This window comes from Gordionus sp. m RMFG-2023, chromosome 3 (genome assembly GCF_954871325.1).
Source record: "Gordionus sp. m RMFG-2023 chromosome 3, tfGorSpeb1-WG-v2, whole genome shotgun sequence".
In the NCBI taxonomy this organism is placed as follows: Eukaryota; Metazoa; Nematomorpha; class Gordioida; order Chordodea; family Parachordodidae; genus Gordionus; species Gordionus sp. m RMFG-2023.
Genome location: NC_088777.1, coordinates 54,041,175 through 54,185,353, shown reverse-complemented (window position 1 = coordinate 54,185,353; position 144,179 = coordinate 54,041,175). Strand labels below are relative to the sequence as shown.

Sequence of the window (144,179 nt, the reverse complement as noted above, 5' to 3'; positions counted from 1 at the left end):
AAAAATCTTAGGCAAACTACCGTTATTTATTTATTGCATATTACGATTATATCCTTTCTTTAATCCATTTTGCATGCTCTAATTAAACTGAGTTTTTTATTTAAGAGATTCATAAAGAAGCAGCTTAATTGAATTCGCCATTATTTATATGTATTTCTTCATTATGATATAACACATTAGATACCCTCGTCCAAATAAAATTTTAAAAATTTATTTGTGAGACGAGAACATGCAATTTTACTGGAGTTTGGCACACCCGCCAACAGTAGGCTGCCCTCTTATGTTATTTTTGTAATAAACTTGAACTTGTAAGTTTGAAGTTAATAATTTGACAATCTTTCATAATTCAGCCACTATCTTATCAAAATTTGAAGTTCATTTGTACTCTGTTTTATTAAAGATTTTTTCTGCATATACTTCTTATATCAACAGTAGTTATGGCAATCTACAAGTATCTAATATATCTCCTATACAATCCAATCATCTGGAGGAAATCATCAAAGGGATTCCTAATACCTTTTCTGCTTAAGGAGCTAAGTTTAATATAATTATTTTATATATTTTTTATGACCATTATGAATATATGATTTCACAAAATTGATATGACAAAAAAATTATGTGAATTATTATGATATTTTTAGAAAATTTGAATAATATACTCAGTGGTATGGAAATGTTGATTGAAGTCATAAACAAGTGGATACTGCATTTGACAGAAGTCCACTAAATATATCAGGTATATGTTTAGAATTTAAATGATTCAACTTGTACAAAGTGTTACATGTCCTATAGTAATGACGCACGACAGAAGCATAGTGTATTTCGATTTTAAGAAAAACATATTTGATATTTTTAATAAATGTTAAAATTGATTATTTAATATAAAATTTATTGGGGAAATTAATTTTTTATAAAAAAATAATTTGATAAATCAAAATAATATATTTTCTTTGTACGTTAACCTATAAATTTTAATTAAAATTGTTTGATGTTAGCAAAATATTTTTTTATTTATACAATATGTTAAACCTTAATAATATAAAATAACATAAAATGCGTAAAAATATGATTTATATTGTTATACAATGGCTTACTTTCTAGAATTACTGAAGACCTTCACAAATAACTTTAAGCACTTCATTTAATCTTCTAACCTTCAAAGAAATACTTTAACTCAAAAATAAAAAGTCAAAAATCTCAAATAATTATATAAAAATTATATAGAAAAGCATATGGCTATGTTGGCGGGTTTAAAAAAATGCCAGATAAATCCATGTTACACTTCTTTTTATTGAGGATGAATTTATTATCTTCCCATCTTCGAAATAGCTTTAAAGTTTTTTTGAACATATGTGTAGTGAAATCTGAAATTCAGTGTATATTACAAATTAAAATTAATCTATAATAAATACAACTTTTTACACTAGTAAAATAGGACTCAATTTATATGACATAAAGTATTTTTTTTTAATGGTTAAATTTTATATACTTGTAATAGTATTATTAATTAATCGAGTTCTTCCTACACATCTAAATGTCTTAGTCAATTAAAACGACTAATTTAGGCTAATAAATCAACCCTTTTAGTCTGTCAATTCAAGTGACCAGATAAAAAGTTAAACTTTCCCGTCACAACCCCACAATAAGTTTATCAGATGCATTATTTCCCAAAACTATTTTATATCATTTCTCCGCAATATTTTTTAAGCAACGAATTATTATTTGTAATTTTGAAAATATATTTCTTAGATTAGAGAATTATAGGAGTTTAATAGTTCATCAAATGAAGCATGTTTACTACTATAGTTTGGCGAAGGCATGAGTAATTATATAAAATATTTATAATAAAATAATAATCAAAGTTTTATTTTCAACATATATTATAATTTTATAAAAATGGTTTTAAAATAGATATTTTAATTTAAAAAATAGTTTATCAAAGTACTATTACTAAATTATATATTATTCAAAACATTTTATTAAACATTTGCAGAGTATTAATTTTTCTTAAAAAATATCAAATAACATTATAAGAGTAGTTTTAAATATTTTTCTATTATTATGAATAATTTCTTCGGTACATTAGATTTTTTTGACCTTTGACTCCTCTGTGTATACCTTAGATTTTTTTATTTTTATAAAATACTTTTATCTTTATTTTTAAGTTTAAAAAAATTTCTATCTTATTTGTAATAATCATCGGACAGAATTAATCCAAATTATATTTTAAAAAAAAATTGTGCTTAGAAAATGGGGGAGGGGGAATTTTTAAATATTATATTGATGTCTTTCATAGATATATTTTAAAAAAATCGACATTCGTAAGTTTAATATTGTATGTAGGGATAATTATGATTCAATTGTATTTGATTTCAAAAAATTTGGTAAAAAATGGCATATTTTATCAGAATTTAATCAATGGAATAGTTAAGTTATTAATTATTTGGGAATTATTTATTTTTGCTGAACACCTTAAATTTTTTTAATCCTATCACTCGCTTTCAAAGTGATGGTGTAGGACTGTTTTTTTTGGAAATTTTTTAGACATTTTTCTAAATTTATTTTATATTTCTTTCAAACCTATATAAAAGTTATATTATACATTGTATAAATAAAAAAAATTTATACGTTACTTATCTAGTATATAATTTGGATTTAAAATGCCTAAAAGAAATTATGATAAAATCTCAGTTACACATATATAATCTTAAATTGGCACAATTATTCTCTTCTTCTATAAACGAAAAAGGAAAATCAATTAAAGGTTGATTTAAGGATTAGGAGAATGAGAGGTTGTTGGTAAATGTTCACAACAAGGGAAAATCACAAACAGGAAAAAGGAAATTAAACATTTTAGCTTATGAAATGGGTAAGAGTAGAATAGAAATTATGAAGATAAGAATGTAACCTCGTTGAGGAAGCTGATAAAATTGATAATGAATTTTATTATCTAAATCTTGATATACTGATGCAGGTAGATCTTAGCCTTCACATATTTAAGCTTAAGGGTTCTACATCCTGTTCTGATTTGGAGATGCTAAAATATTGTGAGTGTGATCGTGGCATATTCTTAGAGAATATTTGCATATCTCGTAATTATCTGAGCCTTGTAAAGTTTAAAATATTGAAGTTGGCTAGAAGAGGATAACAAAACAGAGGAAGTCTCATGCAAGGAAATCTCTGTTTTCCTAAGGAAGCCTGTAGAATTCATTTGCGAATTTGTATTAATTTAAAACATCATATTTATCTCATAACATAGTATTCACCTTTGATTAATAAAATAAAAAAAATTATGAAATCAAAACATCTTTTGATTATGGAAAAAATTTCCTATTTCAATAGTATATGGAAGGTTGATGGGGGTGGGATTTGATTGTACTTTCATATCCTTTCAAATAGGTGCAGGTTCTGTCTTTAAAATTATTATTAACATACATTATACATAATTTTATCCTTTCAGCTTTATATTCAATCATGATGGTTCAATTATTACTTCAATAGTTTTTTGTTATTTTGAATTTATAAATATTGAATAACAACTAAAAAATTAAACATTTTTATTTTATCTAATTGATTAAATTAAAGTTAATGTACTATAAAAATTTAAACAATTTTAAATAATTTATTATATCTAATATATTTATTGATGAGTTACAAGAATATATTTAAAAAATATATATAAATAATATCATAAGAATAGTTTTAAATTCATTATTAAATCTATATAGGTAATGCGTCTATTGTGGATATTTGCTAAGTTACATATAACATCTTCTATAGGTAAGATGATTTTAGTCATAATAAAATTATAAATTTATATATATATCACATTTTAGTAGATTTTTGTCAAATGGAATTCCCAACTGTTTACGACTTAAATATGCATTTCAACTCTTCACAGTATTTATTTTAGTTATATATATATAAACAAACATATTTTTTTTAAATTTATTTACATTAATTCAAATATTCTAAGATATAGAACTAACGCTTCATTAAATTTGGTCGAAGGTTTAGTCATTTGGGAGATGCCACAAATTTTATTTATTCATGATCCCATTTTATATTCCACTTTTTACCTTCAACAGCAATACTTAAACGATCTAAAATTAATTACTAAAGCTCTTAACGCCACGGTAAATAAATATGTTTTAAAAAAATAAAAACTCATGTACCCTATATCATTTTTTTTAATTGAGTTTTGTGTTTTGTAATGAACAAGTTTTATATAAGCACAAATCCCATGTTCTTACAAGCTATCATCGCCGATGACGATATTAGTTCGAGCTTATCTTATGGAACGCTATCAATATCGAATAATTCTCATATTCATCATATTCGCGATTATAGACATATTAGTGATGATAATATAACAAATGTTAGTATCTAAATAAATAACCTTAATTTCTATCATCTTACTAATTTAATAGCTAAGATTAGTGCAGCCTTACGGGAAATCACTTCAAATTCATGAATTCCGTGAATCATATGTAATTGTGAAAGGTTTCTCGAAAATACCTTTCAAAAAATTGAGAGCCATATTTTACAAGTTAGCGAACAACAATTCAAGTGACATTCCCATTTCGATTCCCAAAGTTAATGTCATTATGCAAAATTGTCAGAATAATAGCACAAGTAAAATACTTTAAATTTCATTTTTAATACTGATATGGAAATTTATCGAATCTAGTCTTTAACTTGCCTAACTTTAAAACCACTTTTGGGAAAATTAGAAAAAAATTTTATGAATAAAAATTAAATATATATTTGTTAGCCCTTTACATTGATCAATCTGTTATTTTCGATTATGTGTTGGTCAAAGGAATTTACAATCTGGCTATCTCCAACAAAAATTCGACAAATTTTATAAAGTTATTTTAAAAAAATATATAAGATTCATAAAAACGAATCCTAAAATTTGTAATCATAACAGAAATCTACCCTTATACCCTTGCAATACAGAGGACACTCACCCCTACCACTTCATAGATTTAATATATACATCCGTTATTCAATACTATAAAGGCGCAATTAGTTTTAGTTTGACCATGTTCGAGATACCACTTAAAGATATCAAGCTGGCGTTAAATTATTGGGGAAATTTTAATATTTCAGAAAATACGGAAGTCATAAATTTATATATTTTTAAAAATTATTATTTACGTTTAAGCTAGTTTAGATGTGCGAGTTTTAGAATATATTGGCCATTATGTTTTAATAAATCATAGCCGTGTAAGAATATAACCTTCATTTTGCAACATTTACAGTTTTAAATTTTAAGAGAAGATCCAGAATCTTGTTACAATTTCCAACCTCTGCTATTGAGACAAATTAACAATTTCTTTATAAATATTAGGTTATATACATTTAATATGTTATTGTTAAATATTGCTTCTTGAAAAAAAAAATTTCCACCGCGGACAGTAGCTTCAAAAAAAAAATTTTTTAATTTAAATATATAAATATAAAGTTATTTCAACTGATAATAAAACACTTTCGACAATAATTAATTTAATTCATATTTATATTAAGGGTGGCGTCCAAAGTCAAAATTTTGTTTCTAAACAAAAATTATTTTAAAATTTACGAAATCGATTTTGGCCGCATAAGGTATAAATGCGAGAATCATATATATTTTTAAATTACGGACTCACTCTTTAAGGTATATAATTCTAAAATTATTATTATAATTTGTCTATATACATTAAAAATCGATCCTTTTTTGGTGTAAGGTCGAGCGCAATATGAAGGAATAACCGTTAAATAAGATATATTTTTTAAGGACAGACTGAACACGATACAGAATGATAACATTATTTTTAAATATCAATAACATCTTTAAATTATGGCAAAATATTAGATGGTAATATGGGTGAACTCCGACATGTCTGCTATTTGCTCTATTAGGCTTTTAAATATCAAAAACGGTTTAGAATTTCAAATTAACCTAGGGATGGATCACTATGTAATAAATAAATACATTTATACAATATACTTCTTTTATTATTAAATTAAATGTTTTCGATTATTGAATTCACAAAATTATATTAATTTAATTTTTATAGACGATTATTCAACAAAATAATTCATCGTTGACTCTAAAAATATATTACAATGGCACTGTAGAAGATGTATTGAAAAATGATTTCGTAATTTACGACATTACATGTATAGAACTCAATATGTTAAAAGACGAAAAAACAATTATAAACGTGAGTAATTCTTCTACTTGGAATATTACGAAGCGTTTGTACTTATAATATTTATAAATAAATGATTATTGGAATGTTTAAAAATTTGAAATTTGGGGTTTTAATTCATAATAATACATAATAAAATAAAATAAATTTTTTTTAATTTAAAAAACACCGACTTCGCCCAAAATATATTCTCAATATATTATGTATTGACAACGTTTATATAAGTAAACGGATAGAGAGGGGGGGGGGGGTTAGAATCCATTTGTTTCAAATTTTTTGAAAGGGGTGAGTGGCAATCAAATGGGGGTATCAAGAGGTAGGATAAATTTATTTAACTCTTTAATTAACAGGTAATCATGATAACAAATTTCTAAATAATCAAATCTATGTATTGAATTCAATTAGAGTTATTATTAGCCAAAAAAAACTTATTTTATATGGTTATAAATTTGTAATTGTGGTGGCAAATCTTATTTTTCAAAATTGTAGGTTTTTAATAAGGGGGACCTTTTCTCCAGTAAATATTCTTTTGCCAACAATGTTAGTAGATGCCTATCCGACAATTTGATAAATAGTTTTTGAATAAATTTTAATAAATTTTAATTCGTTTTATATAATTTAAAATATATTCGAGAGTTATTTAAAACATTGTCTGAGATTTATTTGTGTAGATAATTTACACATATTAGAATCCCAAAAAAATCATATTTTTTAAATTAAAAAAATAATATATGTTATAAGAAATTTGATTTAAAAAACTTACAAAAAATATAAAACAACAAAACTCATGACCATGTTTGTTTATAATTCTTAATATAATTTTTTTTTAAATATAGATCAAACCATAGACGCATTTAAATATTTATAAATAGGAAGTGGGAGATATATTATTCAGCTTTAAATGGAAAGCAATAGCAAATAATCTAAGTTTTAGAAGATTGGTTATGCCAATAAGTCGTGATGTCGTAAAACATCGATTAATGCCAAATTGCTCTATCATGAAATAGTTTTGAACAAAGAAACCGGTTTGATTACGGTTTAGAGTACTAGTAACTATAAAAACATTTGAACAATTAAATATTTTATGTTTAGAAGATATTAATACTTACGTTTTTAGCAGAATCGTTAGTATTATCACTATAACTGTTAATAATATAAATGTCGATATCCGCTGAATCGGATGACATTTCATATGTTGATTTTGAATTGATTTTTTATAAGCGAGTATAGACCATAATAACATGGGATCCGTATCTATATAATACTATGCATTATGAAATGCAATTCTGTTAATATTGCAAGTAGATAGCTTAAGTAGTAGCGTTACAGTTATATAAAAGCAATGGCTAAAATGTGCTAATTACTTACCTTTTTAAATTTTTTAAATTAATATTGTAAAATGATAAATATGTTTTTTATGATATGAATTTTTAAAAAAACTGATCATATTTGTGCGAATCTTTTAACCTCTTTTAAATATATTTCATCATTTTAAACTTGAGATCATAAAATTAGAGAGAAATACAATAATAGCGAGCTAATCTGTTAATCGGTTAAGATAAAACTCAAACATCAAGCAATATGGGAATATAGTGTTTTAATTTTTTCTCATAATATTTTATACGCATAATCATGATATAAAAATGGTAACGCCAATATCAGATCTGACTATATTTAAATACAATTATTTCCTTTATTATTGAATATATCTAATAATTTAATTTTAAAAATTATTTATATTATAAGAAAATGAATCTCACGTCATTAATAGAGTGTATATCAAAAAATTTTACATAAGCATTTGCAGTTTAGTCTTTGTTTCATAATAGGGGGTAAGAGGCTTAAATCTAGCTGTTAGCGAAAAATAATATCTTTGTTTCCAAAGTCAAATTTTGATCTAAAACCGATTCCACACCTGATTTGAGCGTCGGGTAGATAAAAAAATTAAGATTAGGTATTATTCTCTCCCTCAATTTTATAACATTAAGAAGATAGGAAAACTATAACTTATAGAATAAGTAGATTATATATTATATTACAAAGCAATACAAAAATGTAAAAAAATAAACTATTAAATAATATTGAATAATAATTACTTTGAAATATATACAATTTAAATACGTCAAATAAAAAATATATATTACAACGAATCTTAATTAAATTGTTTTCATAACAGCAAAATCGCAAAATCACTCTTCGCGCAAATAACTGCATAAATAGATAAAGATTAAATCAAGGGCTAGAATATTTCTTTTGGGAAATTATCAACAATTTTTTTATTTTATTTATCATGTCTCTTGTTACTTAACAAATTTATTAAAAAAGAAGTTGTCCAGATGTTAGGGGCGAGTTTAGCCCTTGCAATTAATACGTTATTTTCCAAAGCTAGATTATATCATTTTTCGGCAATTATATTTTACTATATACAATACACAATCTGATATTATCCTTTAAGCTATTATACACAAATTTTTGTTTGTAATTTCGAAAACATATTTCTTAGATTTGAGAATTAGAGAGAGGTGTTTAAAGAGCATGTTTACTACTATAGTTTTGCGAGGTAATGAGTAATTTTACTAAATATTTATAATAATAATAAATAATAATCAAAGTTTTATTTTAAACATGTATTATATTTTTTATAAAAATGGTTTTAAAACAAATATTTTAATTGTAAAAATGTTTAAGTGAAAATACTAATACATAATTATATATTTTTCTAAACATTTGTAATAGTTTGCAGATTGTTTTTTTAAAAAAAAATTATCAAATAACCAAGAATATTTTAAAATATTTTTGTATTATTATGGATATTTGAACTTTGGCTTTTCTGTACCTTCAATTTTTTGATTTTTAAAAAAACACTTTAATATTTTTTTGTTTACTTTTATCTATATATTTAGTTTTAAAAAATTCACCGTAATAATTTTGTATTTAATTTCTCATTTATTACAATTATTATAAATAATTATATTTTAATTCATTTTTTTATCAATTATATATTACAAGAAGCTGATCTAAAAGCGTTCACCTGTATTGTCATCTTTTTTTATGTTAAAATTTTATCTTGTGGCATATTTATTTCAAGCTCTTTAGATTGTTTTAAACCCCATAATAAGGTAATGTTTAAAATTTAACCATATTTTTTAAAACGAATCTCATTTGAAATGGTGGAATTTGTTATTAGGATTCTCCCTTTGAAGGAATATATACATATTTATGCTAAATAAATTTTATTCCATTACCTTGCGAAATTATCTAATATAGGAAATAAAATGAATATATATTACCATCTAAAAGTTGTATGAGATATATATATTATTAAGGGCTAGATTTAAAGAAAAAAATATATTGAAAATATACCTTGCTATAAAAGTCAAAAAAAAAATATTACAGGGAAAATAATTATCATATGATTATTATAAACAAATTCTTAGAGGATTCATACAACTAATATTTATTTATTTTTGCAAATTTTTAAATGTAAAGCATTTTGTCTATAATCTTTTAATATCATAAATTTTGCATTGATTTGATATTGATAATATTCCATAAATTGAGTTCGAATCAATATCATCATGGGCGTAGATAGCTGCTAATAATTTCGGGATTCGCAAAGTAATTGAAAAATGATTATAGGTTATCGCAATCAGCGGCGATTTTCTTAAATTTAAAATATAAAAAGTATTGGATACTTTTGAATATTTAAAATTAGTAAAAATTTCAATAATTTATATTGGGAATTTCTTAGCAGCCCATCTCCCATTCTATAAATTTTAAATTCGTTTTATTTTATAAATTTTATCATAATTAATATAATATAAATTAAATTAAAAATGGTAAATACAACGTACTAAAAAAATATAAATATGCTATTATAAACAAATTTAGTTTAGTTAAAGTGAATGTACTATATAAATTGTTCTGTTTATAAAAAATTAATTTCTATAAGCAATTTATTGAACTGTTAGCTAAAATTAATATTAAAAAAAATTCAATAATCTATAATAGTATTTTAAAATATTTGGTGATTTTTTTAAAAAACACCATGCTCATAATATGGATAATTTCTATGGTACAGATAACATTTTGTACAGGTTAAATGATTTAAGTTCCAATAATATTTAATTATACATTATCATATTTTAGTAGACTTCTGTCAAATGGCATATCCAATGGTTTACGACTTTAATCTACACTTCAATTCTTCTAAGTATAGTTTAATTTACATATATATATATCTTTCTAACCATAATTAATTTTTCTTTTATCATTATAATTTGTAAAAATATATTTTAATAATGATAAAGTATTTTGGTAGCTAGTGAATTTATTTTATGATTAGTTATTAGAATTCTGATTAGACCATGTTTTAAATTACATAATTTATTATTTGCTTTATAAAGTTAGATTCACCGAAGTAACTAAAAAAGAGGCATCATTAGAAAAATTAATAAATATAAAATGACGAGTTTTTCAGAAAAATATATCAAAATAGCGATATTAGGTTTAATCATGGTATTAACAGTTTTGAAATGATAAAATACTAATACTCATTATAGAAAGTTAAAGCTCTCTTTTAAAACATTGGCAACCTTTATAATTATAGGTCTTATATTTAAAAATTATATATAATAATTACCTAAGATTTTATAAAATCAAGGCAATAAATTGCGTTTACATATATTATATATCTTAATAATTATAATTACACAGAAACAGAATTCATTTACAACAGTGGCGTAGCTAGGAATTTTCCTTAGAGGGGGTCCATACATATAAAAGCCTGGGGGCTTCGCCCCCCAGACCCTTCTTTAACGCGCCTTTGGCCCTTTTGCCCAGTCTTCGGCCGGGTATATCTTACAAATCATAACCATATCTTCGATAATAAATATATTTTTTTAAATGCATCAATAATTTGTTTTATAATTTAGTAGATTATTCTCAATCTTTATAATAATGCTATCCAGAATTTAATAGTAAAATAAAATCCTACCACAAACATCAAAACCAGAAAAATTAAAATATTATTGGTATTTATTTGATATAAAGTCACCACTTATAAGTCTTTTGAACGTATAATCTAAAAATAAATTTTTGCTCTGGGAGGGGTCCAAACCCGAAAACCACCCTCGTAGCTACGCCACTGATTTACAATATTATAAATTGAAATCATCTATTAATAATGAAACGAAATTATTAATATAAAGTTTTTCTTTTATAAAATTTAAATTTAATAGTCAAAGGTGTCATTTTTATATCATTTTACTTGTAATAAATATATTTATCTATAGAAAACTTTAGGTTTATGGAATATCAGGGCATGACTAACTTTTATCGAAAGTGATTTTGAATAAATAAATATTTAAAGATTTCTGAATGTATATTATAGGTAAGGGTTTGATATATTTCATAATATTTTGTATGACAATTATTTTCGGACCAAATAGCCTTGGTATTTACATACTCCTTGTAAAAATCTAAAAAATTTAAAGTTTAAATAATTTGAAAAGTAATCTACATTTTCGAAAAAAATATACAAAGCGGCTTACTTAGTTGAAGTTTAATAGATAATTTGTAAATGAAATACATATATTATGAATGTATATGATATATATTATAAAAAAATAAAGATATCGAACTGACGTATCGTTGAATATGGTTCACGGTTTAGTTATTTGGGAGATACCACAAAGGCTATCTAATAATTTTTCACATTTCTATTACAGTTATTTCCTTGATAAAGATTACTTAAACGATTTGAAATTAATTTTCAAGGCTTTTAACGCTACGGTAATAAAAAATTATATTTATATGTAATATTTTGATTAATAAATATTAAAATATGACTTTTTTGCATGAAAGTATACTGTTATTTAAAATCTTAATTTAGCCGATTTAATAAAAAAAAACGGTTAAAGCAAATATTACCTAAGAAATGAGATTTAGCCAAAAAATAACCTATCTATTTGTCATCATTTAGAGAAATCTTGAGATAGCTAAAATATTGATTTAACCGTTATTTATAAATCTGTAAAATCGAGGCTTTTACTAGTTGAAAGCATAATTTAACATTTTCATATTTGAAATAATTAATTTAAAATGTATAAATAATAGTTTACAGAATAAAATTCTATATATCTCTAATTAAAAATCTAATTTAAGAATTTAGAGGAATGAATTCCATTTACCTATCATTAAATTTCTAATTTAATCATGTTTAGTACTATATTGATACGAATCCTGAATCATTGAAAGATATCCTCGCTGTAGAAGATATCAATTCGAATTTAACATATGGGATGCTATATTTATCCAATGAAACTCAGGTTTATAATTTTAATGATTATAAGTACATTACTAACGAATCAGCCACAATGGTATTCATCGCATGTATCTTTTAACCACTTTATTTTCATAGTTGCGATTTGTACAACCATACCGGGGATTACTTAAAGTTCATGAATACCACAAATCATATATAATTCTAAAAGGTTCGTTGAGAGGTCCATTCTCGAAATTATCATCCATATTATTCAAGTTATTGTTTAATAGTTCAATTCTTCATTCAAGTCCCAAAGTTAATGTCATCCTGCAAAATTGTCAAGATAACAACAGTAAAATTATTTTAATTCTTTTTTATTCATTTATTATATATTGCAATTCTACATAGGCCTTGGTTTAGCTAACTTTCAATCTAACTTTGGAAAAAGTTAATTTAAAAAATAATATTTTTTAGTCATTCATATATTAATTAAATTTTCAAAGCAATTTAAATAGATGAACAAAGTTTTTCTCATTACGTGTCATTTGAGGGAATTTACAATTTGGTTATATCCGAAGGAAATTAGACAATCTTTATAAAGTTGATTAAAAATATAAAATTGATAAAAATTAAAACGAAAAATATATAATAGAAATCTGCCTTTGTATCCCTTTAGTAATTTAGCATTTCCCCATTTGCACTTCATTGATTTAATATACACATCCGTGAATCAATATTACAATAATGGACATAATTACAATTTGAACATATTCCAGACACCGCTTGAAGATATGAAAATAGCATTAAAATATTGGAAAAATTTTTATATTTCAAAAAATAAGACGGATAGTAACCACATTTTAATAACTATTTTTTGGTCTATAAAGCTAGTTTAAATAAGTTTATTTGTTAATAGCAATTCAGGATATTGTTGGAGAGTCATTGATCAGTCCTTATTAGTTATAATACGGGTAATCACCTAAAAATCTATGAAATATACATCTTTAAGTTTTAGCATTTTTACAAATGAATAGATAATATTTTCTATACATCTTTTGAGCTTAATAAACTAATCCCTCATATTCCCTATATTAATGTTTTTGCAAATAACGCTATTTAAAAATTCGAAAAAAAAATGAAGTTTTAAATTTTTAAAAGGTGATAACCTAGCTTGCAATAAGAGCTTTTTTTAAATGAAGTTATTTTAAATATCCAATTGTATTTTAAAGTATATAATCTCATTTTCTAAAAATATTTAATAGGTTTAAGTATATTACTATATTATGTATATATCACAAAATTTCTTTTAATAAAAAAAAAATAAGATGATAATACAGGTAAACTCTAATATATCTGCTCTTTGCACCATAGTGTTAATCTGCATTAATGATGGTTCAGAATATCGGATTCACCTAGGAATGAATCAATATGTAATGAGAAAATGTATTATTAGTTATTTTTTACAGCAATGGACATTATTATTAGAAATCCCCATTTTTCTATCGATGACTTCTCAATTTTCTACTAATCTTACTTTTTTATTACTATTATATAAACCATTATTTAAGGCAATCGTTGAACAAACCAATATATCTCTGACCCTGGATATTCATTACAATGACGTTGTCGAGAATATTATACAAAATGATTAAATAATTTATAGCATAATGTGTTACAGGAATTTGTTGGAGAACGAAGGTCAGATCATAAATATAACTACTCCTTCTTCTTGGAACGTTACTAAACATTTCTACTTATCATACTTATAATATTAATTGATTAGAGGAATGCATAAATATTTAAAATTTTATTCATTATAATAATTTTAATGGTTATTAAAGGGTGACATTTTTTTAAAATAGATTATTACTATGTTATATTCATTTTAATAAAATATTTGCAGAGAAGGGTCGGTATGACTAAATACCAGAGTTGTACAAAAGATCTTCTTTGAAGATTTTTGAGCGAGATCTAGCTCAAAAATTTGAGCAAGATCTTTGAAGATCGTAAAATTTGAAGATCTTTTATTTATAAAAAAATTTGAGCAACGATCTTAAAAGATCTACATCTTTGAATATCGTAAAATTTGAAGATCTTTTATTTTTTAAAAATTTTGTGTAACGATCTTCTAAGATCTTCATGATATTTTTTTTTTACCCCTTTATTAAAACCCCAGATGTTTTTCAATTTTATTAATATAATATTTCTTTATACCTCTCCTCCTGCCTTGTTGAAAGAAAAAAATATTATTTATTTTTTAAGAATGTTAAATTAAAATATAAATTCAATAAAGATGCACCGACAATTTTCATAATCGTATTTTATAAAAAAAGTTTTACCACAGAAGGGTAAAAAAATTTATATTATTAATAAAATGTTAAATTCAGAAAAGCGATAATTTTTCTAATCGTTATTTTTACATAAATGGGTAAATTAATATTGTAAAAAAAATTTAAGTTAAAATTTCAATGAAGATGTATTGTAATTTGTAACACAAAAAATTGACAATTGTCATAATTTTTTTACTTAACTTTTTTGATTTTTTTTTACGCAAACAGATTAAAATTTTTAATATTAAGATGTATAGTTTAAATTTAAATAAAGATGTACCATAGAAAAGTGACAATTATCATAATCGTTTTACTTAACTTTTTTGATTTTTTTTACGCAAACAGTTTAAAATTTTTATTATTAAGATGTAAAATTTAAATTTAAATAAAGATGTACCATTGAAAAGTGACAATTGTCATAATCGTTTTACTTTATTTTTTTGATTTTTTTTTACGCAAACTTAAAATTTTTATTATTAAGATGTAAAATTTAAATTTAAATTAAGATGTACCATAAAAAGTGACAATTGTCATAATCGTTTTATTTAACTTTTTTGATTTTTTTTTACGCAAACAGATTAAAATTTTTATTATTAAGATGTAAAATTTAAATTTAAATAAAGATGTACCATAGAAAAGTGACAATTGTCATAATCGTTATTACTTAACTTTTTTGATTTTTTTTTAAGCATACAGGTTAAAATTTTTATTATTAAAATGTAAAATTTAAATTTAAATAGAGATGTACCATAGAAAAGTGACAATGGTTTTATTCGTTTTTATTTAACTTTTTTACTTTTTTTTGACGTAAATAGGTTAAAATTAGATGTAAAATTAAAATTTAATAAAGATGTACCATAAATGACAATTATCATAATCGTTATAATTTAACTTTTTTGATTTTATTTTGACGATAATAGGTTAAAATTTTTATTAAGAAGATGCAAAATAGAATTCCAATAAGGATGTAGGGGAGACCGGGGATAATGTGTTCCCGGGGTAGGTATTTCCTTCTCAAATAATTTAAAAATGAATAAACTTGGGGATTTGAAATTTAAACCAAATATGTATTTTAATAAGGTGCTTAAGTAGGTCTAAAAATGTTTCGGACAAAATTGCTCATGAAAAATTTTAAATGCAAATTTAAATTTTAACATACCCAAAGTAACTTTTTAAATTTTTACATTTTCACTAATAACCTTTTTTATAAAAATATTTCAGACTTAATATTAATTCTAAATGATAAAAAAATCTCCATTCTATCATTTATAAAAATATTGACAATATTTGTGGTAATTTAATATCAAATTAAATTTTAATTAATTGTGAAGACAGGGGGCAGGTTTTGGCGGGGTACCTTTTAGCCATTTTTAAGCAGGGATTATTTTGAATAAAAAATAAAAATCAAAAAAGTTGAGTAAAACGATTATGACAATTGTCACTTTTCTATGGTACATCTTTATTTAAATTTAAATTTTACATCTTAATAATAAAAATTTTAACCTGTATGCTTAAAAAAAAATCAAAAAAGTTAAGTAATATAATAACGATTATGACAATTGTCACTTTTCTATGGTACATCTTTATTTAAATTTAAACTATACATCTTAATATTAATAATTTTAATCTGTTTGCGTAAAAAAAAATCAAAAAAGTTAAGTAAAAAGATTATGACAATTGTCAATTTTTTATGTTACAAATTACAAAACATCTTCATTGAAATTTTAACTTAAATTTTTTTTACAATATTAATTTACCCATTTATGTAAAAATAACGATTAGAAAAATTATCGCTTTTCTGAATTTAACATTTTATTAATAATATAAATTAAATTCTTACCCTTCTGTGGTAAAACTTTTTTTATAAAATACGATTTTGTCGGTGCATCTTTATTGAATTTATATTTTAATTTAACATGCTTAAAAAATAAATAATATTTTTTTCTTTCAACAAGGCAGGAGGAGAGGTATAAAAGAAACATTATATTAATAAAATTGAAAAACATCTGGGCTTTTAATAAAGGGGTAAAAAAAAATTGAAGATCTTTGAAGATCGTTACACAAAATTTTTAAAAAATAAAAGATCTTCAAATTTTACGATCTTCAAAGATGTAGATCTTTTAAGATCGTTGCTCAAATTTTTTTATAAATAAAAGATCTTCAAAGATCGATCTTTAGATCTTTGAAGATCTTGTAATCTTTTTTTAAAAATAATTTTCAGAAACATTTTTTTTTATACATAAATTAATTTTTTATTTAATAAAAAATTGAATTTCAAATAATTTATAATTCTATTTTTATTTAATATTAGTGGGAAAATATATTTTCTAGCTTATTACAATTCAAATTTTTATTTGCAATTTTAAAATTTAACAAATATATAACCATAAGAGGGCGTTAAATGCATAAATTTGATAATATCAACTAATTTAGGGAACCAAAATAATTATTAGTTAGCGTTTTTTTATATTTGTGTGTACATGTGATAAACCTAAAAATTAAAAAAAAATGTTAGGTTTCTTTGATATTTAATTTATGAGTTGGTTTAGAATAGAAAACTTTAAGGTACATATAGCTGGCGTTTTTGATCAAAATTTCTTTTCATTTTTGGTTTATACGTGTACATTTAGGTGTTTAGGATTATCCTAAAAAATATTATGATTTGACCGAATGCCGAGCTCAAAACCAACCACTTACTAAATATTCGATTGCCAAAATTTGCTAGTAATATCAATTGAAAATGTTCATTTTTGTTTTATATTTCTTTAATTACGTGTAAAACATTATCCCAAAAAATTATTTTAAAAATATCGTGATTTGACCGATAACGATCACTTAAATATTTTATCATGAAAATCATTCAAAAAATAAAAGATAATTTTATTAAATTAATGCCAAACTATAATACATTTGATATAATAATTATATCAAAAAAAAAAGCGAAAAAATATATATAATTAAATGAGGATCATATATTTTCTAGTATTTTTTATCTATATTTGATATCATTATTTTCTCATATATTTCAAAAAATATTTAACAAAAATAGATATTATGAAATAATAAATTTAAAATATTATTGTATTTGTATTACAGATCTGCAAAAGTAGGCCCGACCCAAAAAATCGTTTTCGAGTTGGGTCGGGCCAAATATTTTTTAAGAAAATTTCGGCCGGGTTGGGTCGGGCCTTAGAAATTTTTTTAAATATATCTAAATTTATCAATTTTATGTTGAATTTTTTATGTAAAATATAAATATTTGATTTTATTTATAGAAACTCGAGGCCATAAAATAAATCGTTTATTTTGAGTAATTATAAAAAATTAATTTCTATTATTTAAATAAATTTGGGCCGGGAGAGGCCAAACTTTTAAAAAAAAAATGCGATATGAAATAAAAAATTAATAAACAAGTTGATTATATGATGGAATATTTAATGATTAGGATGAAGCTATGTGTCTGATTCAAAAATTTAATTAAAAGATTTATTTGATATATATGAAAAAGAGTATACAACATTTAGGGCCTTATTTTCACATTTAATTTTTTTTTATTGATACTGTTCTATTTTTTTTTATTCCAATTTTTATGAAGGTATTTTTAACATTTTTAAGCTTTATAAGTAATAGTTCCCCGAGAATTTATTGAAAAATTTAATTTTCCCTAAGTGGCATAAAAGCATAAATCTTTCTATTTTCCAGAAATAGGTTTGATCTTTTGATCAAGATATTTTTTTTTCATATTCATCATCTTTTACATAGCGTTATTAATTCCAGGGATATTTGATTTATAAAAAATTAAATTAAGGTGTTTAATATTTGGTTCTCATGCTGCTATTACGGAAAAATATCATCCCGCTCTGATTTTAAATTCAAGTTCATGGATTATGAATTTTATTCCTATATTAATAACTACACCATCAGAAAAATTTAAACATTTTTGACAAATTTTGTTTTTAAAAAAACCAATTATTTTAATCTACGGAAAAAAAATGATTTGGTCTTAAATCTGCAAATTTATTAAGCACACTTTTATATCAATATGATTTTCTTTAAAATTGGAATATAATTCCTTATGATAATATAAAATTAGTATTTACTTCAATTGGTTATCTCTTTTAACCTTTGTATTAAAACGGTTTTTACCAGGCATCATTTTTTTTTTTTTTTTTTTTCCCTTTAGCTTTCACCTTTTCTGGTGGTAAGCTCCTTCAACATCTCTCTCCACTTTATGTTATTCGTACAATCTCTTTTATCTATTTTATACTTCTTTATATTGGCTCTAACTTTATGGCCCCATTGAAGTTTTGGCCTTCCTCTTTTACGTTTGCCTATCACTTCCAATCTTTCAACTTTATTTCCTATGTAGTTCATAGGCCTTCTCATTGTGTGCCCATACCACCTAAGTCTGTTTACCATTAACTTAGTCTTAATGGGCACTACCTTTAAACTATTTAGTATTCTTGTACTGCGCACCTTATCCTTTCTTGTTACCCCAGCAATCATCCTCAGCATTCTCATCTCCATAGTTTGTAGACTTCTCTCGTCTGATTCTTTGGTTGGCCATGTTTCCGAACTATATAGAATAGTTGGTTGTACTATGGAACTGTAAATTTTTCCCTTTAATTTGTGTGGGATTCTTTTGTCAAATAGCACTCCAGATAAAGATCTCCACTTTAACCACCCTTGATTAATCTTATTCTTTATCTCTTTTTCTATTGTGCCGTTTGTTTGTAGAGTGGAGCCCAAATATTTGCAGCTTTCAATTGCGGATATCTGCCAATCATTTATATCAATACTCTCCGTTTCATCTCCTCCTATCACCATATACTCCGTCTTTTCTCTATTTACTTTTAATCCGTGCGTTTCTAGGATATTTATCCAATTCACTAACCTTTCTTTCATTTCATCCTTGGATTCGGCAAGTATCACAATATCATCTGCAAATATCATATTCCACGGGATTGTTTGAGGTATAGACTGTGCTAATACATCTATTACTGTAATGAAGAGAAGTGGGCTGAGAGCCGACCCTTGATGAACTCCTTCGGCTATTGTGAAGCCTGCTGAAGTACCTGTTGTGCTACGGATCATTGTTATATGGCCCATATACATATCTTGTATTATTCTTATATATTTTTCGGGAACATTTTTGTGGCGTAGCGCCCACCAGATAAGTTTTCTTGGGATTCTATCAAAGGCCTTTTCTAGATCGAGAAAGACCATGTGTAGCTTTTTGTTCTTTTCCCTGTATTTTTCACTCATTTGCCTAATTGCATGGATAGCATCGGTTGTTGATCTTCCAGGCATAAAGCCAAACTGTGTCTCTCCTATTTCGATTATATCTCTTAATCTTTTTTCTATTATTTTTTCGTATAGTTTTAGACAGTGTGACATTAGTTTTATGCCCCTGTAATTTTGACAATTGTGTGGATCCCCTTTATTTTTGAAGATAGGAACTAGATAGCTCTGCCTCCATTTTTGGGGGACCTCTTCATTTCCAAGTATTTTATTGTACAGATTTGTGAGGAGATGTATTCCATCATCTCCTAGTGCTTTAAGGCTTTCTATTGGAATATCGTCTGGACCCCTAGCTTTGTTGTTTTTCATATGCTTGAGGCATGTGATTATTTCTTGTTCTGTTATAGGTTGTACAAGGTTCTGACAAGGGGAGTGTTCGTCGAGATGCAATATGTGGGAATTAAAGTTGAGAAGCTCCTGAAAATATTCTTTCCATCTATTCATTATTTCTTTTTCCTTTATTATCAATTTCCCATCTTTATTTTTGATTATTTTCGGAGCTCCGTTTATATCCCTAGAGTTCTTTTCTCGCTGTTTGGCTAATCTGTATATTTTATTTTGCCCTTCTTTGGTATGTAGATCTTCGTACATGTCATCGTATGCCATAGATTTGGCCCTAGCCACCGCCTTTGTAGCTAATCTCTTGGATTTTTTGTATCTTGACTTGTCATCTGCATTTTTGGATTTGTACCATATTTTATAAAGGGCTTTTTTCTCCTGTATAGTGGTTTGTACCTCTTGATTCCACCACCATAGTTCTTTGTGTGATTTGTTGCCTCCTCTTGTCAAGCCTAGCGTCGATTTTGCAGTGTCTATTAATCTGGATGAAAGGTCTGTCCATATTTTTTCACTGACTTGTGAGCAATTTATTGTTTCAATGTTTGCATTGATTGCAAAGGCATCTGTCATTGTTTTTAATTTGCCCCATTTGATGCATGGTTCCAGTTTTATCTTATTTTGAGTGGATTTATTTGAGATTTGTAAATCCATGATTAGTAGCTTGTGTTGCGCGGCGATATCTTCTCCTGGGATGACTTTGCAGTCTATTACATCTTTTAATCTTCTGCGAGAGATTAGCATGTAATCTATCTGTGTTTTCCTAGTACCACTTTCATATGTTATTAAATGACTATCTTTTTTCCTATAGTAGGTGTTGGTTAAGGCAAGGTCGAAGGCTTGCGCAAATTTCAGTACGTGCTCTCCTTCATCATTTCTTTCTCCGTATCCAAAACCACCATGATGCCTTTTGTAGCTATCTCTTGCTTTCCCCACATGCGCATTTAAGTCACCACCAATTATGACTAGGTCATCCTTAGGGATTTCCATTACGGCTTCATCAAGGATAGCTCTAAAGTCATCTTTCTCTTCTTCCTTGCAACCCGTTTGAGGAGCATATACTGATAGGATGTATAGTATTGATTGACCAATGCAGAGTTTTATCTTCATTAGTCTATCAGAGATCCTGTTGACTTCTACAACTGAGGAGGTTAGATCTTGACTGAGGATGATGCCGACACCGTTCCTATTGCTAACAAGTCCATTATAGTACAATTTATACCCATCTCCAATCATCAAAGTCTTCTGTCCTTTCCATTTCGTCTCTTGTATGCACGCTATATCAACTTTTCTCCTGTTCAACATTGATGCCAATTCTCTCGTCTTACCTTTAAGCGTCCCAATATTCAAACTTGCCAGTCTTGTCTTCTTTGCTTTGACCTTTACTTTATTTTTCACAGGATGGAGGTCTACACCCTGCGCGTCGCATGGAGGGAACGCCCTAGCTTTCATATTCATATTTTCATTTGTGTCCTTCATTTTGTTTATTGGACAGGTATCCTTAGCACCCGGCTGTCCAGGCCTGTCGGTGACCGGGGTGTCATCTCTAAGCTCCGAAATTCTTCATACCATATGTCTTTACACATCAGTCATCGAAGAAAAACTTGAAAGTTTTTATGGTTCTTACCAGGATTGAACCCGCGTCCTTGTTCATGCTCGTGTTTCCAAGCCTACATCTTACCCATTAGGCCACCCCGGCGATTTTTACCAGGCATCATATGACTCTTTTAATCCATAAATTATGAAATTTTGGAATAATATCTATAAAATAGTCGAAAAATACTTCCAGCTTTATAATATTTGTACTGGATAAAACGACTACCTTTCCATTGACCATTTCTTTTGCTATCCTTGCCATGGATTAAGTCGTAGAAAATTCTTCTTGTTGCTTAGGTACAATAGATCTATCATCAGACATGTTAGATCTTGATAGCACTGATCCATACCCAGTTACCCGTTTCCGAATTGACAATTCCAATGATAATAATAAAAATAATTCCACGCATATGAAAACCTTAAAATTTGTCTCAACATGTTGGCATAGTATATTAATTTGCTAGAAAGCATATCTGGATTAAATTAGAATTTAATTAATTTTGATTATCAAACTATGAATCTGATCTGATAGAAGAACTATTAGTATTTCCTTCTAAATTCAAAGTAAATGTCAAATTTCTTTCACATAAAGGGTATGTTAACCTTGGCGTTACTATTTAGAATTTATATTGAAACACATTTAATATTAAATGATAGTGACAGTTCTGAAATCTTTCATTAAAGAAAATATGCTGAAAAAACTTACGTTATGATTTCCGGTTTGTGACGTGCAAGTAATAATAAATAAGTATATTTATTTATTTAATTTATTTTTTATTAAAAAAATAATCTAGATATTGGCTTCTCTTTAAGATCCAAGATTTCAAAAATTGACAATTGTGCGAAGTATATAATAGAGCAAGATTGTACAGCTTCGGAATTATAAAAAAAAACATCTTAAACTTATAGGGAATGAGTATAAAGGGGAATTATTGAATTCACATTATTTGACAAATTGGCAAATAAATATTCAACATAAATTATGATTCCACATTAAGTAACTTAGAACTAGAATGCCACTTGGACATTGACACTATATGAATGTTCTAAATTTTTGAAGAGAAAGAAGAGTGAACGCCAAAAAATTTTTTGTATTCCGGCGACTCACACAGAGCTTATTTCTGCCCATGGGTTAACGTTGTCGAGGAGATTATCATCATGTCCCAATTTAAATAAAATAATTTTTATCCATGATTATTATAAAATTACGAAATCGATTTTGGATTTATAATGAGTTTTCTCTTAAATAAAGGTTAAAAAATATGCCGTATAGTGTAGTGTAGTGTATATTTTATTTATTATTTTTAAAAAAAATTATTAAGCAATTGTTAAAAAATATATGTTATAAAAATTTATAACTGTCCCGATTTACTCAGCTTTTGTTGTCGGCGGCTAAAAATCGATGCGCCGCCGGCCACGTCGGCGCACAAGACTATTCTTAAATTTATATAAAAATATTATCTATACTTTAGAATATTTAAAATAAGTAATATTTCAATAATTGATTTACCTTATAAGCCTTTTGTTTTTTTTTTAAATTTTATCTCATTAATTATTAATATAATTATAATTAAATTAAAAATGGATTAATACAGCTTACTAAAATTATATAAATAATGTTTCCATTTGAGTGGTTATTATTGTTATTATCATCACTGGAATCGCCATATTGTGATATTGAATAATGGTTAGAATAAAAAGGTATAAAATATGAAAATTATAAAATACCCGCACACAGGTCTATTTGATTTAAGGAGAATTTGATAATTTTTAAAGCTAAAACCGTATATGATACTAAATATAATGAAATGGAGATGAAAGTTCTGGGATTTAACGCAGGGATTCTGATTATCTTTAAATTAATATAATATAGATAACGGGAATTATATTTTAAAAAAATATACAAATGAGCAAATCAATCAGCTCCATAAGAGAAATTCTTTATTGAGAAACCTAGATTTAAAACCTCCTATTCCCCAAAATATTTTATTAAAACTTTTTACTCTCATTAGCAGACCATCCAATCTCCCTGAAAGTTTATAGAGACCAACCAACCCCTGTTAAAGCGAATATTTATAACCCCTTTTGAATAAATTTGGCTAAAATTAATTTATATCTAGTTAATAGTATATAACAACTTATATTAGTTTAAATATTTTTGACGCAGATGGCAATACTTGTAATAGAATTTTAAATTAATAATTAAATATATAACATTTCCATTTTATTATATTATTATGTTTAAATGCGTTTTTTTCATATTTCAGAGGGCTATTTTACAGCAATGGCTCCAAAAGTATGCAAATTACGTCTGACAATTCATGCTAGTAAGTTGTAGATTGTCCTTTGCCAAAATTTTTGTGATTATTCATTTAGGGCTCTCATACTATTTATTTCCAATATTGTTTTAATGATCCAATCAGCTTTTATCAAATAAATATATCAAGTTTGTTTAAAATAATTTTAGCCATGATTTTATTAATATTATAGAGTTTATTAACCTTTCTTATTTGTTTCCTTTTCTTAATTATAATTATTTTATTTTAGTTTTACTATTTACTATATAGTATATTATAAAGACTAATTATCTGGATTGTTTTTAGTTATCAATCATCTAACAAAACTGATTCCAGACACTTGATTATGTCCCGCGGCAAAAAAGATCACTAAAGCAGTCATATTAATGTTCACAACTCTTGCAGTTATTACATACATGACACTGAATAGAATCATCCCCACCTCCTTATTTATTTTTTGAATAAACTCCTTATGGTCAGTAGCATACTGAATTAGACGACTTCCAGGGTGTACCTTGATTGAGCTTATGTCTAACAACTCTGGTTCAAAAATTTTATTTAATATAATATTTTAAAATATATTAAAACTTTAAAATGTGATTCCTGAAACATATTAAATTTAGGGTGGGAAACCAATTCTGGGTCCCCATTAGTGATCTGCATCGGGCCTAATGTTTTTAGAGGATGAATTTAAAACAGAAGATCAGATGTTCTTTTGTTGATGTATTTTTGGATATTGTTTGTATATACTTAAATATATGTTTATGAAATGACTAGTTAATAACCCGTCTAGAATGATAGGAATAATAAAATCTTAGGAAAATTTTTTTTTAAATACATTTTTTTATATAAAATAAATGACAAATTTTAGTGATTATTTATTCATTTTATTAAATTTAGTGTAAAATATATGAAATTGTAATTTAATGTAGGGTAGATATTGATAAATTGGTATTGTATGTCATTGCCAGAGTTCAAATATTAATTTTGAGATAAAAATTTTATACTGGCATATTTTGGGGTGGTAATATGAGATAAATGTTTAATATTTTTATTATAATTCATATTCAAACCAAATAAAATTTATTTATTTATTATCATGGAAAATATAAATACTCACATACTAACAAAAATTTACTTATTTATTAAGTTTTTTTTAACTTAATTATTTTATCAAATAAATTTTGATATTTTTAGTATAAATCATATTCAAATTTGTATATACTTAAATATATGTTTATGATATGATTATGATTGATATTATAATTTATGGGAAATAAATGTTAAACGTTCAATATTTACAAAATTTGGTTTTCCACGATAAATTTCATCATTTATATTCTCTGCCTTCTGTGTTTTGAATATTAGATTCTAATTCTACATCATTGCAATTTTTAGTTAGACACTTAATTATACATGACAGAATGCAGTGTGAAATTCGAGGTTGAAGATGGTAGGTAAACATCTAATTCATCATATAGCTAATAATCGTATAGGTTCCTTTCCAAACAACGAATCTATAGCAAAGAAGGCATACAAACAACTATACAAACTCTTTGGGAAAGCGAGTGGTTCCTTGACTTTTTAGCTCTAAGTGAGTGTGGCATCTGTCAGTTTGTAATTGAGTCATGAACGTTGACCCTTAATTTGAAATCGATTTCATGTGTTTTTTCTTTGTTTAAATTATTAAAAGTTGTTTTATGGAATTCGTAAATTTTTTTATCTATAACACCCCAAATAATTTAACTAAATTTTAGTCTCTAATTTATTTTTATTTCTTACTTTATATTTTGGTGGCATTCCAAATTTGTACATAAATTTGTTTTAATAAAAATTGATAGAACATTTCTGCTTTGACCTGTGACTCAGGTTCCCGTTCTAAATCTCTAAAACAAATCGCTAAAAATTGGGAATTTCGCTTATATCTTCTAGAAAATTTTTTATAGTAAATTTGATATGTTCTATTTAAGTTGAGTTTTTTACAAAAAAATTTACTAAAAATAAAGAAAATATTGTCATTGCTCTCAGTTGGGATCATTGAGAATATTGGAAGATATTTTCTTCATTTTTTAGCAATTTTTTTTTAAAAATAACTCAATTTAAATATTAATATTAGTTTCAAATTTACTTAAAAAATTTTCTACGAGATATAAAGAAGATTCCTAATTTTTAGCAATTTTTTATTTTAACGCTTTACTTTATCTAAAAATGGTAATAAATGGATTTATAAATCATCTTGTTTGGAAAGAGGATATGGTAGTTGACATCTCTTTCCTATCCCGCGACTATGACCCTAGTATAAAAGCATTTGTTTAGTCCTTTTTCGGAGAATGAGAAATACATAGGGCAGGAAATTATTAATTAAATTAATTTTTTTTCAAATATAAAACGCCGCCAAAGTCGAAGGCAATTCATTAGACCGGGGCTTAATTCGGTGCTTCGATGAATATATGGAGACCTCGGCCTATAGGTCTAAACTATGCCTCAAATAATTTCGGGCTCTTTCCATTATAAAAAATATATCAATTTTAAAAAGTCCTTAATAAAGAAATTTTTTATATATCTTCTAATATACACGCGTGTTTGGCTTAAAATTAAATTTTAAGACGTAGGCTTATTCATCAAATATTAATCCTCTTAGTTAGTGATGTTAAATAACCTAACTTTGGCTAACTCCAATATGGCGTGCTCAAGATTATCCTATAAAAAATTGATTTAAACGTCTAAGTTTAGCTTCAACTTAATGATAGAGACTATTTTTTTTTAGAATAAAACTTGGCTAAGCCTTTTTAGAGCTGGCCAAAGTTAGATGCTTTAACAAAGCTACTCTTAGTCTCTAAAGACAGTCATTTGTAATGAAATGATACAATAGAATAAAACCAAGGGGTATAGGAAAAAAAAATCAACTTTATTTTTTCGAATTTTTCGCTAATAAATATTATATAATATCATACTAAATCTAAAAAATAAATAATTTCTTTTTTTTATTTTATTTTACAAAAAAATAATAAATATAATAATCATCTACGTTGTTTCAGGTCCATGGTTAAATGGCTAATTTTCCATGTGATGTCGATATATAATTGCAATTCTTTTGTCAATTTTTTATTTTCTTCTTCCTTTTCCGCCAAAGCTACCTCTTGCCTCTAACGGATTCCAAGGCAATTTTCTGCGAAATAATTAGTTTTTTTTTTTTAAATAAAGTTTAATATTTTCGTGAGAAAGAAGCATTTTTGCGTGTCCCGCGTTTCGGAACATTGGGAACACGTCTTTCTAAAAGAAAATGCCGTATTTTATACTAATACTACTATGTGACAATGTTGTAAATGAACGCGTTTCGCGAACAGAGTTCGTTTATTTAAAAAAAAATAATGTTATTTTTGACGAACTTTAAACGTGAACGCGTTCCCCTTTTTGCCAAACGCGTTCGTGATTTACATTCTTTCAATTTTTAAAAAAAAAAAAATTTTCTTACTTTTAATAAGAGACCTGCAGGTCCGGCTCTAAGACTGGGTACACGGGCCGGGCCGTTTAATTTTAAAAACCAAATATTTAAAGCGTCATTATCAGGCCTAAAAATTTAAAATATTCAGGGTTAACACATTAATATACACCTTAAATGAAAAATTTACAAGTATCCATATTTTAAATGAGTTATTAATGGCATATCCCCTTAATATCATTTATAATAAAATATTATTGCTTCATACACTACAGAAATTTATGTATTTCACTTTCTAAAAAATTGATATAAATGAAAAAAAAACAAAATATTGCCTATAAAATGGAAGTATGTGAAAACCAGAAAACTTTGACAAAATGGGAATAAAAAAAATTTTTTTTTTAAATATTTTATTTTAGAACCAACCCTTAAAACCTCCACTTTTAGTAAGGGTCAGGATCCAGGGTCAGATCTTATCTTTTAAACATTTTGTTTAATTTTTTAGCGCGATGATTATAATATTGCTATAAACGGGTCGATTTTTAAAAAAGGGCTAAGTGAAAGCAGAAAAATATGGCCTAATCCTCTAGAGATTAGGCCATTAGATGTCCAAACCTTTGTGCTATCTAGGAGCAAAATTTTCAGGCTTGCGTAATATTTTTCGGTAGTGGTGTTGTTAAATCACTAAAATTTAGTATACTATAAAACAAGCCAAGTTTTAATACTAAAAAAAGATCTTAATATTCATGTTGAGATTCCACTTAGAGTTCCAAGCTAATTTTTTTTTAGGTTAAAAGAATAACTAGCATATTGCAATTGGCCAAAATTAGGCTATTAAATATCACTATTTTTCTGGATAAAATATTGAAAAAAATTGGCCTCAAATTCTTTCTTTTTCTTCGTTTAACAAAAGATTAGCAATAATAACTGCGAAATATTATGAATAAATTTTTATTTAAAATTGAAGAGAATTTTATATTAACACAATCTTAGGTATAATTTAAGAGCAGTTATTAAAATATCAAAGAAGATACTTTTGTGGTCATATATGTATACTGATACATGAAAAGTATCATTTTATTAACTCTACGGGTTATTTAATTTCACATTTAAAAATAATTTATATGGTCTTTTAGCAAATTTTTGCGGTTGGCATATACGGCATCAATATCTCTACATGTTCCACTATCTAAAGCTATTTAGAGATGTCTTTCTCGTTACCCTCAATCAATCGATTCGATTCTACAATTTTTGAACATTATTATATATGTTTTATTAATAAATCTATTTTTCTATAATATGGGCCCCATATTTCCTCGTTCTCAAAAATATACTTAAATTATTATAGTTTTAAACAATGAGAAGAATTAGACCTTTCAGCCTGACTTCTTTCTCTTTCAAATCTTTATTGAATTCGGAATTGTGTTCTTCTAGTTGGCAGATATGTTGTCTCATTCTGATTTATAATATAAACATTTTTTTATTAGAGTTTAGCAATGTACTCATAAAAAATAATATATACTTTACTCAAAAACAAAGACGAATCCGCTTATTTATAAATCTTAATTTTTTATGGTTTGACTAATAAATAAAATAAAAAAATTTTTTGATTGCTTAGTAAACTTGACGCCTCGTCACTGAAGGATCTAGATATAAAAATGTGGTATCTGTATCTAGATAGATTTTTGATTAAAATATCTGTATCTATATATTATTTTAGACGTTGTACCTGTATCTAGATCCATTTAAAAAGTATCTTTTAACAAATCTGCAAATAATAATCAATGACGAAGACCGAGGGTTAAAGAGAATACAACGATATTTTAACAATCCCCCTGATAATTATTATTTAGATGTTATTTTTCAGCTATCAATATTTATTGTTAAAAGTAAAAAAAAAATACAAAACCCGAATTATTATTATAACTAGTATTGTTAAAGGGCTCGTTTTGAGCCGATTTAGACGGCTGACTCGATACTTTATTAGGGAAAAATAATTATGCAAGCCTTAGGATTTTGTTCATTGGTGGCACAAAGATTTGAACATCTATTAACCAAATCTAGAGGCTTAGACAATATTTTTTCTGGCTAAAATATTGAGTTAGCCATTTTTTTTACTAATCAAAACTATATATCTTAAATGTGTTTTATATAAATATATGTTGTATTCCATATCAAATCAACTGAAGATTCAACCCGACCCTCTTCGATTTTTTTTAAAATTTGCATGATGTTAGTATATACACTTAATATAATATTTTAATTCTCAACTCAGCTTACTTCATGAGATATGGCCATCTTTAGAAACGCGAAAAGTTCAAAATACACCATATTTAATTTTAAATATCTCAAAAAGTAATTAAGCTAAAGGTACAATTTAAACTTTATTAAATAACTCTAGAATAGCCCTTTAATATGATATAAAATTTATTATATTAAAAATAATTTTATCACCAAAAACCGGAAATAGATAATTTTTTATTTTTTCTTATAACCTTTTTAAGTAATAATATAATATGATTTTAAAATATATTAAAACATAAAAAATAATATAATTTCAAAATATTTTTTCGTATAATAATAATACGCCATCTTGCGGATTTAATATTATTGAAATTTAAAAGATTTTGCTCGTAGATTGCGGAAAGGGCTGGGATTCTGCAATTGAAATAGTTGGGGCTAGGATCGTTGGGGGTTCAACCATTGGGGAAGGGGAAGAATCGACGGGGTTCGATGGTCCGGGATTGTCGGAGAGTGGGACTGGAGAACCAGATTTAGTGGGCATTTTAGTCAATGTTCCCAGCTCCCGTCGAGGGTCACACAGAATGAAGAAACCAACATTTTAATTAACGCACGTTGGTTTATTTAACAAAAATAGTGAATTTTATTTAGTTAAAATTCCAAATAAGTACAATCAAATTTTTTTTGACAAAATCAAATACACGAAAGAACATTTCCGATTACATATTTTAATCTAACCTATATCATAAAATTTGTTGTCATTTTATTTTTTATCAAAATTTTATCCATATTGGGCGGTACTGTTAAATTGCTTATTTTGAGCCCATTTAAATATTTTATTAGGAAAAATATTAAGATTTCGTTCATAGGTGGACACAAAGGTTTGGACACATCTATTAACTAAAATATTGAGTTAGCCGTTTTTAAAAATCGGCTTAAATCGAGCAACAACTACATATTGTCCATCCTTCAAACAGGCTAGGACCCGTTTCAAGTGAATAATATATAATAAACAAGTTTTTTTTTCAATTTATAATTCACGAATATCGTGTAAAACAAATTAAAGGATGATGACGGACCAAGGGGACAAAATGAAGAACAATGTGGGGAGGCTGGGAAAGAAGAACTATTTAACAAAGATATTGTTTAGTAGTAAAAAAAAAAGTTCCGTTAAACACAACAGCAATTAAAGGATTTGAACTATTTACAGCTTATTAATAAATATTCCTTTTATTGGATATATCTAATAAATTTAATTTTTTATAAGTTATTTATATCATAAGAAAATAAATTTTAATTATTCATGCTATCTATCTCTTTTTATCTCTGATATCCCCCATCGGAGTTCCTTATATATTCCATTTGGATCTTCCACTAGAGAATTGCCATCATTATATCGTGATCTCACGCCGAAGTTTTATCGACAGATATCTCACCGGAGTATTCTCATCGGTTCCATCTATCATCCTGGACCACGAGGTCAGCTGGCCATCTTTCATTTTTGGTTTGTTGTACGTATCCTAGCACCCTCTCCAAGCCTGTCGGTGAGCGGAATAGCATTTCCTAGCTTTCATCCTAGGATATGTCCTTACACATCTGTCATCAAAGAAAAACCGGAAACTTTTTATGTTCCTTATCAGGATTGAACCTGGGACCTTCTGCTCCAAGCATACATCATAAACCCACTAGGCCACCCCGGCCACATATTGTATATTTGATACCATAACAAATATTATACAAGCACAAATTAAAATTTTTTACATTATATTTGTAAAATCATTAAATCAATTTATTTCTTCTAAGCTATAAGTCAATTCCCATCTTCCATCTAATTTTTTATATTTTTTGTATATTTTTATATGTATCATTTTTCAAATAAAATCATTGTACATTTCAATTTTCCTGTTCAAATATTCGTTTAAATTTTTTGTCTGCCCTCCCCCCCCCCCACTTTCCCAAATGGATGAACCTAGATTCTGGCCTGATATATAAATATACTCACATTATATCCGATTATTATTTGTAAGCTTTAGAATATTTAATGTGGATCCATTTGTGATTGAATAATTATATTAAGTGTACAAGATATGAAAATTAGAAAGAAAAAAAATCTATAAAAATTAATATAATTTTATTGAAATGGATGTATTGCGTAAGAGAACATTTATTGCACGGTGGAGCTAATGTTGTTAAACGGCTCGTTTTGAGCCGATTTTTAAAAACGGCTAACTCAATATTTTAGCCTAAAAAATATTGCCTAAGCCTCGAGATTTTGATAATATATGTATAGGTCTTTGTTCCTTCTATGAGCAAAATCTTGAGGCTTCCGTAATATTTTTCTGGGTGTAGTATTGAGTTAGTCGTTTTTAAAAATCGGCTCAAAACGAGCCGTTTTAACAACACTAGGTGGAGCGAATGTGTGCCTTCTAATTATTTCAATGTAATTGATTACTATTAAGCTTTGGATCTTGGGGATAATTATTTGTGAGTCGAAGGCTAATTTAGATCTGAAGTTTGTAGGGGGGGGGGAGGGGGTATGTAGATATGTTCCCAGGTTCTGACTAGAAATGCCAGCGGCTAAATTTATATCTTTTATTACCCCTACACTTGAAATATTCCGATAAAATGAGGTAAAAAAAAGAATAGGTAAATGACTGAACTCCATCGTGTTTATGAAATATTTATATAAATATGATTCTAATTATATAAATATAAATTAATCATTTACTATAATACTATATTTTAATTTTTTTTTAAAATTTAAATAGTCAATCGTAATTTTTGAATATCTTCATATTACACAAAATGATATTGGGCATCGTAATATTAACAATATACTTTAACGGCGGATTACACTGTTTTAAATATTACACATAGCCCTCCACCATGCTTATTATGGTGATTCAGTTTTATTAAAATGAACCATTTTAGTGAGTAAATTCTGATATATAACTTTTCTAAATTATTATATTAGAGGTCTGACCGGTTTTTAGCCAAAAAGCCCGCCAACTCGTTGTTTGAATTATTTTTTATTTTGTTTAACTTGCCCGCGCGCCAAATGTTTAAAATTATTTTAATGGCTGGTAATGGCTCTGTATTTATTTATTTTAATATATTTTTAATTAAACATTATATAATACGCAATATTATAAATAAAACTAAGTTTAATATCTCTTCTCTTCTCTTCTCTTCTCTTCTCTTATCTTATCTTATCTTATCTTATCTTCTCGTCTCTTCTAGTATGTTCTGCTAATTTATCCTAAAAATAAATTAAAAAATTTACCCGCCAGTTACTTTACAATTCAATTTAACCCCCCCCCCCCGTTACCCGCCATGTTGAAAATATTTTAAAAAACTCGACCACGCCTGCCAGAAATACTGGTGGGGGGGGGGCTAAACATCCGCCCAATTCAGACCTCTATTTTATATAAAAAAGTATTTTAAAATAATAAACGCCAACTTGCGGATATAATATTAATAAAATTTATAATTGTAATTATCTTATCTCCCTCGTTGGTTCATAGACCCGCCCAAAATGACCGTTTTGGCTATCAATGTATCTATAATTTTTGGCTATGTGAATTTTATGGCAAAAAAAATAAGTCGTTAAAAATGTGATGATAATTTTAACAGCCAAGACCATTTTTAATTTTGAAATTATTTTTTATATAAAATTGTAAGAAATATTTCAATAAAAGTCTTTTTGATTTAAAATAAATTAAATTAATACTTACTTGAGTGATTTGTGGTCTAAATTTAAAAGATTTTTTTTAAAGTACATTTAGAAGTAAAAAATTATTTAATTTTAGAAATTAATTTATAATTTTTCAAATTTTATCATTATTTTTTTTTTTTTCCTTTCAAAAACATGTTTCCTTTATTTTCAATTTTCAAATAATAAATAATATAAAGTATTAAAAAAAACGAAAATATAATATTTTATGTTTTAATATATTTAAAAATGTTTGAAAAATATATAATAATACTATAAAAAAAAGAACGGAGATGGTGTGACGCAGGGAAACAAAAATGAAAAAGGGACGTAAGTGTTCTCTAGGATAGCTCTTTGGCTAGAAGACTACCATTGAAACTGATATAATTAGCTTTGAGTGGTTAATCGTTGAAGAAGAAAAAAACCCTCTCGAGGTTCTTCTGAGAGTTTGATGATTTGTGATCCTAAGTTTTTGAAAAATGCTAAGGCGAGTTTGCCGAAGGTGCCAAGAGTGGTTGATATGATTGGGATGAAGCAATGATCGTTCATTATTTCTGTGATTTAGAAGTTTTAAGTTGTTCCTTCTGGTCAAGGATGTTGATGGCGTGGTTGGATGGGGCCAAGGGGTCAATACAGGAATAGTCCCATACCAAAAGTTGGCGTTTCCTCTATGGGATTTGAGAGATCCCGTCAGGACGTTTACCGTCAGATCTAAAAAGACTCTATGGTTCTAGAGTGGAAGGAATTTGGGCGTATTTCAGTGCAAGTTTTAAATTATTTTTCTGGCATCCCCTTCCTTTTAGGCCTGGCGTAATTACCTCCCAAAAATTAAAAATACGTATTTTTAATTTTATTGTATTACATTGCTTGTGTCTGATGAATCGTCCATTGCAGGAGCGACAATGTAAACTATGTCTACCCTTCGAGTCAACTGGCGAGTTGCACCCTGAGCAGATGTGAGGGTGAGTGATGGAACAATTTAGACGAATGCCGATGGCGTGGGTAAATTCATTGTTGGATAGTTGAAGCTGAAGATTGGTAGATGGGATGGCCTCAAGAAACTCATGTCCCGCATTGAGCAGGGAAGAGAATAGGGTGCGGTCGGTAGATTGCATGCTAGATAAGAGAGTTTCAACGCAGCGAGCAACCACTGGTGCATCCCAGTATTTCTGTCTATGGGTTGTGGGGGGATGAGAATCAGCATTGATCCTTGTTTTCCAAATATCCATAGCCACGATTAAGGAAAGGTCTTCTTTAGATTATGAGCGGTGGTTATTGTCTTTGTCAAGAGACTACTCGATATGAAAGTGGTTATTGCTAAGTCAAGTGGAGATCTGATGCCAAGACCACCAAATTTGGTTGGAAGAGTTGCTTGGGCCCAAGCGGTTTCGTTGAATCTGATATTTACTATTTTTTCGATTAAGTCCTTTATTCCTTTTTCGTAAGTTTGGAGAGGAATAGGATATTTAAAAATTGGTGTTGACCGAAGTGCGTAAAGAATCCTTGGTATAAAAAAGAAATTTTTAGCAAAAAAAAGGACTTGTTTGATGGAAGAAGTGTAAAGATGTCCTCCAGTTTAAGGAGTATGTCAAGTGTGGAATGAAGAAAGGTGCTTATTGCCTCGTGTCTATGATATTTCAAAGGAGCTTAGACGTCTCATGATTTAGACTGTCTAATGATATTTAATTTTTTTTCAAAATGCAAAATTGGAATAGCGAATATATTTTTTTTACTTAATCAATGGACATAATTTATTTAAAACTATGCCAAATTAGCGCTAATATGTTATACTAAGGCTTGTAAAAAATAAATTTATATCTAAATCTTTTATTGAGATATTCAAATATATTTTTATATAATAAATATGTGCTTAATTTCTTTCTAAAATATTTTTCGTCCTTACAAATATTTAAACTTTATTTTAGTCATTTTCTCAGTTACTAATTCCCTTTAGACTATATTAATATTTTTATAAAAAGTATAATTCAATTAAATTCAACTATTGCAAATATTCGAAATTCTCAGTTTTAAAAATATGTTATTTATTCTTCATTGATGTTAATATTTAATTTTATTTTTTAGATTTTTTTATCACGAGTATGAAAGCATTTTTTATTGAGAGCGGAACAATATGGCTCAATCGTATAATAGCAAGTTTGTTCATTATTTTAAACATGATAACTCTTAAAGTAGTGCTAGGTTAATATCTAAAAATGTACAATAAGCTGTCTTTTTAATAGGAAATGATTGATATTGCAAAATTTTAGTAATAAACCTTTTTTTAAATGTCAGTTCATAAATGGCTATTATTAGAGGCTCAGACAATGAAAAACTTAAGAACTTATTTCCTCTAAAAAATTTTCTGTTTTTTCTTTAATATAATTCTAAAACATTTTTAAAAAATCCCCAATATATCTGAATAACCAATATTAATTTTTAAAAAATGTAAATAGGAGACCGCAATTTATTGGCAGAAAACCTAAATAAAAGTAATATATTTTATAACTAACCTATTATTACTATTATCAATCATTTTAAAATAAAAATTTTTGGACTTTTTTATATTATAATAAATATTAAATGAAATTATATAGCAAAATAACAATTACCTTTCAGAAATCTTGTATAATAAGTAGTGCTGTAAACATTTTTAAAAAAAAAGAACGCGTTCACGTTCGTTCAAAATTTTATGATAAATTTTTTAAAATTTAATTTAAATAAATGTCTTATATTTTTTAAAACAATATATTAGCCATGATAAAAAATAATAATTTTATTTCGATAATACTATATAATAGAAACGAATATAAATATTTTTTATTTATAAATAAAATTTCTTATTAATTTTTAATAACAATTGTTTTTCAAAATTTTCATCGAAAGGCAGGAACGCTTGGCAGTTAATACAGCGTTAGCTATACTAAAAACGCGCTCTACAGGGGCAGACGAGGGAATTGGAAGTATTACACTTAATAAACAAATCTTGTAAAGCAGGGAATTTATTAAAAACATTTAATGTTTTGTCCTTTGCTTCAAAAATTGTGATAAGATATCATCCTCCAATCCGCCCTCTACTTCCTCGTCAAAAAAAAGGATATCACGGAATCGACAGTTCTTTCATTATCAATTCTAGGGTTTTCAATCCTTTTTTTCAATAAAACTATAAGTTTATTTTTTAAAGGTTCATTTTCTGGGAGTTTAATCCAAGGCCATTGAAGCTTGAATATTGGATGTATAATAGCTCAAAGAAGATATTGAACTCCATATATATGTCAAATCTTTAAAAAAAATAAAATATATGTAATTAATTTGATAGTGATAGGTTTATTACCTTTTATTAATCCCATTTAATACAGCGTCTATCAATGGTTGACCATATTTTAGGCCACTGATTTTTTTTAATTTTAAAATAACTATTGTTATTGTTGGGGTCAAATAGCCCAAATGCATCTTTTCTTCACTTTCTAAAATATTGAGAGCAGTTGCAATAGGTTCCATAATCTATTTTAAAATTTAAACAATTTATTATAATATTTATTCTAAAAAATTTTATTAGGACTTACAGTACAGTATTCTTCCAAAAAAATTTCATTGTTTGAAAGCCTTGCTAATCCTCCCATGTCACACACTTTGTCAAATAAATAAGATTTTTCTCTTACTAATGAGTCTATTAATTTCAAAGATTTATAATATGAATTAAATCTTGTAACAATAGGCCTCATAAGCAACCTAGATAAATTATTCTTTAAATCATCAGCAAACGATGTAGATTGATTTTGTTTATTCCATAAATTTTTGCATTTATCATATGAACTTAATATGTTTTTAAAAGATATATTTTCTAGTGCTTTTTCAGCATCCACACTTGCCACTAAATTAAGATTGTGGAAAGCACAAGAGTGATGTTTTGGTAGATAAATAAAGTTTTCCTGTCTATTTTGATATTCAAATACCTAATTTATTGATAATGATACAATTTCATCTTCCACATCTTCAGATAATTTATCTAATAATCTATTATTTTTTTAAAAATATAAAATGTAGACTATTTATTTAAACCTAAAGGCCTTTAAAAAATTTCTTGCATTATCAGTGACACATAATGTTACCTTATTATGTATTTTAAATTTCTTAAGAAGGTTTAAAATTGTTTCTGCTAAATAATCAAATGTATGTTTGCTAGTTAGCTTTTGGCAAGCTAAACATGCTGATTTTCTTTCTAAAGTGACTATATCCAACCAGTGGACAGTCATGCCTAAAAATGAACTAATAATATTAACGAATTGATATATTCAAAGTATTATGTACAAAATACCGATGATATGATGACCATGAATCTACTGTGATACAAAGAAAAGTTTGGTTGGCTAAACATTATTATCTATCCTGATGTTATAGTCTTTCGATATTTTTGATTGAGTTGGGCGTGACATAACATTTTTATTGGGTTGTAAAGAGGTTATCATTTTTAAAAATGCAGGTTTTTCAACTATGTTAAATGGCTGTAGTTCTTCTATCACAAAATTGATTATTGCATCATCTATTTGTGATTGATTCACATTTGAAGCATTTTTTTTTAAATTTAGATTCTGTTGTTTAAATTTTTCCCATTTTACTTTTTTATTATTTTTATCAGTAAATTTTGAAAGAAATTTATTAATTTCTTTTAACATATCATCATGATGGTTCTGTAAAAAATAAAATACTTTTTGATATACCCTGAATTCATAGTGAAGAGCGATTGCGATTTCGCCGTAATATCGCAGCTTATAGTGCAGTGCAAAGAGTTATTAATTCAAAATGGTATCCATCCTCAAATTATTATTTTTTACAGAATGATCTTGAAGAGGAGAAGATTAAACCATCTTAATAGCAATAAAACAAAGAGGGCGAATTTTATGTTCTCTTTCCTAAACTATTAAAAAATGAGCCTAAATTTTTCAACAATATGAGTATGACTAAAGTAATTTTATTCAATTTTATCTATAATTCATTTTAATTTAGGAAACCTTTTATTATATACTCAAACATGTAAAACCTTTATTACATTACAAATGTACCAATTTTATAAAACATCCTATAAGTGTTGAAGAAAAGCTTATGGTTTGTTTAAAAGCAATTTTTTATTTAAATATATTTTTTATTTAGGTATTTAGCAACATAAGGTTCATATAGTATTAAATCAACACTGCTATTCTGATTTATTCCATGATTATGCTTATATTTATATAAAAGTCCTATAATTTTTATAAATTAAATCATATCTTAAAGTAAATGATCAGAACTTTGGCAACGAAAACACTTCCTGCCAGTATAAGATGGTTTCTTTATTATTAAGTCTTTCACAGACTTTGTAATTACAATTATCTTGAGAAAAAATGTTTCACAATCTATTAAGGGTAATTCTTTAATCATTTTTAAATCAATTTTTATAAAAATGTCTTTCTTTTTTTAAATGGCAAAAATATAATAAAAATTCTTTTTTTCTTTTAATGGAAAAAAAAACAAAGATTCTTTTAAATATTCTTTTAAAATCATAAAAATACTTTATCCCCCCCCCCCTTTTTAATAACAAAAATAAATTTCATTTCTGTTTTTCCTAATCCCCTATTTCATATTTTTCTAAAAACAAAAAAAAACCTTTGTATGTTTTGAATTAACCATTTTATTTCTATTCATAAACATTTTATTTTCTTCATTTATTAATAGCACAATTCATTAATAACCAACACTTCTGTTTTATTTTGCATTTCATTAATTAAACAATTTAACTACACCGTTCGTTTTGTTTTTATCTTACATTTTATTTTTATCTTACAAACAACACGCTTCAATAAACTCGATCAATTTTTATCCATTTTCTTTTTTTAAAAAAAAAACTTAAATCATTGGAAAAATTTGTTAAGTCAAACCTCAATTTAAATCATCATAAAAAATTAAGTAACACCTCAAATTAAAATCATCAGGAAAAATTGAGTAAGTAGAATAATTAAGAATCAACCAGATCACAATATCATAATAAATGGATCTACGTATTTCCAATTGATCGTTATGACGGATTCCCCTAATTCCGTCTATAAACTCCACACGATTTAATTTGTTTCCTAAATTTTCTAAAATACAACCCTTTTCCCATTTTTTTTATATATTATTTCATGGACTATTTCATAAAGTAAAATCGTTATTTATTGCATTTAAAAAAGAATAATCCCTAAATCTTATTCATTTTTTTTAAAACCATTTCCCAATTCATTTTTTATTCTCTACTACTTTTTTTTTGTCATCAATTATAATATGCCTTTTAAATCCGGGTATAAATTATATGATTGACACATGTAATTAATGTAAATCTAAATTATATGAGACTCACAAATTATTTGATTGGCAATACATATTAAATATCTCTAAAAAATAAAATTTTCTATCGTTAGCCAGGCGGCAAAAAAATATAATTTAATTGTTTTTTTAAAAAAAAAGATTCCGAATCCCCTTTTAATATTTTTTTAAAAAAATTTATTTTTGTTATAAATATCTGTACAATAACCGTAACCGAATATAATTAAAATTTGAAGGAGTAAAAAGAACCGTTATAAAAAACCGTTAAACAGGTTCAGTTTTTATATTTCAGAAATGGAAATAATTTGAATATCCAGAATTATATAAACGTGCTCTTATAGTACTGGCGGTTCCCGCGACACAAGTTTCTGTAGAAACGGCGGGGCTAAGAATTGTGTTATCGTCACAACGAACAAAAAAGGAATCCATTTATACTCGAAAATATATTACTTATAAGTTCAAATAATATATTTTAAAATGAGTTATTTTGAATAGAGGTGTGCGCGGGCCTAATTTCTTATTCACGACCCGCTCGCTCACGCTTACCACTAAAAAATTTTCGACCTGTCCCGTCCGCTCACGACAAGCAATATTTTGATTCACGCCCGAAAATTCACGGTGTTTTTAAATTTTTCAAAACTATCGCTATAATTTCACACTTTTTTGAATTCGTTCTATTTATTTCTCCAATTTCATAATCCATATTAATAACAATAACAAAAATAAATACAATCTATAAATCGAAATTTATTTAGAAAAAGAAGAATGTCCATCTTTTTTTATTTCAATTGTGTACGCCTTTCCTCTAATAAGAGATTGGCTACAGAAAATAACCTTTCACTAGAAGCCGAACTTGCAGCTGAAAATTTTACTCGATAATTTTCTCAAAAAAGGAAATGAATATTCCTGCTTCAAAAACTTCAAAATATTGTCTTGTTATTTATCTTATATGAATCTTTCGAGTTCATCCTCACAGCTCTCATCGGTGATGTTGATGCTTCATCAGAATCATCTGGAAATTTTCTAAATTTTTTATTTAGAATATACGGTCTTTTATGAGTGTAGGATGAATTAGGAAAGTGATAGTTAGTATTGACCATTTAGAATATACGGTTTTTTATGAGTTTAGGATAAGAAAGTTATAAATGATAGTTGGCATTGACTTATGCATATCATCTAATTCATTTTTAAGATTGTTTTATATATATCATTTTCTTCTTTTATTAAAAACTTAAGTCTTTTGAAATTCGGATCTAGAATTAAGCCTACCTTATGTAGTGGCTGCATAATAATCTTTTAAAAGAAATCTTGTTCTGTATTTTAAGATTTTGATTATTATTGTATCACGTTCAGAAGGTTAACAAAATTTTATTAATTTTTGTTTCCATAGACAAACTTCATTTATTGTGGGACGAGAATCTGCTCTCAGATTATCCGAGCATTCTTTAAATATTGATAAAAATTTATCTAACTCGCGCATGATGTTGATATCAATTGTGGCTAATCTATTTAATTCTTTGCTAAACAATTACACCTGAATTTCAGAATATGATTTTAAGAAACTCTGTATCATGATATACAGAGTTCCATCTAGTTATTCACGCTATTACATCTTGTTTAAGGGTGTGGCTTAGTTTGCTATTAGCTGTAGATTGTTTGAAATATTGTACTATTTTTTTACATCATTTATATTTATGGCTATTTCAGTTAAACAATTGTCAAAAATATAATGCATAATATTATTGTATATGGCATATACATGCAAGCATTTCGTCATGTTTGAATGCACTTATAAGATTTGCTCCGTTATCACTCACAACACATTTATTTAAGTATTTTCTACTTCTGTATATTCTCCTAAAATTGAATTGATTTCACTTTTATTTTGAAGTTTTTTTCATCCATTGCCCTTGTGGCCAAAACAAATGTTTTTAATTTAAAATCTTTAATGATAATATGTCCTACAAAAACTTAGATTTTTATAGTCATCCACCAAATATCAGTGATTATGGACAAGTAATTATTGATCAAGCTTTAAATTTTAAATTTTATTTCATGGTATATTTTTGGACCTGTAGTATTCATGAGAGTTTTTCGATTCACAGCTTTTATATTTTGTTATCCATATGTAACACCAACATTTATCTCTTGGCCTAGCTTGTAAAATCCTTCACTTTCTGTTGCATTTGAAGATTGAAGATCTTTATAAATAAAATATAACTGACTTTTCTGTAAAAAGTTTAAGCAAAATTTAGCATAACGTCTCGCGACAAAAAACACATAAACACAAAAAGAAAGTAGAACTAACTAAATGATACCGGATGTTGTTTATAAAATGCGGAAGATTTTTAGTTTTCATGAATTATTCTTTTTTAAAAAAGAATTGAATTAAATAAGAAAATAATATATAATATAATTATAAAATTGCAAGTTTATATTTATAAAAAAACAATTTAAAAAATTAAAATTTCCGTGATTCACGGGAAATTTATGTTCACGCCCGGGGAAAATTTTTGGAAGGCCCGTCACTCCCAGTCACGCCTTGGAATTCAAAATTTATTCACACTCACGCCGTGACGCATAATTTCACGGCCCGCGCATACCTCTAATTTTGAATCTCATAAATTTTTTTTATATATAATTCATAGATGCTTTTAATAAAAATAAATTAGACGATGGTCTTGCTTCAATAAAAAAAAAAATTCCTAACCGTAATGAACCTTTAATAAGCTGAACCGAACATTTATAAATTCACACTTTTACATACTGAAGCGTAAAAAACGTCAGGTCCCTGCTTAAATGTTCAACGAAATGCCATATTGCATCGAATAATTGTTGCAATAATTCCCATTTTTTATAAATATAATTTTTAATATTGTTTAAAACAAAAAAGGTTTAACCTCATCCCTTTTCATTCATTATATGCCTTAATTTTATACTATTTACTTTTTTAAAAAAATTCTCTTTTTAAATCCCTTATTTTGGCCTTTTAATTATATGGTGCCAGCCGCAAAAAAGAGAAGAAAAAGTAATTATATTATTTTATTTTTTTTTCACGGGGATTCGGAATATTTTTTAAATATTTATTAAAAAAATATTTAAAAAAAAGTTCCTTTATAAAACGTGGAGATTCAAGATCTTGAATCCTACATGATTCCATATCCCAAACATATATATTCATTTTTTTATTTTTATATTTTGTTCACATGTTTTTAAAGATAAATGAATTTTAACTTTAAAAAAAAATTATTAAGATAATTTGTTCAAAAAATTGCTTATATATGTCATATGGGGTTTCGGAATCCGTGGGTAGTGTTGTTAAACGGCTCGTTTTGAGCCGATTTTTAAAAACGGCTAACTCAATATTTTAGCCAGAAAAATATTGCCTAAGCCTCAAGATTTCGAAAATAAACGAGCCGTTTAACAACACTATCCGTGGGGATTAGGAATCTCTCAATTTTGAATCATTTACTAAGGGCGATTTTTGGATTTTAAAAATCTGATTTTACAGGAATTGTATTCCAGCATGTGTAGAGTATTTATCTTATAAATTTCAGCCAATTTTAGCGATAGACATTTTAGTATTTTTTAATTTATATGAAAAATTCATATAAATTAGAAGTAGTTCTAAAGTTCATGGCAAAATTGTTTGAAATTTACAGTTTGGGTACTCTACCCATGCTAGAATACATTTCCGGTTAAATCGAACTTTAAAATTTTTTAAATCGCTCTCGGTAAAGGATTTAAAATCAAGAGATTCCGAATCCCCACGAATTCCGAATCCCAATGCGACGTATATATTGAAAAAAAATTTCAACAAATATATATTTCGTTACGATTTTATATGGATACAATTTTGTTATTTTCCTAAGTTATTTAAAAAAAGTTTTTTTTCTACAAATATTTTTTTTAGATGAAACTTTGCATTTTAAATATTTTTTGGTGTTGATAGTATAATTAAAGGAAGAAACAAACAAAATTTTTAATTCCATTTTTACTTAAGATTAAATGCAAAACAAAATAAAAATATTTGCTAGCTTATTACAATTCAAATTTCAACAAATATATATATATCCATTAGAGGGCGTTAAATGCTTAAATATGAAAATATAATGATTATTTTTTAGCGCTTTTTTTAAAAATATTTGGGAGCAAATACATGTAAACCTAAAATTTTTTTTGAAAAATGATAGATTTCTTCGATATGGGTGAGTTTAGAATGGTAAAATAATATAAAAATTGTAAGGCACATATTATTGGCATTACTGACAAAATCTCTTCATTTTTGCATTATCCTAATAATTATTCTGAATATATTATTATTTGACCGAATGCCGAGTTCAAAATCGACTTCGATTGGTAAAAATTTTCTGGTAATATAAGTTGAAAAAAAGTTCATTTTTGTTTAATATGTAAAATATGTTTTTCGTTCGTTCAACCCGAACAGATGTGTGGGTGGGTGATTGAGCAATTTAGACCCCAATGGCGTGGGTAAGTTCGTTGTTGGAAAGTTGAAGTTGAAGATTGACTGAAGGAATGGCCTCGAGAACTCTTGCACGTACCATTGAGCAGGGAAGAGAATAGAGTGCGGTCAGTTAATTGCTTTAAAATTTGCATTTATAACTTTTCATTAGAATCTAAACATTTTGAACCTATTCTTATTTTTTTTTTCTTTTTTTTTTTTTAGTTTAAGTTTACAATTTACAAACATGTATATAAAATATTAAAAAAGAGTGTAAATTTTAAAAATATCGATGTCTCTAAAAAGAGCTTATAGTAAAAATGTACCTAAAAAACATGTATAATTATGTTTAAAAATTTCTAATTGTATTTTTTGTTTTAGGAAGATTGACTCGCGTTTTTCGTTTGTTATGTTAAAAATTTTACGTGCTAAAAAAATGAATATGTTGATTGGGAGAAATTACCATTAGTTGAGATGACTAATTTATCATTTAAATTTAAAATATCAATATATTTTAGTTATATTTTTCTTGAGATAAACTATCCTTTTAATTTTTTTAACTTTTGTTTTCAGTACCCATTACATATTTACGATAAACATTTTGTCATTTTAGTTAATTTGAAATATACTATTTAGTTTTTTGTGAAGGGAGAGTAAAATATTATATCCATGAACATCCAGATTTATTAAATATTTTTTTAAAATATGATAATATGATATAATTTTTGAAAACTATTAAAATTTATTAAATGGTAAGTTTATTTCACTGGAACCTAATCAAGAATCTTTTTACAAATTAAGAGTAAAATAAGATGATATCAAATAAGTAATTTTATAAAAAAAAAACAAAATATCATAATTATTAACTTGAAGATCATTCATAATTCATTAATAAAATTAATTTTATTTCTTGGCCTTAAATTATAAGGGGTATATATCATCTCCGTCTTTTTGAAATTGTTGTAATTGTTGTTGTTATTGTTGCTGCTGCTGTTGTTGTTGTTGGTCCTACCATTATACTTGTTTTCATTTCATGTCGTATAGCATTGTGCACCATATCTGTCATCTTTTCTCCATGTATCTTTTTCAATGAAGGACTTTTTATTATTAATCTCCAATGATTGACATTTGACAACAATTTCCTCAATGATAATCAAGTCTGTCGTGTTTTCTTCTATCAATCTTGTTTTTAATCTCTCATTGTGACAATTAATAATGAATTGAACCGCTATCAAATCTGAATTAAGGCCAGATCCGCACGCTTTCAGTCCAGATATTCTCTGGATGACTCTAATCTATCTGATTTAGTACTAAAAACTTCCATTATACGCGTAATTTTATTCTTTTCAACTTTTTTTTGTATTAAATCCTTCATTTGCTCATATGATAAATTATCAATCGAATCCATTATACTCACCGCCAAATCTTTATTTATCGTCTCGAACGGTTTATATTTCTTAGTGGGTTCATCAGTTATGTTTTCAGCAATAAATTTTAGGTCAAGGGTTTTGAGTAAGACTTTTATATTATTATTACTATCCTCCACCATGACGCAAATAAAGAATAATATTGCGCTAAACTTAATAATTAGTAGAATGGGTTTATTGTGATTCCCAGAAAATAAGAGCAAGCAGGAGGAAAATTATCAACGATTCATTCATATTGAAATTGATTTTAAATAAAAATTATATGTCATTTTTAAAATACAAAAATAATATCGTTTTCTCGATTATCTATCTTTACACAAAATCTGAATATATATATATATCGTAAATCAATTTATGGTCAATCAATTGTGGCTAAAGGCTTAGTACATAAAAATACAATAATATATTATTTGGTGAATGTTTTTGTAAGTGTAAAAAGTAAAATCGATTAAATTAAATAATATATTATCTTGATAAAAATTGACAACTACCCTGTCTCGGAATTCTTTCTTAAAGTCTTCGCGCACTCTTTTTTCCGGATATAGTAAATTTACCATTCTTGTTATCATACACTTTACATTTTGATTCTTATAAAATTCTCTCCTAGAAGGGATTCCATAGAATAATCATCTTGGACCATTGCTATTTTGTCTCGGAACTCAATTACTCTTCGAAATGCTACTAATATATCTAAACCTCTGAAAATATTTACAGTTTTGAATAGCCTGCTATTACCGTTGATTACTTTTTTATGATACATTGCCTCTGAAATTGAGAATATCGACTAATATTGTTGTTAAAAGACTAAATTTGGGTCGATTTTTAATTAGGCCAAATAAAATTCATATAAGAATTATTTCCATTATTATAATCTGGGGAAGTAATTGTAAGTTTCTATTTAAGCTAATTTTAATTATTTTATATTTTTAAGAAGTTATCCAGAGATAAAAAAATTGAAAGAAAGAGTAAATTAATAAGTGTCGTATTTTTGAAATATAGCAAAAAATCGTTATAAAATTGCCTAGATGGGGTGAACTCCTGCAGTAAATTAGTTATTTCTCAAGTCTAAAATTATATCATTTCTTCACAATTAGATTTTACTTATATAATACAAAATTTAATATCATCATTTAAAGCTAAATAATTTTTGTTTGTTAATGATATTTGTTGGTAATATATAATAATGTTTTATTTCAATTTAAAGTTCTTTATTATTAATATACATGTCCATTTAAATAATTACTGTTTAAGGCAATAATTTAGATCGTGATATTATGTAAATTGGGCATCTAGTTATAAAAAATGTTATTTAATTTTGACATTATCAATCAATACTACCGATTTACAAGTTCTTATATTATCAAGCACTACTACCGACTACCATCGATCTCATTAGTTAATCTCGATAATATATTTCTTAGATGTGAGAATGAGAGTAGCTTAATAATTTATCAAGGAAATATAAAATTTAAGAAAATATATATCTTTAGCATAAAAGTATATGAGTGGAATGAAATGAGATATGTTTTAAATTTATTGACGGATCTCCTTCTAATGATTATATTTTTTTATTTAGAAGAATAAAAGTAAAGAGATAAGGAATATCATTGAAAATTGATTATTGGATGATTTTCTTAAATTCAAAATTAAAAAAAATATATTAGATACTTTTGAATATTTAAAATAAGTAAAATCAATAATTTATATTGGGGAATTCCTTTAGCAAATCATCTCCCATTTCTTCGATAAATTTTCAAAATGATAGTTTTTATAAATTTTATTTTATTAATTAATTAATATAATATAAAGTAAATTAAAAATGGTAAATACAACGTATTAAAAAATATATAAATTTTGTTTGCTATAATTAACAAATTTCGTTTAGTTAAAGTGAATGTACTAGATAAATTGTTATGTTTATAAAAAAAATATAATTTCTCTTACCAATTTATTGAACTGTTAGTTAGAATAAATATTTAAAAATAAATTCAATAATCTATGATAACATTTTTAAATATTTTGTGATTATTTAAAAAAAATTATACACAAGATGCTCATGATGTGGATAATTGCTATGGTACAAATAACATATTCTACAGGTTAAAAGAGTTAAGTTCCAATTATACTTATATCATATTTTAGCAGATTTCTGCCAAATGTCATATCCAATGGCTTATGACTTTAATCTGCATTTCAATTCTACTGAGTATAGTTTAATTTACATATATATTTTTCTAACCATAATAATTTTTTTTGTCATTATAATTGTAAAATAATATTTTCATAATAGTGAGGCATTTTGCTAGCTAATGAATTTTTCTTTTTGGAATTAGTTAACATTATAATTCATCATTTTTTAAATTTCATAATTTACTATCTTTATAACGTTTTCGCTGTTAGAGCATTTCACCGAAAGAATTAAAAAAGATAACTGCATCATTAGAGAAAAATAATAAATAAAAAATTATAATATATATCTTAGAATAGTTAAGTTTGGACTTGTCAGTATTTGGATTTAATTTTAAAAACTAATAATATTTAAAAGTTAAAATTTAGTGCATTCTCTAATATATATTTGTTCCATAAATTATTTTATATCCCTCATCTATTAATTTTTTTTTTTTGATAAAATGAATTTTTTTTCAGGAAAATTTAACAACAATCGCGATATTAGGTTTTATCATTGTATTAACAGTTTTAGTATTATAAAAAAGTATTATTCATTATATGAAAGTTAAAAATCTCTTTTAATACCTTGACAAGCTTTATAATTATAGGTCGTGTGTTTATAAATATAAGATTGAAGGTATTCCATAATAATAACCTAAGATTAAGTAAAATCAAGTTCATTTACAATATTATAAATTGAAATCATTTATGAAATTATAAAAATATATAGTTATTTTTTTATAAATTTTAAAATTTAAATTTAATGCCCAAATGTGTCATTTTTACATTATTTTACTTGCAATGAATATATTCATCTATAGAAAAGTTTGTAGATTATCAGGGCATAATTGACTTTTATTAAAAGCTATTTTGAATTAAATTTTAAATATTAAAAGATTTCTGAATGTATATTATAGGTAAGGGTTTGATGTATTTCATAATATTTTTGTATGACAATTATTTTCGGGCATATTATTGACTTCTGATCAATATTACACCAAGTAGCCTTGGTTTCTGATATTCCTTTTTAAAATCTAAAATAAAGTTAAATAAGATTTTTAAAAGTAATCAACATTTTAGAAAAAAAATAAACAAAGCAGCTTACTTATTTGAAGTTATTAAAAAAATTGCAAAAATAAAATGCATATATTAAGAATGTATACATAAGATTTATATTATATAAAAAATAAAGATATCAAACTAACGCTTCGTTGAATATGGTTGACGGTTTAATTATTTGGGAGATGCCGCAAAGGCTATCTATAAATCGTTCACATTTCTATTATAGTTATTTCCTTGATAATAAATACATAAACGATTTGAAATTAATTACTACGGTATTTAACGCTACGGTAATAAAAAAAATTATATTTATATATAATATTTTGATTAATGTAAATTAAAAATGTGACCTTTTTGAAAGTATAATGTTATTAAAATCTTAATTTAGCCGATTTATTAAATAAAACTGTTAAAATAAATATTACTTAAGAAGAGATTTTGCCAAAAAAGATCCTACCTATCTTCCATATTTAGAAAATCTTGGACTAAAATATTATTTTGCCGTTTTTAAACTGTAAAATCGAGGCTTTTATTATTTAATGTATAATTTAACATGTTCATATTAGAATTGAAGAATTTGAAGGTATAAATAATTGTTTATAGAATAAAATCCTATATATCTCTATTTGAATCCTTTACAGAGTTAATTCTATATATTCTAATTAAACTTCTAAAATTATTAATGTATAGTTCTATATAGATACGAATCCTGAATCAATGAAAAATATCCTCGCCGAAGAAGATATCGATTCGAATTTAACATACGGGATTCAATTTTTATCCAATGAAACGCATGCTTATAATTTTAATGATTATAAGTACATTAGTAACGAAGCATCCACAATGGTAAATACATTTAAACCTTCTACATTAGTGGTTTATATCTTTTAAATTCTTTATTTTTAAAGTTGCGATTTGTACAACCATACCGGGCATTACTTGAAGTTCATGAATTCCATGAATCATTTATTCTTAGAGGTTCGTTGAGGTACCCATTCTCAAAATTATTATCCATATTATTCAAGCATAATCATGGTTTAATATATTCAAGACCCAAAGTTAATGTCATCCTGCAAAATTGTCAAGATAACAACAGTAAAATTATTAATTTAATTCCATTTTATTCTATTATTATGTGTTAATATCCTACATAGTCCTTGGTCTACCCAACTTTGAATCTAGCTCTAAAAAAAGTTAATATAACAAATTATATTTTAGTCATTTATATGATAATTAAATTGTCATTCAAAAGCAATTTATATAGATGAACAAAGTCTTTCTCATTATGTGTCATTTGAGGGAATTTACAATTTGGTTATCTCCGAAGGAAATAAGACAATCTTTATAAAGTTGATTAAAAATATAAAATTGATATAAAACGAAAAATATGTAATAGAAATCTGCCTTTGTATCCCTCTAGTAATTTAGCATTTCCCCACTTGCTCTTCGTTGATTTAATTTACACATCCGCGATTAAATATTACTATGGTGGACATGCTTATAATTTAAACATATTCCAGACACCGCTTGAAGATATGAAAAAAGCATTAGCTTATTGGGAAGACTTTGATATTTCAGAAAATACGACGGTAGTACATTTTTAATTGATGAAAAATTTTTAAGTTTAAACATAAACTAATAGATTATATTTTATGCACATAATTTGAGCTTAATAAGGTAATGGCTCATATTTTTTAATTAAAGTTTTTGCAAATTTACGCAGTTTAAAAATTCAAAGATAAAATTGAAGTTATTAATTTTTAATAGGAGATAATCTAATTAGCAATAAGAGCTCTTTTAAAATGAAGTTATTTTTAATATCCTATTGTATTTTAAGTACATCACCTCATTTACTAACAATACTTAATAGGTTTCAGTATGTATATATCACAAAATTCTAAACAAAAATTAGATGATAATACAGGTCAACTCCAATAGATCTGCTATTCTTTGCACTATGGTGTTAATCCGCATCAATAATGGTTCAGAATTTCGAATTCACCTAGGAATGAATCAATATGTAATGAGGAAATATATTAATAATTATTTTTTTATACAATAGCTATTATTATAGATCAAATTCCCCATTTTTCTATTGCTAACTTATCACTTTCCTACTAATCTTTCTCTTTATTACTATTATATAAACCATTATTTAAGGCAATCGTTGAACAGAACAATGTATCTTTGACCCTGAAAATTTATTACAATGACATTGTTGAGAATATTATACAAAATGATTGTATAATTTATAGCATAATGTGTTACGTGAATTTGTCTGAGGACGAAGATCAAATCATAAACGTAACTACTTTTTCTACTTGGAATATTAGGAAACATCTCTACTTAATACCAAAAAATAGAAAATTTTATTAATTATATTATATTTGATTTTAATGGTTATTATAAGGGTATTATTATTTTAAATAGATTTATATTCATTTTAATAAAATATTTGCAGGAAAGACTTATTATTAAATTTACTTAATAATTCTGATATTTTAGTTACCCATACATGTATTTTATTTTAATAAGCTTTATAATATATTTATATGTTAAAAGAAAGAAAGAAAGAAAGAAAGAAAGAAAGAAAGAAAGAAAGAAAGAAAGAAAGAAAGAAAGAAAGAAAGAAAGAAAGAAAGAAAGAAAGAAAGAAAGAAAGAAAGAAAGAAAGAAAGAAAGAAAGAAAGAAAGAAAGAAAAGAAAGAAAGAAAGAAAGAAAGAAAGAAAAAAGAAAGAAAGAATGAAAGAAAAAAAGAAAGTAGGAAAGAAAGAATGAAAGAAAAAAAGAAAGTAGGAAAGAAAGAAAGAGGAAGTTTAAATAAATGAAGATGATGCATATATCTCTTAGTTAAAACTGAATTTACACGATAAAATTAGAAATTCATGTATAATCATTTTTTCAAAACGTATGCCCGCTTAGCTATGCCTTATGGGCGCTTGTGATTATCCTCGAGATATTGACTTTCTTATAAGTAAAATAAAAAATCATTTTAGAATTTTGTTGAGATACATAGCCTTTAATCTAATACTCTTTGCCTTAAGGAATGCCCATTGTAATCATAGTTAAAGGGAGTATTTTTATGATTGTTTAACGTTTAATGATATAAAAATTTGATATCTTTTTTATTACACATTCAGTTTTTCTAAATTGACCCTATTATAATAAATATTTAAAATAATCTGGTAACTTTAATACCACCGATATCTTATACAAAATAAATATGAATTAAAAAATATTTCCATAAATCTTTCATTTTTTTCGATATGTGTGAGCTCTGTTTATTTTTGTGCTACAATAACCTAAACATTGAACCTATGATATTATTATATGAAAAAATTATGTAATTTATTATCATAAAGTATTTTATAAAAATCTTTTAGATAGGTCGGTGGGAAGTAATATTGTTATGATTTTCAATTTAATCGGAGATATCAATAAATCCTGATTTCAGTAGCGTCACTATAAGGGGGGGGGGGGGGGGTAGAGGCGCACAATTAAAAAAGGTTATTTTTTTAAATTGAGTCGCACCCCCCCCCCCCCCGAGATTGCTAAAATAATATTTTATAATTTTTTCATAGATGATTTCTTATAATAAACTAAAAAAATAAAAAATATTTTATTGGCCAGAATCAAGTATAGAATCTATTTTGTGTTGAATTTGATGGGGATTTTTTTGAGGGGGGGGGAGGGTGGAATGCTTTTCTTCCTACAGGTCGGAGAGATATTTGTCTTTTGCAGACATCTAATCTTATAACCTAGAGTGAATCACCATAATTTAAAACATAATAATTATTATAAAAATTAGTAGAGATATATTAATTATATTATATATTTTTTTCTAAAATGACCACAATAAAATATTTTTACATAGTTAATAAAAAAATGAACTCATTAGTAATAATGAAGCAAACTACGCATTATTGAAATTGTAAACAAAGCGATTTTAAATGCGGGCTTAAATTAATGTTTAGCGGCAAATAACGAAAATGGATTTAAAATGAGGAACTTCTATGCATGGTAAAAAAAATATATTTGAAAGAGCAATTAGTACTGGCCACGACTACATGGCAAACCAGCTAGATTAAAATATAAAAAGATTCTATCAGACTAAATTTATTCAAACTTCTTTATCATTATGCTATAAATAATTATAATTAAATAAATTTATATAACAATTAGTTTCCACGTTTAAAAATATAAGATATATATGATGGAATGAAAATATTATTATCCATGATTTAATTTTGCAAAATATAGAAGGTAGTTTTACAAACATACAAAAAAACCTTAAAAAAATCAATTATATTTAAACATCACTATACATCTATACAATGAAACACTATAATTCATAAGATTAATTTTCCTCAATATCTAATTCATTTTCATCTTGGTTATTTTTATCTTTTATTTGTTCTTGTTGATTGTAAAAATGAGCGATCTAAAATAATAGATAAAGTTTATCATCATAAATTAGATATAAATCATTTATCTAAGAGTATGCCTTATAATGGTTCAAACAAATCTAAAGGGGGGGGGGGGGGGTGAATGAGATGGGGGAGAGGGGTAGAGTTTAAATAGTAAAAAAAAATTGAAATGTGATAAAATATATAATTATTACATATAGTTTAAAGCTAACATGTGAAAGACCAGATTTTTTAAAATGCATATTTTAATTTATATCATCCATGAAAAAAAAACCTTAAAATTAGGCCTCTGCAAGTTATTTGGTATTTTTTTTAATAAAGAAAATAAATACCATAAATTAGTATGAATCAAGAAACTAAACAGTTGAGTAGATTAAAACAGTATTTAAAAAATGGAAACACAAACTTGGGTAGCTGTAGTGGCATCTTCGGCATTTTTATCTTCACGGAGTTTAATGTAACGAGGGAACCTTAAGGATATGCCCTTATCTGGGTCCACCTAAGCAAATGTTAAAGGAAATTATCTTTAATACAAACACATCAATCATTGTCCCTAAAATTAGTGTTGTTAATCCGATGGGATTTGAGCCAATTTTTATAAAAAAAAAGGCTAACTCAATATTTCTTTTGTCAGAAAAAATTATGCAAGCCTAAAGATTTTTCTCCATAGATGGCAGACGAAATTTCGCGGCTTAGGAAATATTTAAATATATTGTTATCCATTTTAAAAATCGGCTCTAATCTAGCCATTTAACAACACTACTACAAAGATTCTAACCATTTAAAACTTTCAAAATGGAAACCAAGATATGCATTGTATAGATGGAATAAAAATAAAGAAAATCTATTTTTCTCTAATTTTAATAGTGCGTCTTTCTTTTTTCTATAGCACACAAAAATGGAATAAATACGAACCAAGCCTATGGCAGCCTTATGTATGGGAGATATGGAAAGATCGGCCGCCTTAACTTCGCAAACCAATTTGGGTTCGAACCAGATATCTGGGCTGCTACCTTGTTGTTCATTAAACCCAGTGCAATAATATGGTTTGGGGGCTTTTATCACGTGTTCCTGTAGTTTGGAATGTAATTTCTCTAAATCGGCATCTTTGAAACCTGTTCCCAACTTTGAAGAATTAAATATAAAAAAATATATTTAGAGATCTGCATAATGATACGGGCTAAATTTTTTATTTATTCTAGAAAATAAGATTTTGCCTATATAATATTTATCAGACCTGCAGGCCCGGCCCTAAGCCCAGCCCAAGTACACGGGCCAGACCGTATTTTAATTTATATAAATATACCCTGCCCAGGCCGGACCTGAAAATTTTTTTTAAAAAAAATAAAAACCAAATATTTGAAATCGCCATTATTAGCTATAAAAATCAAAAATAATAATATATTTTTTAAAAAATTCGGGCCGGACCTGAAAATTTTTTTTCTGAAAAACACATGCCGGGCTGAAAAAAATTTTTGAAAAAAAATATTTGGGCTGGGCTGTGCAAATGGCACCTTTGCAGGTCTTGGATATTTATCTTGGTATTTATTTTTGCAATAAAAACATTTTTTTTATTTAGTGCTGATCACCAATAAATAACAATAAAGTATATTTTGTGAAAAAAAAATCATTCCAATAGTTATTATAATAGTAATTATTGTTATTAATCGGTAATAATGCTGTAATCAATATTTGATCCAGAATAATATTAGGCAAGCCTTAAGATTTTGCTTGTAGAAGGAACAGAAGTTCGGACATCTATCACTAGCAACGAAATCTCGTGGCTTGAGCAATATTTTCCTGGCTAAAATATTGAGTTAGCCGTTTTCTAATTGGTTAAGAAAATGAGAAAGCTTTTAAATCCATTTTGGTAGATAAAGAGATATAAATTAGGAAATATATATACTTTGCAAATGGTTTGGTATTGTTCGTTAACATCGTCGTAACAGGCCAATAAAAGCCCGCCATAATGGCCCGTTCTTTTGCCTTGCCCTTGATAAGCTCCTATTATCACCAAATCAAAGGTATCCCCGGTTGAATCCAGGTAATCCTTTTTAAGCTTTAATATAGAAATTCAAAAAATAAATTATTTTCTGTATGAGAGATAGAAGGCTCATTTTTAAAAAATTCATTTTTCGTCATTGTATTATATTAATTTATTTTAGTCTTACCTAAAGTTAGAGCCAATATGAGGGAGTATAAATTAGATAAAAGAGATAGTATGAATATCATAAAGTGGAGAGAGATATTGAAGGAGCCTACCACCAGAAAAGGTGAAAGCTAAAGAGAAAAAAAGAAAGTCTTAAACAAAAAGTGAATATCATTCCATATAATGCAATAGATTTAGATCTCAATGATGAATCTAACTTTAAGCCATTTATTAGAACGCTTGTCGATTTCGTAAGTCGAATCCAAACTTTTGACCATCAGTCCCTCACAATTTCCTGAAATATTATAAATTTTTTTATCAATAAAACTAATTGTTATGACTAAATAAAAATGGTTAATAGAAATCTGAAATTACACATTAAAATAATATCTACTTGAATTATAGGGAAAAGAAACAAATTTATGATTGAAAATTTTAAACTTTTTTTTTCTTAACAAACCTTTGATAGCGGCATCCAAAAAATCCGAAACTTTATCCAATTCGCGCGTTTCCTGATTGGCTGGGAGGTCAAGAGAACGCGCGAAATCGAAAAAATGGCCGGAAGCTCGGAATGTTTCCTTCAAAAGTCCTCGTCTCTCATGTAAAGGTAGATCGGTGAGACGGTTCCCGTTTAGGTATAAAAGGTCGAAAGCGAAAGCCCGAACCTCGACCTTTACGTCGAAACTGGATGCGTCCTTTAAAATTTTTGCGAAATATATTATTATTTTTTGTAAAGTCAGTGTATGATATAAATAAAATATATATTATATATCATTTTATCACAACAAGCATATAATCATTTAAGAGAAACCTCTTGTAAAAATATTAATACTAATACTTGTACTTATTATGCGCTTTGCAATGACAGTCTAACTAGTTGAATAACAAAAATTTATATATTTTTAAACTAGAAAATAGATATTATTCCTCTTTATCTAAAATTGGGCTATTTATTTTAAGAATTTGTAAAATTAATTTGTAGGTGTTGAAGATGATTTTCTTTCAGATTTTATTAGCGACCTTATTTATTTATGGTGAATTCCATATCAAAACCAAGGTTTCGACCCGACCCAATCAGAATTTTTTTTAAATTTTCTAAATTGGTAGTATGTAGTTTAGCTAAGTAAATGAGATATTTTACTTCCTTAAACCACTTACTCGCTGGAGTTTAAAGAGAGGAAAAATGGTACATTTTTGACAAAATGCACTTCATTCATTTTCAAATATCTCAAAATAAAGTCAGAGTTAATTTTTATTATATAGCTTAATAATTACATCTTTAATATGATTGATATATAAATAAATGTGATAAAAACCCGATTAATACCCAAAACCGGAAGTACAAGACTGGAAATTACCATAGAAAAAAAGGTATTTTTCGGAACAAAATCCTAGACCGGGTTGAAGGTGGGCCTGGAAGTTATGACTTTAAATGGCTAAAATTGATCCAATTTAACATAAATATCATTATATTTAAATTTAAATTTAATGGATAATAACGTTATAATTTTTATTTTAAAAATTACGTCTAAATGAAAGGCGTTTACTTTATTATTTTAAAAATGGAATAAAAGTATAAAAATATAATTTTGTGTTTCAGAAATTTGTTTTGCCGTCAAAAACTTGTTTTCAAGGTGATTTTTCATACTTAAATATTCATCATCTCACAAATGTAGAATTTATCTTTCTTATTATTTCCTGAATAGTTATAAATCCATTGTTGCCAAAATATTATTTGCGTATATGGGTATTAGTAATTTAGCAGAGATGAGGTCCTTTGTTTATCCAAAAATATTGAAAGATCTTAATTATGAAGAGATTATTGAAGTGGGTAAGAAAGTTTTTAAGCCTATTTCATCATTATTTAGCTCGAGAATTAAATTTATTCGGATAGAAAGAGGGGGTTGGTGAATCAGTTGTGGAGTTTGCAGCTCGACTTAAAAAATTGGCTCAAGAATGTAAATTTGAATCTGACCTAGATGGGAGATTGAGGGATCAGATGGTGGCTGGAATCAAAATGGGTGCATTGGAGAAAGATATTAGTACTAGATTTCCAGATGGAATAAATGACTTGGGAGAAAGGGTGAGTTTTCAACAGGTTTTAAATATGGCTTTGGCAATGGAAAGGGCTGAGGATGAAGTGACAAATATGATGGTAAAAAAAGTCAATAAACCTAAGGAGCAGATGGAGAATAATCAAGAAAATTTTTCTAATCAAAAGTACTCATATAATAATAATAACAAAGAAAAAGGTAATTTTAGTTATTACAATAACAATAATAATAATTTTAAGTTTAGAGATAACAATAAATTTAACAATAATGATATGTATAAGTTTAATAAATGCTCAAAATGTGGAAAACTCATCCCCCTTTTCAATGTTTTGCATCAAGGATGAAATGTTATAATTGCCAAAAGGTAGGGCATTATGCTAAATATTGTAAGGGACAGAAGTTACATGCTATGCATATAGATGACAATGATTCATCAGATTCAATTAATAATATTTCCCAAATTGGTAGAAATAGTGCAAAGATATTTGTTTGGATAAATGGAGTACCTATAGAATTTGACTATGATACGGGGGCACAGGTATCGGTGATTGGGAAACAATATTGGGATGAAATTGGCCGACCCAAACTTGGACCAACCAAACCTTTATCAGTATATGGTAACCAACCGCTAGATGTACTTGGTGAAACTATGGTGAGGGTTCGTCTTGAAAAGATAAGCAGATCACTACCGATTGTGGTGACCCGTTCAAATGACATTCCATTATTTGGACTACCATGGATACTGGCATTTAATATGTTTATTCCACGACAAGTGACTATACGTAGTATCACAAATAAAGAGGTCATGACAACCGATAAACAAATTGCTGGCATGACAACAGAATTTTTCAGTGTTTTTAATGACAAGCCTGGACGGGTGAATGATATAGAAGTTAGCATACATTTGAGTGAGGCAGCAAGGCCGAAATCATGGCCAGCTCGTAGAGTACCTTTTCCATTACGAAAACCAATTGAAATGGAACTCGATAGATTGGTTAAATCAGGAATATTGAAGGCGATTGATCCAACACAAAAACGGTTGACATGGGCCACTCCAACAGTAAACGTACGAAAAACAAATGGAGAACTCAGGATTTGTGCGAATTTTAAGGTGACATTAAACCCATATGTTTTGTGCGATTATCATATTATACCAACGGTGGATGGATGATCTTTTAACCAAATTAAAAGATGGATTGAAATTTACGGTAATAGATTTGAAAGATGCATATTTACAATTACCAATAAAAGAAAGTTCAAAAGAATACTTAACCATATCGACCCACATTGGTTATTTCCAATATCAATGTATGCCTTTCGGTCTTTCTAGTGCGCCGACCATATTTCAAAGATACATGGATAATTTATTACAAGACTGCCAAATGACCGGAGTATATCTTGACGATATTATCATAACGGGGAAAAATGATGTAGAATATTTGAATAACGTAAAAAAAGTACTAATGAAACTAAAACAGGTGGGTATGAAGGCAAAATGGGCCAAAATACGTTTTTTAAATGAATCAGTTTCTTTTCTGGGTTTCGTAATAGACAAATATGGAATACATCCAGCGAAAGAAAAATAGATGCTATTCGAAGGATACCAACTCCTAATAATATACACCAATTACGATCTTTTTTAGGACTTGTGAATTATCACGAGAGATTTTTGCCACATCTACATGGAATTGCCGCTCCTCTGCATAAATTAACAAGCATTATATCTTGCTGGGGTTGGTCGGACAAGGAACAAGAGGTATTATTAATTGAATCTGATGAATCATTGTCATCTATATGCATAGCATGTAACTTCTGTCCCTTACAATATTTAGCATAATGCCCTACCTTTTGGCAATTATAACATTTTACCCTTGATGCAAAACATTGAAAAGGGGGATGAGTTCTTCCACATTTTGAGCATTTATTAAACTTATACATATCATTATTGTTAAATTTATTGTTATCTCTAAACTTAAAATTATTATTATTGTAATAACTAAAATTACCTTTTTCTTTGTTATTATTATTATATGGGTACTTTTGATTAGAAAAATTTTCTTGATTATTCTCCATCTGCTCCTTAGGTTTATTGACTTTTTTTACCATCATATTTGTCACTTCATCCTCAGCCCTTTCCATTGCCAAAGCCATATTTAAAACCTGTTGAAAACTCACCCTTTCTCCCAAGTCATTTATTCCATCTGGAAATCTAGTGCGAATATCTTTCTCCAATGCACCCATTTTGATTCCAGCCACCATCTGATCCCTCAATCTCCCATCTAGGTCAGATTCAAATTTACATTCTTGAGCCAATTTTTTAAGTCGAGCTGCAAACTCCGCAACTGATTCACCAACCCCTCTTTCTATCCGAATAAATTTAATTCTCGAGCTAAATAATGTTGAAATAGGCTTAAAAACTTTCTTACCCACTTCAATAATCTCTTCATAATTAAGATCTTTCAATATTTTTGGATAAACAAAGGACCTCATCTCTGCTAAATTACTAATACCCATATACGCAAATAATATTTTTTTTTGGTTTCATTATTTACTAATATACCTCTTATCTCCAACATATCATCAATATATTCAATGTAATCAGCAAAATTGTTTTGCTTGTCAAAGTTATCAAATTTGATCATAATGTTATCATTTTTTTCTTCTTTATTCATAATTACTTTATTTTTGTCTTCTTTGTTCATAATAAGATCATCGACAACGTCGCCAATATACTAATTAGTCTTAAATAAGCATACACAAATATGGATGGCTTTATTAACTAAAAATCACCTGATATATATATATATATATGATTGATTTGTATGTATGACATTTATAACATTGATAATATATAATATAAATCTCATTTATAACATATCCCCACGCATATGATCTTACAATTCCTCAATCAGCCGATTTGTAGGTTTCCTGGCTCTTTGTGATTTCCGCGTTTCTAGTTTTCCGTTATCTTCCACATTTTCTAAAATCTCAACTATATCCGACTCTTTATTTTTTATATTTTCCTCTTCTCTCTCTGACTCCATATTTTCTTTCCCTGGCCCAGACTTCTCCATTTCTTTAGCTACCTCCCTTTTTCAAAATTGATCTGCATGCTTTCGTACCATTCTATCCTTGCTTTCTACCAAATAAAAATATCTACCAGTTCTGGATTTTATAACTCCTTCTCTCCAACCTGAATTTATTTCATTATGCACCCATACCGGTTGTGCAATCTCAAATTCTCTCATATGACTATGTTCATCATGCGCTACTTTTTGTCGTATATTCGATCGTTCCATTTCATAACTAACATTAGGACGTAACCAATTCAATCCCGTTTTTAAATTTCGCCCCAATAATAACTTAGCCGGTGAACGTCCAGTTGATTGATGCTCACCCATTCTATATGCTAGCAAAACTTCTCCCATGGCTTCCTCGGGCTCCCTGATGTCTTTCCTAGTTGCAAAATATCGACTCTTGAGGGTTCGTATCGTTCTTTCAGCTAAACCGTTCGTTTTTGGATGGTACGGTGTTGTATGTATCAATTTAATATTTTTCTCGAAACAAAATTTTCGAAATTCTCCAGAAATAAATTGAGGTCCATTATCTGATACGATTTGTCTAGGTGTTCCAAACCGTGCGAACCATATCCTTAAAACCATGATCATTGTCGTGGACGTGGTCTCTCTCATTAACTCAACCTCAACCCATTTAGTATGTGCATCAACTCCAACTAACCATGAATACGAATCAATAGGCCCCACGAAATCCAAATGAATTTGTTCCCATGGTATATTAGATATGTTCCACGAATATAAAGGAACCTCCATAATATTAGACCGATTACTTTGACAAGGCATACATTGACGAACATATTGTTCAATATCTTTATCGCAATTCGGCCACCAGCAATACATTCTAAAAATTGATTTCATAGCATTTATTCCTGGATGCCCTCTGTGTATAATCGTTAATATTGATTTCCTCAAAATGGTTGGAATTACCAACTGTTGCAATGCTCCAGCTGCTCACCGTCGTATAGTAACGCCCTCCAAAACTGTCGCAGGGACTTTTACCAGGTGCGGTTGCAAATAAATGTCATTCCTCCTTTATCCATAAATCATTTTTATGAATGTAGAGGTTTTTTTTATATAGGCTAACTTGTGCCATTAGAAAAATTATAAATTTTGGCTATACTGCCAGATCTTTTTTTTAAAGATACGATCAATTTTGTTTGAAATAAATAAAATACACATGCGTTGTTAAACATATCTTAATAATTAAGTGATATATAAGGAAGTAAAATTTCATTTTTCTTCTGTTAGAGATTATACTACCAATACGCTAATTTTTTTTAAAAAATACTGAGGGGGTCGGGTTTAAAATAGACTTTTTATTGGTTGATTCCATATATATTTTAAAGAAATTTTAAATTTTACTTAACTTTTCTCTTTCTGGTACTTAAAATTTGGAAGGGCAAAATGCGGCAATTTTGCGAGTCCCATGCTACCACCTCCGCATCCATAATAAAATCCTTCACGTTCTGCGCGTCGTAAATTTCGTCGTGAACCTCATCGGTGGGTGAATCGCGTAAAAATTTTTGGATCAAATCGGGATATTTCTGCGTAGTATCCTCTTGATTTCGGCTGTAAATTCTGAAAGTCCCGTCAGAACAGAGATGGATCTTTTGTTTCAACAATTAAGCAAAAAGGGTGTCATTTAAAGTATAAAATTTGTGAAATTCCCATCAGATCCATTTTAATTAGAATAAATGCAAACCTGAGCTCTCTCTCCGTCGTATTTATATTCGAAGGTCAAGGGTTCGTTTGATTTGTCGGAAGATTTATCGAATTTTTTGAACAATTCGCTGAGGTCACCTTTTGAGGGTTGGGCCAACATGGGCTTGACAGGAACACCTTTTTTTAAAATATCACAAAATATGTCTTCTCAGATCATATGGTCGCTAGAATATTAGAGGAATATATGAATGGGAAAATTATTTTACGAAGATTAGGTAAGTTTTTCCGTAAAAAATTTTAATTGGGTTATTCTTAAAATTTTTAATATTCTTAGTGAATATACAGGCCCCATTCCCTTCCAAAATTGGATTAAAAAATGTTTATCAAGAATTTCTGTAAATTTGACTACTTAGCTAATATTGACCAAAGCTTGGCCACCTTATGCAAATTTTAATATTCGAACTTATAAATAAATCGATACAATATTATGAGAGAGAAAATATGAATTCTTCTCTTTTCTTCTCAGATAAGATATATGATTAGGCACGAGATATGTACTAATTTAAAATTAAGAATTAGAAGAAATAAAAAAAACAATATAGAAATATTCGTTATTTTTTCATTAAATTTGGTATCCATTTTAATGTTTGCGAAGCGTTTAGGCCATGTGGTTAGAGAACTATATTAAGAATTTTACTTTTGTGAACAAAGTAGTTTGAACAAATATCTTGTTTTTAAGAAGGGTAGTGTAGGGGGACCTTTAAAAATATGATCTTAACCCCCTAATGGTGCATTTAGGTATGTTTGATATCCCTATATAAGTAACAGCGTATTCGATTTTGGAGTATTGATGTACGGTGTCAAAATGAGACAATAGTAGAAAACGGCCTAAGTTATTAAAATTTGTTGTTTCGAAGCGGCGCGTGTGGGCCCAGAAGCCAGAGACCTTGATGCTTCTACTCATCTTTAAATCCGGGTGGAATAGAGTTTTTTTCTAAAGCCATAAAAAGTATTTTTGTGCTAACAGTATATATATATGATAGATTATATATACAAGGACATGGTTAAGATAAGCTGTTACTTATTGCCTTTAATTAAAATTTGAGCATTGTTAGGAAATATGTGTTGACTGACGTCGTACATCATTACCCATTGATTTATTTCTTATAGATATAATATAGAGCAATATCGGGTTTTAATCGCGATTACTATAAATGCACCATAATATAAAATTTTTGATTAAAGGTTGTTGGAGTTAGATGATCTAGCTATGAGATTATTTAATTTAAAAGATGGATGGACCAACACTATTATACATAAATCATTCCTTTCCAGCATATAAAATGAAAATAATATTATTTATGTATTACCTGGATGCATTTTACAAGTATCGGCTAAATTCGAAATTCCATTTTGCAGGATTAAAGGAATAAGGATATCGTAAGATGGGCATTCACTAATTTTTCAACAAAAAAATACATTACTTCACCCTTCATTCATGGTTAGCGAGAATTCGCGGTCTAGAAAATACATGAAGGGTTATAGTCTTCATTGACAGTTAGCGCCAATTCGCGGCAAAATATACAAAATGGAGGGTCATAGATAATATAATTTCTTATTTTATTTACGCTCATTTTTCTTCTTCTCTCCCTCGAAAGAAAGTATTGATTATATATAAAAAAAATTTATCTAATTATGCAAAAAAAAGAAAGAATTCTTTTAAAATTTTTCTCTAATATCATTTGGACTTATTCCTCCTCAGGGTTTTTTAATTGGCTAAAACTGTGATTTGTAAAAAAAAATAACGAATAAAATTTCGGGATTATCCGCCGAATAATAATATTCGAGGAAAATTGGCATAGCCTGTAAAATAAAAGATTGAATGGTCCTTGTTAAAAGTTTCGATATTAAAAAATAAGATTTTATTGAAAATGTTATCTTTTTTTATAATGGTTCATATATGTGTTTGAAAAACCATCTGCATTAATACAAAGTGATGCTTTAGGCGTATAAGATAACAAAATCAATTTATACAAAATAACCAATGAAAAATGTTATATTATCCGCTAATAACTAATTATTTTCGATAATTACGGTTAAATAAATAACGAGAATTTTATCCACAGCTTACTAAATATTTGCGATGATTAAGGCATCATGTTCAACAGTCTTAGAGGTCTGTGAATTACAACCCTAATTTATTACTTAAATAGTCATTTAACAAATATAGAACAATAAAGAAGTACCATCATTAAACGTATTATTAACAATAACCAATGAAATAAATAATGATACTATTATTCACCAGGCTTATTACTAAGTTTTTGCGATGATTAAGGCATCAAGTTCAACAGTCTTAGAGGTCTGTGAATTACAACCCTAATTTATTACTTACATAGTCATTTAACAAATATAGAAAAATAAAGATGTAACATCATTAAACGTATTATTAACAATAACCAATGAAATAAATATTGATAATATTATCCACCAGACATATTACCGAGTATTCAAGATGATTAAGGCACCTCAACAGTCCCATGGGCCTTCGAATCACTACCCATAGTTTAATAAATACAGAAAAATAAAGAAATAACATTTTTTTTAAAGGAAGAAAACAAATGAAGGTTAAAAAATTAATTTATTGGTAAAAAAAATACTTGAAGGAATTTTTCAATATAGCCGCATTTTGGTCCATCGCTTTCTTTTTAGCATTTTTCCCTTTTAAAAAAAAGTAAAAATATTATCATTTTTACCAAATTCTCAAAATTATGGAAAAATTTAAAATGTCTAACAAAATGAGTTTTATTATAAAATGGTAAATATATTCGAATAATCGGCTTATTTGACCCTACTAACCGGGTGGAGATAGTTGAGTCTTACTTATCATAAAATTGTAAATAAGCCATTTAACAACACTACAAGGAATCAATTGAATTGGGGGGGGGGGTTAAATATCACGACTCATAAGATAAAATTTGACGAATGGATGGAAGTTACTAGCCCAATAAATAAAATATTATGATTAATATTTGTCTATTATATTCTAGCGAAATTACAAGAGCCCTCTTAGGTCGACTAAAATGAGCTTAAAGAGGGTAAAGAACTATATACTCCCTTCTATCTAAATGGATAGAATGAAACTAAAAAAAAATGAATGTAGTAACTTGTGGCATTTGTAAACGCCATAGCCAATGCCGTCAGTATGCTCTGCTGGGCGAGTCCTATCCTCATCTTCCCGCAAACAAACCTAACTAGGTATCGGCTTTCACTTTTTTCGCAATCTAGAAACAAGTCCTTCAGTTTGTTCAATTTTTTGGTAGTACTCTTGCAATTTTAAACATGGAATAAAAAATGATTTTTATAATTGGGGTTATTGATTAAGATAAATTTAAAGAAAAGCAATTAAATTAAATACAAGGAAGCAAGTTATTAAGAAAAATATATAGTATATCATTTAATATGACTCACTGTGTTGCCGGATATCTCCGACATGTCTGAAAGGGTTTTAAAGACCTTGTTAATCGTGAGACGTTTCTTAGATTTGAACATTGTTCTTTGGGTAGTTTTGCTGTTTTGGGCGACTATTCCTATATCTCCCTTAGACTTGAGGTCCTGTTTAACGCTAGCAATGCTCCTACCTTTATATTTAAAAAATCATTTTCTTAGCATATATTAAGTTTTTTAGTAATAGTGTTCTTTTCAAACATATTGTGTCATTTTTTAATGCAGGAACTTAGAATAAGAACATTAAGTTATGTGTTTGAAAAGTGGTTATCTACTAAGGTTTAAGAAACAGAACTGGAACTCATATTAATAGAAACCGGTTCTAGAACTGTTTCTAGCAAAAGATAAAATATTGTATAAAATGTGTCATTTATTTTAAAGGATTAATTTTTATTGTTAAAAAGATTTTTTGCTTGAATGTAGTTTAGCTCTAAAACAGAACCTGTAACTAGAGCTCTGCAAGTGCAAGTTGGTTTGAAGACTTACCTCAAGTCGGGTTGGGGCCTATTTTTAAAAATTCGGGTCAAGCTCAGGCCTAATTTTTTCATATTATTGGAATTTGGATTGATCTTTCTAAGACTATTTTGGTTAGAGTGCATTGGTCTGGTCCAAACAAAAAACCGGACCACACTCTTCGCTCTTTATTAAGGCTTCCCCAATATTTTAAACTAATCAGAATATTCACTTATCCCTGGCTCCCAAAAATCAAAAAAAATCTCAAAACTTTATAATTCTAAAAGTATGTTTTATCTTTAAATTTGTAGAAAGGTTTTTATTCAAATGATATAGTCATGACCCTTAGTGGATCAGGCCTGGAATAGGTCTGCAGTAAAAAATATTTTTAAGCCCAGGCCCAGCCCATATTTAATATATATAAAAAATTCCATGCCCGGCCTAGGGCCATAATAAGTTTCAAAAAATTTTCGCAAGCCATATCCAAAAATTGAATTTATTGTTTTTAATAAAAATAAAAAAAAATTTCAGTGTATTTAAGTAATCATTTTGTTTGCAAAACTAAATGATAAAAATTTTAGGGCCAAGCCCATTATAGAAAAATTTTCAAAACCCAGATCCAGATCAGGCACACTAGAAAATATCATATTAGGCCCATACCCAGCCTCATGAAAGTCTTTGATATACATATATTTACAAATTATTTCTAATGATGATTTTCTCTTATCTAATTAGCCTTAGTACACAAGTATAAATTAATATTTATAGCACACTATACATATATTAGTATTAAATTTCCTGTATAAAAAATTGTGCACCTTTTTGTATAAAAGAAAAAACAAATTAAATATCAATTAGAATAATTAATATTTGTAGATAAACTATTGATATCTTAGTTAATTAATGAATTTTAAATTCAAAAAGCAATGGAAATAAACAATAGGCAAAAAAAAATACACAATGATGGGTAATTTTTTTTTATATAAGAAGCTACTAATATCCCCTATTGTTAAAAAAAAATTTTTAAAAAGACATTAAAAAATTTTTTTTATAAGTGGCACATTCCTTCACACATTTTGTATGGGTATTATGAAGATGTATTATGAGAGGGAAATTAGATTAAAAATAAATTTAAAAAAATGTAAATTAAATGTAAAATTTTTCAAAATATTGGCCAATCACTTATTTTTTCTCCAATATTGGTGCCAATCTGATACTAGTGATCTGCATTGGGCCTAATTTTTCAAGCCTGGCCCTGGTTGAAATTTTTTTAAAAAAAGTTTTGCCGGCCCAGCCTGAACTTGAATTTTTTTTTAAAAAAAATTAACCGACCCAGTCTGGCTCAAATTTATTTAAATATAGAAATTAATTATTATAATTACTCAAAATAAAAGACATGTTATATGTCGTTTATTTCAATAAATAAAATAAAATATTTATATTTTACATAAAAAATTCAATATAAAATTGATAAATTTAGATATATTTAAAATCCAAAGTCCGACCTGGCTCAATTTTTTTTTTAAATATTAGGCCCGGCCCAGTCCAAACCCAATTATTTAAAATAGAATAAGGCCCGAGACCCGTTGCAGATATCTATCTGATACCACAAAATATGGATTGATATTTAATGATGAATACAAATTTAAAATGAAACATATCAGGGAATTTTTTTAAATGTGTTTAATGTCTATTATAAACTTATTTAAAAAGGAATACATCAATTATACTATAACTAATAATGACAATAAAATTAAATATACATAGAAGTTTACATTTATAATAAAAAGATTTTAAACATTTAATATTAAATGCTTAATGAATATTTTAATACCAGTATTTTCAGCAATCATTTTGAGCACAACATTTTCACCCATTCCCAACTCTTTTCCTTGATAGGCTGGTGCAATGCAATTAGAACATAAATAAAGAATAGGAATGAGATCATTGGGGGTCAATATTATTGTTGATTGAAAGAAGTTACTCAATATATTGATAATCTTTAGTCTAAAAAATATTTGAAATAATATATTTTAAAACATAACATATGACAAATAAAGATAAGAATTAGAATATATATATAGATATATACCTTGAGGATTCTTCTTCTATGTATTCTAATGTTTTTGATAGGGCAGCATATGGAACACTTATTATAACTTATATATGATTCAAATAATAAAAGTGAACTTTTGATTTTGATCCCACACTGCATCAGAAACTGCATCATAATTTACCTTGGAAGGATCATATGTATCAATGTCTTTTATATACACACTTATTTGAATATATTATTAAAAAAATTATAAAAATATATTAGACTTTAGATTTAATGGTATATTTTTAATAGGATTAGCTTGAACAACATCAGTGTCTATTAAAATGTTTATAAATAAAATGAAAATTTAATATAACCTTTAGATTCAACTATTAAATAATTTTTTTTCACATTTTCTGCAACCTTTAACTAAAAAAATTGTGAATATATTATATTTTACCACTACAGACCTTTTTGATTTTATGAATTTTATTTAAGGATGTTTCATCTCTATTTAATTTCCTATTTTTAAACAAAAAAATTAAGATACATTTATATATAAATGAAATATTATTTTTTGATTGGCAATCTTATAACACATTTTCATATTTTAAACTTAACATGCTATATTAAAATGTTCTTTCTAAGTTGTTAATGTGCCCAAATTCATTTGGTTTTTATTAAGTTATTATTTATATTTATCTACAACATGAGAAAACAGAGAATATATAATTAGCTAAACATATAAGCCTCCCCATAAGGTTACATCTTACTTTCCATGAATATTTAAATAGCATCTGGTTAAGCTAGCGCCTAACTTTGCCAGCATAAAAAACGTAATGATGTCTCAATATTTACTTTAAATTTTAATACCCAGTCTGATGAGTTTATGAGAGAATTAAGCATTTCTATGTTATAAATAGCAAATAAATTTAATATTACTTGTTTTCTAAAGAATTTTCATTGTCAAAATCAGATTTCTTAGAAAAAAAATGCCTATATTTTTTATTACTATAAAACTTTATAAATTAGGTTACGTTATTTTATTTTGGGGCATAGTAAAATATCTTTGTAAAATATTGTAGTGAGAATAATTTAAACATATGATACGCAAACGCGCGAACTTACATATCATATGGGATATGCAACGAGGAAAATTGTAATTTAAATTAATAAAATAGTAGGCTTAGCAGTTAATTATAATAATAAATTACAATAATTGACAAGAAAAGGAAACTAAGCTGAACGCAATTATAAGCATGTCTTATAGATAAATTGAGATATAATGAATAATCCTAATTTTAAACAAACTGTCCTTTCAACAAATTTAAATATATAAACCTATATTGTAAAATATTATAAAATTTAATAAACAATTATTATCTTAAATATTTATTTCATTATCTTTGAATACTTTATGCTTTACTTGGACGACGATAAAAATTCTGAATAAAAATGAAATTACGGGAAAAATAGAATGTCTTTCAATGACATATAGATTTGTTTTTTTAAGTGTTTGATATTACAAATAATTTTGTCATATATTTGCTTTATATAAACATTATAAGATAAATTAAGAGAGTCATCACAAAATATAATTAAGACAGTGGCGTCATAGGGGGGGGGGGGCGCTGGGGCTCGAGCCCCTGAAAAATTGACGACCCCTGAAGCGAAAAATCTTTTTTAATGGCTCCTTAATTTCACCTTGATAAACAATTTTATATTGCTCCCTGAACGATTTCTTTTATATTTCTATTAAGTAATATATAGATTAAATTTTATTATTTAAAAATTAATAAGACTGTCTACATATTTTTTAAATGAATATTATTTTAATAGATTATATTAATACATATAATTTAACTTATATTTTCACTATGTCAGCTTGCAATCAAATTTTGTGTTAAAAATAGAATATCAATATCACTCACTAAATATTAATTTAGCATTAATAGTTGAAGTTTAATTGACTATTATTATTTAAATTGTTATATAACCCTAATTAAATAAATATAATCATTTATTAATTGAAAATTAAAAAATTTAATATTGTAATTAGCCGAGTTCAAAATGACTAATCAACTGTATATTTATTTTTAAATTTTATTATCATACCTATTAAAAATGGTTTTAAGATCCAAATAAGTATAAGAGATTTCTTTATAAAAAGTAAGTAGACATATAGTTTATAATCCTCTACTATATACATTTGTTTATTAATAATTAGATAAAATGCCACTTTTATAGCGATATTTGACAGTTATATAATATATTACAGTTAATATTTTAAATAATTTTACTAATAAATTTGATAATAAATATATTAACAATGCCATCTATTTAGTTATAATAATTTAAAAATTAAACACTTTATTCTTCATCCTGCAGATGTAATAAATTTGATATCTTTTCTTCCCTTTTTTACGTGTTTTTAGGAAAGCTATTCTTTTCTTTTTCGAAAAACAGTTTTGAGCATTGGTTTTGAGTTAAATTTTAAATTTTAATACAATAATATTTTTGATATTATTGCAACCTACTATTATTTTAAGATATAATATACCAAGGTGGTGTTACGATATGTAAAATCTTAATTGTTTCATATGGTCCTTATTTTATTGTTAGAAAATGTTTTATTTCTAATATAACATTGCTAGTAAATAACTCCAGGCTTCGATATTTTTGCATAATTATTTCTTCCAAAGATTTTTAGTGTTTTTATTTTATTAATTTATTTAACATAATAAATTCTGATATTAGTTTACATCGTGAGTGTCATGGCTATTAATGCAAATTAACAAGCATCTATTATTTGTGTTGCTATGTAATTTAAGTTTATTACTACTGCTGCTGAGAGCATATGATTGCATATTTTATATAAACAATAATGGTCAACTGTGTAGTCTTTTATATACCATTTAAAATGTAAGATAATCTTTTAAAAATTTAATATCTCACAATAATTTTCTAGATTAATTATATAGCTTCCATCATGTCATCAAAAAGGAAGCTCTAGCCACTTAATTTATGATTTGGATTGGTCGTTTATAGTCTCTTTCTCAAGAATTGTTGATTTAGTTTAGGCCTATAAATTTTTTCTTATTAGTCCATTATATAAAACATTGTCTAAAATGGTAACAAATTATATTAGTTTGATAACCTTTTGTTAATTTAAGTTGCTAAGAATTAAATTATTGTATTATGTGGTTTTTAAAAACCATTGTCAAATGAGGCATATGTATGAATTAAAAATTTTTTATCACTTGTAATTCTTTAACTGCAAAATTTTTTTATATCAGCAATCAAAAACATTTTATACTGTAATAAATAGATTTTGTTTTTAAAAATATTATATTTAGAAATGTCTTGTATAGTTTTAATTATTTATATGTCAGTTTATTTTGTATGCATGAAATACAAAATATGATATTCAGAATAACTGTCCAGAGTTAACAATTTTAAAAAAAGCAATATATATCAATATAAAACCCGACCGAAGGCCGGGCAAAAGCGGGCTGAAGGCCAGGAAATTAGAGGGTATGGGGGCGAAGCCCCTCATAAATTTTTTTTAGTTGAGCCCGCCTAAGATTATAAATGATAGCGACGCCCCTGATTCTAACATTATGTTTAAAAACTAACTTTAAATCGCTTTTTATAATTTAACCTTTGTATATTCTAACATTGAATTTTAAAACTAACTCCGTTTTTTAAATAAAAACCATCGGTTTATGTAATCTTTTTGTATATTACATTGTTTTTTTAAGACTCACTAAAAAAAGAATGGCTTTTTATAATCTAACCGATTTTTTGTATATTCCAACTAGAGGTCTACTGGGCGGGCGGGCGGCTAAATTTTTTTTAAAAACAGGCAGGCGGGCGGGCGGGCGGGCGGGTGGGTTAAGTAATTTAGAAATTTAAACAATTTTAAAAAAATTGAAAAATTTTATTTTAATTAATAAAAAACTGTTCTTACGAACTTAAAAAATAAAAAGCCTTTTTCTGGTATAACTTTTTATAAAATAAATCAACTTTTTTCTTCAATTAAAAAAAACTTTTTCTACAAATAAAAACAAACTTTTTTCTATAAACAAATTAAAATCTCCTTTTATGGTAATGAAATAAAACTTTTTTCTTAAAATATATAATTTTAGATATTGAAAATTAAAATTTCCTTTTTTGGGAATAATGAAATTACTCCATTGTGTTATTTTATTTTAGTAATGATTGTTTATCTTTATATTGCCCTTTTTATTTTCATTTATATTTTCTTATATATATATAAATATTATTTTTTATAACATAATTTTAACAAAATAATATTTTTTAATTTAATTTTAAAATATGAATAAAGAATTGATTGCTAAGAAAATAAAAAATAATTTGTATAAGATAAAAAACAATGAAGATAATAATAATAAACTTAAATAGTCTATGTGGAAACAATTTAAAATTATTTTTGATGAAAATGACAAAAAGCTAGATTGGATTCGCTGCAATGATTGCGAGTCCATCTTTAAATATAATAGCAAAAGTGGCACCTCCTTCTTCCTTCGGCATCAATGTTCATCTGCAAATTATGAAGATTTGATAGATAATAAAAAAATAACTGGATATTTTGAAAAAGACAATTCTCAATTAAACAAAACGATAAAATCTGGTCTAATAGCGAATTTTGTAGAATATTGCGCTAGAGACATTAGGTATTTTAATTTAATAAATTATTCTTTTATCTTTTTTAGGCCATTTCAAGCAGTTTAAGGACCTGGATTTATAAATATTTTACAAAGATTTGCCGACTTAGGGGCAACATATGGTAAATTGGATGTTAATAAGATAATTCCTTGTGCTACAACAGTTAGCCACAACGTATCCAAACGCTACTTCTAAAAGAAAATTTAGCATTGCCGGAAGGTTTTTAGAACAAAGAAAAACGTGTTTGAATCCCGAAAATGGGGATTCATTATTATTTTTGCATTATAATTACTTATAATATTTATTTTATATTTATATTTTATAAATATTTTATTTGATAAAATAAATTATCCATAATTTATATTGCATATTTTTTAAGCTTAATATAGTAATTTCCTAAATTATAAAACTTATAGAGATGTAATGTTGAGACTATTTTCATTAGATGCTTAAAATAGCGGACTTGGGTAAAAAAATTTTTATAAATAATGGGCGGGCGGGTAAAAAATTTCTGACTAATGGGTGGGCGGGCAAGAAATTTTAGACTAATGGGCGGGCGGGTAAAAATTTTTAGATTAATGGGCGGGCGGGTATATTTTTTTTGAAAACTATGGGCGGGCTGGGCGGGGGGGTTAAAATTTTTTTAAACATTGAGTGGGCGGGCATATTATCCTAAAACCCGCCCAATGCAGACCTCTAATTCCAACATTGTTTTTTTTTTAAATAAAAACTATCGGTTTATGTAATCAAATCTAATATATTGTAACAAACATGAATTAGTTTTATTAATATATATATTTTATAAATATAAGTAAAATAAATAATATAATCATTACATTAACGACAATTTATACAAAACCATATATATTTTCATGGTTTTTTTAGAATATTTGTGCAACGGAAATGGTACCAATTTAAGTTCATACCGCACATTATTGATAAATCATTTTTCAAAATTATATCACATTTTTGACGAAGCCATGGTTCCGCTAAAATAAGATTGTGTAAATTATTTCCATGCATCGATCAGTAGATATTAGATAGTGTTAACCATCACCGAATATTATATTAATATATATATATAATAGAATCTTATAATCATATCTAATTGACGAATATAATAATTAAATATATAAATTTTTTAAAAAAATCTTACGGTCTTGCCCGGCCCAGTTATAACAATCTTACGCCATGCCTGGTTATTTTGAAAAATTTTAGGCCCGGCCTGTATATATTTAAAAGATTTTTTATGCCAAGATAAGGTATATTTAAAAAAATTAAAATGCTACAGGGCTTAGGGTCAGGCCTGTAGGTCTCTGATATTTATTTCAAAAGCATTAAATATTAATTGTTTAACGGACATGACTGTTAATTAGTTAATTTTGAACTCGGGTAATTACAATATTAAATTTGTTAATTTCCAATATGATTATATTTATTTAATTAGGGTTATATATTAATTTATATACTAAAAGTCAAGAACTTCAACTATTAATACTAAATTAATATTTAATGAGTGTTATCGATATTCTATTTTAACACAGAATTTGATTGTAAGCTCACATGGTAAAAATATAATTTATATGTATTCATCTAATATAATAATTAAAATAGTATTCATTTAATAAAAATTATTAATTTTTAAATAATAAAATTTTATCTATATATCACTTAATAGAATTATAAAAGAAATAGTTCAAGGGCCAATCATAAAAATATATTTTTAGTAAGAGGATATAAAGGAGCCATTAAAAAAAATTTTGATTCAGGGTGCTATTCAGATTTTTTAGGGGGCTCGAGCCCTGCGCGCCTCACTCTTGCCAATGAAGACCGATAATTTTGTTGATATAATTTTAATAAACATTTTTGAGTCCCATGAGATTGTAAAGGCTTCTGATGTCCCTGATTTGCAGATAAATAAAATAAAAAATAAAACATAATCTTTTGGTTAATTTGATGAATATTATTAAAAGGATTTCTATAAAACCAATAAGGTTCATTTTGGAAATTTCTAAATGTAAATATATTTATTAAATTGCAATGTATTATAATAAATAGTAAACATTCATAATTTGGTTTAACAGATGAATAATAATTTATAATTTAAAAATGATAATAAAATTATAATAATTTATAAAAGGTCAAATAATTGCAATTTATAATGTCATTTAATAAATAAAAGAATTCGCCATTGGCAGAATGTCAATCGTCGCCTTTTCCCTAAAACTCTAATATATTCTGATTTTTAGCACAAAAAATTTATGTCAAGGGACTGGAACACAAATGAGGTTATTGTAGATGCCCTACCTTATATTGATCAAGGATTTGATGATTTGAGAATCAGAGAAATAGTAATATAAGAAAGATAAATGTTATCTCTTCTTTTATAGGCTTTGAGCTTAGTTGAAGAGGAAACTAAGAGATATAAACCAACCAAAAACTATCTTGAACATCTTCCCCAATTAAATTTAAATGACTTTGAGGTAAAATTATTTGCAAAGTTTAATAAATTTTTATTAAGACTGATATAATGAAAAATGAATTTGCAAGAATTGCTAATCATAACCCAATGGAAATGATGAATATGAGGAGGTAATCCTTTCTTCTCTTCTAGGTATCTTTTAACACTTATTATATTAGATATGAATTACCAACACCACCTCCAGGAAAACTAACAGATATTACAGCTTGGAATGAAGCAGTTGAAAATTCAATGGCTCAATTAGAGCACCAGGCCACTAGGTTAGCAATAATATCTTTATAAAACTTAAAATATTATATTTCAGGATCTCTAACTTAGAATTGATGGGGGAATATGGATCAATAGCTTGGAAAAATTATAATAAGATACTAAACATTATGGTGGAAGAATTAAAGAAACAACTCATTAAAATTAAGTACTTTAAATATAATAGACATTACATTTCTAATTCTATGCAAAATTTATGTGCCACTTACATTGATTTATTTATAAAGCTGAAACAAGCCTGATTAGTCAGTTAGTTAATGCAAACTCCCTAACAAATGACCAAATAACTATTATAACACATTTTAATTTTTTTTACCTGCTAAAAAATGATCAATCATTTAAATCAATAAAGAGGCTGCTAATTATGTTGTTGAAAGGTAAATATTGTTGAAAGTTAATTAAATACTTAATTTCTTTCTGAAATAAAATTAAAAAATAATAACCCTTATATGTAGGGTGAATGTTAATAGGTGTGGAAGTAAAACAAAAATTCTGCAAAGAGTATATCTTAAATAGTGACTAGGCCTATTCAAAAATGAATAGATTATTACATTCATTTTGAATAATTTTGAAGAATAATATACAAATATTGTTTGTTTTGTTCAAATATGAATATATGAAATGAATAAAGAATTATTCTATTTAAATGATTCATATATTTGATTAGTTATTAGAATAATTCAATAATTTGATCAAATATTCAATTAATCAGAATAATTAAATAAGATGTTTTTAATAAAATTTAATTATATGTCATTTCTATTGATAATCTATCAATCAAATAGGTGATATGATTATTGGGGTATGCATAAATTGCTTGTGACTTTCTTAGTAAGAACTAATTTACTGTCATAATCTTATGTCTTATAAAAAACAATAAGAAAAACTCTTTGCAATAAAAATTGGTGGCATTAGAGATTAAATTAATATGCATTTTAATTTTGTTAATAATTTGAATCGCATTTTATTTATTAGAATATTTTTTCTGTTTAAAATTAGATATGCAATAAGAAAAACTAATATATTCATATTAATTATTTTATAATATTTAAAAAAAAGAATTATTTGAATAATTCAAATTCAATACAAATAATAAATTTTATTATTTAAATGAAAAATGCACTATTTGGCTTGTATTCATTTTTGAAGAGGCCTAATAGTGGCTAATAATTTATACATGTAATGTCCAATAATACAAATAAATCAGTTGAGTATGAAGCTATGTTTGACATTATATTTTTCACCACTCATTCACTGTTTTCTTTTTGAAAATTCAAAATCAAATTTTTGTGTTACTCATTGGTAAAATACCATCTATTAATTACTGTTAGTCTTTTAAAATTAAATTTAAATAATCAAGCATTGCAATTTTAAGCACATTTTTTTTAGAATTTAGAATGAGGAGAAATAATCGAAGCCAATTCTTTTCTTAAAATTTTTAAGGACTTAAATCATAACCCATATTGACGTTTTAAAAGCACAAATAAGTTCTAAAAATGGTTTATCGTTTGGACACTTTTAACCAGAATTACCTTTTTAAAAATATTTACACCTGGAATCTTTATTCTTATTCCAAGTTCTGAAGTCTGATTTTTTTTTTGAATAGGAAAAGAATTATCAAATTAAAATAATTCAATCAATTTTTTTTTAAAAATAAAATGTATGCATGGCGTGACGTTTAAGGAAAAAGACACAAGAAGTGAATTGGCAAAGAAAAAATGACCAGATTAATGTGGGTAGGCAATTGCAAGAATTGGAATCAAGGTGATAACATTTTTTTACTGTTATTAATCAAATTTTTTTAGACTAATATCATTATTTGACAGTTATTACTAGGGCTGTGCCGATATTAAATATTGGATTGGATCGGCACCGATATTTAGCTTTTTCCAAAAATATATCTTATTGTATAAAAATTGTATAATTTTTTTTTATTTTTAAAAAAAATTTATTAATAAATTGATGATAGGAACTAAAATACTTATTTGTTGAATGTAATGTTTAAAAAATTTTTTTTAATTTTACACCTTTTTTTTACATTATCTGCAACAATTAAAGGATTTTAAAATGTCTAACGAATCACATTCAGCTAGTGGGCTCGACTTTGCCAATTTTAAAAATGGTTAACTCAAGATTATATTTTGCCCACATATGGCATAAAAGGTTTTTATTTCTATTGGCGATATTTCGAGTCTTAGGTAATAATATTTTGGCTACGACTAAATGGGGCTGTAACAACACTACACATTCACCCATGAACAATGAAAATATTAAAAATGGGATTATTAACTTTTGGAGAATAAAAATACACTTAATCATTCTGAAAGTTTCTTGGTTTTTTTTATAATAAAAAATATCGATATTTTTATGACATTGGTTCAAAAACAGATGGTAAATAAAACTCAATAGAAATATCGGAATCGGATCGGTTTTTAGTGATATCGGAAAATATCAGATGGGATCGGTTTTAAGTAATATTGGAATAACGGAATCGGATCGGTGAAAAATTTGTGGATCGGCACAGCTCTAGTTATTACATAATTTCTGAATACATTGTTTTACTTTATTTTTAAAAAAAATAGTTGGGTTGGCTTGGTTAGCAAAAATTACGAAATTGAAAGGGCAATAGTTGAACTGGAAAAAGAAATAAAACAAGTACAAGACAAGTCAACAAATTAAAGAACTCTTTACAATATAAATAACCTTTTTCACTCGTAGTTATATATAATTGTGATATTTAGAATGTATATATTATTGAAAATAAATTATTGATCTCAGGCAATAAACCCAATTCAATGAAAAGCTTATAGGCAGAATAAAGAATTTTTGAAATATTAAAAAACTATATTTTTATTAATAAATAGAACTAATATTATGAAATTTCTGCTGAGCACCCTATTCCTAAACAATTAGGATTTGTTATAGATTAGCAAGCCTTGTCTAAATTATGTAATCTTACAAAATTAGTGAAGAATTAAAATTTTATTTGGGGCTTTTATGGGCTTGAGATTTGCGCAAAGTATTTTTGATCGAAAAATATGTTGAACCACATTTATAACATTAGTAAAATTATTGATTTATTTTTTCCTAACCCAGAAATATTTTAATTATTTGATTAAAATAATTTTAAGTTTGATATTTAAAATTTTTTGAAATTCTGTCAGATAAGTTGATATGAAAAGGGGTAGTGTTTGCAACGGTCCGGTTCAGTCCGTTCTTTTTTTCTAAAATGGGACCGGACCGATGGACCGTTAAGTCAAATGAGACCGGACCGTGGGACCGTCGGTCCGGTTTCACCTAAAAAAATTTTTTATAAAGCTACAAAAGTTTTATTTTGTATTTAAATTTATTAAAAATGAATAGTTAAACTACCCTATTAATATTTCAATTATATCATCAATTCATTTTTATTATATTATACACAAATGCCTAATCAAAGAAGAATATAAAAAGTAAACTATGAATATTGAATTTAATGAAACGGAAGAATATAAAAAGTAAACAATGAATTAGATATTATAAAGTGTTAGGCATTAAATAATCATATTTTATATGTTCATGTACATACACATTAACTATAAAGCAATTTATAGTAAACTTTTATATTCTTAAATTGGTCTTCGGTCGGACCGGACCGTGTTGTTGGACGGGACCGTCCCATAGGACCGAAAAGTCTAATAAGACCGGACCGGACCGTTGCAAACACTAAAAAGGGGAATGGTTTATATCTCAGTTGTAACTTGTGGCTGCTTAAATTTTTTTATTTATATTTATAAAAGTAAGGATAAATTAATTTTGTCTGTCCTTTCTAATGCAGTAATTTGTTTTGATTTTATTGCTAAACCTGAGCCCACTATTTATTTAAGTTAATATAACCTATTAAATAAAAATATAAGTTAAAAAATCAAATCTAAACAAAATATATTTGAAAAAATTTTAATCGTAATTTAAAAAAAAATAATTTAAATTTAGAAATTAGTCATAGGTAGTACCCTGCAAGTAGGCTAAAATTTCGGCCAACCCCGTAGCCTCTCCCAATTATCTATTTTTTTATAATTTTATATTATTTTTTATAAAGTTAAATATCACTAATTGCTTGGACTAATTCCAGATAAACGGTATTTATCATTTTAATTTAATAAATGAAAAAGCTATTTTCTATTGGCCCAACACAATATATTTTAGTCTAAACCCATTTCTAGCCACCCCCAAACTTCTATGAGCTGGAAAGCACCCCTGGCCGACTTGAGTCAAATCATGAATGGTAACACCTGATTTCTCTTCCAACCTAACCTAAATCTTTCTAATGCATAAACTACTCGGTAATGCTGTTCACGAGCTTGAATTTCAGATTTGTTTTACTAAGTCAGGATTAAATCCGAGTCATAATAGCCTTATAATTTTTTTGCTAGATCTCAATCCTACGTGTTACAATTAGTTCAAAAAAAGACAAACTAACCAATATTAACTCTTAACTTGAGTAAATATTAAATACTAATATCGGGTAAATGTTTAAACATCAACCTAACACTAAACTATATTTATTCATATCATATCGTGTCGATAAAAATGTAAAAATATAATGAGTATAAATTTACAAAAAAAATATATTATATCAAATTTATTTTTTTATACAAAATTTGTCATAAGAATTATAATTATAACAAACTTTTTTTTTTAGATTCGAATTAAATTTAGTTATTCAACATTTTTTTTACAAAATTTATAATTCAAATATTAATAGAAAATGTATATTGCAACTAAAAATAAGGGGGGTATTTGTTGACAAATAATACTTGCGTTATTTAACCTATGGGGAACACTTTGAATTAGGGTCTGGCTGCAGCCATATGATATAAATCAGAAACAAGCTTTAAATATATTCATTAGTATCATAGGATGGTTAGTAGTAACATAGTAACATTTCTAAATGGTAGACACAAACTAACTTTTATATTGTTATACATTATTTATCGTAATGAGTCTGTAATTATAAACATAATACGTACAGTTTTAAATATAGAAATCATAATATATTGTTTAATGAAATGGTATAATACTACAAAAACATGACTTCTATTAATTCGCAACAAATAAAAAATATCGACGTTTCCTTTCCTTTTCTTTCTTCGTATTATTTCTGGGGCGGCGAGTTTGGGCCGGCTAAGATATTAGCGGAACCATTGGCGGATGTTATAGTGACGTTGATGGCGAGATTTCCATTTTCGGCGAAGAGCGATGCCACGCCCGATTCGAAAACGAGGCAATCGCACTTTGCTATAGCGTTAGCTATGCCCTCATGCACGCTTCTGGGTCTGGCCTCCCATGTTAGGCGCCGTCCGTTACCGTTGAGCTCGAGTCTATTCAGCATATTATTTTTTTAAAAATTACTTTCAATTTTATCGATGCCAAAAAATTAATGTTTTTAAACGGCTAAATTTAGTCGACTAAAAAAAAAGACTCAAGTCGAGTTTTTGATCGAATAACTTTGACCCCGAGCGATAAAAATTATTCGATTGATTAAATGGGGAATACGTTTATATGCCCCGTTATTGGATCTTGATAACAATTTAATTTTTATTTGTACCCAAAATATATATGGCTACCAACAGAGACCTGCAGAGAGGTACCATTTATACGGCCCGGCCCGGATTTTTTTTCAAAAATTATTTTCGGCCCCTACCAGGGTTCCGGCCCGGATTTTTTTAAAATATATTTTATTTATTTTTGGATTTTTATAGCCAATAATGGCGAATTTGGTTTTAAAATATATGGTCCGATTCGAATATTTTTAAAAAAATTTCAGGCCCGGTCCGTTTTTATTGCGAAAAAATATTGGCGCTAGTAGCTTAAATTGATTCGATTTAGGTAATAAATCGGTTCGGCCATCGAGGTTTTGGTCGGGTAGCCTGAGAATTATAGTCGTGGTCGGAAGAACTCCATCAATTAACTACGCTACCCAAAATAATAAAATCTTCTAAAAAAAAATTGTTTATGAATAGACCTATTAAGGCACGAATTTCTAAGAAAATAAATTTCTAAATAGATTAGAAAAGAAAAGTGTTTAAGAGTAAAATATCATGCTCCACCACACTGTTTATTGAATGCGTGCATTCATATTTTACTTTTAAAAATCAAACATTTCCTATTTCTTCTTAGTCCGATATCGGTAATATCCGGCCGATACCGGATTTATATGGGTGCAACTCTGATTTATTTATTTTTTCAAATGAAAATTAATAGTTTCAAAAAATAAGTAGCTTCAACAACTGTTAAGGTTGGCAGGAAGTTAGACAAGATTTAACAAAAAGATTTAAAACTTTTTTTAGTTTTAACTAAAAAACTATAATAAATTTATTCTATATATATAAAAAAAATCTAATGAAATTATTAAGTGAAGTTAATATAAATTGTGTTAATTAAAAATGAATGCGACATATAAAAATTTGCGCTATATAACAACCAGTATAATAAAATAATTATCCATGTTTAACAACAACCCAGCTTAATTTTCCTTCTAAAGTAAGGATTTATTATTCAATATAATATATCATGTATATAAATAAATGATGTCAGTTTCAATTGTTGATAAAATATACGAATTTTTTTTTGAAAATAAAAATTCATTTTAAATGTTTAACAATGTTTGATTATTTAAATTAAATGAATTAATATTAATAGTATCAAAATGTTATATTATTTAAAATAAGAGTAAATTGAAATAATTAAATTTATATTTAAGCCTGACCCTATATAAAATGCAGACTTATAGGTGAGGCCCAAAAAATATCGTGTCGCAATTTCGTTTTAAAAACCAGTGTCAGGCCGATTTTATTCATGATGAAATTTTAAAGTTTCCAAGCAGACCCGTAAAAAAAAATCAAAATTTTCCCGAAAATCACGGGCTTGAGATTAAAAAAAAATTGAAATCAGGGCTAATCCGGACTTTAATATGATTTTTTTATCGAATCGAAAATAATCTTTTTATTATTCGTACGAATAACGAATAGTGGATGATTCGATTTAACCGATACGAATAATTCCATTGATTCGATTCCTATTTTTGAAGGTATAGAGGTACTAATATTCTCCAAATGATTTAAACGTATCTGTCTCTGAGACTTGGTCATAATACTTAATTTATTATCTAATCCTATATCAATCAAACATCCCCCTCAAAACAACATTTATTGTAATTGCAAGATAACAACATTGTTAAATTTGGTGGAGCCTAAAATTTGTATGTATCTGGTGGAGATAAGATTAGAATCGAAATAGATATTTTAAGAATATTCAAATATAGATCCTATGCGATATTAACTCAAATCGAATAGCGATTTCGGAAATTTTTTACGAATACGATCCCAATTCTCAAGCAATAATTTATAAATGATAAAAATAAATGTATGACTTGTAAGCAAAGTTTTCGGCTTGCTTTCGGGATCCAATCAGCTGAACTACGGCGTAAAACTGTTGAAGGGGAGTACGGTTCAATGATACACCCATGGCGTGGCCAGCATGACCCCCAGAGCCACCTCCTCCCCCATCTGCCGATCCCTGATGATCGAGAGAGGAGGGGGTCAGGTTAGATGATGGTAAATTGTTAGAGGGCGTGGATGAAAGGGCTGATGGGGTAGGGGCGGGTGTGGCCAGGCGTTCCTGCTTTTCCAAGACCAAGATAAAATGATGGCCGAAACAGCTCTGCATCATGACCCAGTCTACGTTTCCAGGCAGATTTATGTCGGTGGCTAAGAAGACTATGTCTTCACCTTTAATTATATATATGTTTAGAATAAATAAACGGTGAACATTTTTATTTAGTGCCCAAAATAATCTTAACTATCTTAAAGTTGACAATTGGATGACAAAATTAGTGAAACCTAATCGAGAAGTACAAAGACTAATCAAAATTCAAATATTTGATATATACATTTTATAATGTAAATTAACCTTGAAGGGTGGTGATTGTTTTGTGGGAAACGAGCAGATGGGACATGACTTGTTCGAGGGAGCCTTGCCATTTACAGGAAGCCCCTGGGCAAGGGCATACGTAAGGCCTAAGGTTAAACAAATATAAATTAATTTAGAGGATAAAAGTTTTTTCCTCTTTTAAGCGCTCCGATATTTTCTTTTAAAAAAATTCGTATTAAATAACTACGTATTTTAATAATTCAGTCAACTAGAGATGCAATGGATTAAGATTTTATGGGAATTCCGACCAAGATTCACTGTTATCGGCACCTGAATTTCTTTTTATAAATGTATCCGGATCTCAAATTTCAAGATAACTAGAGATTCCATCTTCCGACATGTCTCTAATATTTACGAAAAATAAGTCGTTTCGAACTCTTAAATTATCTCTTACTTTATTCCAATTATCGCGGGTGGGTTAGATAAATTTGTTTTTATTGAATAGTATGTATATAATCTAAATTCCATTTATTTTTTTAAAAATTAAACCGAAATTCGCAAATTTCCTCGTGTTCAACTTTTTCGGTGTGGGACAGGGATTTGTTGCAGCCCGAATTGTTATATTTACAAGGGAATAGGATCGTGCTTGCAACCTTCTCCATCGCCAAATTCCTGATGTTGCCTGTAATTTAAAAAAAAATATGAGTTTCACTTTAAAAGGAGTATATAATTCTTAAATCGCTTTTAAAGCCTAAGAATCTTCAAAAACATTTAAATACCTAGATTTTTTAAAAAAAGAGATTTTTTAAATTCGATGAAAACACTAATCATAGTAGTTTAATTTAAATTTTTGTTTACCTAAAGGTCCCCGGCAAGTTGGACAGCATTTTAGATTGAGCCGGCACAAAGAACAAACCAGATGTCCACTCCGGCATTGATAAATGGGAGGGAGAACGTAGTCGAAACAAACCGGGCATTCGAAAAAGCTAGTTATATCGTTTTCATTACTATCACCTAAAAAAAATGATAAACATTATTTTTTCATGTGTATTTAGTATTAAGAATCATGAATCGGCGGTGGCTATTAGACCCGATTTTGGGAAAAATTTTCCAATATTATAAAATTCCAGACCGTAAATGCCTTTTTACCAGGTTAGCGCTGTGCCGATCCGATATGAAACCGACCGGAAATTTATATTGATTTTTTATTAACCATCAATATTTGAATCAATGTCATAAAAAAAAAGAAATAATTTATATTCAAATAAAACTAACTAACTTTTACATGTGTATTTTTTTATCTATGAAATCATTTCATTTTAAAATTTGAACAACAATTTTTATAGCTGAGTATAGTTGTTCAATGGCTCGATTTATAAAAAACAGATGTCATGATTTTAGCCAAAATATTATTATCTAAGCCTCGAAATTTCGCCAAAGATTTTCCTGCCATCAGAGGCCAAAAATTACAAGCTTGAGTAATTTAGCTAGTTTTAAAAATTGATGAAATCGAGCCGAATAACAACGCCACCTAAATGTGATTCGTTAGAAATCCATTTCTTGTTGCAGTGGCTACTCTATCTTTTAAAAATATGATTGTTTTTTTTTAAACGTTATACAAATAAATTGAATTTCGGTTCCATTTAGTAATTTATTATTATAATGAAATTATGAATAAAATATATTTATTTGTATTCAATAAAAAAAATAACAGAAAATAATAATATAGGATTGCCTTTTTGTTAACGTTACTCAAAAAAATACGTTACCGTTACTCGTTCGTTCCCTCTAGAAGGCAACGAATAGCGTTCCAAAAAAGGTTAAGCCGTTACTTTTTTGAATTAAAGTTACTTTACAGCACTTATTATAATTAAATGATTCTTAAATTTAATCAAAAACAATATTATAATATAAAATGCTTTTTTTTGGTAATCTTGCAAGAAACACGACTGGTAAAAATGATTAAATTTTTTAAATAAATATAAATTCTATTTATTAACGATTATCTATAAAAATGTTTTAAAAAAAGAATATATTTAATTTTAAGAAAAACATAATTGAGTTCCTAAAAAGGAACAATAGTTAAATTTAAGAAATATTGATTTGTTGTTTGTTCTGCCTGAGGATTAGGATCAAATGTTTTCGATTTAATTTTGTGAGATAAATTTTTTAAAAAAACTAAAAGGTATAGTATAGGAGCTAACTGCCCATAAAATTGCTGAAGCTTTTGTATTTGATTAGTCTCTGCTTGAGTGCCCATGGCCAGGGGTAGTGGTTAGACCGTCGGGTCTTAGGCAGTCATCTGTGAGGTTGCAGGGTTCTAGGTATGCGAGCCTTATTCAATAGGAGAGGCTTATTAATTTGTTTATTGAAGAGTACGATGTTTGGTTTTTGATGCAATTGGGGCCAAGCCTTCCCTTAGCATTTACTAGAAGATGGCAGTTCATGCAATGATGAGGGCGAACTAGGCCTCACCTTAGTCTACAACCTAAAGTCACTCTTAGTTGTTCATTGGTTAAGAGACTCCCCAGGTTTTCGCTCACAAGGCTTCCAGCCATTAGACCCCCGATTTTATTTTCGTTTTGAAGTTGAATGTCCTCAAGGGATGAAGGAAAGATAAGTTGGAAAAAATTTGAAATTAGGGGTGAAAAAAAAGAGTTTTTGATTGGAAAAACATTTAATGGATATCTTTTTTTATTAGCATTTCATTTGCTAATAATATTTTAAATAATTTTTAAAAAACAAAAAAAAAAAAAAAAAACAGAGTTAGGGTAAAAGTAATTTTTTTAAAATCCGAATCGGGTTTAGAATATATTATATTTTTTTAAAAGATTTGTTTTTTTCGCGTAAAAATGTTTTTTTTAAATTCTATGAATGATTAGTACAATGTAATTTGTTTTTTTTAACCCTCTAAGGCATATAATCATAAATATGACAAAAAAAAAATTGTTTTTAACACAAGCCTACATTATAAAATAATTTATATATTAAAAAAAATTTTAGAGTATAAAAATGTTATCATGATACATATATTATACATCGATAAAAAAAATTTTTTTTTATATCATAATAATGTTAAAATTAAAAAAGGTAATTGTAATTTATGAACTTTTTTGAAAAAAAAAAAAAATTTAAAACCTATATTATTTATATGTAACATAAAATCTTTTATGATTCACTTCGCACACAGCAGACTCGAGCTATTAGAAGAAAAAAATGGTAGATAAGTTACTGTTATGATATTAAATAAAAAGGCCAATGAAAAAAAAATCTGGGCCATTATGTAATGAGTAATATCAAAAAGGTAAATTAAATATAATATATTATATAGTAATTCGCCGAAAAGATACAAAGGTTAGTTGTATAACATATGCATCACAATACAGGTCAAATTTTTAGTATCGGCCCGGATATTATATCTAGGGAAGCACCGATATTTGTCATCGAATCGGGCCGATATTTCATCTCTTTTAAGATATCGGTTATTGGCAGATAATATCAAATTTACCGATCCGGTAAAATGGAGTATAAATTTTTAAGAAATTGTATATTTAGAAAAGTGAGATGTTATAAAAATTTTGAAAAAAAAACATTTATTTTTATAAATAATATCAAAATTCACTTTAATTATTAATTAAAATATTTATTTAGTAATTGATTAATATATCTGTATTATGTAGTAAATAGATTAATGTAGTTGCATAAATAAGTGATTTATCAATTCTTTTAGATTCACGAATTTAATAAACAACTGATCATTCTAATACATTTAATAAAATGATTTATGTTGTTAAATTGTAGATGTTATAATATTAAGAAGTATATGAGATGCGTAGATGTATGAATTAAAAATTAAAACGATTAGTATGTTTACCGAATAGAAAGTGAGATATGATATCGGTTAGGATCGCCCTCAAAAATCTGTCCCCTAATTATATCTAAAAATTTCAATTCAATTTTTTTTGTTTGATGTAAAAGAAATATTTGGCTTCATTGGTAAATGACTAATTTTGCTGCCTATATTTAAAAACATGAATGTTACTAGGGAAAAATTTGTAGATGTGAGGAAAGGAATGACAGATGTCGATCAATTAGATAATGACCCCTCAATTATATATCATAATTAATACTTCATGTCAATCTCAAAAATTAGTTCTAAAAAAAGAGCTGTTTTCAAAACCCCTATTAATTAATAAACAAACTATATTTGATAACCATAAATTTATTGGCAGTAATTTTTTTTAGATAAATATAGAGAAATTTAATTAACAACATCTGAACAAATTATATAAATAAAGGTTATAACGTAAGTATAAATTTATTACCTTTTTTTTGCAAATAACTTTTAATTTTAAAAAAAAAACCATTTATTGTCAATTAGATAATATTGTAAAAGATGGTTAAAAATTTAGGCTAATATTTCAACATTCGATTATATAAGGAAGTGAAGGTTCAAAAAGCGATAAGGATGCACATGTGCTGTGTATGTGCTGCTTAAAGATTTTATAAACTAATTAGAAAAAGCAATATACCATCAGTTGCTCTAAATCTAAACATAATTGTTATTTAATTTATTCATTTGGCTGATGACATTGTATCAAATATATTTGACACTATAATCATTAATATCTAAAAGATTGCTTTTTTTCCATAAAAGTTATTGAAGGATCCACAAGTTCAGCACAACTTTCTGGCGAATATAAAAAACGTTTGTAATAGAATTTGGGGTCAAATGGGAAAATGGTTAAAAAATAATTTTTTGCAATCTATATTACTATACAAATACATTATCTAATCGAGACAAAAAAATTTTTTTTTTTTGAAATTTGGCTAAAAATGATTGGATTTTTGCGCGTGATATCAATGAAGGGTTAAAATAATTATTTTATAAAAATTAATAAAAGAATGATTCCACGCAAAATCAACAAATGTTTCGGGCGACCCCCTTTAAAATAAATGAAATTCGACATGATGGTTAGTTAAGATGTTCATATTTTAGAGCATTAATTTAATTTAACCAGATAAAAATATGATGTGTACTCCTCTAAAGTCGAGAATAGAGTATATCGTTCCTTAATGTCAATCACGAATTATTATTTAGAAGTCCTTAAATCCCATAGTTTTAATCTATTTTTAGGGTATTACTATTATATAATGGGCGCTCGATTTAACCAAGTTTTAGATCTCGAATAAGCGTCACGCGATGTTCGCTTCATTTTAAAGAAGGTCGTCTTAAAATGTCGTTTTTTGTTGATTTCACGGAATGACCCAACCCAAAAGTTAACGCTACTATTTATAGCTGAATTAATTTATATAGAAAATCAGCGCGAGCCGAACTGGGCAAAAAAATCTCGAAAATTTCCATGAGTCAGCTGACCCTAAGAAATCACCTGTTAACGAGTTCAATTTTTTTTTAAATAAAGTGATTCGAGCGCATAATATTTACGAATAAATAATATTAAAAAAAAATTTATGCCACGTAAAGAAGAAATTCGCAAAAGGTCGTTTCCCTGGTGGAATTAAGATTATACACCCCTTTTAGATCTCCGCCAGATGGGTATGTAAATATTGCGTAAAAATTATTTATCTTTAAGTAAAAAAGGGGAGTCTGTTGAATTGAAAATATCAAGATGCCAAAAAAAATTATATTTAAAAGTGAATAATTTATTGATAATTATAATAATTTGTATATAATTATATCATTTAAACACAAAAAAAATGTTATTTTACTTAACAAATTTGTAAGTACAAAGAATTATCGCACGCTAATAAGATATGTGACAGTTTTTGAGCTTTTAAAAATAGAAATCTCATCATTTACAATGTATCGGGGTTTTAAAAGTATCGGCCATAAAGTTCGGGTACATTTGAAAAGTGTGTAGTGTTGTTTGTTATTTTTCTTAACAAATTTGTAAGTACAAAGAATTATCGCACGCTAATAAGATATGTGACAGTTTTTGAGCTTTTAAAAACAGAAATCTCATCATTTACAATGTATCAGGGTTTTAAAAGTATTGGCCATAAAGTTCGGGTACATTTGAAAAGTGTGTAGTGTTGTTTGTTATTTTTCTTAACAAATTTGTAAGTACAAAGAATTATCGCACGCTAATAAGATATGTGACAGTTTTTGAGCTTTTAAAAATAGAAATCTCATCATTTACAATGTATCAGGGTTTTAAAAGTATTGGCCATAAAGTTCGGGTACATTTGAAAAGTGTGTAGTGTTGTTTGTTATTTTTCTTAACAAATTTGTAAGTACAAAGAATTATCGCACGCTAATAAGATATGTGACAGTTTTTGAGCTTTTAAAAATAGAAATCTCATCATTTACAATGTATCGGGGTTTTAAAAGTATTAGAAATCTCATCATTTACAATGTATCGGGGTTTTAAAAGTATCGGTCATAAAGTTCGGGTACATTTGAAAAGTGTGTAGTGTTGTTTGTTATTTTTCTTAACAAATTTGTAAGTACAAAGAATTATCGCACGCTAATAAGATATGTGACAGTTTTTGAGCTTTTAAAAATAGAAATCTCATCATTTACAATGTATCGGGGTTTTAAAAGTATCGGTCATAAAGTTCGGGTACATTCGAAAAGTGTGTAGTGTTGTTAATTGGGTTTGAGCCATATTACCCGATTCATTTAGAGAATCGATCGTAAAAAGTTATTTCGGCGCGAATTTCGTTATCCGAGACTAAAATGAGTCGGCTAGATTTGTTCGACCCGGCTCGTAAACAACTCTAGAAGCGCGCATTTTTACTCCTATATCCAATGCCATTCATCATCGAAGTGCATTGTCGAAATATGAAAGGTATTTTGGTGACTATTTAAAGTAGGCAACGACATTGACTACAGCTGACTTTAATGTATGTATACTTTCAATGACATTGACTACAGCTGACTTTAATGTATATGTATACTTTCAATGACAATGACTACAGCTGACTTTAATGTATGTGTACATTAAATAAATTAATCGTCACTCTAGGCTCGTATTAATGTCATTAATTATAATCCAATGACATCCCATTTTTACTGTTATAGCATAAAAAAGATTGCGTAATATATTGTACAACTTCTTCTCCCCTATGATAATAATAATAGTGGAATTTTTAAAATAAAAAGCTATTCACGAATGAATTTAGTTATTTAAGCGGGTAAAAATTTCTAATAAAAATGGCGAATCCTAAGGATTCGCAAAAAAAAATCTATATGGGTGCAGTGCTAAAAGTTTATTTAATTTCGATCATTCATAATAAAACCATATTTCATTCTTTAAAAATTTGATAACCTCATTCCACCTTTACAAGCGGCACAATTCTGACAAAAATCAATCAAATATTTTTTTTGAAAGTCTTTTTTAATAGCTTCTGGCTAATAATTAATTAAAATAAATTATCAATTTCCCATATATATATATTTTCTTTTTTGAAATTAACATTAATGCTAAATAAGAGATACGAAGCACTTCTTTGATCGCGAATATGTGTGAAAATAAGGCAAAATAAAATTTTTTTATTTATTTAGTATATGGGATTAGACTTGGAAATATAGGAGAGCATAAAAACGTAACGTTCCTTTGATGCGAGCTTACGTTATTTAATGTAATGATAAAAAAAGTTAATTATAAAATCCATTTCATCTTTTGTATCCACAAATATATGCGTTTATTTTTTTTTACTCTTAATAATTTTTAAAACGTTTTGTTTAACGTAATTGTTACAATCTATCTCTAACATCTATTATTAATTATGCGCTAGCGTTAAATGGGATCGGAATCGACAAAGATAAAACTAGGAGAAGCCAAATATTTAAAAATTCGTTTCTATTTAATTTTAATAAAATCCTTTTGAGTAATAAAAAAAAAAAAATACCACATCATGTTGAAAGAATTTTTGAAAAATTTAAAAAAAATATATATACATTATTATATTTATATTATATAATGGAGAATAAAAAAGGTAGCGAAACTAAAATGTATAATAAAATTAATTTAATTAACTTTTTCATTTTTAAAGTGATAAATGTATAACGCACTTAAAAAAAAATTTCGATAAGAGAGCTATTAAAATATAAAATAATAGCGTATAAAGCAGAACCAGCAAAATCTCTAGGCTTGCATAATATTTTTCTGGCTATAATGTTGAGCTAGCCGCTTTTAAAAAGGACTCAAATCGAGCCGTCTAACAAAACCAAGCGGAACAGATATTTTCGGAAGTGTAGAGGTGATATAAAGTTAAAGATCTGGTTGTTATCGCCAAAAAGTTTCTAGTTAAAACTCTGCGGCGTATAAAGACGAGTGGTGAATCGAAGATCTGACAATTTTTTTTTCAAAAATATCTAGGTAAAAGTTAATTTTCTGATAAAAATTCAGACTTTTTTGGCATTAATTAATTGTTTAAAGTGAATTGCGAGAACAAGCAAGCATTTTAAAAAAATATTCATATATTTTAAGTTTAGTATTTTAATGGTTTACCAATAAATATGCATTTTTTTACATGTATTATTTGATTTTTCGGCATAACCATGTTTTTTCTACAATATTTTATCACCGGTAAAATTTGGATATAATTATTTATAATTAATTCATTATTATAATTATACATAATTCTAAGATTTTTGATATATAAATATAAATACGCCAATTTGGGGATTATCTTACTCTAATTATTTTTATAAATAATAATAAACGGTTTATCGTTAGATTAAACGGAATATAATTGCATATTAATTTATATTACTTATTAATTCCAGTACTTTAATTTTAACATAGTGTAAGAAGAGAAATTGAACCTTTAGCCTTTGCAGTTTAGACAAATTATATATAAATCATCTAGTCAATGGATTGTCAAAAAATATTTTTTTGTCCTGTAAATGGCAACAAATACAATCCTCTAAGCATCAGTTGGTATGAGAAATTAAACAAAAGTACTTCAAATTGATGAACTTTATCACCAACTAATTTCATTATCAGTTATAAAAATTATTATTTAATAACTATTCTCTCATTATGATAATATAATATAATAACATTAATTGATTAATCATCTAATATAGTAAGGGCGTAGATACATGGATGGATTATGCTATTAAATCTGCATATTTCTAGAGGTATTTACTGATCAAATTTTAATTTTTAACTCGTCAAAAAAATATTGACCAATTTTGTATTTAATATCGATATTATTTATTACTGATTAAATAATTATAAATTAGAAATACGGTGAATTTCGTAACAAAAAAAAATTTCTAGGTGATATCTACCATTTCATATGTAAACTTAGCAATTAATTTGTCTCGTCATAAAAAAAATTATAATGATATATTTCATAACTTTGGCAAGATTTTTCGCGAGTAGGTCTAATATAGTTAGAACCCGGAGAAAGAATAATTAGCGATACATTCCTAACTTCTCGTTGGCCGAAAAAAACGCGTTTGGAGGACACATTCGAGCCATGATCGCGCTCAAAATAGGATATTTCTTCGAAGTAAGAATCGTAATCCTCAAAAAGATGTTTTTGGGTATTGCCAAGATGAAAATCGGCGTATTGCGGCAAAGGGTGATCCATACGATGACGAACGTGAGCGAATCGACGCAAAAAATCTTTTATAAGACACTTCGCCAAACAGTCGCTTTTATCAAATCGAGCCATTCTGGACCGTATGTTGGCCCAGTTAACGCAAGATTCCATAAATGTCAACTATGTATACAAATCTTGCTGAATTCTAATGAGTTGGAGTTACCGCATTTACGATCGTAGATAAATGCCAGTGTTGCGCAAGGAATGATTGTTCGTATAAACCGCCAAACATCAAATTTTATAAAGAAAGTCTTTTCCAAAATCCAAATGAACTTTCAACCATTTAAAATATTTAACGAAACGCGCGAATTTTTTTTTAAAAAAAATAGCAAATTTTAAAAATTAATCTGCATTTGAAGCCATAAAATAAAATAAATAAACATTTAAAAGTATAGATTTATTTTTAAGTACCAAAAATATTCATCATCGAAAAAAATGGCTTATTAAAAACAAAATTTATTTAATTTTTTTTTTTGATGAAAATATGTGATTTTAGTATAAGACGGCATTTAAGAATATTATCACTTTAATATTTGGACATGGGTTAATCGGTGAGGTTACCATTTCTAAACTAGATAATATTTGAGAAAACTTTAAAGGATGGAAAGAAGGGGGGGGGGGTGTGTTCAGTTTGAAAATTTCCAAAAATAAATAACAGCATTCATTATATTACCACAATAAAAATTTTTAAAAAAAAAACAAGGGGAAAATAAAAAGAAATATAATTTATTTTATCTTTTTCATAATTATACCAAAATTTTTACGAAAAATCTCGTTTACAATAAAAATAAAATGAATCGTTTTTAATAATATGCATTATTATTATAAATATTAATCCAATATTTTTATATTTTTTTTATAATTATGTTATGATATACGTAAAAGTATATATAAGAGATGGTGCCAAGTAGCTTCTTAGTGGCATTAATTCGTGACAAGAGAGAAACTTATTTTTGGATTAACTATTGGGCATAAAGAATAAATATTATAAATTTCATAATTTGAAGATATTTTTTTGAATGACAATATTAAAAAACGACAGCCGACCCATCGGAACCTAAAATTTATGTATATATATATTTTTTTTTATGAGGATAAAAATAAAAATTATTTCTTATTTTTTTAATGATTTTTTTTTGGTGACAAATATATATTTTTTTTGTCTTTCTTTAAAGACAAAATATCTTTTGCGCGAATTACCCATTACATTACGATACAATATAACACAAAATATGTATCTATATCGCGACTAAAGTTTCGAAAGCGAAACCTCGTATTATATGTCAAATGCTAGCGAAAAAATGTGGGTTAATAGCCGACGAGTTAAATATGGAAGGAGCAATGAATGCCATAATTAATTATTTAGTATCAATTATACCAATTCAAAAATACCACCAATCCGATACGAAGAGTAGGGGAGATGAGGTATGGTTGGACCATCTTTCGTTTAAACCTGAATAAATTCAACAATAATTGACCAATCTCAGTAAATATGCAAAACATCTTCCGAACTCTAAAAATATAGGCTATTCGAAATAGTTAATATACATTTTATAAACCACACTTTTTAGAAAAATCGAATCTGATTTTGGCCTAACCATGCCATGCCATATTATGGGTACGTTGGGGTTGGGGCACTGATGGACCACACGTAAAAATAGAGGTATTAAAATCAAATTTTTTGATATTGCCATAATATCGGAGGCTTTGAAGTATCAAGTATATCGATAATATTAAAATACGTAGTAATAAAATTAGAATTTTGAAATTCTTTGTAAAAAAATTAAAATTTAAGATTAAGTTGAAAATTGTTCGCATTTGTTTTAATCAAAATAAAAAATAATTACGCAATAATTAATAGGACCAACTATCCTATGACCAACCATGACCTAGCCCACTAACTTTATAAATATCTTTCAGAATTATATTTAATCCATGTTTTATGCTTCTGAAAAATTGTCGGATTAAAAAAATAGGGTTAAAACATTCTTAAAATTCGTTTATTAATATTTTAAAAGCTTTATTTTATAAATGTATACGATAAAGTTTTAAAATTATCTTTTGTTACTTTCGGTATGATAAAAAAACACATTTTCCACTGTAAAAAATTTAAATGTTTTTTAGTCAATCATGCATAACGCAATTATCGATATTCGGCTTAAATTTCAAGTTTTATCAATTATAAATTGAGGTAACGTTCCCTTATACACAACGTGTTTCGCCTAAATTTTAAAAACAGTAACTTCGATGCAACTAGAGTCTAGCATTAGATTCCATTAAATTATTTTAAGGTTCGGCCCAGCCCGAAATATTTTCCCATAGCTACTCGATCCAATCAGACTAATTCAGAAGACCCAATTGAGGTTCAGTCAGCTTTGTGAAAGTCCAATTCAGCAAAATGATAATTGATGGTTCGATCTGGTGTTGCTAAACGGCTTAAAGTTGCTTAAGCCTCAATATTTCGATAATAGATGCCCTGCCAATCTATGGCCAAGATTTTCAGGCTAGCGCAAAATTTTTTCTTTTGGGATAAAATATTGAGATATCCATTTCTAAAAATCGAGTCGTTTAACAACTAGTTCAATCTGAACAAAAATTACGGAAATTATAACGCAAAAATATTATAAGATTTCTACAGGAAAATTATGAATCCAATGAAGGATAATATTATTTTTAAATAAAAAAAAATATATAATTGGGGCATTGGAAAATCAATATATTAAAAATTAAAAAATATATACCGAGATAAAACCAAGTCAGAATAGGTCATTGCAAGGGAGTGTTGTTAAAAACACGAGAGATTAAGATTTTAGCTAAAATAATATTGTATAAGCATCGAGACCAAGCATTTCTGCCAGCTATGAGAAAAATCTTCAGGCTTGCATAATGTTATTTTAGCTGAAATCTTAATCGGGCCGTTAACGATACTAGTGGGACTATTATCTATTCAAATAACTTTTATAGTCGTTGTTTTAATCCGTGTATTCAAATGCGCAGCATAAATATGGTGTGAGTTAATTATTATATTTTATATAAATTTGTGGAGGTAGGTGGGGTGTAAAGAGTATTGTTACCTTTTTTCCAATGTTTCCTTCTAACGGCGTACAAAAGTAATTCGTTGGGAAAATTCATAATTAAAAAATCAATACCATAAAAAAAATTATATTACAAAAAACAACAAAAACTTTATAAATTTACATTTACAATTAAAACGAAAGCGTAAGAAATTAGTTTATAAAAACGCGTAGGAAAATAATTTAATCGAGTTACAATTGAACAATCAGAAATATTTCTAAATTTACCATTTGAAAAACTAAAAATATCAAAATAAATCATTCTAGTACCAATTGATATTAATATAGTGTTGGTATGTTGATCAATTTTTAGTCGATTTCAACAACAGCTGAACCGAGTTATTAGCCGAAAACTAACACGTCAGCCTAGAGGTTTCCTTGACTCAACATTAGGTAAAGTGGAAGCAAGATTTGACTTATTCTTTTTTTTAGCCCGTGAAGGGAATTTCAGCCGATTAGGCAACACTTCTTATAAACAACGCTCTACCTAATCCAACTAATCTTTAAAGAGAAGAATTTTTAGAAATAAAATTAAGAAATCATTTCTTCTGTTAGATGTTTTAATTGTACCTTTTTTTTCTACCAAATATTAAGACCGTGATTATTTATCAATCTTCAATTTTTAAAATTATATTTTTATTTCAATTTTTTTTTTAAAAAAGGACCCTCTATGGCTTTAATTACCTGTCGATATTTATTTCGCAAAATATTTTATTTTATATTAAAATGGAATATATTATATATATTTATTAATTGTTGGATAAAGACTAATCGTTTTATAAGCACCATTTGATTGCAAATATCTAAATACTTTAATTGCATCAATTTCAAGACCTAAGACACGTTAAAGGTTTTTCAGAAATATGAAGGGAAAAGGCACTTAGCAATAAGATAAATTCTTATATTTATTTTAAAGAATTTTAGAGGGTACCTTAGCTCGCGTGACAACACACGAAAAATGTGAGACTGTTTTAATTATATTTATTATTTTATTAAAAAATGGGATATAATAAAAATACGTGATGTCTAAAAGCTACGCGATGAAAAATGATTAATTTCATTAATAAATCATTAAAAAAGAAGGTGAAAGTATCTATTAATACTACTACTCATTTTTATGTTAATTTAAAAGGTCCATTTTTGTAGGGAGCTTGGGGCTTGGCTGGCAGTATTGATTGGGAAAGCTTAGAATTGGTACGAAAGAATAAATCAAGTTGAAACGATAATTTTATTTTCAAAAACTTCTATTAATGTTTAATATTCACGATTTTTATGTGTCTCAATATACCAGTAGACAGTCAAACATATATACTTTTTAAATCAACGTAATATGATATAGTACGGTATGGTATGATATAAAAATTAAGGCTTCGAACAGTAAAACACAAACATTTAAATATCATTTTGCAATCATGTAACTATGTAACTCAATGACACATACATCACCTAGACTGACGATTCGTTCATTAAAATGCATTTTTAAGCTTCGTTAAAAGCCAATCAGCTGGATCCGCCATTTTGATAACCGACATAGTAATTATTCTCATGCTAAAAAACTACTATTAAATCGATAACTTGCTTCTTTAATTATCTCGATGATCAGATCAGATATAGGAATAAATTAGACGCTCGTTTAAAATTTTAATGATTACTGCAACCATGATTTGCATTAATGTACACTTTTAATGAATGAATCGTCAGTCTAGGTTTGTTATATGCCATTGATGTAACTACAATTTTTTTCCCCGATCTAACACCGGGGATGGCATGATGGTGAGTGGCATTGAGTAAAAGGGAACGGGTAATGATATATAGCGTGGGAAAACATAGAAATTTAATTTAAAAAAAAAGGACCAAAAACTCTTTTTTTTTAATATACTTATTGATCTTACTCTATAAGCACGAATTAGTGGCGAAGTATACAAAATCTGCTGTATTTTTATATACTTGGCTGCGAATTGGCGCTACAGGGTAACCCTTTAATGATACCCATAAAATTTTAAGGTAGGTTTCATAAAAACAAATGGTCCCATCGTAGATCGAACACGGGCTCTCATCGCTACCGTCAATGTAACTAATCTTCTAAGCCACAGCTGCCAATTAAAAATTAATTATTCTATTTGCATATAAGGATAGATAATTTACGACGTTGGGTGTCATTTATGAAAAAAATATAAAACTAATAACGACAGCTAAAAGAAGTTAATTTTAGCCCAAGGTCATCGAGGGCTAATTATCAATGTTGTCGAAAAATAAGGAGTAAATTTGGTCAGTAAAATTCTCGAGAGGGTGATTAAACGAAAAATTTAATTTACGATCTAGCCACCGATATCGCCGCCTTTTAGAGAAAAAAAACAACGAAGAGAATTGGGTCTAATGATTTAGTTTAACTGTAAAAAATATTATTTTGCCTGTCTTTAAAAAATAATTCTCCCTAAAGAAAACGCATTTAAACCCCGTATTATTATTATTAATGAATGCGATACCTCGTAATTAGTGCCATTAAACGACTCAGCCGATTTTTAAAAATGGCTAACTCAATATTAAATCCAGAAAAATATGATCCAAATATTTAGCTCGCAGATGGGGTTTTGACATCTATTACCGAAATGTGGAAACTAAAATATTGAGTTAGCCGTTTTTAAAAATCGGCTCAAATAGAGCCGTTTAACAATACCGCTTGTAATGGTCGCGTTATTTGAACTGTCGAGGCCGAAGACAAGGCAATTCAGTTATTTAAACTGTCGAGACCGAAGATAAGGCAATTCAGTTATCTGAACTGTCGAGACCGAAGACAAGGCAATTCAGTTATTTGAACTGTCGAGACCGAAGATAAGGCAATTCAGTTATCTGAACTGTCGAGACCGAAGACAAGGCAATTCAGTTATTTGAACTGTCGAGACCGAAGATAAGGCAATTCAGTTATCTGAACTGTCGAGACCGAAGACAAGGCAATTCAGTTATTTGAACTGTCGAGGCCGAAGACAAGGCAATTAATTTAGCTTTCCTTCCCAAATCCTCCAAAAATAAAATTATAATGTACACGGGTAGTTATATGTGGTGCTCCCTAATTTCGTTTTAAAGAAGGGCATCCTGTCAATCACTAATTTTTACATTTCAACGCAACGCGAATTTCACGATTTCGTCAAGCTTATATAAACGTTTTCATTTATTGTCGCATCATCAATCATATTATTTATTATAAAATACATTTTATTCATATTAATTATTAAACTGTCATGCGAATAATAAATATACATAAAAAATATTTAATAGTCAATGACACATAATGATACCTAGATTGACGACGCATTCCTAATAATGTACTTGAAAGCGTCGTTGAATGCGAATCAGCTGGACCCGCCATTTTGGTAACCCAAATACTAATTATTATCATGTTAAAAACTAATTAAGTTGACAACTTGCTTCCTTGTTATCACGATGATCAAATAAAGTTTGCGTCAGACATAGAAATAAATTGGCCTCTGGTTTAAAATTTTTTAATAATGATACGAGTAATTAAAATGGAGTCCCCAGCTGTTTTCATCGATGTACACTTTCAACGAATGCATTGTCAGTCTTGGTATTATTATCTGTCATTCATTGATAATAGTATATTATATAAACCCTAAGGATGAGTATATAATTACAAGTTTATCTTTTCCACCAAAATGTTTTTCCATTAAGGCATAATAATGAATGATATGACTAAGATTAGAGATGTGTAAACTCTTAAAAGGGTTGGGTCGGCCCTAATATTTAAAAAAAAAACTCGGGCCGGGCTTATTCTTAAATATGATATCACTCTCAAATTGGCGGGATATATCGATATATTTTAAAACTCTCACAATAAACATGGCGCCAATAAATTTTTTTAAATTTCCGACTTTTCGGGACCGAAAAATTGGGGCCTGCGCAGATCGCTAACTAAGACACCGAGCTGTCCTAACCGATACCCATCTGGCTAGAAGCTAAATTCGTTTTTCGAAACCAGGATTTGGCCAATCAAAAATCAAATTTACAAGGCCACGTTAGGGACAGGATTTCTATTTTTCAAATGGGGACTAAACTAGTGTTGTTAAACGGCCTTGGTTTGAGTCCATTTTTTAAAATGGCTAACTCAATATTTTAGCTAGAAAGATATCGCCTAAGCCCTGGGGATTTCGACAATATATGTCAAGACCTTTGTTCCTTCTATGAGCTAAATCTTCAGGCTATATTTTTCTGGATGAAATATCGAGTTAGCCGTTTAACAACACACTAAACTAAACTTACAAATGGGGTTTTGAGGGTCTCTCATACAACAATATTAAAAGGAATGGATGTTTATGATTTGGCAAAACTTCCGATACACCAAGATAATTTTTTTAAGGCACCTTAAAACATTGATAATTATATAACTACCAAAATTATTCATATAAATTTTTTGTTTTTGGTATCATTTATTCTACCGAAATTTTTAAGTTTTTTTTTCAGTATTTTATTGTAATAAAATAATCACGGTTTTTTGTATTATTTACATGTCCATAAAGATAGAAGAGGAAACTTAGGGATAATAAATTATTTTTTAAAAAAAATTATCGACAAATTATAATATATTTCAGAAATGGTGTTTTTTTTATTATATATATATTTTTTTAAAAAAATAATAATATTCAACATGGGAATGGAGAAAGGAATGGGAAATGGAAGAGGGGGGGGAATAATGGCTTTAAAAAAAAGCGTTTATAAAATGGCCCAGTGGTATTATATACACAGAAAACACAAAGATAAATTAGGAGGAAGAAAATATAACAAGTATTTATATTATAACGACATATAAACGAAATATTTATGTAAATTTATGTTTATCTATATGGATGGTATTGGTAATAGATGATTAAGATCGACATCCTTTATCACACAGTCGAGATGTCGATAAACATCAATCAAAACGTATTATTGATTTGTATTATTATGCTTAAAAAAAATTTGAATAAATAATTAGGACGGAAATAAATTTTTGAATCTCCCGAATGTCGTAAAAATTGTCGCGATTAGAAAAAATGAATAAAGAGCGAAAAACGGATATTTTTGATGGATGTAAAAATGATATTATAAGAGCTTTGACCACGAGTTGGCTACATTACTCCACAAAAAACGAAAGAAATGCGTGGAAGGAAATGGGAGAGTGAATGTCACGATCCCGTTTTTGGTTCGAACCGATCCGGAAAAGACCGAATTGAATTGTAGTTCAACCAGACCACCGGTCCAGTCCCGTTTTTCAGGTGTTGGCTCCGTGGCTGCTTGGCATTTAAACTTTCTCGCCAGAAGCAATAAAGGAAATATTTTTTGAAGATTTACGAGATTTGGGTTAGATTAGGGGAGTGATCCTCGTCTTACTTGTTAAGGATGTTTTCTTTTTTATAAAAATTTTACGCTAGTAATGTTTACGTGAAATGTTTTGAAGGAAACACAAAGCATCCACGGGACATATGTGAGTCGTCTAAACGCTACATAATGGACAATCTAGTTTACAAGATATACAAAGATAATCAAATCATCGTTTATAAATAGAGCGTAAAATTTATGAATTAATTTGTGTCTGGAAATTATTTAATAATATTCGAGAATCTTAAAATATTGGAGCTTAAATACACAAGTCTATCTTAAGTCCTATTTACGAAGTTTTTCCATTCGTACAAAATAAATACAAGTCTTCTATTCGGGTGAAAAAAGGAAAAACAGAACGCTTTTGGGAAGGGTCAGCTACTCCATAAGATCGCACAAGTGCTCAATAATCTTAGCCTTATTGAACGATGAACTGATTAAAAAGATATCTCTACAATGTTCAAACGTGGAATAGGAGTATTATTTTAAGTTAGCGGCAGTGTTGATATTATAAATCCCTTACTAGGTGGGATAGTGCCGCTATCAAGGTTATCATTTAAAGGAAAAAGATGTTGCTTAAGGAGGAATTTAGTTCTTTTCTGATGGCAAATTTCCCAATTAGGCTTTTGCGAGTTTCCTAAAAATTATAATCCGTCGCGATTGGGCGGAAGGATATGATGGGGTGGCTGAGTGTTTGCGAATGTTAAAATTTGGGTTAGAGATAACTGAATTTTTTATACCAATAGTGGAGATGAACGCTCCAGTGTCAATGTCTGCAGAAGATGAAATAGCGTGCAAAATAACCAAACTAAGTTATGAAATAAAGAGCTCTTTCAAGACATTTCGCGTCGGCTGATTGGAAGACTATTACCATCTTTAGTGGTGACAAAGATAGATTTGCTGAGTATAGGGCAGTTTCTATTTAACAAAAGCGTTATTTAAAATGCAATCATTGATTCTTTTCATAAAAAAATATATCTTGGTTGTTGGGATTTTTAAAATTGAAATCGCAAATCCACCAGGCTTGCTAAGCAGGATATGGATTTTGGAATTCGAAATTCTAATGAATTCTATAACTCAAGCTTAATAAGAGCCGAAACCATCCCGGCAATAAAATAACCGGGATTGGTTGGTTCGTCCATAAATAAGTCCCCGTTTAGAGTGTTGTCAAAATATCCAAACAATTTCTTCGAAATTCTGATTGGAGTATAAAATATTTATTGATTAATAATTTGATCGAGTTGACAAAAAAGGTAGGTAGGTAATCAAGAAATGGGAATGATGAAGGTAAAAGGTTGTGGAAAAAAAAATATTGTAAACTAATGTACACTAAAACTTTTCATATTAAAATGATATAGAGGGCAGAGCGAAGAGGGTGAATCCAAAAAGCAAACCTCGATGAAATTAGTTTGCTTAATTTTATACTACGAATTGTCGTCACAATTTCGAGGGAAGGAAGAGCTTTTGTCCGAGAACCAGGAACAAAAGCATTTTTGCGTTCCTGTTTCGGCAAAAACAACTATGTTTTGTACCCGATCTATATTTCATGCCTTTAAAAGTTACAGAAAGCGCTCGTAAAAGAGTATTTTGTAATTTTACTTGACACCAACATTCTTAGGGTCTAGCAAATTCTAAGGGTGTAATGGGTTGAGCTTTGTTTTACGATTTTTTAAGGGTCCTTTTATGCAATTTAATACCTTGATCTAATTTTTCAATTCCCTCGATATCAATTTATATAGGTTTTGTTAAAAAGTATCTGTATTGTACCGTAGCCCTGCAGGCCGGCTTGAGTCGAGTGCTTTTAATCTTTTTAAAAAAATCAGGTCTGACTAGAGTTTAAGGATAGAATAAAAATTCAGGCCAGGTCTGGCTCAAAAATAAGTAAATTTAAGCTAGACGTGGGTTAAAAAAAATTAAATTTGGAGGGCTCAAATTTGATTTAAAAGAAAATTTAAAATACCGTAAGACATGAATTGAACAATTTTTGATAATGTGGTTAAGAATATTTTGGTCTTTACAAAGCCTACAAGTGAGAAAATTTCAAACAAGCGACAATTGTAAAATGTAGGCTAGCATTAACTAGTTATTTCTGTATATAATTTTTATAAAATCTATGAGTTATAATCCATAAAGTATATCGGGCTAGGTTTTGTTTAAAGAAACGGGTCGGGAAAATTTAAAAAACTAAATTTCAACCTGGCCAGACCTAAGAATTGCTTACAAACGACATCTTATCCATAATTTAAGCAATTGCATTAAAATTGGTAGAATAATAAACCAAATAAAATAAAATTTATCGTTACAAAATTTTGCCGAGTTTAGTAACGCGATTGTTAATACATCTTTTGCTTCACCTAATAAAATTAAAGGTCAGAAAATAATTATAGAATAAATTAAATTTAAAAATGTAATTTTTTGGCATCATATAATTGTGTTAAAATATATTTTAAATAAAAGATTTATAATAGAAAGTTTAAGCTAATCTACCATGAAAATGATGCAAATTTAAGAATATCTTTAATTCGTATTTTATAAACATTAATTTAACAAAGTATACAAATGCTATATTTTAATTTGATCAATCATGTTGTAAAAAAAAAATTTGATTCCCAAAATACCCGATCCGATAGTGTTCCATCAAATTCCATTATCTCCCTGATTGGAACTAAAAGTTTTATCGTATAGTATATAATTAAAAGATATTAAAACAAATTTCTATATTTAAAGAATATATATAATCGATTTTTTAATTTGGTTAGTAAATGGTCCAAACTCGAAAAAATAGTGTCAAGCCAAGCCAAGTTTTACTACCATCAATATCATCTAAATTTTAATTTAACGTAATTTGATCTTATATTTTGTTTGAAAAAATTTATATTTTTTTGCAGAATAGAAGTTTTTTTAATACATATTTTTTATTTTTTAATTAAAAATGTACTTTTTGAGGATTTAAATAATGGTATTATATATAAAAAAAAAATTGTTAAATGTTATTGTTATCTAATATAAAAAAAAATTATATTGAATATGCAATCATTATATAGTTTTTGCAAAAAAAATTAACACTTTGAGTGTTTAATACTTATGATAAAAAAATCTAGGGTTAACCCGAGCTTATTATAACCCTTCCATAGCAACCAGTGCAAAATCATGCAGATTAATTGCTATTTATTGCTCGATTATAGTATAGGCCATTTACATGCAAACTAAGAATTAACCTCATTTTGTTCGCTGAAAATAATATTGTTTTATTATAATACGAGAACAAGTTCCGAATGAAGTGAACTGGCTATAGCTATGATTGGAAATATAATTGCACTAATTATGGTCAACTCAAGAAGATAACACAGCTGATTTATTTAAGTTCATATACGTTTTGTCAGATATAAGAAGTTATTATTAATAAAAAGATTAAAATTTACTAAATTCATTGTTAATTCTCAACCTAACCCATATCACTTAAACCTCTAATCCATATTTCTATAACCTTAAATCCTACTACTTAGTTCAGGTAATAGTTTAATTTTAAATATATATCATCAAATTAAAAAATCTTCAGTTTAGCATTATTTGAGTTGAGGTATTATCAATTGGATCAGCTATGACAGCATTGCAAGCTGTGTGTAGGCCTATTTTTATTTTAATGAGGTTGAACTGGGATTAGGGAAAGGAAATTTATTTATGATTAATGTATGTTTTTATATTTTTCAATTATCTCATGATAGGAATGCTTGTGCCTAAAAATAATTTTTAAAATATGAGACAGGAGAGAAAAAAATGTAGCAGGGCTACCAATCAACTATTAATATTTATGATCATAACCAGTCCACATTTTGGGTTAAACACGTAAATAGATACTGGGGTTTTCATTTATACCAAACAATTTCTTTCTTTCAATCAAGCCATAAATTTTTTGAGATAACATAAAATAAACATTTAGATACATACAATTGATTTTAGATAATATAAAGGAATCTACTATCATATTTAGAATATATGATTAATCAAAGATTCTGATACTACAAAATGTTGGAATGATGGATATTCATTTTAAACTACTAATAGAATTAAAAGTTTTGCATGCTAGATGCAGATGGTGATGTAGTTTTCTTGCAAGGGTCAGACAAGCATGAGAGAAGTTCAGAGATGTTGTCTATTCTAACAAATAAAAAAATCTCTCTAAAGTTAAAGGGGAAAGTTTAAGCAAGCTATGTGAGGAGTTGTTTAGTTAATCGTGGTGAAACATAGACAATGAAAGTGGAAGCCAAATTGGAAAGAACAGAGATGAGGATGATTAGATGGATGTGTGGGGTATCTCAAGAGAGAAAAACTAGAAGGAATTGTGAGCAAGAATGGGTATAGAAATGATTGGAGTGGTAATGCAAAGAAATAGACTAAGATGGTTTGGGCACAAAAGATGACTCGGTAAAGAGATGCATCTTGATAGAAGTAGGGATAGAGGAAGGCCCAAGATGAGTGGATAAAGGTTATAGCAGCGGATATGATATAAATGAATCTTTGTTGATGCCTAGGACCATCAAAAATGGAAAAGAAGAATAAGAGGGAAAACTTGCCAACCTGGATAAACTTGGAAATCATCATTAAACGTAGAAGTTGGGGAAGAAGGAGTAATAATTTTTTAACTTATTTATTTTAAATATGATGCAAAAATTTTAAACAATTTGATAATGGATAGAAATTTATATAGGAATTATCAAAATATAATTTAAAAAAATTGATTGATCACAATATAAAAAATATGTGTCTAGATAAAAATAGATATATTAAATATTTAAATATTCTTTTATATATGCATACTTACATAATAAATTAGATACAATATATTATTATAATTACCAAGCATTATTTTTAAATATTATTTTCTAGATGGGGCTAAAATATTATCATAAATAATTTTAAAACAGTTGTAAGTATTACAAGATAATCAACTGAAAACTTTATGGGCTTTATAAAAAAGCAAAAATAGTTATCAAGTAACAAAATTCTTCCAAAAATTATCAATATACATTAAATATTAATTACTGGAAAAAGGAATGGCTTTTCCCGCTTTGCTGTTTTTATTCATTTGATAAGAATTGTCAACATAAATAACTATTTGTAAATATGATTGACTCAAAATGAAAAATACTGTGTGCCTCTAATGGTTAGATCATTTGTACGTAAGAATTCTATTGTCAAGCAGACGAGATTTATTATGGATCGAATTATAAAAATGTTTAAAATCATATAAAATCATTGTGACATTCAGCTCTATTAACTAGCGCATATGCAGTGAAAACTCTATAACGTTATATATTATATCAATTTAGAAGATTGTTTCGTCGCAAAATATATGCACATTTAGTTACACAAGAAAAATAATATGAAAAAATCTAGCATTCATTTATAACAAATTGAATATATAAAAATAGAAATATTAATTATTTTATGAAATGAAAATATTATATTACAATAAATATTTCTATAAATATTGCAAGATAATTTCAAAAAATACTTACTATATTTATATTTCTGATGAAATATTTAAGTTCTTCATGTCTTTTCGTGCAATTTTTATGTTATAAATGGATTATTAATCATAATATCTAAATATCAATAGAGCATTAACAGTTGAAGCTTTATTTATTTTTATAATTTAAATTACTATATGACTCTAATTAAATAAATAAATAAGATCATTTATTAATTGAAAATTAACAAATTTAATATTGTAGTAAGCCGAGTTCAAAATTACTAATCCATTCTTAAATTAAATTACCATGCCTTTTCCTAAAATAATTTCCAAGGTCCAAAAAAAAATAAGAAATTTCTTTATAAAAAGTAAGTTGACATATAGATGATAATCTTTAATTATATTGAATTGGTTATAAAATATTAGATAAAATGTCACTTTTACAGACATAAAGTTGATAGTAATATATTACAGTTAATATTTAAATAAACTTTATTAATCAATGCTTTTGATAATAAATATAAGTAACTATTTGCATTCAATTCTTTAACGCCATCTATTTATTTTTAACAATTAGAGATCTTATTATTCATCCTACAATGGATATAACTTTTTAGATATTTTTTTTTCCTTCTCGTTTTTTTTACTTGTTTTTAGGAAAGCTATTTTTTCTTCTTTAAAAAACAGTTTATTGTTAGAATTTTATTATGTTATTATTCATATTATTACAAACTACTTTTATTTTAATACATAATATACCAACTAGGGGTGGTGTGGTGCAACAATAATATATAAAATCTTAATTGCTTACATCATATCACTCTTAGTTACTAAATTATTCATTTTTAAAAGGCATCTTTACAATGTAAATAACTCAAGTATATTTGCATAATTATTTCTTCTAAAGATCTTTATTGCTTTTATTTTATCAATTTATCTAACATAATAAATTCAAGAGTTTACATCTTAAGTGTCATGGTTATGACTACAAATTAACCAGCTGTGGCTATTATAATTTAAGATTTTTACTCCTGCTGCTGAGAGCATTCGATTTAATAATTTAGATGAGCAATAATGGTAGACTGTCTAGTCATTAAAATATCATTAAAAGTGTTCACAATAATTTTCTCTATTATTTATCTAGCTTCCATAATGTCATCTAAGAGGAAGCTCTAACCACCATATAGTTTTATGATTTGGATTAGTCGTTTATATTCTCTTCTTCAAGAATTATTGATTTGGTTAGGCCTACAAATTTTTCCTTATTAGTTCATTCTATAAAACATTGTCAAAAATGGTAACACAATGTTGCATTAGTTTTAAGCTAAAAATTAAAATGACGTGTGGTTTTCAAAAACTATTATCAATTGAGGCAATGTTTGAATTAATTAACCTTTTTTATCACTTGTAATTTTTTGAATGTTTTTTATATCCCAATCAAAACTAGTTAATATGTAATAAATGAATAAATATTTTCTATTAAAAAATATTATCTTGAGAAATGTCTTGTATTGTTTTATTTTCATTATTTAAATGCGTAATAAATGCCAAAATATGAATATCAGAATAATTATTCAGAGTTTGCAAATTTCAATTAAAAAAGTATATTATAGTTGAGCCCCCTGAGATTGTAAAGGCTGGTTACGAATATCATCTAAACCTAAATATAAATAATATTGAATTTATTTAAATATCAAATTCAAAGAAAAGTTGAATTTAGTGTATGCACAAAAGAGCGAGATATAGATCCCCATAATGACTACTATTGGCCAAACCCTATGCCACTCGACATTATAGTTTATGGGATTATCATGGGGAGAAGGGGGATGTAAAGCAAGATCGTCATTTAAATTGGGGGGGGGGTAGGTAAAAAGTTATTGAAGAGCCTATAGTCATTTGAATAAAATTAGAGGAGATAGTTTCTTTTTGGATTTCTTATTTTTAATTTTGAATAAATATATGACTAGAAGGAAATAGGTGGTCTAATAAAATTTTGTCATTAAATAAATTGCCATACACTATCTAACCCCGTGCATTGCCATTAGCTAGGTTAATAATGGAATCTGTGACATATTTCCCAACTGATTATCTGGTGTGGAATTTATGATAGGGATTACCTGTTAATTTATTAATATTTTTCTACATTGATATACCTAAAAACTTATAATATTATTAAAATATTATAATCGTATACTTTCCTATTGCTCTCCTCTTTTTGTTCCATGCCATATGCTCTTTTTGGAAAAACACTAATTAACTACTGGATTACTTTTTTGTCATACTACTTTTGCAATATAACTCCGGCTCACTAAAAAAATCCTTCAATTTGTTATTTAATTAAATTATTTTTCTGGCATCCCCTCCCTTTAAGGCCTGGCGTAATTGCCTTCCAAAAATTAAAAAATACGCTCAAATTAATTTTTTTTGAAAATTTTGGTTTTATAACATAATTTTATTGTAAATTGCAGTTTTTTTTATTGAAAAATATTGGCATATATTTTTATAATATGATATTCAAACTTTTTAATTAATCTAAAGACATTTGGTATGGGATGACCTTAGAATGATTTTGCCAATATACTACAAAAGGCATGATAATCAGATAAAATTATTAAACGCATCGTATTAAATGGGCGATATATTTTTCAGTTAGACCATTTCCAACTTTTGTGGCTATTTTATTTTGCTAAATTCTGCTTTTGTGTTGCTAATATAATTGTTTTATCTTTCAATAAAGAGGACTAAATAAATTTGTTTTGATTTAAATTTTCACAAAATTTAAAAATGATACTTCAAAACCGTTTAATTGTATATCGCTTAAGTGTAAACACTTTATAATGCGGAAAACCCCGCTATTTTGATAAAAATCTATGGCAATGTTAAATTACATTTATAATTGCAAGTTAATTACGAAATGTTGAAAAATTACGAAATTTTTCAAGTTCCATTTATATGACAATACGATAATTTAATCGGATAAGTGAAAAAATAAAAAATCCTATCGAAAAAAATTATTCGTGATTTTTTTTACATGAATTGCACCTTAACATTTTAATACAAAAATGGTAATTTACTTATACATCATAATCATTTTAAATTATTTTTAGATTAAAACATCATTTTATAAGATAAAGCTCAAGCAAAAGGGGAAAATCATTGAAAAATTAGACACTACTTCAAAAACACAATTAGCGTGAGGTTGTATATCATGTGTCCACAATTTACAGATTGGAAGCTAATAAAGCATGTATATGCTCACAATTTCTAAGGAATAAATCCCTTGCAAATAAAAGAGTTAAAATAAGAAAAACAGAAGCAGCTTTATTTGTTTGGTTTACCCAAATGTAGCAACAATTGCAATCTAAATGGACCAGTGATGTTAGACCTAGGTTTTTTTAGCCAAACATTCAATGAAAGTAATTTTTAATGAAAGTAATTTTTAGTTTTTATAATATGTAATGTTTGCAATGAAAAGGTAGTGTATTATTCATGCAAATGAGTAGAGCAAAAATACACTCCCATCTCTGATTAAAGATTATCAAAGGAGTGGTGTTTACAATTGTGATGGCACATGACTATACTACCGAGCATTACCAAAGAGCACAATGGAATTTAGTGGACTCAACTACTAGGTATCAAACTATGCAAGGAAAAGGTCTCAGTTCTATTTATCATAAATGGGGATGGATCTGATAAAAAGTTATATGTTGTAGGGAAATTTAAAAAAATTCTATGTGCTTTAAAATTAAAAAACTAGTAAAATATTACTCTAATAAAAGTAGTTGAATGAACTTTAACTTGGAGATCCTAAGAGAATGGGATTTCTCATAAATAAGGAAAATTTTATTGTTATGTGACAATGAATATTGTAACAAAAAAATTAACATTTATTAATATAAAATTATTCTTTTTTAGCGAACACCACATCTCGAATTCAACCTTTGCACATGAGTGCAATTAGGCACTTCAAATGCAGAAAGGGTATCACTAGAAAGATAATAATATTGATGGAAGAAGATGAGATCACCTCTCTTTATGACCACCTCTATCTTATAAAATTTGCATGGTGCGAGGTGACAAGTACCACTCATAAAATGCTTTATTGAAGCTAATTTTTTTTGATAAGTCTATGGCATATGATTTGGAATCGGAGGATGATATGGCACTAACTGACAATGAAGAAGATGAACTTGGCATATTTGTAGAATATGTGTTACACGATGAAGATGCTAACTCTCATGATATATTGGATGATCAGTACATTTGCAATTCGAATAAAATTATAATTGGAAACTTAAAAATCTATAATTAATCTTATTTTTTATAGAAGGTTATGAAAGCTCTGAGAATGATGAAGGGAATCTAGAGATATCTGATAATTTCATTATAAAAAATCAATTTATTAATAGTTATTATACTTTTCTTGAATGTGCTAATGATCATCTTAGGAAACAGGATTCACTAAGAAAGATAGAAAGAAAAAAGAATTATTTCCTCCAGAGTCTAAAGTCTTGTCACAAAATATTTTTTATTAAATCTTACATTATTTTATATTTGCGATGCATGTGTAATGAAATAAGTTCAAAGAATTAATAAAGTTTCATTCAGGCATGGCCTGCTAATACATTTACATATATAATATTAGAATCCATAAGTTATTTTTAGGCATGATTTTTAAAGTTGCTATTAAGTGGCCAATTAGTAGTTATAGCGGGCTATAGGTAAAGTAGCACTGGCTTGATCAAGGCATATGTAAATTTATATTTTTTATTTTAAAATATATTAGTAGATGTTTCAAATGCCTTTTCTTTTAAGAAATCAAAAGCAATGTGATTATTTGGGGTCATAGAATCATGGCTATTTGTCATTCGGAGATCTGAACTGAACTAATATTTAAGCTTTTGTAATGAAATTGAGAGTTGTGATAATGTTAGTGGTGATACTTGGTTCTGGGAGTTGATGGCAAGAATTAAAAGATAAAATTGGGAGTGTTTTATGATTTTCATGTTTTTGCTTGGGGAGTATAAAAGAGTTATAGCTATTTTTTAAATTATTGGAGTTAGTATAAGTCTAAGGATGGATTCCGAGTATGAGGTTAGGGTATCTTTAAGAATCCAGAAAATAGTTTAATTTATAGTTTGGTAGATAACTTCATCTGTCCAATAGATTATGGGGCTGGGTAAAGTAGGAATCATTGGTAAAACTAGTGGTGAGGCTTCAAGAAATTAATCAGATTATTAGGAGGCGGTGTATAGGAATTATGAATAGTTTTTAGAATTAGGCATCGTAGCTCTGGGGGACTATAGAAGTAAAATAAGCCTTCTAGTGGTGCTTATAATTATTCTTTTGTACAAGGAACAAAGTTGAGTGGACATGAATCCATAAATATCGATCTAGCAAATTTTGAATGTAATACTTGATTGAGTTAAATTTAGGCATTTGAATTAAAAAAACTTATTATGTTTCGAATTGGATCAGTCGTAAAATTAGGATGGAATACTTTATTGTGATAAGAATAGCCTGGATTTGCTTAGTAATAATTTATTTATTATTAAATCAAATTAAATCAATCAATCAATTCTTCCTTCCTTCTCTCCCTCCCCATTCTATAGTTCAAAAAAATTAATTGATAAAAAATCTCATAATTGATCATGTGCCTTTACCCATCATTCCGCCATGTTGTAACTAAGATACAGATATATATATATATATACAGATACAGAATTAAATCAATACTTTTTTATTTATTTGTGATTTTTAAATTAGAAAATAATTTTAATTAAAATAAATATTTTTTTTTTAAAAAAAAAAATCTAATATCAAATAAACATTAAAATATTTATCTAAAATTTGTGATGTGAGGTATGACAATGATCTTTTTCAATATATAAATAACTTTATAATAAATGCATTGATTATAATAAAATATTTATATGTGTGTATATATATAGCACTTTAGTATTTAGCCGACCAACACTAGGATTTATGTCAAATTGTATCGTACGTAAAAATAGTTTTGGTAGCACTATTTCACATTCATCGTCGATTTATAAATTTTGGAAAACCTATATTTCTTGGTGAGTGTCATTTATCTTTCATTTTCTGTAATCTCTGTAAATAATTATCGTAATAAATAATAATTTTAGTTTTTTGAAAGAAAAGTTATAAAAAAAATACCTGGTAATGATTTGGGGTTCTTTGGGCAAAGGTCGGTTTTTCATATTCATTTGCTTATGTAGCCTTTTAGGAAAGAGAAATTATATCCATTTTATTATAAAATTTTTCCTCCCAAAATATCTTACATTTTTCCACTTTCGCTTATAAATTTCAAGCATCTTTTATAACCATAAATATTGTCAAGAAAAAATTGCTCATAATTTTATACAAATTTAAAGGTAAAATAAGAGTTTGATTAAACCGCAAATGCCTAAACTGCCAAAGTTTATTGTATATGCTTATGTAAATTTTTTTAATATACACTATATCATTTGAAATGTGATTCATCATTAGATATATTCAATAATAAAGGAGCATACATTAATAGTTAGATTTCCTTTTATCTCGTAGTAAAACATTTTAAATTTTAATAATATTAAATCCGCAAGTTGACGTATGAATCTTACTTCAATTAATAGAGTAGATTAGCATTTGCAAAAGTGTTGACTAGTTTTGAGCCGATTTTAAAAACGGCTAACTCAGTATTTTAGCCAGAAAGTTATTGTCAAAGTCTCAAGATTTCTCTAATAGTTGTCACCTTTGTTCCTCCTACAAACTAAATCTTCAGGCTTGCGCAATGTTATTCTAGATGAAATATTGAGTTAGCCGTTTTTAAAAATCGGCTCAAAACGAGCCGTTTAACAACACTAATTTGCAGTTTACCCAGGCATTTGTAGTTTAGTCAAAGCGGTAAAATAACACATTGATGTTATAATAATACATATATTTTTTTTTCTATTATAGGGATCTCATTAATTTTTTTTGGCAATTTATCGGTGACTTAAAATTAAATATATATTAATTCGTGAATTGGGGAGTTACATTGATTTTTCCAACCATGACATCCGTTTCCAAAAATTTCCGCCTTGTTGATATCCATGATCGATGGTCTTGGTCGGATTAACTATGAGTTTTAAACTGTATTTATAAAAAAATTTTTATAAAATTGTTGATCGTTTAAAATTTTGGGTAAGGCGATAGTTTTAATAGTTTTTCCGGACATGCGCAGTAAGGTTTTGCATTTTAAATTAAAATTTATTTTTGAAATTTATAGGGTGGACATTTATGCACGTATTGGAATCCATTTCCGGCAAAATATTTAAAATAACGCGCTCAATTAATGATTCAAAAATGCAAAAAAATAATTTAGGTATATTTTTTTAAATTATTTTTTTTGCATATTAAATCATTAATTGAGGCGCGTTATTTTAAATTTAAAAATCTGATTTTTCAGGAAATGCATTCCAATAGGTGCATTTTAATTTAAAATGCAAAACCTACTGCGCATGTCGGGAAAAACCTATTAAACTATCGCCTTTACCAAATTTTGTAAAGGCATTTGAAATTCGAAATAAATTGTATTCTTTATAGGAAACCGAAGTGAAAAAAAAAATTAAAAGAATTTTTAAATTTTGTTTTTAGTTCTGAGTAGAACATACACCCTTTTTAAAAAATGATAGATTCTAACATAAGATGATGGCACCTTTAAAACACGCTTAAAGGTTAAAAATTGTATTCTATTCAGCTATCTATTAGCATTCTAATGAGATAGCGTGAGTTAGGAAGCAAAATTAAGACTCTCTCAATTTTAAATAGTTTCATATCAATTTATTTTAGCACTATATAATGAAAATTAAACATAAGAGAGTATAATCCATATAATAGACAAAGAGTATACCGAAAAAATTAGTAGATTCTTTAAAAAATAAATTAATTACTTTTCCTGACTTTGAAATTTTTTGATTTTATTGTTGAAATCTCTATTCACTGGTGCCCGATTAGCATTCCGAATCTCAGCTACATTCCAATTGGACTGAGAAGATTTCCGATTCCATTTATCGGCAGAAGGTGGACTAGAGATAATAAAATTTTTAAAATATATATATAAATGATTATCATTCAAATGTCGCGACAGATTTTGAAAAATATTTAAAAAAAATGAGGTCATTCCATGTCAAAATCAAACACCTATCAATTTCGATAAGACATGTCATATATACTCTAGTTAGATCAATAAACGAAAATTAGTACAGTTCGTTAACAAAAGGATTACTCGAGATAATGGGGATTATAAATGTAAAAATATGAGTTTTTTCCTACCTTTTCCAATGCTAAATTGAATCTAATATTAAATTATTAAAACAAAGCTCAATAATTGTGAAGGGAAAAAAAAATGAAAAATTTAAAATGAGTAATATTTTTTCCCTTAACGCTCCTTAACTATTTTACTAATTTATTTGTTGGATGTTTCAGAGCGGCTGTTTAATTTTCCTCGAAAATAATTATAAATTATATATTTAGAAATGTAGATTACATGGCGTTATTTATGAACGTTTTAAATGCAATGCAAAAAAACTTTCAAGAATTTATTTTAAAATTTAAATATTTATCTAGGAACCACCCTCAAAACAGGGCTAAAAATAAAAATCCTCTATTAAAAAAATGAAATATCGGTTCTAACAAAAGTACGAACCTTATTTTATACACTGTTTCTAGAAGATTTATTTAGCGTTCTTTTTAATAATATTAGTTTGGAACAAGAATAGGATCTTAAAAAAACAGAAATTCATTTTGGGAAAGAGGTAGAACACTTATTTGTGCTTGGGTTTCCATAACTTTTATTAGATTACAAAAAATATGAAGAAACTAATTACCGAAAATTAGCTTGAGAGTGGCACATTTGATTGGAAGCTGATGGAACATACTCCAATACACTTTCCCCTCCATCGATATACCTACAAAAAATATCATTATTTAAAATCAAGATGATAATGATTTTATTGCTTTTAATATGTGCGCCATCATGGACAAGAGAAACATTTCGCGAGAATCATTAATATATTAATCGATCAAAAAAAAATATATATAACAGGTATAGAATAAAATTAGAATCGTGGAATCAACCTCTTTTCTCTTTGTCGAGAAAACGGAGCTGAAAAATAAAATCAATTTATCTCTTGATTCGCTCGAATAAGCTTGTTGAAAAAATAGGATAAATTGCGGCCTATGAACTTGAAGTCAGAGACCTGCAGGCCCGGTCCTACCCAACCCGGCCTGACGGGCCGTATTTTAATTTTTTTAAATATACCCAAGCCAGGCAGGGTCGTGCGAATTGTATCTCTGTAGGTCTCTGCTCGAAGTTTTAAAAAGGAGTTACATTTTGTATATATTACTAATTTATTTATAAAAACTAGGAGTCTTTCCATTATCAATTTTATTTTAAAAAAAGGATTATTCCACAGTATCTAAAGTATATATAAACAAATAAATTTTGGCGATGTTATTTGTAATGCGGGATGATTATCGAAGTCTTATATTAGAAAAGAGTTATAATATTCTATGTATGCGTATTAATCGTAAGTTTTATAAATAATGTTAGAATAAAAACCTTGTTCGAATAATTAATCAACATAAATTATGATTTCTTGTGCTAGTTTTATGTAATATAATGATATTTAAACAGAATACAACTTATTTGAATTGGAATCAACTTTGCAATTACAAATTCAGGAAAACTTTATATATTTATTTTAAAAAAAATTTACAATGGGGTGGGGAAGGGGGGAAGGAAGAGCCCAACTGGCTACGCGCATGTTCCTTTGTTTAATCTTATAACGTAATTTATATTCGAAGGTCCCTTTTTAAAACATTTTGCAAGGTCATTCGAATTCAATATCATATATATAGAGTTGTTGTGATGATTTAATGAAACATATTGACGATTAAATTAAAACTCATCCATATAAAATTGTTTTCTTTGCAAAAATATATTAAAATAACAAAAGAATTTTCCATAATGCTTTTTGTCTATATTTTAATTATTTTTGCGAAGAAAATAACTTTATATATGGATGGGTTTTAATTTTGTTCGCCAATATGTTTCATTAAATCATCACAACACTGTATATCTTTCATTTAAATAAGATACGGACTATTTTAACTTTTATAGATATGATAAATTTAATATTCCCTCATCAACTTCATCGTAAATTAAGAGATTTTATCTTTGACGAGTTTTAATGACCTCAACATCATTATTATTATCGTATAAGTAGTTCATTTAAAATATTATAATTCTCGTGGGTTTATTATTATCATTATTTGTTTCAGTTGCTTACCGTTAATAGATAATTATTTTATTTTGATGTCGATTACATTGATATCAATAAAATCAATTGACATTTAATGATATGTAAATTATATTTTCCACTCCTTGCTAGAATGGGAATTTTTTCTAAAGAAATAGCAACAGTGTCTATTGAAGAAAAACCACAATTCTTTAAATTAGTGTTGTTAAACGGCTCGTTTTGAACCGATTTTTAAATACGGCTAACTCAACATTTCATCTAGAATAATATTACGCAAGCCAGAAGATTTTGTTTGTAGAAGGAACAAAGGTTTGGACATCTACTGGCGAAATCTCAAGGCTTAGGCAAATATTTTTCTGGCTAAAATACTGAGTTGGAATCAACACTACTTTTAATCATATGTTGAGTTTAATTTTATATCACACCCTCATCAATTTATTGAGGTCTAATTTAAAAGGTCTTATGCTTAATGCTTGGTTCGAAAAATTGGGCTTTAATATTTAAACCATTTGCCAGAAGATTAACAAAAGATCATATTAAAATCTGTTATTTTATTTACCTTAATCAATCGCTATTCCCAAAAAAATGTTTCTGAAATTTTATCCAACAAATTATTAAAATCTAAGCTTTAAAATGTCCTATTTATTCTGCCAATGCTAATGGACATGTCATTTTTAATAATAAAAATTATCACGCTACATCTATATTACAGAAGTGTATAAATTATTTAGCAAATCAAGATATAGGTAATAAACCTAATTAATCATAGGACGTCTCCAAAAAGTTTATATTAAAAAAAAATTTTTTTTTAAAGTGTAATAAATCATTTCAGGAACATCTCTGCTCGGCTCCACAAGGGATAAATAGGATAAACCAGCTCGAGATTAAACAATTCAATTAGATCTGTATTCTGGCTAGGAATCAAACTTGAGACCGATTGGAGTCAAACAAATTCTAAAACTATAACCCTTTCATGCACAGAGATTTAGAAGCAATAGAGAAAATGGAGAAATTTCTTATTTTTAGAATCAATTTTTTGTAAAATAAATTATGTAAAAAAAAAAACCTTTCATTGGGAACTTGGTTCAATCTAAGTTGGGAATATGGCGTATCCATTTGATTGACATATTTATCCGGATAGGATGAGTGGTATCCTTCGTTTCCTTCTCCTATATAAGAGTTTCCTTGGGGAACTATTTGTTGATGTTGGTGGCGAAAATTGTTATTATGCGTCGAAAGATCGGAATGCTTTTGCGATAGCAATCGGGCTGATTCTAGATGTAGAGGGGAAGTAAGGGGGAAATGTCGATCGCTATTAACGTTGTAATTAATGTTATTATTATAACCACAATGGGGATAATATGGGCGGGATAATCCGACTTTCCCCGATTGTTGCTCGGATGAGTGTCTATCACTCACATTATGTCGTGGTTGAACGTAAGGAAAATTCGATGTTCCTACGTTGTGTCTATCAGAATAGCAGCCTCCCGTTTGATTGTAGGAAGGGTAATAATTATGAAGGTAGGGGGGTTGATTGTACTGGGGGTGTATTAAGATAGATGGTGGGGGTCTCCCAGAGTATTCATGATTGACAAAATACCTATCTTGGTATCTGGGAATTTGATTTTCGTTCCTACACATGTAATGTCCAATGTCTTCCCTTTCAGGTTGAGAGTTGATAGAAATGCCACCAGCCGGGTATTGATATCTGAAAGTATTTTGGAAACTGAAATAAAGGGTTTGTGATAAATAAGTAAGTTGTAATTTGTAAAAGTGGGATTGGTTGTAAGAACACTCTATGACTATCCTTTTTTTTGCGATATTAATGAACAAAATGTTAGCATAAAATATTATGGCGATATTTTTATTTATTTATCTCTCATTTCGTCATACCCAGCTACTAGAGGTCTGCAAATGACAAAATTTTAAAGTCAGGCCGGGTTAGATCTTAGTTTTTATCCGGCTCGACCTGCCCAAATATGCACCTAGCCCGGTTTCAATTTTTTGTTAAGGTTGCTCGCTCCACAAGGTTATTTAAAATCGGGAAAGATATCCTATGGAAAAATAACCTGTAATAAATGAGGATTTAGATTTTAGGATTTTCTTATAGCAATAAACACAAAATGTAGGGAAAAAGGGAAATTGTATTTTAAATGGATCATAATAAATAGCCATTTAATAAGTAAAATTGTAAGCAAAATAAAACATATTTAACAAAAATCGGGTTTATTCTCTGTTAAGCGGGTCGGGTCTCTCTACTATCCGGTCCGGTCCGGTTCGGGTCGAATAAATTTTAATATAAGCCGGGCCGGGTAACGGGCATTGCAGATCTCTCCTAGCTACCTACCTTCTTCTTTATCAAAGTGTGTGTGTAATAGAATCATAAACGATGCTCGATTTACCCTCGGTCATTGTTCTCCCTCTCATAACTACCCAGCTTGCCTTCTAGAATATATTCTTCTTGAAAGGGACCTCTGTATCTTGAATTGTGTTTGTTGTGAAAATGCGTGCCATCTGCCCGTTCTCCATTTATCATGTGCCTATAAGGAGAGAACTCATTGGTTTCACGATTCATAATCGGGATCCCAGTAAAATCATTATTACTCGTAACCGCCATTTCGAATTTGTTGACGAGCTCTTTCGTGTAATGGCGATCTTTAGGAATATTCTGTAGGAGGTTCTGTGAGGAAATATGGGAAGGGGGTGAAAAAAATACCTCTTGCTGTGCAGATCTGTTCGAAACCTCGTTCACCGATTTACCGAGGCGTGGTCCGGCGATTTGTCTCTTACCGCAAGAAATATTGTTATCTTGATGACACATTTCTATGGTATCGAAATGGGTAGGCGGATACTTGTCGAGATAGCTACAATTTTCTAAGTTACCTTGGAGATGAGTTGGAGATTGGCCAGAGGCGATCAGGATATCCTTGTTAAAATCTCTGGCTTTTTTGGCAACTTCTTTATCACGATAATTGATTTTAGATTTTTCAGATTTGTCATCTTTTCGTTCTTCCGGTAAATTTTGAAGCCGGTAGGGTAAGTTTTGATCTACCAAACATATTTATTTTTTTTATACTAGTATAATATTAGATACGTAAATAAAAAAATGATGGATAAGGATAGAGAATATATTCAAGTGTCACTCACAAAAAAAAATGTAATTAAAATACGAGATATACAAGGATTACCGAGGAAAGCAGATTCAATGAATATTATTTAGGGTATCAATTATAAAGGATATCTTCATTGGTCAAAAATCAAATTTTTTATATAATATATTTGAGTCATTACTGTTGGGTTTATATTTTTGCCTAGGCTCGCTGCATTCGTGAGAATGGGACCTCCAATTTTCTTGAATGAGAACTTTATCTAATTGCCTATATTTTTGAATATCGGCTTCCATATCGTTACATAGTTGAACACTACGGTCATTCATTTAAATTTAAATAAATTCAAATTTTTATAACTTAAATAAAACATGTATCAAAATTTTCTATCACCCAATTTAAAAAAAAAAAAATCTTAAGAAATTTGTGGACAGTACGTTAAAACGATAATAAGTGAAAGACATCCAGAAAATTATTTTATACAAGTGGTCTAGTCTACCAAACCGGGAATATTTCAAATAATATCCATTAGGCTATGATTGTTATTTTTACCGTTTTGAAAACAATGGCCATGCCCGGAAGTCCCTTTGGAAAATAAACTTATTTATTTAAAAAATTAATTTATTTCCGTAATATTCTACAAACTTTTCTATAAAAATGCCCAATAATTTTTTTTTAAAGAATGAACCTATTCTCGATGGACGATTTGGAAGTAGCATCTATCACGGCGGAATCCGCTTTAGCGAAGTTACCATAACCTTTACGTATTTTGTTTTCAATCGACGCCGATTTTGGTTTTTCACAGTTGTTCCAACGATTAACGCAATCGGCCTCAAAAACGATAGGTTTTCTCCGCAATACGTCATTCGCGTCGGCGGAGTCTAACCTTTCAAAGTTATCCGTCATCATTTCTAGTCGCTTTTTCTCCTCCCCTTCCTGGTTAATGATCCCTTGCTTTTTAAGGTTTTGGTGGTGATGCTGACGAATGGGTTTTTTAGCCCGTGTGTGATGCCTGTGATGATGAAATATGGCACCGCCATTAACTCGTCCGCGTTTGTGGTGAGGGAGCGCGATCTCCAGCTTCTTCATCCGCTCTATGTCCTCGTAGATATCGGAGTCGTAGAGGTAACTGAACTGGTTGCTGATAAACTTGGAGGTTAGAGAACTGGCCGTGCTCTTTATATCACTGTCGGATCCTTGGCCAGATAAATAATTCGCATCATCCCCGTGCTCTCCCATTCCTTTTTGGCCCTGACCTCCTTGGTTTTCGGTAGATAATTTAGAATAATCTTTCCTGCCTGTATCCCTATCATCGTAGTAATTGATAGCTCTCTCTTCCGGTTTTAAGTTGGTGGTGTTAAACATTTTCCGCTTGTAATCTGGACTTGAGTAGGTGTTCTCCTCTTTTTTCAAGATCCAATTGCCGCTTTTGACAAAATATATGTTGTCGCAAGATTTTGATTGGTGAGCAGTGAGTTTGTGACGGTTGTTTAAGGGGTAAGGATTGATAGCGCGATCGTTGACGTATTTGTTTTTCGCGTCGTACTCATAATTTTTATCGCACTTTGATGGCTGACATCCTTGACTCTTACCAACACTTCGGCGGACATCTTTCTGCACCTTGTGTTCCATGGTAAATTGTTGAAAACTTTTATCATGTTCCCCGCATCTAACCTCACCAATGGAATCAAATAAATTTTCCTTCTTATTCCTTTGAACGGCTATCATCGTCTCGCGTTTGTTTTTGGATGCGGTAGTATCCGAAGATTGCTTTGAGTTGATGGAAGATGACGTTATCATCGTTCTCCTGTCGTTAAAAACAGACCTTTGATACACCGAGAATAATGTCTGGGCCCGAGTTCTCATATGATTGGCGTCTTCTGAATGACTGCTATAACCCGTGTCTTCGTTGGGACGATTTTGGTCATGCTCTTCTCGGTAATAATCCCTTGTGTGCTGAGAATCCAGTATTTTGGGCCGAAATCTATGGTCAAATTTTGGAGGATTTTTTTTAGCGATGATTCCTTTGTCCACGCATATCGAATCCACATCGTGACGTATTTCGTTCAAATGACTCGAGGATTTGTAACAATGAGTAATGCGATTGGGATATATTTCTGAGGCCTTCAGTTTCGGAATATGGTCGCTAGCTAGCACGCCGGATTTATTATCCCCATGAGGTTTGCGTTCTATTGAAGAACTCTGGGAATTGGATTCATCTTTAGCATTGGTAGATTTCGAACTCCGACCACTATCGTTCGAAGAAGAATGTATGGCTGAACATACTTCGCCTGCTTCAGCTTGACACAGTAAATTATTATCGATAAGCGAGACTTCATCTTGATGGCTAACGATCTTATTGATATCTATGCTGGACTTGTAACGAGACACATCGTTAACAATTATTTTGTTGACATCTTGGCTGGACAAAGATTTGGTTTTCAGCTTATTATTCCATTTGGATTTGTCCCTTAGTTGCCATTTTTTGGGTTTAATATTAATAGCATCTCCGCCTCCTTTGTTATCTTGTTGTTGGTCATCTTTGCCCTTCGATTTGGCCGAGTTTATGAGACGATGAAACGAGAATTTGGTTTCCAGTTTTTTGTTTAACTTATTTTCCTCGAGATCATCGATGTCATGGTTGATTTTTTTCGCGCCATCAATTTTGGTATAATCTACCATATCAACTTTATCCCTCTTTCCCGGCTTATTATCACTATGAGTGTTATTGTCTTTGTGATACGTTGGCATAAAACGTGTGAACATCTTCCATTGGGATTCCTTTGGAGCCTGGTACCGTTTATTGTCCGGCGATGGATTACAAATTGCGTTAACATTATTCGTTATTATTTCCATTTCATTGTTTATACTTGAACATTGATTTTCGTTGAACAGAGGTGAGTGTATCCTAGTGTAGGACCCTATCCTGACGTTAGGGTTGGAAAATACGTTTTGATCCTCATTCTTGGAATAGACGAAGGACTTGCTTAAGCTTATTAAGCTGAGATTCCCATCCGTATCTGTAGAAGTCCTGAAGCCAGGTTGAGATGAATCGGGACAGTTATTTACGAAGTCGTTTTTGTATTTCGTTTTTCGAAGAGCTTCAAAGTAGCGTGAACTTCCGGTAGATTGAATGGATTCTTCTTGATTAACCACGTTCTTGTTGGCGTTCATTTTGACGAGATTGCTAAAGGAATGGATGGGGGTATCTTCCGTGAGAACCTGCATACGTTCCCCTTTAAATTTGTGCGAGGAAATAATTTTCTCTTCTTTGCCAATTCTCGAGTCAAAATTTTTTGTATCATTTAACCTTTTTTGATCCTTGATTTTTTTAAACAAGAAACCACCAATGTCCTTGTTTTTGCCAGTCTTAACTGCCGATTTAGGGTATAAAACAGGTGATTCACGATGCAACATGCCCCGTTCGTTTCTAGAACCTTCGCTGCTTAAACTGTCGGGTATGTTCATACGTAATATCGGGTCGTACGATGAATCATCATGGAAATCTCTAGGTGTGCCATATCCGTTTAACGAATAATATTTGGGATTTTTTTTGACGCAACCGCTCGTTGATTTTTGATTAAGAGGGCTATCGAGGGAAGGCGAAAAATTTCCTAAATGTTCATGACGCTTGCCGATTATATTGTTGTTGTGATCCCTTATTTCATGTCTGACCGGCGAACGTATAGGTAGTACCTAGTTTTTTTGGACAAAAGTATGTTAAATTAATTTTAAGTAATTTAAAATGAAAAATTATAAAAGATTCACAATATATTTCAATAAATATTAATAAAAGTTAATTTTTATTTTAAATATATACGTCGTTATATAATATTTTACGGTATAAAAACAATTACAAGCCTTGGCCCTATTTTTTCATACGAAAAAATATGAAGAAAAATTGATATTTTCTTCGTGATAAAAATTAATCAAGATTACGGTAACCATTTCATTTCATTCCGTTAATATAAATATAAATATATATATAAAAAAAAATTAATTAATCAAAAATATCAATAAATGTGTAATAGAGAGATAGTGTATAAGTTTTAACTAAAAAAAAACCGAATCATTTATTAATTCACTTCGAATACATACATTCCTAGCGAATTAAAAAAAAGGGGGAGGGAGCAGTTTTGATTGATATATATTTATTTTTTTTGGTTTTATAGTGTTCCCTTTATTGAACACTGAGCATAATGTATTCTCCCCATTTTTTTTATACGATATAATATCTATTTTTCAAAAAAAACTTGTATAAAATAATAAGTTTTAACAATCGATATACGATTATTTAATTTTATCCAAGCGTTCCCGCTTGGGTCTGACAATTTGTACAAAAAATTTTTTCGGTCAGTTTCAAACCTTGAATAAATTATGGGCGTTCCTTCATAAAAATCGTAATGGGCTAGGAAACCACCTGTACGAAATATTATTTAGGTGCCAAAAACTTCACTAGCTTAAGATTTACTATTTCCAGTTTGACATTTTTTAAGGTGTATAATAGCGAAAAGTCAGAGGACAGGAGACGTGTCCCATCAAGACGGGACATTGGATCTTTTCTATAAGTGGCATATCATCAGAATTATTTTTCTGATATGAATGAAATCCGGAATCAGAGAAATCATTTATTTTAATAAGCAGAATGGAGTAATTATTTCCCTTTTTTCTAATTTTTTTTAAAATTAAAAAATAAATTTATTTTTTAATTTTAAAAAATTATATAATTTATTCAATATAAATCAAATTCAAAACAAAATAATATTTATATATTTATTATACTCAGATAATAAGGTATATACCTTAAGGAGTTTTTTTTCATGGAAAATCAAATCCTTTTCTTCCCTTTCCTTCCCTTCCTGCTTTCTTTCTTTTCTCTTCTCTCTCTCCCTTTTTATTCATTTTTTAAAATTAATCAATAATTTTATTTTTTAAAAAAATAAATCTTTTAATAAACTATTTATAAAATATTAAAAATTGTGTTAATAATTTTTATACCTTGTTTTAAAAGGTTAAGAAATAATGTTTCTTTTGATCAATTTTAACAAAGGAAAAAAAATAATATCTTTTAGAAAAATTAACTATTTCCTTGTAAGAAAACATTTTTAAACCTAAATTATAATTAACCTTTGCCTTTAAAATCATAAAATGACCTTTTTTTTATAAAATTACCTACCAAAACCTTCTTATTCGACTGTTCAAAACTTGAATCTCGCACACTTCTCAAACCTTAGATTGAAATAGATTGATAAGCTTATTTCCTGCGCAAAAATAAAAACATGTGCAATATAGCGTTGTTAAACTGGTAACTCGATATTTCATCCAGAATAATATTAGGCAAGTCTGAAGATTTTACTCATTGAAGGAACAAAGGTCTAGGCATATATTCTAGAAATTTCGAGGCTTAGCGCAATATTTTTCTGGCTAAAATATTGAGTTAGCCGTTTAAAAAAAAATCGACTCAAACATTTTTATGAGAAATTTTTGAAAAAAAATGTGTGCGGAAATGGCATTGATTTCAGCTGATTTCGATGTATGTTTTAACAAAATAAATTTCTGAGTTTAAGTACGCAACACTAAAAAAACCGGAAATGGGTTTAAAAATTAAAAAAATTTTTTTTAATCTTGGCATGGGCTACTTTTCACATAAAAATTATTAAAATATATTTATAATTTTATAATTGATTCTTAAAATCATATTCTTATTATTTTATTTTATTTTATTTACTTTTAAAATTTAAATTTTTATTTAAAAATATTCGACAAGGAAATTTCCCTGGAAAAATGATGATAATATGGATATTCCTTTTCCTAAATAAAATTAACACGGGATATAAATTTCTTTGTAGAATGTGCCAGAATGTTTTATCATTAAACAAAGACTAGTAATTTCAACTTGAGAAAAACATTTAAAGATAATATGTCAAACATTTAATATCAATGTGTAGCCCATTTCAATTCTTAATTTGTAAAATAAAGTTTGATTTAAAGCTGTATCTATAATAGTTTATGAGCTAGATGAGTTTACGTGAAAGTTGATTCAACTGGCCATAGACATTATTTAAGAATTGTTGTATTATAAATTAAAAATTACAATAAATAATTAATATTGACATCTCATTTTATCATCAGACTCATCTATTTAATGCTAATATTTTTTTTAAAATTATTATCTTTATTATCCGGATGAACATGGCTGCTATAGTTCGCCCTAGCTTTCAAGTTGAATTGGTCATATACTAATTTGACTCAATCCAAAGGGCAACTTGATAGACTAATGTTAACGTTAAATAATACTATACCAAACTAGGGTACCTTAGCCAGATCAAAAAGGCCACTTACTACAGAAGATTTCTTTGAAATAAATAATAAAACTATTGTAGATGATTTTTTCTTATAAACAAAATATGTAAATTCAATTTAATACTGCACTGCTCTCGAGTGCTAGTATTCAACAATTACGGCTAAGCTGATATTTTAGTATCTCGCTCTAGAATCGGGGATGACAGTAAAGAAATATTATTGAAAAGCAATAAAAAATTAAATAAATTATATATATTTGAAATTGTAGTTTCTTGAAAAATGATTTATAATGATATATTAATTGCACAAAATTATGAAATACAATTTGGTGTTATTCTTCTTGAATTTTTGACTTACGAGAAAGGTCGGAATAAAAGTCAAGATAAATAAAGTTAGGATTAAGATAATAGTCAGTCATATTTTTTATATGTGGTGATAGAGATAGGTGAAAAATATTTCAAAAAGAATTCTAAAAGTATTGTAAAAAAAAGATATTTTTTTTTGTCTTAGCCAATAGCACGATACTTTTAAAAGTAGCTTTTAAAAACACTGCTCCATAATTAGTGGTTGCTAAACGGAAACCTGAATATTTTGCTCGTAGATGGCAAAAAGGTTTGGAATTCTATCAGCGCAATCTCAAGGCTTAGGCAATATTTTTCTGGCTAAAATATGGAGTTTGCCGTTTTTAATCGTCTCAAATCGTGCCGTTAATACTACCCATAAATCATGATAATATAAGAACGGTTAATTATGTATTATTTACATTTCTTTTAAAATAATAGTAAATACAAGAATTTATTCATATTTTTGAATTCAAAGATTTAAAAATACTGAATGATAATAATGCATAATATATATTTAAAATGGGGAACTTATATTAATCATTATTATTTGGCTAATAATTAGTTTAGTAAAAATTATTTTTTTTAAAAAAACAAAAAAAAAAATTCAAAGAAAAGCGTTAAAAATTTTACCCCAAGTTATTATTTGTTAAAAAAATAAGTTTTGTTATATTTTGTTGAGCGAATCAATATTTTAACCTTTGAAAATAAAAATAAATAAATTAAATTGAATTATATTTTAAGTAAAAAATTTTTGTTGGATGCATACTTACTGGAACAAAATCTTGGGATATGGGATCTAAATCAACGAGCTTGTTATTGGAATTCGGAAAATAATCCCTTAAAGCGTAATTTAGTTCCCGATTTATAGCCTTAATTTCATCCTATTCTTTTACAATCAAGTTATAATAATAAACATTTTAAAAATTTTTTATTTACAAAGGCACTTTTCCACAAAAATTAGTTAGTTTATTGAAGGCCTGAGCCAGCCCTTTAATATAAAATTTATAAATATTATAGAGGTAGGCGCGGCCCGAACTAGCCCCACAAACCTCTAACGGGTTTTTTGGCCCCAACCCGGAAATTTTTTTTATGAAGAATGGAAAACGACACAATGTTGTTGAAATTATGACCTGTAAAAGCATTTTAAAAAATTAGGCACGGGTCTGGCCATAGAAATATTTTGAACAATTTGTACTTGCAAAATCTTTTTTCCGCCCCCCCCAACCTCCGACCTCTAGCAGACATGGTCAAACAACTGAGGTTTTTTTTTAAACAACTAAAATTTAGTAAGATTAAATAGTAAGGAGAAGGAGAAGGGAGAGGGGGTGCAAATCTAGTAAAGTGTTATATTTCCCTGAATTTGTAATAATTATTTTCAAAATATATATATCACAAAATAAAGTGGCTTAATATAATATTTTTAATTCTTATATATTTAAAAAATGTTTTTTATATTTTTAGATTAAAAAAATTAAAAAAAGAAGGTTAAAAGGTTTTAAAGCAAAATGACAAATAGCGAGGGTGGCTTTGGGACAACTGTGGAACAATTACAGAAACTGATGGAATGCAGAGGTTCCGAAGGACTCCAAGCTTTAAAATCTCAATTCGGGGGAGTGGAGGGATTGTGTCAAAAGCTTCGGACCTCTTCAATTGAAGGTTTTTCCGATTCGAAGGAGGCCCTGGCCCTAAGACAAAAAACTTTTGGTCGCAACTTAATACCCACTAAAAAACCTAAAAGCTTCATAAGACTTGCCTGGGAAGCGCTTCAAAATGTTACCCTCGTGATTCTAATAGTCGCAGCCTTGATTTCATTGGGCCTTTCTTTCTACAGACCCCCTAAGGAATTGGCAGCTGATATACCTCACGATGAAGGAGAGAATACGTCGGGGTGGATAGAGGGGACTGCCATATTGGTGTCCGTAGCCGTGGTAGTTTTGGTGACGGCCTTTAACGATTGGAGCAAAGAGAAGCAATTCCGTGGCTTGCAAAAAAAAGTTGAGCACGAGCACAAGATAGCCGTGATTCGGGCGGGGAAACCTGACGAGGTGTTCATACAAGACGTGATGGTAGGAGACGTGTGCCAAGTCAAATATGGAGATCTACTTCCCGCAGATGGCATAATATTGCAATGCACTGATCTTAAAGTGGACGAAAGCTCTTTGACTGGAGAATCCGACTTGGTCGACAAAAGTCCTGAGATGGACCCCATGCTCTTATCAGGGACGCACGTGATGGAGGGTAAAGGAAAAATGGTAGTTACCGCCGTTGGACTCAATTCTCAAAATGGGATAATTTTTGCCCTATTGGGCGCAGCTCAAGGAAGATCCACTTCGGCCAAAGATATCGGGACAGATACTTCGATAGCACCGAATGATGTGCCAACAGATAAAATAAATAAAGTTAATGTGGTTACCGAGGTGAAAGAACAGTCGGTCCTACAGACTAAATTGACTAAATTAGCCATCCAAATCGGGTATGTTGGGTTCGCGATAGCCGTTTTGACAGTATTAATATTGATAATCAAGTTCTGCGTTAAAACATACGCCATAGAAAAGAGTCCCTGGCGCCCTTACCACGCCCAATATTTCGTAAAGTTTTTCATAATTGGTGTAACCGTTTTAGTTGTAGCAATTCCAGAAGGCCTGCCTTTGGCTGTAACGCTCAGTCTAGCCTATTCGGTGAGAAAAATGATGCAAGATAATAACCTAGTCCGGCATTTGGATGCCTGCGAAACTATGGGCAACGCTACGGCCATTTGTTCTGATAAAACTGGTACTCTGACTACCAATAGAATGACAACCGTTAAGGCTTACTTGGAAGGAATTCTTTACGACAAAATTCCGCGTTTCGAACAGATGAATCCTCTGTACGGCGATTTATTGATCGACGCCATTTGCATCAACAGCGGATATACTTCACAATTGGTGAAAGATGACAAGACAAATCTTCCTGTACAAGTAGGCAATAAGACAGAATGCGCTCTCTTGGGATTCGTAGCTGACACGGGTAAAAGTTATAAAGATGTAAGAGATCTTTGGCCAGAGAATAAATTGTACAAAGTTTACACTTTCAACTCGGCGAGGAAATCGATGTCTACCATTATCAAAATACCGACTAATAATGGTGATATCGACAAACCTACTTTTAGAATATTTACGAAAGGGGCCTCTGAGATAATTCTCACGAAATGCGAATACTTCTTCTCAACCAACGGGTCCGTAGAACCATTTGCAGAGAGAGATCTCAAAAATACGATTAACAATGTTATAGAACCTATGGCCGCGGAAGGATTGAGAACGATAGGCATCGCCTACAAGGATTATATACCTAGTGGGGCTATATCAAATGACAAGGAATCTTTGAAAAATTGGGAGGAATATAAGGAAGAGCCGAATTGGGATGACGATAAAAATATATTGAAGGGTTTTACGCTCCTAGCCGTTATGGGAATACAGGATCCAGTGAGAGAAGAAGTTCCGGAAGCCATAAAAAAATGTCAGAGAGCGGGCATAACGGTTAGAATGGTGACGGGCGATAATATAAATACGGCACGTTCTATAGCAACTAAATGCGGTATATTGACCCCGAACGATCAAAATTTCCTGATTTTGGAAGGCAAAGACTTTAACTCCAGAATACGTAACACTCAAGGAGAAGTCGAACAGGCATTAGTCGATGAGATATGGCCAAGACTGAGAGTTCTAGCTCGGTCTTCCCCTCAAGACAAATATGTGCTGGTTTCGGGTATGATCGATAGCAAGCTAAGCAAGAATCAAGAAGTGGTGGCAGTAACTGGAGACGGGACTAACGATGGGCCGGCTCTTAAAAAAGCAGATGTAGGGTTTGCCATGGGTATAACGGGCACCGATGTAGCAAAAGAGGCTTCGGATATTATACTCACTGACGACAACTTTAGCAGCATAGTGAAGGCAGTAATGTGGGGCCGGAACGTTTATGACAGTATATCCAAATTCTTGCAGTTCCAACTCACAGTGAACGTAGTAGCTGTTATCGTGGCCTTCGTTGGGGCTTGCGCCCTTTCCGATAGTCCCCTGAAGGCTGTTCAGATGTTATGGGTGAACCTGATCATGGACACTCTAGCCTCCTTGGCTTTGGCTACAGAGTTACCAACGCCAGAATTGCTGGAAAGAAAGCCATACGGAAGAAACAAAGCCCTCATCTCGAGCACCATCTTGACAAACGTGATTGGCCATGCGATCTACCAACTCATCGTTATTTTCACCCTTTTATTCTCGGGCGCCCGCTTATTCGGAATTGTAAATGGAGCGAGCGTGTCGATAAATTCACCCCCAACCCAACATTTCACCATAATCTTCAACGTCTTCGTCATCATGACGTTATTCAACGAGATAAACGCCCGAAAGATTCACGGTCAGCGCAACGTTTTCAAAGGAATCTTTCATCATCCGATATTTTACGGTATATGGATATTGACATTCATTTTGCAGGTTATAATCGTGCAATTTGGAGGTAGAGCGTTTTCCACGGCTCCCTTAAGCTCTCGACAATGGATATGCTGCTTATTGTTAGGAATGGGAGAATTACTCTGGGGTCAAATTGTTATTTCCATACCCGTGAAGAAGTTATTAGCGCATTGTAAATGCGGGCGCGGCAAGGAGATCATAAAGAAAATCGATGCCAAAACCACTCCCCGTGACTACATAGGAGGACGGTACAACAACGTCGAAAGGTTGACAGGAGGTCTTTATGAAAGGAAAGTAGGGCATATCCTTTGGATAAGAGGTCTAAATAGAATTCAAACCCAATTGCACATAAAACCAAAACGTAGCAGGTGGTCCAGTATCCGATACATATCGCCTAAATTAAGCTCGAAAACCTCACTCACGAAAATAACGAAAAACGGTAGTAACCTCGAAGGACCTTCGAAATGGCCGCACGTTAATGTTCCTCAAATCAATCCCGAAAAAAGTAGAGCCCCAGTTTCTACCCTCGATAACTCTTTTACTGCCAGATCCGACAATGACAATCATATTCATCATATCGAGACACAAACACGATTATGATTTATAAATTTCTCGCATTTAATATATTTAAACGCGCTTAAATCTGTCAAACTTTTATCTTCCGATTAATAAAATTTACGATTATTTTTTCTAAATTAAACGAAACTTAAATTCATTATTCAATTTTTTATTTTTAAAAAATACCTGTAGAGTGACAAATCAATGCTAGAACAGACGTATAATATAGTATATCTTCTTTTTATTTCCTAGTATAAGAAGAGGAATGCATCAAGTTATTAAAGAAACTTTTTATTTTTTTTTAATCTCTTCTTCAAAAATCCTCATTTCCTGATATTAAAACAAAGATTTTTTTATTCTTTTATTTCTCTCTTCCGTTTCACTGCTTTTAATGCATTATTATTTTTCTTCAAAAAATGAATGCAGAAATTCGAAAGGGGTAAAAAAAAAATGTAGATAAAAGAAGGCTTCATTTTGAAACTTTTTATATGAATAAAGTAGAGTAAATTTTCGAAAAAAAAAAAATTAAATTTTTATATGAAATATTATAATTTCAAAGTTTTTATTGCATATTGGTTGTTGAATCATTTAAGGATTAATTCAATAATAAAAGAAGGAAGAAGCTGGCTGAAAGTATAACTAAATTATTACTAAAATATTGAACTCCTAATTAACTCAATAATAGACACTGGTGTTGTCAAAAGGCTCGTTTTGAGTCGATTTTTATAAAACGGCTGACTCAATATTTCGTTTCAGAAAAAATATTAGGCAAGCCTAAAGACTTTGCTCATAGAAGGAACAAAGGTTCTAGACATTATATTGTCGAAATCTCGAGACTTAGTCAATATTTTTCTGGCTAAAATATTGAGTTAATAGACACCCCTCACTCTGGATAACGTATCAGAGTTATGTCTATCTTCTGAGAACAGCCAGAATAAAACAAGTCTGATGCGAGACACTTAGACTTAGACATATAATCCCAATTATAAGTGCTCAAGATTAATTTATTTATTGGATTGAGAATTTGATTTTAAGATCTTGTTATTTATTTTGATTTTCTGATGCCCTTCACTTCCTAGAAATTACAAAATATCTGTAGAAGATTGTGTATAGAGCATCGAACAAATAATAGGAGAGTAGTCGAATCAATGCGGGAATAAAAAGGAAAGTCCTGGTTGGAGATCCAAATTCAGTCATTTAAGTTAACACGGGACTTGAAAACATCTGACAGATATTTATTTACTCATTCGCTCTAATATGGCATGTTTATTTATATGATTTAAATATTATCTAATTGGCAGGGTTGGTTTAGAAGTTATGATATATGTCAACAACCCTAAATTGGATTTTTTTAGTATCAAATTTATTCGCTGAAGCAGATTGATATTAGAAATGGGGGTTCTCAGTAAAAATCAGACTAATTTAGGGCCGCAAAATGCAACACGAAGCATCAGTGAATTATTTTAGGGAGGGGAAACTTTTGGTTTTAATCTTAAATTAGATTTTGAATAAATAAAAGATTAATTGATCTGGTCTGCCTGATTCTAACCCTAACACCGGTATGGATTAAGATCAGTTTATAATATGGATGCAGAAAAGTAAATATTTACCGATACAAGTATTTCTTAAAGTAATTACAGTTACAGTTACATCGTAAACAGTGGCGTAGGCATGGTCGGGTCTTAGAGGCTCAACCCCTTATCCCCTGGAAAATTTTTTTAAATTAAAGTTTTATAGAATGAGGAACAAAAAAAAAATTAATTCCATTTCTACTTCCACAATGATTTTTTTATTTATTTTGTCACACATAAATTTAACTGTTTAAGGTTTAAAAAAAATGAATTAAAAAGTGTTATTGTTATATTTTTTTTTAAAGTAAATGCTAATCAAAAATTAAATGTTCCAATTTGAAAAGTCAGCATTGAGTTCATTTAAGGATTCTAATCTATCATTCCTGTCCAATCAATTGCATACGATTACAATCTCGACTAACCACAAATTAAAAATATATAAAAACTTTTAAAAAAAAAATCCAGTTCGTTTTTATACGTATTAAAATTCTCTTCTATGTGAAATCGAGATGGTCTATCAACTGCTGATATGTATTCGAAGAACACATTTCTGGATAATCGTCAGCTTTGTATTCACATATGGTGTAGCTCTTCCTATAGAATTGATTGATCAGCTGACTTTTATCTAATTTATGTCTTGGGGGAGACGAGGCAGTCGAATGATTCGCTAGATTTAAAAAGATTTCTTCTTTTTTTTTAGCAGTGCCATGATTATAGGAATAATACATTTATGGCACGCAGCCTTAAATGACAAGCGCCAAAGAAAATTCCCGTTATAATTAATCGTACTTTTAAAAAGTGGCCACTTTGACCATAAAAGATTTTCGTTTTTTAACAAAAAAAAACATAAATATTTTTTAAAAAAAACAAAAAAAAACAAATACGACAATCGACACTCATATTGTTTTATGTATAATAGCACCTAATTTTTCCCTTTTCCTTTCTCAAAAGATAAAAACGATAATGATAATAAATACAAAGAAATGAACTTATAATTTTACCTTTTTTTTTTCAAAACTAACTTCAATTATGCTCTCAAAAATTAAAAAATTATACTATTTTTTTGTTTGTATTCAAACTCGGAAAAATTGATTATATTATATTATATATTATATATATATAAACTTTTGATTTTTTAATATATTATTTATTAATTTAAAATATATTATTTTGTAAATGAAAGAAAAAGAAAGAAAAAAATTTTAAGGTGAAAAAAAATAAAATTAGAAATGAAATTTTAAATAGTTTAATATATAAAATTGTCGAAAACGAGATATGTTTATATTATGTGCGTAAGTTAAAATGCCGTAGTTTTGAAAATACAAACTCGGACCCGATCCCGGATACACGGGTTTAGAAATCCGGTCTGATATATTATACCAAAAGATATGGCTTATCTATCTACAAACTCTCACTCAAAAATGTGTCAGAGTCCAAGTATTATTTCCTGGGGTTTAGGCGATTTATTATTTTTTCACTCTTTTTGAAACTTCGAAACCTTTCAAATTTCTTTTCCACTCAGTCAGATCTATTCCCCATTCCCTTTTCACATCCCCATAGAAAAAAAAAACTAGACCAAACTTCTTTGTCCCTTCACTTTTATTCACTTTATTTAGCTAATGTTTGCTTAAATATCCAAGTTTCAATCTTATTTTGTAGGCTATATTCCCCTACCCCACCTCTCGTTAATCTCCTTATTAAAACATTGAAAATGCCACAATCCCGCTTGAATGTATAAAAAAAATTGATTAACTTAACTATCTTAATAACTTCTAAACACGATAATTTCGTTAGAAATATATCCCTTTAAATATTGTGACTAACTATTATGATTGAGCTATTGCCGATTTATATATTATACTATATATAATAATAACTAAAAAAAAATTCAGTAAAAGTTTTAGCAAATTAAAATTAAACATTTATTTAATAATTAAAATTTTACCAACAAAAATGTAAGGCAAAAAAACAATTTTGAAAAATGAGGAGAAAATGAAAAATGATTCCTTCTATAAAAATCTCTTTTTTATTTAATCATCTAATGAATCTGTTTATCTATAAAAATTCATTATTTTAAAATATTTTTAATATCTCGAGAACCCTCAACTCAAAAGGGTTAGGGTCCGGTCAAAACAGGAAGGTAATACCCTATACCATTATTATTATAACTATTTACTCCACTAAGAAGATGCGTACTTTTTTTTTTATCAAAATATATATTCCACAGTCCGGCAAAAATAAAATAAATAGTAGGACTAGGACAGATATAAAACAAAATATTATATATTCTATCAAGTTAAGTACATTTGTTTATTAAGTTGTGTAAAATTTTTATTTTTAAAAAATGACTATTTTCTCCCAAGATATAACATTTACCAAACTAGAAAGGTAAAGTGGGTTTTGGTTTATATTATCATTGTTCTGATCACGGAATAAATTTTCACAAAAAAAAGATAAGTGAGAACTATGAGAAGGGGATGTCTAATCTTTGTCCTTTTTTTTTTATGATTGTGTTATAAATTTATTGTTGCACGTCTTTTATCGACGTTGGATTGTGTATAATATATAAAACTTAAATCTACAAAAATATTTTTTTAAAAATATATGTGGATAGACAAATCCCGTGAAAGCAGTCTACAAATGTTTCAGGGAAAGTTTTTCACTCTCTTTGACCTGATTGGTGGTTTATAATGGTATAACTTATGACATATTTAAATCCTAATTAGCGAATGAGAACGGGGTACCCAAAAAATAGATAAAATTTGCGGGTTTTTTGATATGGACAACAAAAATATAGCACAGCAGGGGTTGAATTGACTATCGCCTTGTAAAAAGAATTTCGATAATTTATAAAATAACTTTCAGTTTCTACCTATATAAATGTTTAATTCTTATTTTTAATACAAAATGTTATATAGAAAATCGAAAAAAAAAAAATAGGTTAAAATTACGAACATTTTATATGTATTGAATTGGTGAGACCGATTTTTTTTTAAAAATTTAAATATAGGAAGAATTATATATTTTACCTTAACTCCTCCGAAGTGTTTATCTTTGGCCGGAAGTGGAATAGCCATATTCTTGTGATCATCACCGAAATCCTCATTTCTGGGAGGGCCATCGTAATGATGGAAGGATTTATCACGTGTGTACGAGGTATGATTAGAGGAATTAGGAATAGATTCCGAATTGACATCCGAGATCGAATTCGATTTAGGACCGTTCGATAAAGATCCGGAAGTCGTACGATTTCTCGAAGCTCTGGGCATCACGACCGGCATATGCGGATAGTAATCTCGGTTATTTTGGTCGCCCTGCTTGAAATTCAAAATATTGGTATTTCGATGGTCATAGTTTTCGCATCCTTCAGAATAGTAGTTAGAATGCGAATTTCCCATTTATTTCAACCACTTCTTTATATATTTGAAAATTCTTCAAAAAAAAAAACAATGTCAATGGATTAATTTGATTTTTTTCAGTTTATATGGTGGCATTTCGAGAATTTGTGTAGGTATACCTTGAATTTTTTTTTGTTGATACAGGAAAGAGATTAAACCACAACGTAAAGTAAATATGTTTTTTTTTGTTTATTTCTTTCTTTCTTTCTTTCTTTCTTTCTTTCTTTCTTTCTTTCTTTCTTTCTTTCTTTCTTTCTTTCTTTCTTTCTTTCTTTCTTTCTTTCTTTCTACTTCCCCTTCCTTCTTAAGCTATATTATAGGGATCGAGCAAGAATTATACAATGTATATTTCTCTCAAATATTTTAGAATTAAAAATAAAATAATATAGGTGTACTATCATAAAAAATATTTTCACACTTTATAGACCTCGTGGTATAATTGTACTTTACTTTATGTTTATGAAAAAAATTCATTATAAAATTTGACCTATACTGTCGTCGGTATATACTATATAAATGAAATGATTGATTGTAAAAAGTATATATAATCCATATTTATGAAACATGGCAAAGTAAAATAAGGTTAAAAAAAATATATTATTTCCTATTTATTAGGTTTGACTTTTCTAGTAAAAAAAAAAAAATTTTATATTTTTTTTGACTATGTGTCCTTTTTAAATAAAATTCAATTTATTTTTTTGTCACATCTATATGACAAATATTTGAACATCATAAAAATATTAATTTTTCTTAAAACAAAGAGAAAAGGAAGGAAGAAAGAAAAGAAAAGAAAGAAAGAAAAGAAAGGAAAAAAATATTCTCAGATGTCTAGGTATAAAATTTTTACTTTAATTATAAAAATGTTTTTATACATAAAATTATTTTTTTCCGATATTCCGATGAAGAAATATGATAAGTTTGCAGAGATTATTTCTTTTCCTGATTTTAGCACGTATTTCAAATGTTCCAAAAAAAAGAAGAAAAAAAACAATGCAAATTATTACCTTAACTACAGTTTCATAAATTTTCCTATTATTTAATTTATAATATAATATAACAAGTGTAGTATAATATTTTTAACTATAACACTTAATTACATTTTTAACTATTAATTATAATATTTTATTATCTCTTAATTATTTTACTCCATTGAACTAAACATTCATTATTTTTTCTTCTTCTTTCGTTACAAGTAAAAAGTAATTAGCCAATTTTTCCTTCCAATTATTGTATTTAAATATAAAAAAAAGACGTTATGTTAAATTGTGATCGATTTATCGAACATCTCCTTTTTCGTGATTGGTTTTTATAAACAAACGTTGTACTTTTAATAAAAAATAGTTTAAATAATGTAAATTTGATAAATTATTTTAAATTATGTTTCAATAGTTATATACCTGGTGTCACATTTCGTAAATCAATTATCATAAAATATAAATAATATATTAATAATGAATTTTATTTTACCTTAACATTGAAATACAAATTTATAATTGTAAACTAAACATCAAATAACATTAAATATGATAGTTTTTATAAGTTTTTTTTTGAAGAATATTTACTATTATATTATTATAAGGGTTTTTAATATTATGAAATTGTTTGTACCTTGTATTATCGTTTTTTCGAATATCATAATCCTGTCCAAGATCAAGCATTTATATCCTATGTCTAGTTTAGTGTGAAATCGGACTTCATATAAACTAACCAGCATTATTCAAGTTTTACCAAAATATTTTAAGAATCAGTTCGCCTAAATAACATTAGCTAAATACGAATTTAAGTCTAGACTTTTACCTTAGGAAGCGCTTTGCCATTCCAAAATAACTTTGTGAAACTTCACTAACCATTATTCTAACGCCATTTGGCTTTGGATTATGTCTTCTCCTAATTTTTCTAAAATATCAACTTAATCAGCCAAAATTTTATAAAAGTTAACATAGCTTAAATATTGTTCATTACGGACCCTTATATTTGTCTCCCTTCCGTAACTCACTGTGATTTCACGAATGACAGAATTTCATGTAGTGGAGGCATTTTCCAAACAAACGATAGTCTTAAAGTTAGAAATTAGTATCCAATAACAAGTCATTTCCATGGTTGCAATATCAGCTGTTTAGCGGAATCCCCTCTTAGTTTTAGTTTAGCGAATGCTAACTCTCTTTTCACTTTATTTTTGGGTTTTTCAATATTTTTCGTTCGACAAATTAATTATTAATATAATCCGGAGAATAATTGACAGCCACGTCAAATTTTAATAGCTCTTTGATAACATTTTATATTTTCCTACCTTTTCTCCGAGGAAGATATGATTTTTTATCGATTTGCTAAGATGTTGAATCTTTCAATATATTTTACTTTTAACTTGTAGAATTTAACCAAAATTTTAAATATTTTTCGTTAACATAAAAATTCCAAGTTTTATTTGCTCAATAACTTCTTCTAACCATTTATTTTCGCGGTAAATATGGAAATTTAATCCCTAAATCATCGTGTCATACCCTCTTTAATGATATTTGACATCACATTTTTCCTAGTAAATCTTCTTTAAAATTTCTAGAGCTATCATCTTATAATTATATAAGTTATTTTGATTCTATTAATTTCGATAAGGTGGATATTATTTATAAATTATTTTTTGAAAAAGTGTTGATATAACGCAGGCTACGTTTGCCTTATTACTGATTTAAATAAATTATATATATCTATTTTGTTCAAAAATATCTTATAAAAGATTAATTTTTTTTTTTTGATAGAATCACCTACCATTTTTTAAAAATGAATAACTTAGCTGAAAATAAAGTCGTTACTTTTTTATTTTGAGAAGGTGGAAAAAAAAATATATTTTTATCATATTATTTAATTTTATAAATTAAATTAAGCCGAATCTTTAACTGAGATTAGCCACTAAAAATTCGGTTAATGTCAAACGAAGCCAAGTTTAACATTTTTTTTTAAATATAATTTCATTTTTTGTTATCTATGGGGTAAAAATTTCGTATTTTTTAAGTAACGCGATACTTTTTTTTTATTCTAGGTAACTAAGAAAATAACTAACGCTTACATGTTATATTTATATTAGTATATAATGTAATGTAAAAAAAATAAATTTTGTTTATTAAAATTTTGGGTCACTTTTCAAATGCCGACACGATTGAACAGCTGATCGATTTTTAAATCGGTTTATGAGAATCAATTTTTCTTTATTAAAACCAATATTTTTTTTAGGTTATTATCGTTGTATAGAATTAAAGATAAAAATTAATATTATTTTAAAAAAAAAATTGATCTCATAAACAGATTTTAAAAATCGATCAGCTGTTAAATCGAGTCGGATCGTATTCCACCACGAACGCGGCCTTGCGAGCATGCGCAAAACAATTTTGCTGAAAACTTTAAAACAGAGACCTGAAGGCCAGGCCCTGAGTTAATTTTTTTAAATATACCCGGGTCGAGCTTGAAATTTTTTTTTTAAAAAAAACCCGATCAAGCCGGACCTAAAAATAATAAACCCGGACCGGGTCGAATAAAATATTTGAATAAAAAAAATCCGTGCCGGGTTGCGCCGTGCAAATGGTACCGCGTCTCTGCTTTAAAACTTGTATGGGTTTTAAATTATATTTTTACGAAAATTTCAGAGTTGTTAAAAGATACTTTTGTAATGGATCTAGATACAGATACATCGTCTAAAATGATATCTAGATACAGATATTTTAATCGAAAATCTATCTAGATACAGATACCACATTTTTATATCTAGATACAGGATCTAGATACTTGTATCTAGAGCCTTTAACAACTCTGGAAAATTAAAAAAAAACACAAAGGTTTATGGTGAAGGTTATTATAGGGTTAGGGGTAGTATAAAGCACATGCTGAAATTCGTTTCCGATTAAATCTGATTTATAAAAATTTAAAGAACTTCTTTGTTAAACGATTAAAATCGAGAGATACCGTCGAATTTCCACGGAGTTCCAACTCTCGTATGAAATATATAATATAATAATGCCTAGACTGACGGTGCATTCATTAAAAGTGTGCATCAACGAAAAACAGCTGGGGACGCCATTTTGATTACCCTTATCACTAATAAAAAAAATTTAAACGATAGGCAAATTTATTTCTATGCAGAGTTGTTAAAAGATCTAGATACATGTATCAAGATCCTGTATCTAGATATAAAAATGTGGTATCTGTATCTGTATCTGTATCTAGATAGATTTTTGATTAAATAATCTGTATCTAGATATTATTTTAGACGTTGTATCTGTATCTAGATCCATTTAAAAAGTATCTTTTAACAACTCTGTTTCTATGTCTAACGCGAACTTTATGAAAGAATTGCCTGATCATCGAGATAATAAGGAAGCAAGTTTATCAATTTAATAGTTCGTTTTTAACAAGAGAATAATTATTATACGCTTTACCAAAATGGCGGTTCCAGCTGATTCGCGAAGACGCTTTCGAACGCATACACTTTTTATATATGGCTGGTTATAATAAGAAATGATAAATAAGTCGTTTTCACTTAAAAATTTTTTTTATACCACTTACGATCTGATAAAAATTAAATTAAAATCTGACATTTAACCTTTTTAGTGGTTATAGCTAGTCCCCAGATATTCAAAGAATTTTAGGGGGCGGAGAGTGAGAATTTTCCTCTCCTTAGAAATAATTTACGCATAAAAACTTTCTCCGGACTTAACCCCCCCCCCCTCTCCAACTCCTTTTCTCAAAATTACTATAATATGCCAGTTATAAACATTAAAAATAATTTAATGACTTTTAAAATTGAAAAGAGATTTATGAAAGAAAAAATAAAATTTAATTTATAAAAGTATAAAAAAACGAAATTGTTATTGGAAAAAAAAATAAACGTAAATCTATTCCCAAAGTCATCAGGAAAAGGGATCCAAAAAAACATCGCAGTAAAAATTAGCGGGGAAAAAAACCACCCCAAAAACTCTTTAAAAATTCTTGGTAGCCCTATGTTTGGTTTAGATAATTTAAGCCTGGTTTTTTTGTCGTTGGCCTCTTATTTTATGCTTACATAAACCTATATATCCGCAAAATTTTTATGCATTTTAATTGAATATTTTATATTTTTTTTAACAAACTTCTATTTTGGAGGTTGGCCGTATTATACGTAACCCACATTTGAACTCGAATAATTTTTTTTTTAATATATTATTAATACTAAACTAATATATTTTATAATAAAATTTATGTGAATGTTGCATATTTTCATAAATATAATTTTACATAACAATGGCCGCTATTTTTGTTTGTTTTTTGACCATCTTTATACAATATAATCATTTTTTTTTAAAAAAAATTTTACACTTCAAAAGAAAGATTTGCATTCTTTAACACCTTTTTTGTTTACATGGATCTTTTTGAGTCAAGCTAACACTAATTCTGAAACCCATCAGGTAGATCGTTATTAGTAAAAATTAAAAAATTGTCAAAATCAGCATCCCAGAAAGGAGAATATAGAAGTTCTAAATTATCTAGGTTGAGTTAATATTTACTGTCTTATGAATTCTTAAATCAATTAATTGACCATTAAAAAATAACTGAATTATGAACCAAAAACTAGCCTATGATATCACGTCTTAAAGCGCAAAGTTAGCCAAACACCTGGAAGCATTATCTTGGAGATTTACGTCAATAATTAGTGCCTATTTCATACTTCTTAAGCATTTCGACCCGTTTGGGTGTTAGTTTAAAGAAAAACATTTTGTAGCAAATAAATTAAAATGGCCAAAATTGGCTTCGCGTGAAGGAAATTTCTAGAAGCAAATGAACAATCTGTGATTCATTATTAGTATACTCACTAGTTCATCGATTACAGACATAAAATAAAAATTAGTAATTTAAATATTCGAATTTAATTTACGACTCAAAAAATCAATTTCGTTCTGAATTAAAGTTTCTCTTTCCCGGATTCAAGGTACCATTGAAATCTTACGATTCCATGATTTTCCATATTTTCTTTTCTTTTCAGTTTGCTTAGTAAATAATATAGAAGTAATCTTAAATCTCATGAAACAAGAACAGAACGAAGATGCTAGAGGTACAAACAATTAATAACAATATCTAAAATAAGTTTTACTATTATTGTCATTATAAAAAAATCTTATCATCTTTTAAAATATGAGAATTGATCTGGTCGTAGCTTTGATAATAGCGGCATAAAAAGATAGTCGAATAGATTTGCGGCATATCGTGCTTAACATTTTCCGGAATGGAAATAAATTAATGATCGTTTCTTCATTATGAAATTGACAAGGTAGTATTTTTTTTTGAAAAAAAATAAATGTGACAAATTGGACAAGTTTTTTTTGCCAGAAAATTTAAAGTTTACTTTAAAAATTTGAACTATTCATCTTGCATTTAAAGATTTTATGTCACTTTTATGGTGATGAATATGATACAATCCCTTTTCCCAGATATAAATTATATGGGAAGCTCTTTGGGAAAAACATCTTTCTCGGTCCTATTTGGGAACATAATGAAACATCAAATTTACGCTAATAAAAAAGGTTAAGATAGAAAATAATTCCTGAAACGAGTAAATTTATCGAGGGTTTCTGGAAACCTTTCTAAAAAGGAGGTTACTAAATAAATGCTAAAGGAACCTACGATTTCGGGAAAATTTACTCAAAAATAAAAATGAACTCTAAAAAAAAAATTTTGGGCCCGGCCCGGGTTTTATATTTTCAAACCCGGCCCGGATTTTTAAAAAAAATATATT

The 144,179-nt window shown here is 28.0% G+C and overlaps 5 protein-coding genes across 5 annotated transcripts; 2 read left to right on the top strand and 3 right to left on the bottom strand.

Moving 5' to 3' along the window:
* Positions 1-53,369: 53,369 nt before the first annotated feature.
* Positions 53,370-69,605, bottom strand: LOC135925784 (DNA ligase 1-like). Its single transcript, XM_065461257.1, has 20 exons — positions 69,582-69,605; positions 69,487-69,540; positions 69,015-69,066; positions 68,922-68,973; positions 68,829-68,880; positions 68,697-68,783; positions 68,599-68,655; positions 68,341-68,513; positions 66,018-66,187; positions 65,714-65,873; positions 65,207-65,267; positions 63,917-64,002; positions 62,587-62,723; positions 62,252-62,491; positions 56,214-56,448; positions 55,972-56,048; positions 55,511-55,663; positions 54,520-54,729; positions 54,011-54,103; positions 53,370-53,618 (listed from the first exon to the last, which is right to left on the bottom strand). The coding sequence occupies exons 1-20, from the start codon at positions 69,599-69,601 to the stop codon at positions 53,535-53,537; spliced, it is 2,253 nt and encodes a 750-aa protein (XP_065317329.1). The 5' UTR covers positions 69,602-69,605; the 3' UTR covers positions 53,370-53,534.
* A 5,828-nt stretch (positions 69,606-75,433) lies between these two features.
* LOC135926480 (pre-mRNA-splicing factor SPF27-like) lies at positions 75,434-78,690 on the top strand. Its single transcript, XM_065462371.1, has 7 exons — positions 75,434-75,584; positions 75,624-75,716; positions 75,755-75,825; positions 75,874-75,975; positions 76,020-76,130; positions 77,666-77,746; positions 78,565-78,690. Exons 1-7 carry the CDS (start codon positions 75,495-75,497, stop codon positions 78,659-78,661), a joined length of 645 nt encoding a protein of 214 aa, XP_065318443.1. The 5' UTR covers positions 75,434-75,494; the 3' UTR covers positions 78,662-78,690.
* A 1,950-nt stretch (positions 78,691-80,640) lies between these two features.
* On the bottom strand, positions 80,641-107,201 carry LOC135927401 (E3 ubiquitin-protein ligase SIAH1A-like). Its single transcript, XM_065463370.1, has 6 exons — positions 106,963-107,201; positions 84,752-84,907; positions 84,443-84,575; positions 83,933-84,039; positions 83,394-83,751; positions 80,641-81,342 (listed from the first exon to the last, which is right to left on the bottom strand). Exons 1-6 carry the CDS (start codon positions 107,003-107,005, stop codon positions 81,117-81,119), a joined length of 1,023 nt encoding a protein of 340 aa, XP_065319442.1. The 5' UTR covers positions 107,006-107,201; the 3' UTR covers positions 80,641-81,116.
* Positions 107,202-113,487: 6,286 nt separating this feature from the next.
* Positions 113,488-125,355, bottom strand: LOC135927117 (uncharacterized). The gene is made up of 10 exons (XM_065463055.1): positions 125,275-125,355; positions 121,492-124,499; positions 120,988-121,118; positions 120,099-120,744; positions 118,763-119,422; positions 116,263-116,343; positions 115,327-115,461; positions 114,431-114,526; positions 113,570-113,632; positions 113,488-113,503 (listed from the first exon to the last, which is right to left on the bottom strand). The coding sequence occupies exons 1-10, from the start codon at positions 125,353-125,355 to the stop codon at positions 113,488-113,490; spliced, it is 4,917 nt and encodes a 1,638-aa protein (XP_065319127.1).
* A 3,618-nt stretch (positions 125,356-128,973) lies between these two features.
* On the top strand, positions 128,974-132,495 carry LOC135927116 (plasma membrane calcium-transporting ATPase 2-like). Its single transcript, XM_065463054.1, has one exon. It carries the CDS (start codon positions 129,010-129,012, stop codon positions 132,493-132,495), a length of 3,486 nt encoding a protein of 1,161 aa, XP_065319126.1. The 5' UTR covers positions 128,974-129,009.
* The last annotated feature ends 11,684 nt before the right edge of the window (positions 132,496-144,179 follow it).

What these genes read in the sequence shown, in the direction of transcription:
- LOC135925784 (XM_065461257.1), bottom strand. Translation starts at nt 69,601, where the DNA reads ATGCCCCAAAATAAAATAAC. An exon ending in CGGAGATATCCGGCAACACA is followed by an intron (nt 65,874 to 66,017) that starts GTGAGTCATATT and finishes TAAAATTGCAAG; the next exon opens with AGTACTACCAAAAAATTGAA. An exon ending in GGCGTTTACAAATGCCACAA is followed by an intron (nt 65,268 to 65,713) that starts GTTACTACATTC and finishes TTTTTTTAAAAG; the next exon opens with GGAAAAATGCTAAAAAGAAA.
- LOC135926480 (XM_065462371.1), top strand. Translation starts at nt 75,495, where the DNA reads ATGTCAAGGGACTGGAACACAAATGAGGTTATTGTAGATGCCCTACCT. An exon ending in TAAATTTAAATGACTTTGAG is followed by an intron (nt 75,717 to 75,754) that starts GTAAAATTATTT and finishes ATTTTTATTAAG; the next exon opens with ACTGATATAATGAAAAATGA. An exon ending in GAAATGATGAATATGAGGAG is followed by an intron (nt 75,826 to 75,873) that starts GTAATCCTTTCT and finishes TTATTATATTAG; the next exon opens with ATATGAATTACCAACACCAC.
- LOC135927401 (XM_065463370.1), bottom strand. Translation starts at nt 107,005, where the DNA reads ATGAATAAAAACAGCAAAGCGGGAAAAGCCATTCCTTTTTCCA. An exon ending in GAGGAAATTTGCGAATTTCG is followed by an intron (nt 84,040 to 84,442) that starts GTTTAATTTTTA and finishes GTTTAACCTTAG; the next exon opens with GCCTTACGTATGCCCTTGCC. An exon ending in GCCGAAAACTTTGCTTACAA is followed by an intron (nt 81,343 to 83,393) that starts GTCATACATTTA and finishes TATGCTGAATAG; the next exon opens with ACTCGAGCTCAACGGTAACG.
- LOC135927117 (XM_065463055.1), bottom strand. Translation starts at nt 125,355, where the DNA reads ATGTCCCGTCTTGATGGGACACGTCTCCTGTCCTCTGACTTTTCGCTA. An exon ending in AAATTTCAAAGTCAGGAAAA is followed by an intron (nt 114,527 to 115,326) that starts GTAATTAATTTA and finishes TTATAAATACAG; the next exon opens with TTTAAAACTCATAGTTAATC. An exon ending in TCATGGTTGGAAAAATCAAT is followed by an intron (nt 113,633 to 114,430) that starts GTAACTCCCCAA and finishes CTTTCCTAAAAG; the next exon opens with GCTACATAAGCAAATGAATA.
- LOC135927116 (XM_065463054.1), top strand. Translation starts at nt 129,010, where the DNA reads ATGGAATGCAGAGGTTCCGAAGGACTCCAAGCTTTAAAATCTCAATTC.